We start from the raw sequence: 121,896 nt of genomic DNA, 5'->3' as shown, positions 1-121,896 counted from the left end.
TGGTTTGTCAGAAATATATTCATATTATTATTATACTGTACATATGCTACTGTATACAAAGTATAGTGCCGACTTACAGCAAAGTGCCAGAGTGAAATCTTGACCTTGACAGGAGCATGGGAAAAAGAAGTTTCTCTGGAGCTGTCACAGCATCACTTCGTCTCAGTTGTCATGGAAATAGCACAGCCTTCAACGCCACGTGATGATTAACTAACTGAGCAGGCTCTGAGAAAGGTGCAGTTCAAAGCTGTGGAAAAGTCAAGTGGACCTGGAGTTCTGCTTTTGTCCAAAAACACGAAATGGTGCATTTGTTTTATTCTGAAAATGAAGACAGGAAGTAGTTTTTCCACTTTCCCTAACTTGACTCCGGTCCTGCGATTCACTGACGCTTTTTTATTCCCACACTGTGGATTTTCCACTGAGGAGCAGCTGGACCAGACCGGACCGAGTCTGGTTTGAACAGAACATTTGAACATTTGAAAGTGTCAGCTGACCTCCACTCCTCTTTGCTTCACACACTCTGCTCTGCTCACTTCTTCTTCTTCCTCCGGTTGGATTTACTCAGGGCGTGTTTGGGCGAGCTGTACCGGGAGTTCATCTCCTGTGCTTGTGCGACTCTGAGGAATGACAGCGACGGGACTGTGTACCGCCTGAATGCAAACAATGGATTATACAGAGCTGGGCCATCATCTGGAGGAGAAGCTCACACTAACAGACAAATGTGAGTATGTCACAGTGAACACAGAAAATAGGTCAGGAGTGCTGAGTGTGTTTTCAATCAGCTGCTTTTATCACAGAAACATGTTTGTCCGCCCCGATCACCCGCTGGAATTCCTCCACACCGACCGACCAGCGGGCTGTGTGTGTGTGTGTGTGTGCGCGCACGCTCCAGCAGGCGGGTCCAGGCAGCGGCAGAGGCTGTGGACTGAGCTGTGGTCTCCATTACCAAACACGTCAGTGAAAAATGGCCCACATATACAGTGACACAGCTCAGCTCAGCTCGGCTCAGCTCAGCTTGCGGTGACATTCAACAGAATCCTCTGCTGCTGCTCTCCTCTGCTGCTGCTGTCCTCCTCTGCTGCTGTTGTCCTCTCCAGTGTCCTGCGCAAGAGCACTTCAGCGCAGATGCAGATGTTTTAACATCTGTATGTCACACTGCTCAGCTGCTCTGAGCTCATGCAGTAATTCCAATGATGTTTGCTTTGTCTCATGACTTTTGTGTCTGGATGAATGAATGCATTCCACAATAATAACAGTGTAATAGATTCATTCATATTAATAGACAAAAACACAGAGCAGCCCCCCCCCCATCACATGCTGTCCTGTTGACCTGTATGCTGATAGAAGGTGACACTGTTCACTGGCAGCGCCCCCCCCGTTTCCACTCGACAAGATGTGGAGCGTGTCGGCTGGAGAGAAAGGTTTGCTGCAGCTTTTTATCACCGCAGAGGCGGACTGTCATGTTGCTCTCTGCATGTGTGGGAGTCTGTACGAAGAAGAAGAAGAAGTGCTGAGGCTCACACTGAAATCTGTATTCAGGGGTTGATGACGATATATTTGCCATGGTTACTATCATGAAGAAGATCTTTTTTTGGTTTTTCCTTTAAATTGTGTGTGAGGTGTGTGTATGTGCGTGTGTGTGTGTGTGTGAGGTGTGTTTGGAGCTTCACCATGAGACATGAGTCATTTATTGAAATTCTCAGCACTCTAAGATGAAAACACAGTGTGTGTTTTGGTTCTGTTCTGCAGAGAGCTCCAGCAGGCAGCAGGGCTGTTCAACATGTGACGTTATCAGGAATGCTAGACACTGAGAAAGGCAGGGGCGTCAGATAAACAGAAACATTTGTTTGTTCTGTTCAGAAAAGAGAAGAAAGAACCAGAGTTGGTTTGTTTTTTGCAGTGTGCAGAGCTGAGAGGCGATGAATGATGTGTACAGCTCTTTGCTTTAGCTTTAATGCATGTAGACCATCCAAATCCCTAACACCCCCCTACACACACACACGTACACAAATGCTCACATTTAACCCCCCTCTCATCATCTCTGCTGTCATCCCTTAGCCACATTAATCACTCTTTATTAACACAGTGAGCAGCTTCCTTTCTTACTTTCTGGGCTGAGTGCTGGAGTCAAACCAAGCCTCTCCAAGACATAGCACATTCAAAGCCTCCCTGTGTTCAGCTCACAATAGGAGTGGCACCATCGCTGAAACAATTCACCTTTTGTGTGATGCAGAGAGAAGACCTCAGCGCTTCCTTCCAAAGGAGATTATATTGTGAATGTTACATTCAGGTGGAAGCTTCTCCTTTCTCCATTCCTCCACTGTCACTGGACCAACTTTTTCCAGCCTTGTGGGCCTGCAGTCAGAGTCTCACTGTGGAGTGAAATGCTCCTCTGTGGAAGTAATCATGAGAGGTGGACTCCCTTTGGCCCGGCGAGCTTCCCAGTCATGCTGACGTTATGTTCTTGGCACACGTTCAACATCACAGCCGGCCTGGAAATGTAGATTATGGCCTAGAAACCTTCTTCCAGCGGCTTTTGATTTGCCACTATCATAAGTCATCCTCCACTATTAAACTCAGAAAAAAGAAGTAACCTTGGTGTGGGGTTTCCCGGCAGTAAATTAAATAGAATCACAGACGTGTACGTCTGCTGATAAAATAAGTCATAACCTGAGATAAGATTCTGTTTGCTTTTTTAAATCATTGTTTCAATAATTCTTCATGTTGAGTGTTCACTGTTTTTAAAGTAAGCTGTATATGTGCTAGCAAACGATGTGTTATAACAACAGTTGTCTTAATCAGCTGATTGTTAATTAAAGTAATCCTACTTTTCATGAACAGACTTTTTAATACTGTTAGCATTGGAGTGAAAATCTAAAGCTGGGAGCGAACAACACAAAGCTCCTCTCAGCTCTCGCAGTCAGACGGAGCTCAAGTTCTCACAGCTCTGCCAATTGTGTCTCGTTTGCAGCCTGGGGGCTCGAATGCCTGTACATGCGGGTAGGAGAGCAGAGAGTGCTGCTGGGAGGGCTGGGTGTGGACGGGATCGGCTAGAATGACTCTGAGAAAGCAGACGCGGAGTGCGGAGGTTTAGCTCGGTTGTTGTGGATCCATAGAAGAAGGAAGGAGGAGGAGACGGATCAGACCAGAGCCGGCTCCTCTCTCTCCAGTCCACGTCAGCGAGCTCTGTGACCACATGCTATAAATCACAGCCGTGACACTAACCACTTGCACAGGAAAGGAGAGGAAATGCTCCACTCTGCTGCAGAGCACCAAGAAACACGGGGACGATGCTTCCTGACAGTTTCAGCACACATTAGTCACGTTTCCCTTCGTAGAATCTGAATGTGACGTTGATATTAATAATCCTGTTTGCAGCATAATCTTGTTAGGAACAGTGTGAGGCAGAGTTTAGTCAGAAAAGGAAGTGTCATGTCACATTTTATAGATTCAAGTCATTGTACCAACACCTACACATCTGTGACTCCTCCAGAGCTGATGTGGAGGAGGTGCTGCCGTCTTATTGATACAACAGCAGACAGAATAGCTGCTAATGCTAACTGTGCAGTGTGATGTGAAGGGTCTGGTCTGCAGGATGAGCTGTGTCCTCAGGGATGTACGAGCCAACACACAGAACACAAAGCCATTCTCTCTTCTCATGCTGCGGCTCTCTTTGGTGTTGGCTGCTCATTAAAGTTTCATTGAACGATATTAATGCAGCTGAATTCATCTTTAATGTTAAGTAGGATGTCTCCAGACGTTGACCTGTGACAGCAGGACTGTGTTCTCAGACCTTCAGCTGTTTCTGTTTGCTTCCTGGCCCCATTACCCATGCTGCCTTGCAGTGTGTACTGGATGTTTTTGTTGTGAGTGTTACTGAAACCTCAGGGGAATTACTAACAGATGCGTCCCCCCATCCTGTGGCATTAAAGTGTGTGTATGCACACACACACAGACGTGTCACTCACCACACAACTGCTCGGTCACAGGACTCACAAGCTCTAATATTAGAGTGCGTACAGATTGTATGACTGCATTTGATTTCGAAGACAGGACAACAGAAGTCACAATAATAATTTATAAAAATCACACGATCAGTTGTGTGAGGGTGACGTTGTCACGTGGTGTGTCAGATGTTTGCTCCACGTGTTTTTGTGTGAACAGAAGACGAGCAGTTAGAATGCAGCGTCTCAGTCCATTGATTACCTGTGCAGTCTGCTTCTTCCATTCCAAACACATGAGCTGTGGTGACCTGCTACACACTCACTGTGTCCACAGTAGGAGTAGAGTAGGATGTTCGAGAGCTCTTTGAGTTGACATTGCATTCTTGTTTGTCAGATTTGATATATCTGATTATTGTTTATTTCTCCATAATGAGTCAGTGCTCCATGAAGAGAGGTATTGAATTCTTTATACCTTTTATTGCCATAAATAACTCCATATGTAAATGTAATCAGATTACAAAGCTGAAGAAAAGAATTCATCCTCAGTGGAGTTGGAGCACAATCTAAACTTTTTTTTCCCCAGCTGTCACAGCACACTTACTGTGAGCAGGCTGAATGCACAGCACTAAAAGCAGCCCTCAGCTCAGATTAAACTTGGTCTGTCATCACACCTCACCATGCTGCCAGGTCAACATTAGTCAGCCAGACACAGTTATGCCCTACTTTACCCATGAGTCCAAAACAAGAGTGAGTGTGGTGGGGCAGCTGTGGTCTCCACACACTATAGACTTAATAGACACTGATGTTTGCATTAGAAAACTCAGGACTAAATATTGACACTAAGAGTCAAATTCACTGACATCATGTGAATCTGGCTCCAGACGTACACTCAGTTCCTGTGCAGGTCTCTCTCTCGGGTTAAGAAAGAAGAGACTTGATATAATTAGAAGTACGGTTGCTGTGCTGCAGGCTCTGATGCAGTAAGTGGTCATTGTGTGAAGGAGTCTGGTGGTCTGCGGTTATGAGAGAAATAAACAAGCTGCAGTGCCTCATTGTTACTGCAGATCTGTCTTTTGTTTCACGTATTGTCTCTGTCTCATGTAACCGCTTTCTTGAATGAATGGAATTCCAATATTCCCCCTCTTGTAGCTCTGCTTTTGGTCTCCACCAGCTCCTCATAGTAATACCTGGCTCTGCTAAATGCTACGTTATGCTCACCAGCTAGTCACTAACTTTGTCTGTGTGCTGTTTGATGCTGTACCGTCAATATTTGATCAGCATCATCTGCTCATAGATGGAAAAAAGGCTGGTGAGAGTGAAGCAAAACAAACCAGAGCTGGGTGATATTTCTTTGTAGATTCATTGCTGTGAGTGACACCCTCGACATAACATATAATATATGTTTCCATTGTTAATATTCAGAATTACAATCAGAATCACTTTATTTGCCAGGTGTGTGTATTAAAATTTAAATATTGATTAGTACAGTGTTAATAAGACAGTCTAAAATGATCAATGCTCTGATTTTAGTCATGAAGCGTCTGCTTAAATAATAAAACATGTTGAACAGCAGCTTCCAGTGCTTTGCTTGTAGAGTTACTTTAGAGAAACATACCTCATGGTAACTCATGTTTATTTACATCATGCGCCTAGCTTACTGTTGCTATGTCGTGACCTAATGATGAGGTCATAACTGAAGTGAAACTCCTTGACTACAGCCGCAGTCACAACAAACCACGCCTGAGCTATTTTCTGTCTGACTCGTAGAAAAGCTTTTCTCAGCACCTGACGTTAAAAAATGCCTCAAAAATCTTCACTGTGTTCAACTTTGACCTTATTTTTAGTATCAGTCCTGCTGCTGAATAGAGAAGGAGGAAACAGTGAATAATAGATGATCCATATATGATTCATGCTCGGCTCTGTTTTATGTCCTCGTGACTGGGTAACCCACTTTGTGGTTAAAAGCATCTGGAGCTCTCTTCCGTTTGCAGAGGAGTAACATCCTGTCGTCCTCTCGGGATCCTTTCAGTTCTGACTGAGTTTTAGCTCTCACGTTCAGACTCATACTCTCTCTGCAGTACTTGATTATTATTTTGATTAGCTTGTCCTGTTTTTCCCTTGTATTCAAAGACGAGGATGGGTCGAGATGAAGTGAGAATAGTCCTTTACACTGATATTCATGATTATAAATCAGCAATTTGTGTCCTCTTTTGTCCAAGTGTTGTTCGGAGGCAGAAAATAGTCATACTGGTCTGTATAAAAAGACAGTTCACCCAAATTACTGTTAACAGTGTGTAGCCATGTAGATCACTTACTGGAGATTTTATTTATTCATTATTATTATTATTTTTAAGATAACTGTTTTCTGCAGTAAATAGAATTACCTTTATGATTCACACTTATATATAAGTGTATGTATATATATATATATATACATACACTTATATATATATGACATTATGAAATCATCATGTGAATAAACTGCAGAAAATATATTAAAGAACTAACAACTTGTAAAATAACTTCTAATTATTCAAGCCCAACTCATAATGTCCGTCCGTCCGTCCGTCTTCTTCCGCTTTATCCGTTATCGGGTCGCGGGGGCAGCAGCTTTAGCAGGGAGGCCCAGACTTCCCTCTCCCCAGCCACTTCTGCCAGCTCTCCCAGGGGGACCCCAAGGCGTTCCCAGGCCAGCCGAGAGACATAGTCCCTCCAGCGTGTCCTGGGTCTTCCCCGGGGCCGCCTCCCGGAGGGACGTGCCCGGAACATCTCACCAGGGAGACGTCCAGGAGGCATCCTCACAAGATGCCCGAGCCACCTCAGCTGGTTCCTCTCGATGCGGAGGAGCAGCGGTTCTACTCTGAGCTCCTCGCGGATGGCCGAGCTTCTCACCCTATCTCTAAGGGAGAGCCCAGCCACCCTGCGAAGGAAGCTCATTTCGGCCGCTTGTATTCGCGATCTCATTCTTTCGGTCACTACCCAAAGCTCGTGACCATAGGTGAGGGTAGGAACGTAGATCGACTGGTAAATCGAGAGCTTCGCCTTTCGGCTCAGCTCCTTCTTCACCACGACGGACCGGTGCAGAGTCCGCATCATTGCAGAAGCCGCACCGATCCGCCGGTCGATCTCCCGTTCCATCCTTCCCTCACTCGTGAACAAGACCCCGAGATACTTGAACTCCTCCACTTGAGGCAGGATCTCATCCCCGACCCGGAGAGTGCACTCCACCCTTTTCCGGCTGAGAACCATGGCCTCGGATTTGGAGGTGCTGATTCTCATCCCAGCCGCTTCACACTCGGCTGCAAACCGCTCCAGAGAGAGCTGGAGGTCACGCTCCGATGAAGCCAACAGGACTAGATCGTCCGCAAAAAGCAGCGACCCAATCCTGAGGCCACCGAATCGCAGCCCCTCAACGCCCTGGCTGCGCCTAGAAATTCTGTCCATAAAGGTTATGAACAGAACCGGTGACAAAGGGCAGCCCTGGCGGAGTCCAACTCTCACAGGAAACAGGTCCGACTTACTGCCGGCAATGCGGACCAAGCTCTGGCACCGAGAGTACAGGGACCGGATAGCCCTTATTAATGGGTCCGGAACCCCATACTCCCGGAGCACCCCCCACAGTATCCCCCGGGGGACACGGTCGAACGCCTTCTCCAGATCCACAAAACACATGTAGACTGGTTGGGCGAACTCCCATGCACCCTCCAGGGCCGCGCTAAGGGTATAGAGCTGGTCCACAGTTCCACGGCCCGGACGAAAACCACACTGCTCCTCCTCAATCCGAGGTTCGACAATCTTGCGGACCCTCCTCTCCAGAACCCCCGAAAAGACCTTCCCGGGGAGGCTGAGGAGTGTGATCCCCCTATAGTTGGAGCACATCCTCCGGTCCCCCTTTTTGAAGAGGGGAACCACCACCCCGGTCTGCCAGTCCAGAGGTACTGCCCCCGATGTCCACGCGATGTTGCAGAGACGTGTCAACCAAGACAGCCCCACAACATCCAGAGCCTTGAGGAACTCCGGGCGGACCTCATCCACCCCCGGGGCCCTGCCACCGCGGAGTTTTTTAACTACCTCAGCGACCTCAGCCCCAGAGATGGGCGAGACCACCATGGGGTCCCCAAACTCTGCCTCCTCAAAGGAAGACGTGCTGGTGGGATTGAGGAGGTCTTCGAAGTATTCCTTCCATCGACCCAAGACGTCCCTAGTCGTGGTCAACAGCACCCCGTCCCCACTGAACACAGTGTTGACAGTGCACCGCTTCCCCCGCCTGAGCCGCCGGATGGTGGTCCAGAACCTCCTCGAAGCCGTTCGAAAGTCGGTCTCCATGGCCTCACCGAACTCCTCCCACGCCCGAGTTTTTGCCTCCGCAACCGCCGAGGCCGCATTCCGCTTGGCACGTCGATACCCGTCAGCTGCTTCAGGAGTCCCACAGGCCAAAAAGGTTCTGTAGGACTCCTTCTTCAGCTTGACGGCATCCCTCACCGCTGGTGTCCACCAGCGGGTTCGGGGACCGCCGCCACGACAGGCACCGACCACCTTACGGCCACAGCTCCGATCAGCCGCCTCGACAATGGAGGAACGGAACAAGGTCCACTCGGACTCAATGTCCCCCGCCTCCCCCGGGACATTAATTAATTAACATTTAATTAACATTAATTAAATATCATAATGTAATGTTATTTAATCATTTTTTTATATGCAAAGTAATTTTTATTTCATTATACACTTTTTCATTGAAATTGCTCTTTTTAAACACATCCTTTGTTTTGTTCTGGTCTTTTTCTCAATAACATATTTATGTCAAGTTTTCTTTCATGTTTCTTATGTTCATGTTTCCATGACAGCTCAACAACCCATACCAGCTTTAGCCAGTTAGCTTCTGTTAGCCAGAGCAATTTATTCTGAATAAAGTCAGTAACAGTACACACACACACACTGACTATAACAGTAACAGTACACACACACACTGACTATAACAGTAACAGTACACACACACACACACACACACACACACATACTGACTATAACAGTAACAGTACACACACACACTGACTATAACAGTAACAGTACACACACACACACACACACACACACACACACACTGACTATAACAGTAACAGTAGACACACACACTGACTTTAACAGTAACAGTACACACACACACACTGACTATAACAGTAACAGTACACACACACACTGACTATAACAGTAACAGTACACACACACACAATGACTATAACAGTAACAGTACACACACACACTGACTATAACAGTAACAGTACACACACACACACACACACTGACTATAGCAGTAACAGTACACACACACACACTGACTATAGCAGTAACAGTACACACACACACTGACTATAACAGTACACACACACACACACTGACTATAACAGTAACAGTACACACACACACACACACGGACTATAACAGTAACAGTACACACACACACTGACTATAACAGTAACAGTACACACACACACACACACTGACTATAGCAGTAACAAGACACACACACACACTGACTATAGCAGTAACAGTACACACACACACTGACTATAACAGTAACAGTACACACACACACACAGACTATAGCAGTAACAGTACACACACACACACTGACTATAACAGTAACAGTACACACACACACACACAGACTATAGCAGTAACAGTGCACACACACACACTGACTATAGCAGTAACAGTACACACACACACACTGACTATAACAGTAACAGTATACACACACACAGAGAGACTATAACAGTAACAGTACACACACACACACACACACACAGACTATAACAGTAACAGTACACACACACACACAGACTATAACAGTAACAGTACACAGACACACACACACTGACTATAACAGTAACAGTACACACACACACACACAGACTATAACAGTAACAGTACACACACACACACTGACTATAGCAGTAACAGTACACACACACACAGACTATAACAGTAACAGTACACACACACACACACACTGACTATAACAGTAACAGTGCACACACACACACACTGACTATAACAGTAACAGTACACACACACTGACTATAACAGTAACAGTACACACACACACAATGACTATAACAGAAACAGTACACACACACACACTGACTATACCAGTAACAGTACACACACACACTGACTATAACAGTAACAATACACACACACACACACACTGACTATAACAGTAACAGTACACACACACACACGTGCACCATGGGCCATCATTAGCTAATGGTTACATAGCCTGGAACACCCACAGCATAAACCTGACAGCTGATTAACATTCTAATTAGACTGCTGCATATTATTAAGAGAGTGGTCCTACTGCTCGCTGGCAGTTGGTGTTCACTTCTAGTCAGATGTGTGTGTACATGCAGTGATCCAAAGAGAGATGTCCAGATCAGCTGACACACACAGTATTTCTGAGATCTGTAATTGAAAGCCAGGTTTCAAATGAAGGTTTCTCTCCTTTCATCATCACAGATAGGCCACATTTCTCCTTCTATGACACTGATTAGTAGCTGTGCACTGGTTCGTGGTCGTTGCGACCTGGAACTCATCACAAACACAGCTGTTGGTCTGGTGACCTCACAGTATTCATAGGTTTGTGCAGCATTTGTTCTTGAGGCCTGAAGGCTTCCCCTGCCCTCCGAGGCAGATGTGTGGATGACATTTTGTCTGTGGGCTTTTTTGTAACATGCAAGCTTTTCTCCATTGTTGAGGTGTAAGTTTGTTGTAAAATTTGAGTATTTACTTTGTGATTTTATTTGGTGAAAAAGTCACACACATTTACTGGTTCTAGGTCTCCTGGAAGCGTGTGCTCTGGCTGTCCCAGGAATGTTCTTCCTCTGCTACTCCTTGGGGCGTGAATACTTGTTGCCCAAGAGTGTTTCTGGTCTGTTTTCTGTCCGTAGAGGAAGAGGTGGATGCGGTGTCCAACATGGACGCGTGCTCTTTGACAGTGTGTAAGCAGTTAAACACATCCTGCAGAAGTAGTAGGAGTATTTCAGGGGTTTGTGCATTATGTGGACGTGGAATCCATCTGATATCGTCCTGTTGCTTTGACATCTGCTATTTCTCACTTTCTCTTTCTTTGATTTCTCAGCACATGCAAGCCCTGGACACACACAATACACACATACTTGCTGTATAAACACGTACACAGGGAAATGTGGATGCCAGGGATTCCTGAGGTTGGCCTGACCCAGATCCAACATGTCCCACTCATCACAAAGACAGAGGAGTGCTCCCCTCCAACTAAATCTGCAATTCTTTTAAATATTATGTTCCAGAATATACAGATTCATCCACAGTGACATGTAAACAGTTTAAACCATTTCTTCTAAATCCCGTGTTAATATAAAAGGTGAGAGAATATTTACCATATACATTCAATAGCCAGTTTATTATGCACACATAGCTAAAACTAGTGCAGTCTAGTGCAACAGTTCATGAAGATTATGGTAAGGGGTCATGGAAAAAAGTTTCTTGGATGAGCTGTGTGTGTTTAAACAGTGAACACAGTGAGATCTTCACCAGCTCTAATACAAACTGTGCAAAGGAAACCTGCTGAAATGGTAGAGCCAGACTGAAGCAGAGACAACACTGGTTGGTTGGCCTACTACCCCACTTACCTGTCTGATCCCCCCCCCCACACTGTTAGAGTATCTAAGGGTTAACAGATATTTTCCTGACCATCATTGGTGTTTGAGACTTAATGTGGTAGATTAGCAGCATCTTTCTCTGTAGATTCTATTATTGGTTCAAACAGTTTTTTGTCCGATGGATTTAGGTTTTACCAGCCAACGTTGCCCACACACACACACACACACACACACACACACATAAACAAAGTTAAGTTTCCCCCCTGCCTGTCCACTAAATCTGCTGTACATCATGCTGCAGTTTGTGGTCACCGTGCCGTCCCAAGGTGCCTCGACAGAAGCCAGCCCCTTTTATGGCCGACATTCTCAGTATGGTGCATGACGCTATTTATAAATCCAGAGTCTGTCACAGTGGCACAGAAACCTGAGATAGCAGCAGAGGGACAAGGATCTGAGGGGGAGGGAGGGAGGAGAGGGGTGAACATCATGCTGAATTAGTGTTTCTGTGTTAAATGGAGCCTGTCACATGAAGGGCTGATCACGTGTGATAGGATGCACTTGTTGACTTGATGCTGAACATGTGTTTGTGTGAGGCTGCATGGATTGGGACACCACTCAAACTTTATGTTGTTATAAAGTCTGCATACTTTAGTTCAAGTCTGATTTTAGTTTTTGCAAGTAATCAGAATCAGAAAGTGTGAATGACTAAAAAACATATGTCATATTTGAAAACTTCTGATCTAGACTATAAACGTAATGATAATATTTGCTGCTGTAACTCTGACGTATCATCACTTTGTAACATTCGGTGTCATCGTTCCTCCTTTGTCATACACATAAACTGTGCAGTCTTTGCTGAACTATCTGTCTTAAGCAGCATTTTTTGCTCTTTTCATTGTAACAGGGACAACTTCTGTCTTTCTTCAGTTTATTTTGTGGTCTTGTTTCAACACAACACGTCATCGCTGCTCTCTCACCGTACTGTTTAGATGCAAGAGAATACACAACAGACACACCCATGCCGTGCTTATGGTAATAACTAGTTAGAGTCAACTGTGCCGTATGAACTCAAGTCATATGAGGGATCTTTATTCAATCCCAAAATGATGATGATACTTTGACAGGAGTTCTTCTACAGAGTGAGAGGGCAGAGAGGTCTGTCATCATGTCAAGTCTTGGGCGTGTAGGTTGTTTCATTTTCTTTTGTTCAGGTTTATTTATGCCTCCATAAAATCATGAAGGTTACAGCTCCTAAATCAATCAATAATTGCAAATCATACAGTTTCAATAATTCACTATCTATAAAATAAAACTAGCCTATCGATGAAGAAACCACACCACGGCCTGTTTCTCTTTGTTTGAGTTGATGTTTTTGTGACTGTTGCTTTTTGAATATGTTTGAATTTGATGATTTCATAATGTCTTTTTTGACTCCTTTTATCATCAGGAACATTTTACATTCTAGGAACTGAAGTGATTCTAGTTCTTGTCCTCATTTGCCATGTTAGGTTGGTAAACTGATCAAATTCAAAATGTCAGCCACACTTGCTGAACAAGTAATCTTCCCAGAGTCTGAAGGAGCACTGACAAATCCTAATCCTCTTTTCAACATCAGGTAGAAGCAGTGTCATCCTGTTTGAACATGATCCTGCATCTTTTTTCTTCTCTTTCATTTAAAGGCACACAAGGCTCCATTCACACCTTATTACTCCTTCATTAGCATTCTATAGTGCAACCTGTGCATTGAAGTACAGTGGTTGGAGAGGTAGTTGGAGAGGAGCCCAGTGTTAATCTGTGATTTATGCAGTTCGGTGAGCGTTTGGACGGGCCTGAGGAGAGTGTCAACACTCCATCTGCCCACTGTTGGCTGCTCTGAGTGGAGAGCTGGCCTGGAGTCTGCAGCCTCTCACCTTCCTACCTCACTATCTCTGGGCTCCTGTCTCATGATTTCTGCAGCTCTTACTTAGCTCTTTATCTCTTCTCCTTTTTGTCTTTTCAGAGCCTACACTCCCTCCCTCCCCCCGACATTATAAAAACAGCCAGCTGCACCATTTTTCCTCATTCTTATTGTCCTCAGCTTTCCTCTCTCTATGAATCTTCTCTTTACATGTCCTTGTAGAAGTGCAGAAAAATTGTCCCCCTTCCTGCTGCGTCATTGCAGCTCTGCTCGGTTCGTCACCGATTTCTTCAGTGTGACAACCAGAGAGGAATAAAGGAAGGAGAAGACGGGAAGCAGCTCAGCAGCAGAACTCAGTGTGTGAAAACAAAGTCAGAGCAGGGATTCAAACAGGATGTGTTTGTTTGTCACCCTCCATCAGGGTCAGAGGTCAGGAAGTCTGGCCTCGTGTCCGGATCTGTGTGGCGCCGTGGTTGGTGCTCATGTCAGTTTTCACACAGGCTTCCAGAGGCTTCATGCTGCATCAAACATGACATAACTCGATTGAAGACGTAATTACATTCTAGTGCTCATTTAGCTGTTAGTCTATGAAAGTGTTCATCTTCTGACAGCTTGTTTGGTTTTGTCTGCCCTGTGGACCAAACCCCAGAATACACTCGATTTACAATCATTCAACAAAGAAATAATTTAATAATAATAATAATAATTTAATTATGAAACTTTTTGTTCAGCCTGAAGAACCACGAGCAAGTCAAGGGATTTATAGGGCAGTTTAAGTGGCTCTATGTGGCCAATTAAGCCAATTATCATTAATTATCCCCATGATTACATTTTAAGGAACTAACACAACAATCTCAATGTTTTACTCTTCCCCTACAGGGTAAATCAATGTGCATCCTCTCTCTTTGACTTTTACTGTCAATGCTTCAGCTGCATGATTTAAAAGTAAACTTCTCACGCTGCTGCGTGTGTTTAACACTGTTGGCAGGAGGCCTTTCCTCTGCAGCTGCAACCCCTCAGGGACGGAGGGGGGAGTGTAGATGATTGCCTGATGTGTGTGAAGTGTGTGTGAAAGATGTCAGTGATTTAATGAGGTGAGAGTGTTACGTTAATGAACTCACAAAGGGATTTCCAGGTTTCTGCTGAAGGTGTGTCAGCAGAGGACGTAGAAGGCATCACATAATGGTGACAGGAAGATGCCACATATTAGAAAAGCATCAGTGTCAGCACAAAATAACAATGTGTATAGATGATTCTGTGTTGATGTTCATGATGTTCATGTTCTGTCTTCCAGCTCTGCCCCTACAGACAGAGTCTCCGTCCATCCAGAATGGGGACAAGTGTTTGGGGAAGGACGCTCTGACTTCAGATGACTCAGCCATCACAGACCTCTCTCCTAAAACAGAATCCAGCCCCCAAACAGAGACCCCCACCCAGACAGATGCCTCCTCCAAGACAGAAATGAGGCCATCCACCCCGGGCAGCAGCCCTCAGCCCAAGAAAGGTGGAGTTCTGAATGTTTCTGTTATTTCCTATCTATCATAAGCACAAGAGGCAACCTTTGTTAGCATGCAAAGTCCAAAATGGAAACATGGAAATAAATCACACTGGTCTAACTTTAAACGATTTAGGCAGTGAAACATCAAGTCCGAATTATGACCGAATGACTTCTATTAGATATCCAACCTTTACACTCATATGTTGAACTAATAACCCTCCACTCTCGTTTGGCCAGCAGAGCATTAATGATGTCAGCCACTGTTGTTGGGAGATAAGGCCTCACTCAGTCACTGTTCCAGTTCATCCTGAAGGTGCTGGCTGGTGTTCAGGTCGGGGCTCTGTGCAGGCCAGTCCAGATCTCACATCAAACTGCGAAAACCATTTTTTCATTCCTTTGAATTAGCTTAGTAACTTGTGCTTTTTGCATGTGAGGGGCTGTGTTAGCATGGAGTGTCAGCCACTCTGGGGAAATTTCCCATTCTATTCAAATTTGTGTCTGTGACTTAGTCAGTGCTCTTTTTCAGAAATAGTTTTGCTGATTTTTAAAATGATGAAACTATTTCTGGGCATATATAAACGATAATAAGGAGAGGGGCTGCTGTGGTGTGCAATGTTTGCACAAGTGTGCTATATTCTATGCTGTGGTCAGATATGTAGAAAAGTAATGGAGCTGCTCCTCTGAAGCAGACACAATGCAAGGTCATAATCTTGTGTGATAATAATGAACAGCAGCAAGTTGTTACATTTTTTCACACTGTTGAAATTGGAAACAGAAGCAAATGTAATGTGCTGCGTTTTCACAGTACTCTCTGTTTAATGATGATAAAGTGTAAAATGCGGAGTCAGCATTTTCTCCAGCTGCTGCTGGCCATATGACTGTGTTCCTTCTGAACAAACCCTGCTCCATCATTATCGTTCAGTTGCTCCCATAAAACAAAGAAAGACATTCAAAGGTGTGAAAGTCTAAAACAATTAACTGTTTTTCTCCTCCACGTCTCATTTCTGACCGTCAAAATCAAAATGACACATCACACACGGCAAACACTTTTTGTCCTCTCGATGTGTATTGAGTCATTCTCAGCAGACAGATGGTAATGGCTACAAGCCAAATTGTCATTTGTTATGGGGGGTGTATAGTGTGCAGGGAGACTGATGGTGGGGTGGAGGGGGAGGTGGAGGAGGGACAATGAGATTTATTTTCACTTCATAGTGTCTGCAGATCAGACTGAAGTGTATAGCCGTGTAGGAAACTCTCTGAAAGGTGGGGAGGAAGGGAAGGAAATTCAGGTTGCCATGGAGATGGGGGCTGAAGTTCTACAGGGCCCTCTGTGATTGGTTAAGAATGCACAGCATGTATATTACATAGCACATAGAAGACGTGCTCAGCGAGCACCCCAGGGGTTCTGGTTTTCTGGTTCTAGTGTGTACGTCTCTTCGGACTCCTCAGCAGTTTTAGGACAGAAAAGGTGGTGCTGCAGGATTCCTGCTTGATATCTCACATCTGTACATGAGAACGCCTGAAAAGCAGATGTTTATCACAGTCAGAGTTTAACACCAACAGTGTGCAGAGAGATGGAGCTGCTTTGAACTGAAACTAAACCTGAATGAAACCGGATGATTAAACGTCCTGTAGTCTTAAGTGTCTGTTTTACACATGTAACATGGTGAAGGCTCAGTTCAGCCAAATGACCTGTTACCTCCAGTGAAATCTATCCATACAGATCATTTTGCTATATGTCTCTGAGCTCTCTGCCTGCACCACATTGCAGTAGAAGGCAGTCAGATCTCCGACAGCCCCTGACTGGGGACAGGAACTAGTTTGTGCACAAACGTGACCGTATGTTACTGTGAACTGTGGAATACATTATAAATTTAACAGCACTGTGTCCCTGTAACTCCGGATAACCCACAGAACTATACTGCAAAGCAGTTCCACTAAAAACGCACACAGGATTATGATAAATGAAAGTAGCAGGGACATTATTTCAGTTATGAAGCATTTGTGTTGAATTTTTAATGCTGTGAATTAAATTCCATTCATCTGCCGTTCATCTGTGTCTGCTTGGTGGCAGCAGGCTAAGCAACATAGCCCAGACGTTCCTCTTTTCCAGATACTCCTGGGGGGATCCCAAGACTTTCCCAGGCCAGATGGGATATGTAATCCCCCCGAGTGTGTACCGGGTCTGCTGATGTCTCCTCTCAGTTGTGTAGTTGTAGGTTTTCCTGGAAAACCTTGAGAGGGAGGCGTTTAGAAAGCATCCCAATCAGATACATTCTTAACTCATTAGAGGTTGTGCTCCAAGATCCTTTTGGCTGTTTAAGCTCCTCGTAACGCGAATACTGCATGAATGTGGGATGGTGGTTTTATTTCCAGAAAGGGAAACTTCAATGATACTGACATCTGAACACCATTTAACTGACAGAGAGGAATAAAAAAAATATAAAGAGTGTGCATATGAACAAAGAGGTGAAAATCAAACCTTCTAATTTACACTGCAGGACAGCAGGGTGAGTCCATCACAGGTCAGAAATGTGTTAATTAGACCTGCAACATGCATCTGCTGCCTGGCAGAGTGAGTCCAGCCACTCTCCAAAAAAAACCCAACTCACCTCTCCTTATAGTCACTAAAAAAAAGTTTTAAAAATCACATAAAAGCTGAAATCTTGACTAAGGTTGATTGAAACTCTTCAGTTTGGTGCAGAACATAGTGGCGCATGTAGCAGCTAAAGAGCCTGATAATTCCCTCCAGACAGAGTTATGAGGAGAGGGAATATTGTGTAAAAATGCAACTTTGTCAAGAAGTTGCATATTAACCTTTGTGTCACTTTTGTCCAATTCTGATTTTAATTTTGTGGTTTTAGCAAGAGCCTTGAAAATTGGTAAAGTTAATTATTTTTCACATATTTTTGAATTCCAAACCCAATCCTGTACCAGGGACTCTATTTTCTGACATTGAAGGGGTTTGAAATTAATTAAATCAATGGTTTGGATCAATAGAGAAGAAGTGGATTAGAAGGTTCATGCAAAAAAATTTGGAAAAAATCTCAAATATGCCTTTTTTATGGCATCAAACGCGGTGGAGACTTTTGACCAAAGTAGTAAATGTGCCAGTAAAAAATTTTAGGGTACAAAGGTTAAAAGGTGATTTTTTTCTTTTTCTCCACAGATTCACTGAGCTCAGAGCAACGACAGAAACTTGCCAAAGAGCGGAGAGAGGAGAGAGCCAGATATATCGGTATGAAAGTATCAGTACATCATTCTGTTTTTTACAAAGTGTATTTCCCTGCTGGTGATGCATGAATATGAATAACCTCATGCATGAACTTGTTCTATTCTATTCTGTTCTGTTCTATTCTATTCTTCATGTCGTATTAACTGACCTCCTGTGTCACTCCCTCCCTCTGTCACTCTGCTCTGACTTGACTGACAGTTGTTGATGTCTCTTATTGTTTCTCCTTGCATGGCTTTCAGAACAGCAAACTCAGCTGCAAGGTAAGCGGCTTCACTCAAATGCTCAGCGTCTGCATCATTTGGGAATAATGAAACTTGTGATGGGACTCCCATTTCCCGAACAGTCGTCCTCTTTCTTCTTCCCTCCATGAATCGATGTTGTCATTCAGTGGAAACCTTTGAACCGTCTGAACTCTCAGCAGTTTCACTGTTTGGCTTCAATGTTTCCGCTCATGTTGTGTTTAAATGTAATTTTACTTTCTGTTCTTCTGCATTCCCACCCAGTGTGCATGTTCCATACCTATAATCGTGGTTTGACTCTGTGGATGCAGAATCAAACTTTTCTGTCTTATGAAAATATTGTGCTAGGCCAAAGACATGAAAGACTATACCGAATGTTCAAACACAAGCCTTCTCCCTGCGGATGAAGCAGCCAATCAGAGCAGAGTTTGAGGGGTGTTTCTCTACAGAGACATCCCACGCCTCTCACGGCATGAAAAATGAGCAGTCATTAGCATTAACTGAGGCCGGGCCTCTCAGGCAGATTAGATTTAATTACTACTTTCATTAGCATCAATATTGTGGTCATGCTGCAGCCATAGATGGTGAACTGCTGCCTTTTATCCACAGTATCTGAGGTTAACTCAGCTTCAGCTGCACTGAGATAAGTTTAGTCTCTTGCAGTGTGTTTCTATCTTTAATTACATGGTACTATGTTAGGGCTTTATTGTGTGGAGAATGCAAACAGCAGACACATAATGGTATGTAGGTCACAAAACAGGATGTGTACTGTATGTTTATCCCTAAAAACAACAAATAGTTTACATCTGAAAACAGTGTGAAATGAGTCTCATTGTTATGCAGCAGCAGATGTGCACTGAATATTTAGTACAATGGTAAATGTGAAAGCACAGTCAAGCATTCAAGCGACATATTTTTCAATTCTGCAGACATAATTGGATGTTTGCGGGAATTGGATTGATGGAGGAGTGAAGAACTCTCTCTGATTGTTGATGAGGCTCAGACGTGTGTCACTGATTAGTGAAGATGAGCTCCAGAACACTGAACTAAATACAAAAGACGTCTTCAACACCGCTCCATCCTCGCAGAACTATGATATTTCTGATGCTGTCTGACTCACAGTAACATGAGGTGACAGTGAAACATGTAATGGCATTACAGCATATAACCCACCCACCCATCATCATCATCATCATCATCCATACTGACCTTTTCATTGTTCATGCTCAGCTGTGCTAAAACTACATTGTGTAAGGTGGCTTATATGCATGATGAGAAAAATGTTGATTTTAAAGTTTGGAGGCTTTAATTTAAGACGAGTGATTGATATTTAATTGTTCCTCCAAGAAATGAGCCTCAGCAGCATATGTGCAAAGAAAAACTGGCATCTGCTGGAGGCTGCTGTAAAACACAGCGTGAAACTTCTGCTTATTTACTGTTATCAGGATTATAAAGTAGTAAACACAGTGTCTTCCATCTGCTTGCTGGCATAGGATTAAGAGTAGAGATAGTCCTTTTGAAGTGATTCTAAACTGTTGGATTGAAAGTTTGGAATAACCTGCAAAAGACATTTATATGAAATCACTGTTGAATTTCAATAATGTAAGAGATAAATATCGCTTACGTCTACAAGATGGATTGACACCACATTTTGCACAGAGATTCATGATTCCCGGAGGATGAATTCTGACATTGGCTTCCTCCAAATTTTTCTTCCAGCGTCAACAAGAGGTTCACATCTGCAGGTTTAAATGAAATGTCTCGACAACTATTGGATGGATGTCATGAAGTTTGGTTCAGACATTGGTTGTCTTCCAACTAAATTAAAATGACATTGATGAGCTCTTAAGTTCCATCAAGACCATCATCTGGTCAGATTAAAATTTGTCCAATACTTCAGTTTGTGATCACATTCCTGCAAAACTAATGATCAGCTTCAGCTGTGTGTTTAGTGATACAGTGCCTTGAAAAAGTATTCATACCCATTGAACTTTTTCACATTTTGTGACCTTACAATCACAAACTTGAATGTATTTAGTTGAGATTTTATATGATAGACCAACAAAAAGTAGCACATAATTGTGAAGTGGAATGAAAATGATATATGGTTTTCAAAATTTTAAACGAATATAAATCTGAAAAGTGTGGTGTGCATTTGTATTCAGCCCCTTGTACTCTGATATCCCTAAATACAATCCAGTGCAATCAATTGCCTTCAAAAGTTAATTAGTAAATTGACTCCACCTGTGTGAGATTTACTCATAGTATAAATACAGCTGTTCTGTAAAGGCCTCAGCAGTGGTTTGGTGAACAACAGCATCATGAAGAACAAGGAACTCACCAGACAGGTCAGGGATAAAGTTTTGGAGAAGTGTATAGCAGGGTTAGGTTATAAAAACAATATCCCAAGCTTTGAACCTTTGAACATCTCAAGGACCACTGTTCAGTCCATCATCCCAAAATGGAAAAAGTAAGGCACAACTGCAAACCTACCAAGACATGGCTGTCCACCTTAACTGACAGAGGAAGCGAGGAGAGCACTGGTCAGAGAAGCAGCCAAGAGGCCCATGGTCAGTCTGGAGGAGCTGCAGTAATTCACAACTCAGGTGAGAGAATCTGTCCACAGGACAACTAGAAGTCGTGCACTCCACAAATCTGGCCTTTATAGAAGAAAACGATTGTTGAAAGAAAGGCATAAGAAGTCCTGTTTGCAGTTTGTCACAAGCCATGTAGGGGACACGACAAACATGAGGAAGAAGGCGCTTTGGTCAGATGAGACTAAGAAGTTTTTGGCCAAAATGCAAAGTGCTATGTGTGGCGGAAAACTAACACTGCTCATCACCCTGGACACACCATCCCCACTGTGAAACATGGTGGTGGCAACATCATGCTGTGGGTATGCTTTTCTTCAGCAGGGACAGGGAAGCTGGTCAGAGTTAATGGGAAGATGGATGCAGCTAAATACAGGGCAAGAAAACCTGGAAGAAAACCTGTTGGAGGCTGCAAAAGACTTGAGACTGGGAAGGAGATTCATCTTCCAGCAAGACAGTGACCCTAAACATAAAGCCAGAGCTACAATGGAATGGTTTAGATAAAAGAATATCATGTGTTAGACTGGCCCAGTCAAAGTCCAGACCTAAATCCCATTGAGCATCTGTGGCAGGACTTGAAAATTACTGTTCACAAACGCTCTCCATCCAACCTGGCTGAGCTTGAGCTATTTTGCAAAGAAGAATGGGCAAAAATTTCAGTGTCTAGGTGTGCATAGCTGGTAGAGCCATACCCCAAAGGACTTGCAGCTGTAATTGCAGCGAAAGGTGGCTCTACAAAGTATTGATGCAGGGGTTCAGATTTTTACTTGCTTAAAATTTTGAAAACTATGTTCCACTTCACAATTATGTGCTACTTTGTGTCGATCACATAAAATCTCAATAAAAAACATTTAAGTTTGTGGTTGAAAGGTGACAAAATGTGAAAGTTCACAGGTATGAATACTTTTTCAAGGCACTGTAACTGGCAAATTTTAGCATGCTAACACGGCAAACTAAAATGAACATGGACACCTCCTAAATATCAGTATGCTAACTTTGCCATTGTTAGCATATAGTTATTAAGCTAAAATCACTGTGCAGCCTCACACAGCAGTTAGACTTGAGCCTCATGTTCAGAAGGTGTGTGTGTGTGTGTGTGTGTGTGTGTGTGTGTGTGTGCTCATCAACCTTGTATCTCAGATGTTTTAGCAGCCATGCACACATCAGTAGTTTGACTATGCTTTAGTATTGTTGGCTGACACAACACTGTCTAAACATTATTTACAAAATGTGCCACATTAAAAAGCTTCATTATTACTGTTATTAAGATAATGTTGTTAGCTAAGAAAAGGTCTCAAATCAGACAAATGAGAAACTTGAACGCCTCTCTCTGACAGCGGCCAAGAAGGCCCAGTGGCTGGAAAAAGAAGAGAAGGCCCGACGTCTGAGAGAGAGCCAGCTGGAGGACCGCAGGAGGAAGCTGGAGGAGCAGAGGCTGAAGGCTGAGAAACGCAGAGCTCTGCTGGAGGAGAAACAGAGACAGAAACTAGAAAAGAACAAGGTGGGAAAAGTTTTTTTGTTTAACCAGGTCGAACAACTCGAAAGATCCCAGGCATGGAATCTGTAATCAATAAATTATAGTTTAACCCTTTGATGCAATTTTAAATCTTGTTACTAATTATTGACACTGAGCTAATGTGGTGGTAACTGATGGTATGGTGTCTGTGAGCAAATATTCAATAACACAGACTGATTTATTTTATTATCTTTATACAGTAGAACTGACTCTCACACTCCAAAATATTTAGTGTTAATTGATTGTCAGGGTGGAAAAATCAACTGTATGCCAGTGTTTATAGGTCTAATGCTGAGAACAGTTTTTGACCACTGGAAAATTGCCTGTGTAACATGGATTTGGTTCCATCTTGAATATCAGTTATGATGCCAACTACCAGCATACATCCAATTTTCTAGTGGTGAACTGTAGCTTTTTCATTGGGTCTTATCTGAGTTCATAGTTATTGATCACAACAGTGGTTTCCAACATTTTTGGCTTGGGACTTCTGGAAATGAAATGTCACATGCCTATGAGTAGTGGGCTCTTCTGCTGAGCACTTATTTTCCCCTTTAACTGCAGTGTTACATTTCAGCATTGTATTCTTTTCTGTCGAGATGTAAGATGAGAAGATCAGTACCACTATCCTTTCTGTATGCTAATTATTAGTTACAGCAGGTTAGCCTAGCTTAGCATAAAGACTGGAAGCAGTCGTCCTACCAACGCCTCTTCATTGTTTAACGTGTTCTCGTTAGTTTGACCTATACTCAAACAAACAGTTTGTGGTTTTACAGAAAGTTACATGCTGTAACACTAACTACAGCTGAAAACAGTGACTTTGTATACTACTGGACACACCTGCACCATGTACAGTGTTGCCATCCATCCCGTTTTTCCCAGAATTGTTCTCTTTTTTCATCAGCTGTCCTGGGGAAAAAAAATATCTCCCGGGGCACAATTTGTCCTTTTTTTTTTGGTGGAAAATGTAAAAACTTTATTTGGTTTCCTTCGTTCTGTAGTCCAGAAAGGTTCCCATGCTTCTGGAGCTGTCTAAACTCATCAAACCCTAAGAGTTGTATTTACATTAGGGGTGGGCGATATATCGAATATACTCGATATATCGCGGCTTGTTCTACGTGATTTGTATGAAATTACTATATCGCGACCATCGAGTACTTGTCACGTAAATGTTTTAAGCCGTCATCATTTAATTCTCCGGAGTTTTGCCTGTCACTCACTCCTGGTGCTCCTCAACATAGACATATATACATAGACGCCGCATTGAGCGCTGAATCGTACGTCGACGTCGCCGCCATATTGGAAATGGCAGGTCTGCCCGTAAACTAATACAAGGAAATGGACTGAACTTCATAAAGCGCCTTTCTACAAAGTTCTTTAAGTTAATGCCTCTTATATACCCATTCACACACACACTAATATATCTGGGAAACAAACAGGCACCAGAAACAATGCCTGTGTGTGTGTGTGTGTGTGTGTGTGTGTGTGTGTATGTGTATGTATGTACACGTTAGTGCTCTTTATTCAGAAAACCCTCATGTCACATCGACATTTCAGGATCTGGTTATTATAGACACTGATTAAATGTTAAATATAAATATTTCAATATTTATCATCACAATAACAGTGTTACACACATTAGTAGCTGTAAACACTCAGCATTAGAAAAATACATACGTTGGTTTGGTGCTTACATAAGGAGTAAACATTTCTAATCATCACTTTAAAAGTTACATACATGTTTCCCAGATATATTAGTGTGTGTGTGAATGGGTGTATAAGAGACATCAACTTAAAAGAACTTTGTAGAAAGGCGCTTTATGAAGTTCAGTCCATTTCCTTGTATTAGTTTACGGGCAGACCCATTTCCAATATGGCGGACCCGTTGACGTATCGCGACCAACGACCAACCCGCTCAATGCGGCGTCTATGTATATATGTCTATGCTCCTCACAGCACGCAGCACACTGCCCCGCCCACCCAGAAAAATCCCCTGCGCGCATGCGTACTTTTTGTATCAAGTGAGGAGAGACAAGGCCCACTGGCCCACTCCGGAGTGGCTGCGCCACGGTCACCGGAGCAGATCGCTGCCAGTCTAGTCAATGAGAGCACTCACACAGGGGGCGCCGCGGAGCATCTCAGCAACGGCTCTCCGCGCCACGGCGCGAGCATTCTATAGCATTTGTATTTTTGACTCGAGTCGCTGCTAAACCTCGGAAATTTCAACCAGACAGGAAATCCGACACAGAATCAACGTAATAAACTTCCGCCCCCTTTTCAAAATAAAACACAATACGCAGTTCATGTAGCTTTTCACAACTTCACATCAACGTTACGTCATGACCGGTGGCACCAGGTGAGCAGTCAATCGATCAAAGGGTCTCAATATGAACGATGAGAGACTAATTGTTGAAGTGGAACAACACACAATCATTTATGACACAACAGATGCTTTTTATAATCTCCTCCATGTCGGAGAAGCAAAGTCAGCTGTTTGTTGTTGTTTTCTTTATACACAGTTTATCGCGTGGTCTCGCGTACGTCCAGGATTCTCGCGTGAATACGGCCGGCTCACTACGCTGCCAAGACACGCCCGGTGTGAGTTGACACAGGACGCAGCTAAAACGCGGCGCAGCCATTACTAATCTAATAGAAGGGTCTACTTGAATCATGACTGATGTTATTTTTTGCATCAAAGGGTTAAATTTAACATTCATAGTGATTTACAGGAGAAATAAAAATATCGAGATGTATATCGTATATCCCGATATAGCTTAAAAATATCGAGATATTGGTTATAGGCCATATCGTGCAGCCCTAATTAACATTACTTTGTATCTGTCTCCTATGTCCGGATTTCATGTTCATTGGTCAGTCTGAAATAGTAATAATGGGCTCGGCCCAGCCCAGCACAACATTTGGTCCCTTTTTCACAAATCCAAGGTGGCAACCCTAACCGTGTACCAGCTGCACGGCTGGTGGAAATGATCGTGGCTGTTCTACATCATATTTATGATTCTACCAGAAGTGCTCATAAGTTAGATGAAAAGATTGACACCAGTCATGTTTTGTTACCTTTGGACAGAGCCAAGCTAGCTGTTTCTGCAGGCAGAAGCTTAGCTTAGCACATTTATAGTACTCTCCGCAAGAAGACAAATGTGTCTTTCCCAAAACGTCAAACTATTCTGACTATTCCTTTATTATGAATGTGTATATGTGAAGATGGACTGACTGTGTTCTTCTCCAGGAGAGATATGAAGCAGCTATCAAGCGGTCGACAAAGAAGACGTGGGCTGAGATCCGTCAGCAGAGGTGGTCCTGGGCGGGCGGACTCAACCAGACCTCCCGCAGAGAAAGTGAGTTTCAAACCACAACAACCACATGGACACTTACAGAGGCCGGAAACAATGACAGGAGTTTATCACATCCTCACAGTAACTCAAGCCGTCGAGTTGAGCAATGCTGCACAGACTGTGACTCACTGGTCCAACTGATGAAATTCAAGGAAATAGCTTCTGAAGGGTATGCTGTCATAGGTGGAGAACCAGAGGCAGATGACCTACTCAATCATTTATGATGTTAACCATTATCATTTCTCAGTGAATGACAATGTTTTAGGCAGAAATAGTTATTTAGTACCAATTTTCTCCATTTTAACAGTGATCCCAGACAAGCTACACAGGCAGCTGTCATGAACATGTTTCATTAGATTAGAAGTGTGAGCAGTGTTTTGCAGAGAGCTGTGAGATCATTTCCTTTTCCAGACCTCCCTGTCCCGTTTGTGGTGTCAAAGCAGCCCGTCACATGGCTGCTCCTTTTGGACCTGTGACACTGAGGTCAAGACAAGTTTCTTTCTTCAAAGTATGAAAGATCCAGAGTGTGTGTGAGAGTTTCTGTGTGTGATGTTTTATGCAAATTTCTTGCAGCAGAAAAGACAAAAGTAGTTTCTCTAAATGCGATTTCTAACTATACCAAACCCCTCCCACACTTTCCTTAAATTTCCTCCCCATTTCCCACAAGTCTGAATTCAGATTAATCTCCTCCTAAATGTTAATGAGAAGCCAGTTTGACCACAGAGAATGGCGAGTCGCTGCTCTCCTCCAGATCCAGTCCGAGGGATTCAGCAGCCCCATCTTTTATCCATCCTCAGCTGGGGCTGCCTGCACCCCGGCCGCCTTATGAACAGTTGTTGTCTGTTGCGTTCTCTCCGGTGCAGGCAGATGCTCGGCCTCCACGGTCAACTTGCCGAGACAGGTGGACCCTGTCATTAACAACAGGCTGTCCAAGTCCTCTGCCACGCTCTGGAACTCCCCCAACAGAAGTAAGGACGACCCGACATCAGTGTCCACCAGGCTTCCTATTCCCTCCCTTTCCCTTCCTATTCATCCCCCTCCACCCCCTCCTCCTCCCACCCTAATCTGGTTTTTGGTTTTCTTCTTTTATTATTATAACTGTCGTCTCTGGTGGCCTGCCTGCCTGCCTGTGCTTGGTGACTGGTCATTTACCACCTACTCCCTCCTCTTATCACGCTCTCAGTCTCGTATGCATCGTGGTTTTTAATTTCAGTTGGTGGTTGTCATTGATTTGAGTCTCCTCTGCATTTTTGATCAGCCTCCCTTTCACATTGACATCACTGAGCCATCCTGTGTGATCTGTTCTGGTTTTATAGGTTTATAAGTTCACATCTTGTCACAATACCTTCTTTATTGGTTGTCCCCGTCCACTTTACTGTTGGTGGTTTGGTGTGGTGGTGGATATTATATGTATGATTGTTGCAAATGAAAGTAGAGCGACTAAGTGCACATTCATTGTATCATATTTTGGTTTTATGTATTATTTTGTGTAAATGTAAAGCCTGTTTCCATGGAGATGAAGCCTCTCTGGCTTTGTTAGTTATTTACAGCAATGTATTGCTGCCACCCTGAAAAATATTTGCTGAGTTCCTTGTTATCATTTGAAAAGTTTCTTTATTGACACATTTTTATTGTTATAGTGACATATATTTCATTATTACTGCAGTTAGTCTGCTTCTACAAGAAACCTTTCTAGTTTTAACAACACAAGTTTTTCTTGTTGTATCAGAAACTTTCCTGTAATCACACAAAAGAAACATACAGTTAGATATACATACATAAGAAACAAGCGTCACAGTTATTTGTTATGTTGTTACAGAGATGCTCTGAGGCTGTACAGCACTGCTTTAAGCTTAATGCTAACATCAGCTAACATGCGCACAATGCTAACACACTGATATATATAATGTTCACGTGTGTTAGCCATTTGTTAGCATGCTAACATTAGCTTATTAGCACTCAGCACAAAACACAGCTGAGATTAATGGGAATGTCACAGTCACTGTGATCCCCAGACACATGTGCAACTGTGATTCACAGCAGTGAAGCCAAGTTCAGCTCATTGAGCATTGAAGGCGGGAAGCGTCCGGCATTCCACACTCAACTCTTTGACTTTTATGAGTGCACCATCATTTTGACAGACGTGACAGTGTGAATGCACTTAAGTCCTCAAAATAGGAAGTGTTCATATGGAAGTGTGAGGATTGAGACACACAATGTGGTGCGACAGTAGTGCAAGTAGATGAGTGTCATGAAGCTAACTAGCTGCCTCAGCATTGGTAGTTACAATCCAACAACAACTCTGTAAAGTTTGCTAACCTTAGCCACCCTATGCTACTGATCGTACCTGACAAGGTAAGGCTGTAACAGAAAGAACTTTAGATTTATAATTTCATCAGTAAGAGGAAAACAGTGTTGTGAATTTAAACCTGATGGTGACTCTATAGGTAAAGTCAGGGAATCACCAGAGTTATTAGGATTCATCCAATAGTCATCATCCATAGAGCAAACACTTCCATTAGTTGTTTTAACAGGAAGATTTCATGATGTAAAAAGATCAAATATGTTAAAACAAAAAAAGAGCAGAATCATTTGGTAAATGAAGACAAACTTTTCACATTATAACAAGAAACTGAGCCAATGTTCTTTTGTCATGGTGGCAACAGTAACTGATTTTTAAATATCTAAATGAACTTGTTTTATCAATCTCATTCCTCTAGACTCCTGAGTTGCCATATGTACATAAGCAGTGCTGTCTTCATTTCAGATTGGTCACACCTCATAACATGTGTCATTACAGATCGTATCACCCACAGTGCAATCAGCAGTTCAGCTCTCGGCTTCCTCGTCACCACAATATAGATTCAAATTTCATGCTCGATCATTACTAGTACAGCTGCTGCGATACGGTGGGAACACGAAAGGACAATTCAGAACTGAATCATATTTTTGCAGAGCCAGAGTCGATATTAGAGCTCTGCGCTCTGCACACTATACCATTAATAGTGTAGCAGGGTGGAAAGGGGGGGGGGGTATTCAGGCATCAATCTATCTGTAGGGGAACGGTTGATCACCAGGCAGCAGCTCAGCTCAGCCTCTTCTTGCCACATTGGTGAAAGAAGAGGAGTGAAATGACTGTTGCCTAGCAACAGGAGGTAGCTAGGTTATCAGTTAGTCATAAATCATGTTGTTAAAATGATCTGGCCAACGTACAGCAGAGGTGACTGCATATGCTGTTACATAAGAAGGGCCAGGATATGATCCATTTTTTACGTGAAACGCATATGAACAACAAGACTCACACCTCATGTCGTTCTTGTCAGCACTGTTGTTATTGCACTATTATCATGTGTATGTGTGGTATGTGTTTAGAGGTGTCATGCATACCTTTGTGTATGTCAGCAGAGCGATGCATCACAGAGCATTGAGAAGGAGCAATGCACATAGTGGAGCTGTCACTAAAAATCATCCGTGCACAGCATGTTGTCAGCTGAGGTTTTTGTATATGAGACAGGAAATTCATACAAACTGGACCAGCTGTCGTATTTGATCAGATCTCAACATGAGATGGTGCATTCTCTGTCCATCTATGTTTTTGTCTTCTGCACACTTTTTGGTTGTATTTTTAGGAACACACACACAGTGTTAGCTAGTGAGATTCCAGTCAGCCTGTAACAAAATACTTTAGTGAATGACCACTTTCTATCTGGTTTGTTGTAATCTGTAAAAATGATAAGTTGTTGATTTCAGCGGGTTATGTGCTAGACTACTTACTCACTGGTGTCCAGTGTTTGTGCTAAGCTAAGCTAACCGCCCGCTGGTCGTAGCTTCATATTTAGCATAGAGACGTGAGAGTAGCATCAATCTGCTCATCAAACTTAAGCAAGAAAGCAAATAAATAATTTCTATGTACAAAAGTAAGAGTTCTGCTCAAGTAAATGTAACGTCTAAATGTACATAAGCATCAGAAATAAAAATACTACTAGATACTTTAATAATGACTTTATACAGTGATGGGTCATTTTTTCTATTCATATCTATTCATTCATTTAGAACACAGTGAAGTAAAAAAGGAAAATATTTGACTCTCATGTAATGAAGTTAAATATAAAGTAACATTAAATGTGAAAATGAGCTCAAAAATCAAAGCTCAAAAAACTGAGTACATTCACTTTCCACTGTCTGCAGTGCACTGCAATCTAAACTTTGAATGACTGGAAGGAAAATGCTTCAACTGTTTGTTTCTTTATTTCAGTTTGAACTGTGTCTTCCTCTATATGAGATTCTGTGTGAAAATTTTCTCTCTGTTGGGTTTTCTAGACTTGTGCTTTAGAAAATCATTTCAGACGCAGTTGATTCTGCTAGAATCAAAGATTGGGCTGATCTTTGACTAAAAGCAACTTTCTTCTCTGACATTAAGTTTGCTTTAATCATGAGAGAATGACTTATTGGTGTTTTTTTTTTTCACCCATCATTACAATGCATCTGATTATATTCTGCTGTTGTTGGACGTCATATGTGCTAAATCTTCATCACATGACACTCAATAACAGATACACACTGTATGACACCAGCCCGGTGTTACAGTCAGAATAGTGTGTGTTGCTTATAGAACAAACAGCACTAATCCTATGCTAGGCCTTCGCATTGCATTGGTTTAAGTGGGGTCGAGTAAAGAGTCTCACTGGCTTCTTGTGTGATGTGTTTTTGAGCGGTAAGTAATGAAACTTAATGTGGGTTTGCTCTCTGTGTGTTGTTATCTAATGTCAGGTACTGTGTCATTCATCCTGTGTGACTTTTCTGTATCTTTGGGTTTCTTTGAGTCTGTCTGAGTTGGCAGACTGGAGTTCTACATACACGCTCTACATGCAGTGATCATGATCGTCTCCTCACAGTGCTGATGAGGTCAACTTCAATGGGTGGAGCTAAAAAAAAAACAGTTCAAAGGAAAACTCTAGTTTATTATGGTTATATCTGAGTCATGACTATGTGAATGCATCATTCAGATGGACTCATTAACTTGAAAACACAATTACATCTGAAGGCACCATTTAACCCAAGTATCCATTAACTATCCATGGCTAAACTAGCCCTACTAGCCTTGGAGCTTTCCTCTTACAGGAAGTGTTTCCTTGCCATTGTTGTCAAGTGCTTGCTCATGGTGGGAATTGTTGAGTCTCTGTAAATAATAAAAGAAAACAGTCTAGACCTGCTCTGTATGGAAGGTGTCATGAGATAACTTCTGTTTATGATTTGGTGCTGTAGAAATACAATGCTAATGTTTGTAAGATAACTAAAGTTCCTGCTGGCCTCATATTTCAGTTAGCTTACCTGTGACCTGTGGTGTCTTGGCTCCGCCTTCTGATGCCAAAATCAACCAATGAGATGATGGATGATGATTCCGGTGCCTCTGAGAAATGTTACAGATCATTGATACAGTGATTTCATGTGCCAGTAGAAACATCTGCATCATTTTATTCATGTGCAATGTTGTCAGATAGTTCAAACTCAGAGAACACATAACGTCGTAACCTGCTAACACTTTCTCAGACATTCCAAATTCATCATCCTTCTTTGAGGAACTTACCTTTGAAGCAGCACATGAATGCAGCACATGAATGCAATGTAAAACTCCAGTCTGCATCAGATGGAGGGAGATTGTCGTGTGTGTGTGTGTGTGTGTGTGTGTGTGTGTGTGTGTGTGTGGCAAGAAGGGATGTGCTGCAGTGTCATCAGTGAGGAGCAGTACACCTCCTGCAGTGGTAGAGTGTATGATGGTTGGGTGTGTTTGTGGTGAGCACCTGTGAGTGCCTGTGTGCTCTGACTGTAACCTGAAACTGACAGCACCCTCTTGTGTCAGCCCGCAGCCTGCGTCTGAGCCCGTGGGAGAGCCGGATTGTGGAGCGGCTCATGACGCCGACACTCTCTTTCTTGGCCCGCAGCCGCAGCGCTGCCACCCTCCTCAACAGCGACTCTCGCGAGTGTAAGACACACATCTATTTCTGCTCAATGTACCCACAATCCCCTTTTGTGCACATAACTGCTGTGTGCATGGAGGAGGAATGCTGGTCACCTGTAGTGTTGTTTCTGTTCTCTTTATCTTTATATAAATTTCTGTGGTGATATAAAACTGCATCCAGCTGTTGTCATTCTTTACCATGGAAACAGCAGTTGAGGTAAAATCGTACTACAAGGTCCATGTGGTAACTGTTCTGGAGCTTTTGATCATATGATTTGACCTTCATCAGCTCAAGCTCAAATTTCTCTTTGTGAGCTTGTCCATTCTGAAGTCCTCAAACTGTCTTCAAAAAATGAGAATGGACCTTGTGGTGAGATCGTTGTCTCCACATTAATTATTGATAAATCTGTTAGATTGATTGTTCAGTCTAAAGAAAGTGTGGAAAAATCCACACCAACAATCCAAAATCTGCCCAAATTTAACTTTGAATGCAGCTAATATTTGTCACTTTCAATTTCAAAATAACTTGTTTTAGTCTTTATCTTTTCACCTCTCTCTTTGTGTCATGTATTCATATTTCTGTTGGTGGCGGCATTTGGTTTGACTGAAGATAAGTCTACAACCAACTATGATCTTTAATATCAGTTCATCTGTCAATTATCTGTTGGATTAACTGATTAAATGTGAAGCAGAATCTCCCGTTAACACTTCAATTAATAATTATGAATAATAATTCATTGATTATTAAAGTTGATTCCTAAAGGGGAAATGTGGTTGTTGCTGCTATGAAAAATTAAGCTGTTAAAGACACTAACGGGTAACAAGAAGAGATGATTCAACTTGTCATCATTACTTTATGTGTCAGCAGGATTTGAGTCATTATGTTGGAGCATGTTGTGTTCATGTTGTGTTTGTCTTCTCAAAATGTCTCATGTCTGTCTGCATGGTGTATGTGTGTGTGTTGGGGTGTTGTGACCTCGGCCCTGCTGCCGCTCTCTGCATGTCTATGTGTTACTTAGACTCTCACCACTGCTCCCGTTCAGCCTCTGCCAGCCCGCTGAACGTCTGCTCCCATCACCACCCGCACCAGAACGCTGCAGAGCGCTGGAGGGTCTCCTCTGCCAGCACACCAGACATCACCCAGCGCCAGCGCCGACGAAACTCCACACTGGTATACATACACACACACACACACACACACACACACACACACACACACACACACACACACACACACACACACACACACACGTCATGTCTTTCATATACACAAACCTACTGCACTGATTAGAATGAAATTGTTCTGAAAGACATTTTTATGTAAATCTATCAAACCTTTTAAATGAGAATGAAAAGAAGATTTAAACCTGCACCAATCTACCTCATACAAACAATGGTGTAAATGACTGTGTATTATCTCTGCATTAATTATGCTAAGGATAAGTATCGCCTGACCAGTTTCCCTCAGACCTGCTGACCTTTCAGCATCGTTCAGGTTGTTGTTTTCATTCACACTGTACACAAGCTGCCCAACACCAGACAGCAGACACACACAATTGCTAGACGTGACTAGATGGTGAACATAGAGGAGCATTTAGCTGCTAAAAATTCTTGACCATGTGAATGCATCATTCAAATGGACGCTTCTAATTAACTTGGTAAGCACAAGGCACTTTCCGTGGCTAAATTAGCCCTAGTACTGACCTAGTGAACAAGTTAAATGAGGTTTCTGCCTCTTAAAATAAGTTTTTCCTCACCACTGCCACCAAGTGCTTCCTCGTGGTGGAATTGTTGAGTCTCTGTAGATAATATTGTCAAGAATACGGTCTAGACCTGCTCGGTATGGAAAGTGGATAAGTGGATAACTTTTGTTATGATATGCTGTAGAAATAAAATTGAATTGATTTGAATTTAATTGAAGCTATCAGGCTCCTCTTCTGTGGAACAAACTACCATTCTGGGTTCAGGAGGCAGACACGGTCAACACTTTTAAGAGTAGACTTAAGACTTTCCTTTTTGATAAAGCTTATAGTTAGGGCTGGCTCAGGTCATCCCTTAGTTATGCTGCCATAGGATTAGACTGCCGGGGGACAATACTGACATTTGACAAACAAGCTTCATGTCAGGCACGTGTGTCAGCCTTAGCCTGTGGTCATAACTGCTTATTGTATCACGTCTTTCCCCAAGGTGGACAAAAAGAAAAAAGAGAAGAAAGACAAGGAGAGGGAGAACGAAAAAGAGAAGAACGCTCTCACAAAAGAGAAAGTGCAGAAGAAGAGACAGATAACGTCACCCACCACCACGACCCAGAGATCCAGGCCAGAGACCAGGTATGGTCTGCGAACCCAGACACAAACTGTTTGTACCAATTAGATCTATTTTCACTCTAAAACTGTTAAATGAATTTGATATTGAAGGCGTAGTTTATAGAGAGAGGGAGCTCATATGTCCTTGGAGCAGGTTAATGTTGGACAGATGGTCCAGACTGCAATAATCTAACTATTAAAAGAGACTCTGCTGGACAGCGTTCAGTCAGCAGCCGAGGGCCAGTCTGCCAGCAGCTGAGTGAGAAGCTCTCAGACAGAGCAGGGTTTTCCTGACTGATACATAGGGGGAGAAAGATGGCTCCTTGCTTCCCCCCTCTCATGTTACAGCCCCCTAAAGCCAAAGAATCATGGCGACCGAATGTGGAGTTTCACATCAGGTCACTCATATCTTCCACATGATCTAGTTCTGGGCTTTAGTGCACTGTGACCCTCATTACCTTTTCCTGCTCTGCTATGAAATCTCATCTCCTATGCCGCTGATTCACCCCCACTCTCTCATTCTAATCAGCACCCCGAAGCCAAAAAACAGACCTCCATCACCTGCCGCCCCCAAGAGCCGGCCCTTGTCCCCCCTGGTGCCTGCAGCAGCCGCCAAGACCCCCACAGGCAAGAAGACACCTCCTACTGGTACCAAGACCAGACCCAAACGAGCCCAGACACCCGCCAGGGTCCAGTCTCAGACAGTCACTGCAGTTGCTGTGGAAACAGGCCACGAATCCCAACAGCCAGAGACCCCAGAGGAGAAAAAGAGTGAGTGTGGTTACCATGGAGACAATATCCAAGCTTCAAGGTGACCTCAAGGTTTTTGGCTGACATCCGTGTTGCATTGTGAACATGCATGATTACAGCAGAGTGTGTGTTCCACCTGCAGCCTCTAACTGGAGCCATGTTATGTTGTCAACCAGACTCATGTCAAAAAACAGCAACAGAAACCAAACTATTGATCATCCTTTGATTCATTATTCCAAAAGTTTCAGATAACAGCTCAGCCTGCCACCTTTTAAATCAGTCTGACCTGGAGCTCTACTTTACACTCTACTGAATTACAGTCCAGGAAGACCTGTGGCTGTGATCATGAACCTGATGTGGCAGAGATCATCCTGTTTACTTTTATTATTGTGTTCCCTGAAACTAAAAAGTTATTTTTCAAATCAATGTTACACTTTAAGAAGCAAATTATCTGAATAGACTAACAAAAACAAACAGTTTTTTTTATTTATTTTTAATTCCACTTGAATTTTACTGATGGCACTACCTGGTGTTAAACTGAAGACAGACGTGAAGGAAGTTCTGCTAAAGTCTGATCAAAATATTTAAGTTTGACACATAACAGGCAACAATAAAAAATAATGTATGATAATGTTTTATTTGTATTTATTATAAGTGCATTTGGCTCATCGCAGACACACGTAGTGCAGTTGACTGATCTGCATCGTGTCACTGGCTTCATGAAAATCAAGCCCTTAAAAATTCATAGCCTCATTATAAATTATTAAAAATGTAAAATATATGATGATTTATCTTCATCTCGTGTCATCTCTCTGTCTTCCCCTTTGACAGACTCCACTAATGTCCCAGCCATCGTGGTGTCCTCTGCACTGGTTACACCTCCTTCCCTCAGCCTACCCGTTGTATCAGCAGCCTCTCCGGCTGTGCCAAACGTAGAGCCAGTTGCCTCAGCTGCTTCTACGGTTGCAGCCTCCACCAGTAATCCTGCTCCTTCTCCTACACCTGCCACCGCTGTGGCTTCCACCCCAGCTGCACCCGCCAGCAGGCCATCAGCCGGCACCAACAACCCAGAGGAGGCTGCTCGTGTCCTGGCAGAGAAACGCAGACAAGCCAGAGAGCAGCGGGAGAGAGAGGAGCAGGAGCGTCTGGAGCAGGAACACAAGAACAGGTCAGACCACAATATGATCACCATATGATGAAGAAACAGTGTGTAGAACAATGTATGAAATTATATTTTTTCTTTACTGCCAAGAGACAGACATTAAAAATACTTTTTAATAACTGGAACACTTTACGATGTGATGTAACCCAAAACACCAGTCCTCCAATAAAAACACTGTTAAACTTGCAATGCATTGCATCACATTGTAAAGTTATTTTCTCTCCTTGCTACAATGATTGTAATCATTTCTTTGAAGTCACATCAGTTCACACACACCCCACAAAACTGTAAACATATATAACATGAGCTTGTGCAGCACTGTACGTAACACACATACATATCTTCAGAATCCTTCGGGAGGAGGCGATTGTCCGGGAGGCAGAGGAGAGGAAGCGCAGAGAGGAGGAGGCTCGATTCATGGCTGAGCAGCAGCGTCTTAGGGACAAAGCCCAGCGAGATCAGGAGGAGAAGGAGGCGCAGGAGAGAGCCAAAGCCGAGCAGGAGGAGAACGAGAGGCTGCAGAGACAGGTTAGTTCCCATCACAGAGAGCTCAGAACAAGTGTGGTGGCTCTTTTACTTTGTTCCTACAAGGAAGTCTGAAAGGTTAGTTAGTTTTGACTCATGTTCCAGACTCCAACTGACAGAGTGAATAAATGAATGTCCTCACATCCTGAAAAACTTGTTGTCCAGTCTTATAAGCAGCATGTGGTTCCTAATCTTTGTAATGTTTGTATCAGAACTTCAAGAAAAAATAATGTGAACAAATGTAAACATACATACTGCAGCCGCAGTGTCTTACACCTCGAATACACTATTTCAGAAGTACATGAACTCTTGTTTGAACTTATTATTGTTATATATATTAGAACATATATAAGATCTTACTAATAAGTAGTACTTGACATTCTCTGACACTGAAGCACACAGAAACGTTGACAGTGTGCAGAGACCAACTTGCTCTACCTCCTGAACTACAGCCACGCCAAATGTGCTCAAGTGGCTCTTACAACAATGTCCAGGTCAGCTTTCTCTTATCACATGATCTTCCCCAGCATATGAGCGAGTGTTTGTGATGTTTTTAATCCAATTTGGACACAAGTCCTTAAAGGAAAATAGAAATCTTCTACCTGTAAACACTTTATAGACTGCAAACCTCTAACTTTCCATTAACCAGCACACTTCTCTGTGAGCCACACATGCAGTAAGCTCATTTACCATCTGGCCAGAGCTGTCAGGGGGGTGTGGGGGCTTACTGTACGTGAACCCAAACATCAGTCCCCGCTCTGACTCACTCATCCCCCTGACTGTCTGGCATCTGGGCAGATTAAAGGAGGAGAGTGTGTGCTGCTGTCACAGGCGATGTGTGTCATGTGTGAGTCCTGCTCGTCAGAGGCGTCTTGTCTGCCCAGGCAGATGCCAGCTGGTGACCTCCATAATGCAGGAGGGCAGAGGCTGAGGCAGCCATTGTGATCGCGACTGGCCTGTTTGCCTCCGTCTTGTACACTTGCTGTGCCATGCCTGAAGCTATCAGCTAGCCCTTCAATTGGACTATTGTTCCATCATGACAGGTCACTCACTCGAGGCGGGAATGGCCTCCTTATATTTTAGAGTGCTGAGCTTGCTGTGTGTGAACTGTTCTGTGATCAGATCATTTTAGTCCAAAGTGTGGAGAAGCAGCAAGTTACAGACACGTTTTGCTTTTATTGCTGATTTCAACACATCTGTTTGCATCTGCCGAGTCTAAGTATTCAGTGAAGCATTGAGTGGAGTTATTATATGAACCCTGGACTGAAGGCTGCACAACAGACTGCATGTGCTGCCCCCTGGTGGTCAACAGTCAATCTCCATTACAGCACATTCACACACAAACACACAATGTGTGGTTAGTGTAAAAACACACTGTGAAATTACTCCACTAAAACTAAGTAAAAGACCTGAATTGAAATGTAAATATAAGCAAAATGTGGCTGTAGTGCTGTAGCTGCATGTTTGAACAGGCAGACTTTTCTATGAGCTAAAATCAAAACTTGAGAAAAAAAACATTCCTCTGAATATTTTTTCATTTTTCAGAGGGAGGAGGCTGAAGCCAAAGCCCGTGAGGAGGCCGAGCGTCAGCGCCTGGAGAGGGAGAAGCACTTCCAGAAGGAAGAGCAGGAGCGGCTGGAGAGGAAGAAGGTGAGGAGAAAAACATGTCAGGGCTCAGAAAGTCACTCAGGTCATGCTCGAGTTCAGCAGCTCTCTAACTGATCTCTGTCTGATCTGCACAGCGCCTTGAGGAGATCATGAAGAGGACTCGGAAAAGTGATGCAGGTGATAAGGTTTGTGTGAGCCTTTTTAAACAAGCTTGAAGAAACTAAACTTCTTGTCTGTGTTTGAAATAACAAACCTCTTTTTGTCCTTCTTGATCACAGAAGGACGTCAAAGCTTCTCCACAGGTGAATGGCAAGGACACAGAGCTCAGTAAGGGTAAGCATCACAGCGGTCAGACTACTTCATCACAATAAAGTCTAAAAAACATCTAATCTTATTTATTTCTTCTCAATCTGCAGCAGCTGGAAATCTGCAGAGTGCAGCAGTGTCGGCTCCTGTTGTGAATGGCGTCCAGCCCGCCACTCACCAGAACGGCTTATCAGCCAATGGAGAAGCGGCTGACTTCGAGGAGATCATCCAGTTGAACAACAGTAGTAATCCAGCACAGACTCAGAGCGGGCTGGTCAGTGAGCCCATCTTGGCGTTCGAGGGTGGAGAGCCCTTCCTGATGAAGACAGGCCCTATGAAGCCTCAGCATGTCGCAGGTAAAGAGACACCACATGAGGCTGGGATCATACAGCAGAATCTGTGTGATAGGCTTACTTTACATTTAGTGAGGGGGGGGGGGGGTCCAGAATAAAACAAATGAGGACAAGTAGAGTAACACTGGGCCATACTGACACTCCTCTCATAGTACAGACAGATTTAATACTCTGCCAAGCCCCCATACTTTGGAGCTGGCTGTCTCATACAGCACATATTGATCTCAAGTAAACTCATTGCATAACAACCTATAAATCACTTTTATTGTAAGGAATTACAACCATCATACAGTACAGCTCATTATTAAGTGCCCTAAGATAACTTCATTATGATTTAAGCTAATAAAATAAATAATGTAACGATCAAAGTAGATCTACAAATTGTTCAGTCACATGGATGTTGGAACAGAACAATGAAATATTTGACTTCTTCCTTTGACCAGTAGACAAATCAAACAGCATTTTATTGAAAAATGATTCAGTGGGTCAGACTGGACTCTTTGATGGGTCTATGCCGTGTACTGTATGTTTGACATCTCTGCCTGTTCCAGACCTCTTTAATGATCAAAAACTAGAACCAAATTACAGGGATCGCTTTGATCCTGTCTGTTACTTCCTCTAAAGCACCTCAATGTTTGCACCTGAGTCTGCATGGTCAGGAATCAAATAATGAAAATGTGATAAAAGAAAAGAAACAAAGTATGTGTGTCTGACACACAGGGAAACTTTTAAAATAGGATTTAGTACAAACTTCTTTTTTTAAATTTTATTCATTTTCAGCATAGAACAATATAGAACAACAGTGTCAGTGGGATACATGTTCTTTGGTATAATATTTAAGGTTTGTATTCTGTCCATTTTTCACATTTCTTCTTGAATTTTGCTGGTTGGATTCTCAATATGTTCGTGAGTCTTTCCATGTGGAGTATGTCCTCGACTCTGTCCAGCTACTTCTTCAGAGTAGGAGGGTCCTCTCTATACCATTTCCTTCTTGGTTGCAGCCAGCAGAATTTTATCCGTCTTCACATTGTACTTTTTCCTTAGTACACATTTTTCTTAACGTCATAACATTGCCCCCACAGCACATCACAAAGGTGCAGCATGTTGTTGGTTCAGTTAGGATTTATCCAGGTTGGACTGATAATGCAGATTTTAAAATCTTAAAGCTTTCCTCAAATCTAGAATCTTTCTGCAAGTTAAAATTAAATTTCATCTTAGTTAGGAAGTTAGGAAAAATCCGTACAGTAGTAATGATGTAAACCGCTCTCCAAGAGAAAAAGTCTGTGCTAACATGAAGGCAGTTAGCTGTTAGCAGTCTTACATTCTGTCAGTAGTTACTGCTGAACCAACAAATCAGTCTAATCATTTCTATTATCAAACAATCCGTTATTCATTCATCTTCTTCTCCCCTGCAGAGGTCCTGTGAGTCCCCACACATCCATGGAGACGCACCTTATGTCACAGCTTGAGCTATGAGATTCATGCCACACCACAACAGCTTCTAAAAATAGTGTGCCAAACAAACAAACTGCGCTGAACTCACATCTACAGTATCTGCCACAGAGGACAAAGATGAGGAGGAGCAAAACTCTGCCTGGGAGGGACAAAGTCATCTGAAATTAAAAAATAAATAAATAAAAAAATGAAACAAGTATTCTGTCTTGACCGTGTTCTGGTGCAGCATTTGTCAAGTTTTAATGAAATGTCGCATACAGATTTTATGGTGCACCTTAAAGATGACTGGCTGTAACAAATTTTAGAAAATACAGTATAAGACCTTGGACATACATAATATCTGACAATGGTGATTATTGACGTTGTTCTATTATTCTTGTTACCTTAAGTTGAACAGTGTGTGTTTGTTGTTTTCGTCTTGAATTATTGAGTTATTTAACACGGGGAGTATTGGAAGGACCGGCCACAGACCGTGTATGTAAATGTATAATGAGCCTGGCTGCCTCGGCCTCCTGTTACAGGGGATCTGTGAAATAAAGCTTTATGAAAGGGACTGTGCTCCGTGTCTGTCTATCTGCATCCAGTCATGTTGACACAAGGGCTGCTTCATTACTCACATTTAGGTTGTATAAATATGTCATTGAACATGTTTAGTAGAACCTGTAGTGCCTCTCAGCTGAGACTGACAGCAGGCTGGTTTGGTAGGCTGAATGCTCATCATGGTGAAGCTAAATGTGGCTGGACTGTGTAAAATTAAGTGTTTGTTCAAGTCACTCACCTCTCGTTTGTGTTCTCTCCAGGGTGTTCGGGTTAAAAAGAGTCCCCAGAGTACCTGAGCACTATTTTAAAGGATCTGGAACATACCATGTACAGATTAGTGTAGGTGGAGTCTGTTTTAATCACTTCATTAGAGATCTGATGATGTTAACAGAGTAAGATCATCATACAGACTAACTGGCAGTAGTAATATAGATACCATTTTGTTAGTCTGGTTAGTCTGCACCTAACATCGGCCTCGAGCCTGCTGCTTTTTACACAGCCATCCTAACAAGTTCTGTCCTGAAGATGAGGCCTGCACCACAGTGAGAGGAGTTGAGAGTGACTAGAGGTGGGAAGAAGTGTGAGGAGCCAGACGACAGCCCGAGGGGATCACTGGACCAGAGAAGCCATGGCCGCTGACAACCAAGGGGAAAACTCGGATGGTCTAGTCAGATCTTTCATCGAGTCACAGGCAGAGAGCAGCAAAGAGACAGAATGGCCAACAGATGAATGGGCTGTTTGCCTGCTGCCTCTGCTGACAGGTGAGGCACATGCTGTCTCTTGAAGGTTATAAAAGCAGGGTTTCCGCGGAGTCATAAAAAGTCATAAATTTCATAACGAGAATTTTAGGCCATAAAAGGTCATAAAAACATTCGGATTTTTCATTCAAGGTCATAAATTACACGTCTTAAATTTATCTGCTTTATCTGCTTTGGTAGACTACTAAAACTACGAAGAAAATACGCTGCGAAGCATTTCAGCCAATCAAAAACATTTTTGTATGCAGATCGCTTATCCTGACAATTTCGCCTGTAGTTCTATCTGAGGAAATCTGGCTGGTAACATACTATTCCAGAACTACAAGGTCCATTATTGCGGCAGTGCATCGTAACAGACGTCAGTCGTCGTAAGGACTTTCACATAACTCGCGCGCGAGAAGAGCCCTACTTCATGTTCTCTGGTGGCAAACGGTTATCGGTCTCCCTACCTCATCGCATTTATGTAGGTCGTGGGTCTGATTAATTGACTTTGAACAATGGGAAAGTACGTTTAACTTGGCATGGCTCGACGATGATGAGATGAAGAGATGGCTAAAGCCCGTCGCGAACAACAAATACCAAGCATTTTGCACCCTCTGTAAGAAGACGTTGGAGCTCGCCAGGTTAGGCTTAAAAGCCTTGCATTCACACGCGAAATCGGAGCGGCATCAGTTATCGGTAAAAGGTCTTCAGCGGGTGCAGGCAATCACTCAGTTTTGTTCTCCATCACTGCCTGGTTCAAGCTCATCGCGTGATTCCGGTTGTCCCACTCCCGCTACATCCAGTCGGCCTTCCACATCCAGTGCCACTGGGACTTTCGGATCAACCGCCACCTTGAAAGCTGAGGTCCTGTGGGTGTTGAACACCGTTACGAAACACCAGTCGTACCGAGGGAACGAAGACATTTCCGAACTATTCCAAACGATGTTCCCAGACTCGGACATCGCCAAGACCTTTACATGTGGTAAAGATAAAACCTCATACATTGCACGGTTTGGCTTGGCAGAATTCATTAAACAAGACCTCGTCTCCAAAGTAACGGGGCCTTACGTTATCATGTTTCAAGCTTCAGTTGAGAGGGGGTTCTCCGTTAACAAGGAGGTTGAGACGGATAACATGCACGAGGAGACCATGGTTGCACACAGGCTTGTGTGCGATTATGTGGATTTGCATGGCGGGGTGACCAAAGTTCCCCTCACAAAGGAACTGCTGGTCTCGGTGGGGGCAGCCAGGTCAAGATACCGTGTCTTTCTTGATCAGCAGCGTGCAAGGAAGGAGGGTGAGGCACGAACACAGAAAAGGAAGCTGGCAGAGGACTATTTGACTGACCTCAAGAAAAAGAGAACCACTGTCCAAGAGGTTTGCACCTGCCTCACCACAGAGGCTGACAAGCTGGCCGAGGAAGCAGAGGGCAAATCGGGGTCAAAGATGGCCCAGCTACTTTCAAAATCAAATGCCCTCAGACGGGCAAGCAAGGACAAAATGACTGAGTTAAAAAAGGTTGAGGAGGAGATCACCATTAAGGCGGAAGAACTGAGGTACATGTAGACTGACTGACTGACTGACTGACTGACTGACTGACTGACGACTTGTTAGTGTGGAAGGTACTGCATCAATATACAATTTGTTGATATACAATTTGAAAAATATACAATTAACTGATGGACGGACAGACGGACGACTTGTTAGTGTGGAAGGTACTTTGTCGATATACAATTTGTTGATGTACAATTTGAAAAATATACAATTTGTTGCTGTCAATAAAAAAACTTGTTGCTGTAAATAAAAAAAAACTAGAAAGGAATTTTAATGACTAATATGTTTTTTTTAATAGTTCGTGTAGGTCATAAATTTAAATCAAAATGGTCATAAAAAGGTCTTAAAAAGTCATAAATTTGACTGACTAAACCCTGCAGACACCCTGTAAAAGGGTGAAAACAACAATATTGGCAAAATATGAAATCATAGCAGAAACCATTGTTCAAGGAGAGACCTCAGGAGCTCATTGTTCATCTAAAAGGATGGATGTAGTGGGACCAGTCAAGAGGAGCTCCGCTCTAATGGAAGAGCTCAGTTTAGTCAGATTTTAGAATAAATCTGCACAATTACTCTATATGAACATACTGTATAAACAATATTGAATATTAGACAGGTGGAAAGTACATTTACAAGTACTGTAGTCAAGTACAATTTTGAGGTTATTTTACTGACTATGATACTTTTACTCCACTACAGTTATCTGACAGCTTTAGTTATTTTTCAGATATTTATTTAACATAAAACATATATTTTCTTTTTCTGTGTTGTGACCCATCGTAGGGGCCTCTATTGTACTTAAATCAAATCAAGTTTTATTTAAGTCACAAAACACTTTTTGCCTCTGAGGGCTTTACAGTCTGTACAGGGAGTGACACCCTCTGTCCTTAGACCCTTGGTCCGAGTGAGGAAAAACTTGCCCACAAAAACCCTTTAACAGGGAAAAAAGGTGGAAGAAACCTCAGGAAGAGCCACAGAGGAGGGATCCCTCTCCCAGGATGGACAGACGTGCAATGGATGTCATGTGTACAGAACAAATCAACACAAACATATTGTACAATTACAATGAATAATAAAATAACAATAAATTACAATGAATGATAAAATGATTACAGTAGCAGTGGAACCTGTGATAGAGATAGAGAGACACAGATGCACAGCAGCAGCAAATCATCAACCAACTATAAACTGTAATGGAGATATGGTAGCAATAATAGTAACTAGAAAATTTCAAAAGAAATTTTGAGTGTGCGTGACTCTGGCCCTGTAGTCCCCATACATTATTACTGACACTGCTCAGAAAATTCAGTACTAGAAAATTCCCGCAGAAATTTTGAGAGTGACGAGTGGGCTGTTGCCGGGGGTCTGTATTCAAAAAGCACACCTCAAATAGTCATTTTTAACATGTTTATTTAGACATGCTGACGCGCTAGCAATTAGCATTAGCATGTTAGCAATTAGCATGTATTTAATTCTTAGTGGCTAATATTAATTGGTAGAGCTGACGCACTAGTAATTAACATTAGCATGTTAGCATTAGCATGTTAGCAATTAACATGTATTTAATTCTTAACTTCTAAAATGGCCGCCGCTCGGCTTCTGCCTGGTGGCCCCTCCCCCCTCTCCTCCTTCAGGCAGCCTTCAGGTTGCCGAGCAACCAGGACCAACTCTAATCAGCAGAGCAGTTACTGCACCTGTGAGAATGTCAGTTGGAAATCTTGACAGAGAAAATGCTGAGACCACCCCTCGAAGAGGAAGGATCTCTGGCCAAACCGTATTTCCAATCATTGAACCGGCTTAACTTTGAGCATGCTATGCCCTTCCTGAACGTCTACATAGTCGTTTTGTGTCGATAAATGAAGAAATGTGTCCTTAGGAGCAATTCAGAGAAACGTTACTTCTGCTTTCCTCTAGAAAATTTCCCGCCTTTTTAATATGGCAGTCTATGAGGCTGTCGATGGGTGTTGCTGCCGCATCTTTGCGTCTCCCACCAAAACTATATATCTGACAGCTTTAGCAGGCGAATGTGAGTGAGATGACAAATTTTCCTACGTTTATAACTATAAATGATTTCTGTAGCTTCACATTTGCGGCCACAGTCGCAGTTTACAAATTTATTTTTAGACAGATTTTTCTCTCCCTCTCCACTATAGCGATGACATCACTCACTCTAGCTCTCGAAAATTCTAGCAATACACACCAATTCATTTTTTGGCATTGTTTTTTGGCAAAACCATTTGCCGAAAAGTCATCGATTCCTGGCCGAGCCGCATGTTTTGATACCCGTTTTGTGTGTGTGGAACCCAGCATCCTGAGAGCGCAGTGTTCTAGAGGGGTAGTAAGGTACTATGAGCTCTTTTAGATATGGTGTCTGACCATGAAGAGCTTTGTATGTGAGGAGAAAAATTTTAAATTCTATTCTAGATTTAACAGGTAGCCAGTGCAAGGAAGTCAAAATGGGAGGGATGTGATCTCTGATCTTGGTTCCTGTCAGAACACGTGCAGCAGCATTCTGAATTAACTGAAAAGTCCTAAGAGACTTATTGGAGCAGCCTGATAACAAAGAGTTACAGTAGTCCAGCCTAGAAGTAACAAATGCGTGGACTAGTTTCTCTGCATCCGCTTGAGACATGATGCGTCTAATTTTGGCGATGTTACGTAAATGGAAGAATGCAGTCCTAGAAATTTGTTTTTGTCAGACCAGGACGGGAATGAGGACTCAGATGCAGAGGATATAACGATAAAGCACACTTTATTGAAGTCAGGATCTTCTTAGAAGAGTGATGAAATGAAAAGGCTATGTAACTCTGTCTATTCTTAAGAGACCTGGCTAATATGACAGGGCATAACACATCTCAAAAGAGGGAAAAACACATAAAAGGGAGGGAACAAGATTATATACAAACAAGGAAAACACAAGACTATTCTAGAAATGAAACTCTCACAAGGAGGAAAATAAAACACTAGATAATAAACACAAAACGCTCCCGAAGGAGGAAAACCAAATCTAAACAAATGGGATCAAAAGAAAAAGGCTCACCTAAACAGGGGCTCTACTGATATCTAAAGCTCTAACAAAAAAATCACTCCACAAGCGGGAGGACAAAAACTGTAACAGAAAACAAAAATAGAACACTAAACTTAGAAAAGATTAATCAACAAAAAAATCACTCTTAAAGAGGAAGAAGACAACAACTTACGTGACAAAACAATTTCTTTCTTTTGGCAAACGGACTGTGACAATGAGGGCTTAGGTGAACGGACAAGACGAAACACTTTGGCACAAGACAAAGGGAAGACGCCGACTAAATACACATGAGGGAAATGGGTAACAGGTGGAAACGATCAGGGATCAGGTGAGACAATCAGACCGGTGACACATGAGGAAGGGCAAGTGACCTGAAACGAGAGGAGAGTTAACTTTCAAAATAAAACAGGAAATGACAAGACATAACAAAAACCCAGCTTGACCTCACCGCGGTGTGACAGTACCCCCCCCTCTAGGGCCGACTCCTGACGGCCCAGGCTGGTCAGGGTGGTCCCTGTGGAAGTCTGTGATGAGGGTAGAGTCTAGGATATGACGAGACGGGACCCACTGCCTCTCCTCAGGACCATATCCTACCCAGTCCACCAGATACTGTTTACCTCGGCCCCGGTTGCGAACTGCCAGTAACCGCTTGACCTTGTATACCGGACCGCCGTCTATCACTTCTGGGGGCGGCGGAGGGGCGGCGGCTGGGACCATCGGACTCTCCTTGGCGGGCTTGATCCGGCTTACGTGGAAGGTCGGGTGAACACGGAGGGATCGGGGCAGGCGAAGGCGAACTGCTGCAGGGCCGATGAGCTTGGTGATCGGAAACGGACCCACGAACCGCGGTGCCAGCTTCTTGGAAGGCACTTTAAGGTGGAGATCCTTGGCGGAAAGCCACACTCTCTGTCCTGGCTGGTAAGCTGGGGCGGGTCGCCTCTTGCGGTCTGCAGTCTTCTTGACCCGGTCCCCTTGGCGAATTAAAACCTGCTTGGCGGCTGCCCAGATGCGGTGGCAGCGGCGAACCATGGCATGGGCGGAGGGCACAGACACCTCCCGCTCGTTGTCTGCGAATACAGGAGGCTGGTAACCAAATACACATTTGAACGGTGAAATACCTGTGGCCGAGGTGGGCAGTAGGTTGTGGGCATACTCGACCCAGACCAGGTGTTTGCTCCATGTCGAGGGATTCTGAGAGACCAGACACCGGAGGCCGGTTTCCAGTTGTTGATTGAGGCGTTCGGTCTGGCCGTTGGCCTCCGGGTGATAACCCGAGGTCAGGCTGGTCTTGGCTCCGATGAGTCGACAGAACTCCCTCCAGAACCTGGAGATGAACTGGGGGCCCCGGTCTGACACAATGTCTTTGGGAAATCCGTGAACTCTGAAAACATTGATCATCATGATCTCCGCCGTTTCTTTGGCGGAGGGCAGTTTAGGCAAAGCAATGAATCTAGCCATCTTGGAGAACCTGTCCACCACTGTGAGGACAGTGGTGTTGCCTTGAGAGACCGGGAGCCCCGTGACGAAGTCCATCGAGATGTCGGACCACGGTCTGGAGGGGATGGGAAGTGGCTGCAGGAGACCCATGCGTGACCCGGAGGACGTCTTGTTCCGGGCGCAGACCGAACATGCCTCTACGTACTCCCGGACCTCCGGCTCCATGGAGGGCCACCAGAACCTCCGGGAGATGGCGAACATCGTTCTTCTGACTCCCGGATGGCAGGAAAGCAGCGAGGTGTGGGCCCAGTGGATCACCTGTGGGCGCATATCAACCGGGACAAACAAACGATTCTCTGGACACCCACTAGGTGACGGAGCCTCACCATTAGCCTGCTTAACCTCATTTTCTATTTGCCAGGTCAGCGCTCCAACCACACATGAAAGTGGGAGGATCGTTTCTGGATCCTTGGCAACAGGCTCAGGGTCGAAGAGACGAGATAGTGCGTCTGGCTTGACGTTTCGGGACCCTGGCCTGTATGAGAGAGAAAAGGAGAATCGGTTAAAAAATAGCGCCCACCTGGCCTGGCGAGAATTGAGTCTTTTAGCTGTCTTGATGTACTCTAGGTTTTTGTGATCTGTCCAGACAATGAATGGATGGTCCGCCCCCTCGAGCCAGTGTCTCCACTCCTCCAAAGCTAGCTTGACCGCCAGCAACTCCCGGTTACCAACGTCGTAGTTCCGCTCCGCCTTGGATAGTCGCCGTGACAGGAAAGCACAAGGGTGCATCTTACCATCCTGCTCTGACCGCTGTGAAAGGATGGCCCCGATCCCCTCGTTAGAGGCGTCCACCTCTACCACGAACTGACGTCGAGGATCTGGCAGGGTGAGGATGGGGGCCGAGGTAAATCGATGTTTGAGATCTCGAAAGGCAGCATCAGCTTCTGGAGACCAGCGGAACTGCACCTTTGTGGAGGTAAGAGCATGGAGAGGAGCAGCTATTGCGCTAAAGCCTCTGATGAACCGCCTGTAAAAGTTAGCAAACCCAAGGAACTGCTGAACCTTTTTGCGGCTATCAGGTGTGGGCCAATCGACCACAGCGCTAATTTTAGCCGGGTCCATCTGCACTCTTCCAGGGGCTACGATGAAGCCCAGGAAGGAGACAGTGTCGGCATGGAATTCACTTTTTTCAGCCTTGACATAGAGCTTATTTTCAAGCAGTCTCTTTAATACTTGGGTTACGTGGTCTTGGTGGGTAGTCAGGTCAGGGGAGTAGATAAGTATATCGTCCAAGTATACATACACGAAATGGTCGAGAAAGTCTCTCAGCACATCGTTAATCATGGCCTGGAATACGGCCGGAGCATTAGTGAGACCAAATGGCATGACCATGTACTCGTAGTGACCGCTAGGAGTATTAAACCCAGTCTTCCACTCGTCACCCTCTCTTATACGCACCAAGTGATAAGCGTTGCGAAGATCCAACTTGGTGAAGATCTGGGCCTGTTGGAGCTGGTCAAAAACAGATGACATAAGGGGAAGTGGATAGCGGTTCTTTATGGTTATGTCATTAAGTGGGCTGTAGTCAATGCATGGTCTTAGAGAACCGTCTTTTTTTCCCACAAAGAAGAAACCAGCTCCGGCAGGTGAAGAAGAGGGGCGAATCAGTCCAGCCTTCAGGGAGGTATCAATATACTCCCTCATGGCCTCCTTCTCCGGCCCAGAGACCGCGTACAGGCGGCCTTTGGGAATGGTGGAGCCTGGAATAAGATCAATGGCACAATCGTACGGTCGATGAGGAGGAAGTGACAGAGCCTTGGTTTTGTTAAATACCTCTTTAAGGTGGTGGTAGCAGGAAGGTACGGAGCTCAGGTCCGGGTAATTGGGATCTGTGACGGGGTTAACAGAAATCAGATTAATGCCCGTGACCTCCTCTCCTTGCAGCGGAAGTTTCAGACAGTCATTCACACAGTCCGCTCCCCAGCCCAGGATCTCTCCTGATCTCCAATTTATGTGGGGATTGTGGCGGTGTAACCATGGCTGTCCTAAAATGAGAGTCTGAGAGGGTGACTTGAATACATACAGTCGAATGTTCTCCTGGTGGTTGTTGATGTTCAATTTGAGAGGTGCTGTGATGTGTGTGATAGTAAAAAGGTCCTGTCCATTAAGAGCTTTAGCTCGGATGGGCTTAGCTAACAGTTCTGTTTTAAGGCCCAGCTGTTCAGCTAAATGCCAGTCTATCAGGCTCTCGTCCGCCCCCGAGTCTATAAATGCCTTAAGCTCAGTGGTGGTGTGATGCTTTACCTGGACGGTAGTGAGAGTACGTGGTGGGATGCCTGCACCCTTGAAGTTACTCACCACCAGGTTCTTCTTGGCAGTGCAGGTGGCGACGAGATGACCGGGTTCACCGCAGTAGAAACAGCGACCCTCCTGTAGCCGTTTCTGTCTCTCTTCAGGTGATAGTCGGGCTCTCCCCAGCTGCATGGGTTCTCCTTCTCCTTCTGGAGGAGGATGATGATGCTGCTCTGGTGAAGATCGACGGGTTGCCGGCCAACCTGGTGCTTGCGGGCGTATGGGTCTTTCCATCGGTGGGGGTCTCATGGTGCGTTGCTGCCTGAGTTGGCGGGCTCGGTTATCCGTCCGGATAGCGAGGGCGATGAGTGAGTCGAGGTCCGTGGGTAGGTCCAAAGGAACCAGGAGGTCCTGGATAGGAGCTGCCAATCCCTTCAAAAACACGTCGTATAGGGCTGTAGTATTCCAGCCAATCTCCGCCGATAAGGTGCGAAACTGGATGGCGTAGTCACAGACAGAGTTGTTGCCCTGTTTTAGCCCGCTCAGCTCCCGAGCCTTTTCCCGGTTGGTCGTTACCGGGTCAAAAATCTTCTGCAGCGTCTTTTCAAATTCTGTGAGTGATCTGCAAACTGGTGAATCTCGGGCCCACTCTGCCGAAGCCCAGGCCTTGGCTCTCCCGGCAAGGTGGGAAATCATAAACGCAATCTTCGATCGGTCAGTGGGAAAAGCTTGGGTGTTTAGCTCATAATGTATAGAGCAGTCTATAAGGAAGGTTTTGCATAAGCCCAGTTCGCCAGAGAATCGTGCTGGTGGAGCTAACTTACATGCTGCTCCCACTACAGTCATAGTGGGAACGGGATTCACTGGTGTGGTGGCCGCTGCTACTGGAGGCTCGGGTGCTGCGTTCGTCTGCACTAGATGATCGTGCAGGCTCTGGAGTTGTGAAGATAGAAGCCCCATCTGGGAGGCCATGGTGGTCTGGAATTCCTCCTGACGGAGAGCCGGGCTTCTTGGGCTCGCAGGGCTGTCGTGAGTTGTTCTATCCCTGCTGAGTCCATACTGGCCAAAGTGTAATGTCAGACCAGGACGGGAATGAGGACTCAGATGCAGAGTATATAACGATAAAGCACACTTTATTGAAGTCAGGATCTTCTTAGAAGAGTGATGAAATGAAAAGGCTATGTAACTCTGTCTATTCTTAAGAGACCTGGCTAATATGACAGGGCATAACACATCTCAAAAGAGGGAAAAACACATAAAAGGGAGGGAACAAGATTATATACAAACAAGGAAAACACAAGACTATTCTAGAAATGAAACTCTCACAAGGAGGAAAATAAAACACTAGATAATAAACACAAAACGCTCCCGAAGGAGGAAAACCAAATCTAAACAAATGGGATCAAAAGAAAAAGGCTCACCTAAACAGGGGCTCTACTGATATCTAAAGCTCTCTAACAAAAAAATCACTCCACAAGCGGGAGGACAAAAACTGTAACAACAGAAAACAAAAATAGAACACTAAACTTAGAAAAGATTAATCAATAAAAAAAATCACTTTTAAAGAGGAAGAAGACAACAACTTACGTGACAAAACAATTTCTTTCTTTTGGCAAACGGACTGTGACAATGAGGGCTTAGGTGAACGGACAAGACGAAACACTTTGGCACAAGACAAAGGGAAGACGCCGACTAAATACACATGAGGGAAATGGGTAACAGGTGGAAACGATCAGGGATCAGGTGAGACAATCAGACCGGTGACACATGAGGAAGGGCAAGTGACCTGAAACGAGAGGACAGTTAGATTTCAAAATAAAACAGGAAGTAACTAGACAAAAACCCCAAGACAGGACAAACCTCACACTGTGACAGTTTTATGTGGACATTAAAGGACAAATCCTGATCAAAAACAACTCCAAGATTCTTTACAGTGGACCTGGAGGCCAGAGTGATCCCGTCTAAAGTAACTAAGTCTCTAGAAAGAGAGTTTCTGAGGTGTTTGGGTCCAATTACAAGAACTTCAGTTTCACTTACTCTAGTTCTCGAAATTTCTCGCAATACACACCCATTAATTTCTTGGCATCGTTTTTGGCAAAACCGTTTGCCGAAACTCTTAGTCATAGCAATCGATTCCCGGCCGAGCCGGTTGTTTTGATACCCATTTTGAGTATGTGCGACAAAAACTCTGGGAGGAGAAGCGAGCCAAAAAAAAATGGCATACGGTGGATAACATATACATGTACATGGTAATTGCTAACATGGTAATGGTAACATGCTAATGCAAATTACTATTAGCTACTAAGAATTAAATACATGTTAATGCTAACATGCTAATGTTAACATGCTAATGTTAATTGCTAGCGCATCCGTGCTAGCAATTATTATTAGCTACTAAGAATTAAAAACATGCTAAAGGTAACATGTTAATGCTAACATGCTAATGGTAATTGGTAGCGCATCAGTGCTAGCAATTAACATTAGCCATGAAGAATTAAATACATGCTAATGTTAACATGCTAATGTTAATTGCTAGCCTGTCAACGCTAGCAATTAATATTAGCCACTAAGAATTAAATACATGTTAATTGCTAACATGCTAATGTTGAAATGCTAATGTTAACATGCTAATGCATCCGCGCTAGCAATTATTAGAAGAAATCCTGAACATTTTGTGTTATACTCTTAGAATATTGTAATGGCTGTGTCTTATCTCCCACTACTTCCACTGGACATTGATTTTGTCTGCACAAGCCAGTGTGTAGCTGTTTTCAACATCTGGGTGTAGGAACACACACTGCACCTTTAAGAGTCAACACCGTCAGATCTACATCAGCACTGTCAGATGCATGTTTTTGTAATTCTTTCTTCAGTTTTTGTTGTGTAAGTAATAAAGGATTATTAGAGCTACATCCTCTTGTGTCTTATTCACTTAAGGATTTTTTTCTTTAGTGGCAAAATAAAAGTTAAAGTTCGAAAATGCAAGTTTTTTAAAAGTTTGTGTATTTAAGCCTTTAGTTTATATATTATATTTTATTGCATATCAGAGTAACTAAACACTATTATAACATAGATCAGAACTTAAGATTAAGTAAGTAACTTAACACTGTGATGACTGAAAACAACTTTTATATATACATATTTGACATGTTCTTTGATTTGATATGTGACAGTTATAGTAAGTCTCTTGAAACAGGATTCCTGTATGAAAGAATAAAGATTGAACAGGCTCCTTCTCTTTGCAGCCTGTTTGTTTGGCAGTGGCTTCAGGTTTCACAGAGAAGAGAACTCCAGTCCAGCCAATGGATCAAAAGTGCATGCATGAGATTTGCTGTCCACTTGCTATAATGCACACTAGCAATCAAATATTAGAAACCTTGCGGTCGCTCTTGTTTTCCCTTCAGCTCCAGGTAACTATGTCCTCAAACAAACTCTCATTGCTGCAGCAGCCAGTCAGTTCCAGTCCCAGTGTATCTGTCACAGGGTCGCGACCATATCAAATGTCCAACTAAAAACACTGGACCTTGTTTCGCTGTGACCACGCTGCCATTTGGCACAGAGATGTGATTCTGGACAGAGACTCAGGGGATGACATGTTGTCTTTGTCTGTTTGCTTTGGTTTGGACAGTGATTTTGGAATTAGAAAGCTTACCTCACTATATAATGCAGTGCTGCCATAGTCCACACTATAAATAATGAGAGCCTGTCCACTTCTCTGTCTGAGTAAAGCTACACACCAATGTGTGGTTCTTTTATATTTGTAATTTAGATTTATATTTGTCTGATGTTTGTCTGACGTTCACATGGTAACGGTACTCTGGTTTCACTTGTGACAGGTGCAACACAGCAGTATGACGTCTGAAATTTATATTTCTTATTGATGGTAACATCTAGCTCAACATTTCTATCAACACTATTGGATGAACTTTCATGAAATTCCGTACGGACATTGATGTTCCCGAACGATGATTCCCAATAACTTTGATGATCTTCTGGCTTTTTTGAGCAGCAGGTCAAACTTTTCACTTGTTCACTCACAACATCAATTAGATGAATTCACTCAAAGTTTGCACAAAAAAAGGGGGAACATCCTGGACAAGTGGCCAGTTCATAACAAGGTACATAGAGACAAACAACCATTCACATTCAGACCTACGGCCACCAATTTACACAGGCAGACATGGGAGAACATGTAAACTCCACACAGAAAGGAACCAGGTTCAAACCAGGAACCTTCTTGCTGTGAGGTGACAGTGCTAATCACTGCACCACCATGTGTGATTGCTAAAAAAATAGATAATAAAGGGCAGAATTTATATAACTAATCCAAGAAATATCAGATATTCTCATCTCTGATGCGATATTAAAATGAAAAAATCTGGTTGAAATGTATCCAAATTATACAAACCTCCAGAGGTTGTTCATGATTACCGCTTCAGTAAATGTTTTTCAGTTGTTCTGTAGTCTTATTGTTATGCATTGAATATATATTCATATGCTGATATGTACTGTATATACAGATATAAATATACAGTACACATCAGCATGGTATGGTGCTGATGTTAGCATTTAGCTCGAAAAGCACAGCTGTGCCTAAATGTTTCCTCACGGACGTGTTAGCTGGCTGAGATTTTAGTACTCTTGATTTTCTAATGCTTGAACTGAGTCTTAGTACTGATCTTAGACCAGCACTACAGATGCACATATGCTGCACGTTCACATGCAAGATCATGCAAATAGAGATGTAGATGTTACCCTGTTGTAAGTTAGTTTTTTGCATGACCACTTTTTGACAGTATCAAAGTCCAGGTTTGAATGTGTGTTGCTGTAGGAGGTCATATATTCCCAGGTCTTTCTTTCAGGCTGTTATTTCTGACATGTTGATTTATTGCGTAATCAATGTGGAACAAGAGATTACAACCTGAATGATAGAGCTTCAGTGTCTTTCTGAATGAGCACAGGCAGGGCAAATGAAATGAGGTCATTATGATAAATAAAGAATTATTTTATTATAGAAAAAAAAAGAATTTCCCCGTTTGTGGGATTAATAAAGTATATCTTCTTCTTAAATGAGTTTGAACCTTTGATCTGAGTGTGTAGAAATCAAACCAGCAGACCGTGCAGCCATATTACATAGTGTAAGTCACAGATCATCACAAGCACTGTCATCAAACAACATCATTGAAAATGCCTCCAGAGAGTGAACTATTTATAATTCAGATGTGATTTCACCAAGTGGTTGTCAGACAGTTGGTGGAGAGGCTGTACACGTTCTTTCTTCTTCTTCACATGTTTCTATAAACGAGGAAGCAGAGACTTCTTGCTCTTCTCTGATTCACAGCACTTTCACTCTCCTCTGAGGTGAGTCTTTTCTGTTCTCTCTCTCACATGTTTACATGTTACATGTGTTACATGCATCTCAGAGAACTGTCGAGCTCTCAGTTTTCTCTAACAAAGTAGACATTGTAATTTGAGTTTTAGGTTTTAGTGTGGCACTTATGTTTTTCTTCACTTCTAAGCAACAAAAGAAAATTAAATAAAGACATTAAAAGCAATAAACAGTCTTTAATGTCGTGAAGTATTTGACCCTAACCCTAACCCTAACCCTTTTAACATGAGGAGAAAGTTCTTACTTTAAAAAAAGTGATACATTGGAACTTTTCTTCTAAATTGTACTTGACAGCATTCATTTGGCTTGTTTTCTGTATTTTAAATGATGACACATGTACAGGTCTCTTGTTGCAGTGAGTAAACAGGCTACAATCTCTGTAATCCTATTGACTTTATTTCACTTTAATCTCATGACTTCATTGCTCAAAGTTGTCTCTGCCCACTGGAATTCAAGCCTCCAGTGAGGACATAAACAGCTCCTAACAGTGACTGACAGACAAGGAGGCCTCACATTGTGGCCAAAGAAAGATTTGTTAGAGGTTAATTTTAACTTTGGCATGTCCAAGTGTCCAGCACCTGTGCTGCAGAGGAAAATGAGAGTGAATAGGAACTGTTTGCATACCTCTGTGGAAGGTCAATGAGGGGTGATTTGAGCACTGCATGCTGTGCAGAGCTGTGAAAATTCAGACAAGGTCTTTGTGCAGGATGTGGATGTCAATCTATCCAACCCAATCACCAAGACACATTTTGTAGCCATGGTTTAGTTTCTGCTAAACATCTCTTTGTCTATATTTTGGTGAAAAAACTTGCTGCACATTCCTCAGCTTTGAATAGACACTGACATACCATTCATCTCATATAAACAATGACTTATCTCCTCAAAGTGAGTACATCAGGCAGAAGATTCATTTAACCCTAATGTGAAAGAGGTCTTTGTGAGAGATCTGTCATTCATTTACTGCTGACTCTCACCTCTCTAACAGAAAACATGTCAGTGAGATGAGACAGAACTTAACTTTAGTAACTAACTAAGTGTATTCATGTTTGGCCAAGGCCAAGGGGTCCCTGAGTCGTGTTCAGGATGGAATCTGTGTCTGTGATAGGAGGCGTTATGAGGCTTTAAGTTTGATAAAAATAGTGCACAGCACAGGCCTACTGACACTAACTTCTAGTTTAAGTATAGTAAGAATATGCAATACACATTATCAACTGACAAGATAAGGCCTTAGGGTGAGTCACACTTTATTATCAGATCTCATGGAGGTAATACGGTGATAACAGGATAACTACAAGTCTGTGCTGCTCCACATATGTTATGGAACCATCAAAGGAAACCTGGGACACACAATTTTGCACAAATGTTTTATTTGCATTACTTCATTTACTGTTTGGCTGTGCGGGAAAGAACAAAGCACATTATTCTAAAACTAAATATGAAGTAAATATTGGACTGCAGATTCTGAATAAAATGAAAGGCAGTTGGGCTAAGTGAGTCCTCTGACTTTCCAACAAAGGGAGTACAGCAGCTGAGTCCAGTCTGTGGAGGCCCAGCCTGTCCCTGAGCCGCAGGTGCTACAGCCAGAACAAACACAGCACTAATGAGCTGCACTACATGACGCCCTCAGTACACACCTATATACAGCCAACCATGTACACACACATTCACACACACTCACACACACAGGAAATTTGAACCCCCTCCTCCGGGCTTCTACACGTCATCACACAAAGTCTCGCGGGATTTTAGCGTAGCAGTCGACTGTAATAGTGAGCTAATAGTTTCGGTCGTCGTTAGCTCTCGTTAAAGCTCGATGCATGCAGCACAGTTGACGGATACATAGAGCACTAGATGTAATGAGGGGTGAGACAGCAGTGTGACCGCCCGGCCTGGCCTCCTGTAAGGCTGAGTGTGCTCGTCACTGTTCGGAACTGTGCTGCCGCTAACTAGCTCGGTTGCTAACATCCGTTAACCGTGTGTGTACAGTAGAAGCAGGAAGCAGACAGCAGCTGGCCTCACAGGCTGTCCGTGTCTGCGGAGAGTTCACACACACACTGAGCCCCAACGCTCGGAGGAAAGGAAAAGGTAACCCCCACTTTGTTTCCTTTTGGAGCTAAGCTGCTAGTTGAAGTAGCTAACAGGAACAGATGGAGTAACGTTCAGCGTGTTGGTAACGGCAGCGCTTCAGGGACTTCACCGAGAGCTAAAGTGTTTTACTGGACTTTAGTCCTGTGTGTCTTAGCAGCTGCATGTTATGCAAAGCTAACTACGTGTGTGTGTGTGTGTGTGTGTGTGTGTGTGTGAGAGAGAGAGAGAGACAGAGACAGTGCTGAGTCTGGACTTCCGCCTGTGTGTCCTCGTGTGGCAGCTGCTCTCTGCTCGGTAACTTCATTTTGTCTCTTTCCATGAATCCAACAGACGCGGTAAACCTGCCGTGACTTCCGCTGTGAGCCGTGTTTACAGTGCCATATATCTACAACACTGAAATGACTCCATCATAAAACACTGCTTGACTTGAGGAACTCCAGAGCAGTTTCATGTCGTTTGCATGTCTGCTTTCTCACACACACACACACACACACACACACACACACACACACACAGATTTCCCTCCACTGTTCACAAACACAGCTCCACAGTGTGTTTGTCTTTGGTTGGATGGTACACACACACACACACACACACACACACCTGCTGTTCAGGCTAAACTTGAACCAGGTCAGCGCAGAGCATACAGTATGTGATGCATAATGAAAAGTGTTGAATAGGCATGTTTAAACGTCCTGCATGTGAGCGTGCACGTGTGCAGATGGTCAGAAGCAGCATGCGCAGATGAAAAGGAGAAACTTAAAATGATTCGTGCTCAGTCTCACTTCCTGTCTGATTGTGTCGACAGATGTTGGCAGCATACAGTAGAAACTGTGCTGAAAGTCAACTCGCTGATGCACCTCCCTGTAATTCTTATTCAGGGCATACATGAAGTCTGCAGGGCTTTTTCCAGAGTGGAGCAGTTTGAGGTGATGCTATGAATACAAACTCTGAATAGTTGTACCCACATTGTTACCCACAGTGCTCAGATGAAGGTCTGTCTGATGTCTTAATGGAGGATTTTACATTTCAGCTGAGTGCAGACAACAGTCCACAGCATTCCCAGGATCAAAGTGCTTCACATATCTACCAATCAGGGAGAGGCGTAGGCATTCAAATAGGGCTGCACGATTTGGCCTGTAACCAATATCTCGATATTTTTAAGCTATATCGCGATACACGATATATATCTCGATATTTTTGTTGTTGTTGTTTTGTACTCTTTTTATAGCATTTTAACACATATTTTTTATGAATTTTTAATGCATTTCATAATGTAAATATGAGCTTTAAAGCAGTGCAGGATCATACTTGGCTTATGAGACTGTTTTAAATCAAATTTTAACCAGTCTTCATATTTTATAAATAAACCTTTAATAAATTTAACACCCACGTCTTATTTTGAAAACCGGAAGTGTCCACACGCTGCAGTAAGCTAGTGCTGACTTTCCCAGTTTTCTCAAAGTTTTTGCCATAAAGTCGCAATAAGGGCGCACTTGAAAATATTGGAGCAGCTGACGTGACCACGCGAAAACGAGAGACGGCTGGCGTGACCGCAGTTGTTTTTCTTCGGAACCAAGTCGTCCGTCTCCATCTTCAATTAACTCGCTTGTGCTCTTCACTTCTCTCCTCACTTGATACAAAAAGTACGCATGTGCGCAGGGGATTTTTCTGGGTGGGCGGGGCAGTGTGCTGCGTGCTGTGAGGAGCACCAGGAGTGAGTGACACAGGCAAAACTCCGGAGAATTAAATGCTGACGGCTTAAAACATTTACGTGACAAGTACTCGATGGTCGCGATATAGTCATTTCATACATCTCACGTAGAACAAGCCGCGATATATCGAGTATATTCGATATATCGCCCACCCCTACATTCAAAGACGTTTTGCTCACCTTAATAATGTGTATTGAAAGTCTGAGTTTTAGCGGAATGAGTGGAGGGCTCTTTTGTCTTCCAGATTGGCCTAGGTAGTCAAAAAACACTTAAGTGCCCTGCTTTGGTTTGGGTCAGACAGAAACCCTGTGTGGACACGTAGCAACCATTGTTTGACACATAGCAACTGTTGTCCCTTCAAACATGACAGAAAACAGGCAGCCCACAACATTTGGTGAAAAAGCCCTCGTTGGCATCCTGAAGAACACTTCGGTCTTTGAGTTAACCAGTGGAGAAGCATCTTTGGTACACAGACCACCACCCTGAAGTTCCTGTAGTAGGAAGTGTTTGTCTTGTCTGACTGCAAGAAAGCAACAATGCCTGCTGCAGGGCTGCTGCTCTGCTCCATTCTGTTGAACACTCGCATAACAAGAAATATTATTTTGAGCGTAGCAGCCAGATAGACACATGCTGCTGAAATGAAATAAGTCAAATAAATGTATTGTGGGTGTTGTTTAGCTAATTTGGTAGAACAGCCGCCTCATGTGTAAAGGCTCAGTCCTTGCTACAGCGGCCCAGGGTTTGAATCCGACCTGTGGCTGTTTCCTGCATGTCATTCCCCATCTCTCTCTCTCCCCACATTCCTGTCACTCTTCAGCTGTTTCTATCAAATAAAGCTTGAAAAGGACAAAAAAAAATCTTTAAAAAATCTATATAGATAAATGTATTGTTCTATTTTCCATTGTGGTGAAACTTGAATATAGTTAAATAAAATCATTTGTCTTGTCCTGCCGCTGTCCAATGACCCAGTTTATTTCTCTGAGTTTGTTTTCGGGCAGTGTTGATTCACTGGTTAGCCAAGGTCACTGAACTGAGGCACTGTTTGTTGACCTCAGAGTTAAGTTTATCTTCTAATTTCACAGAATGACAGAATGCAGCAGAGAACTGGTAGTTGAAGATATGGAGTGTTGCTATGCTCTTCTGGCTGTGATGATAGATTGTTGTTAGAAATTTCCCTTTTTTTAAATGTTGTCAGGTGTTAATCAGAGCATGGAATCTGTCTAATCGTATTCATCAGACTTGTTTTGATACCTTTGGGATCAGAACGTTTCTCCACATTTTAGATTTTTGAGCAGCACCTTCCGTCTTTGTTTCTGTTTTGGACTTGACTTGTTACATTGTGTTGCTGGTTCTATGTTGTTGTTTAAGGGTCATGTCCTTTTCTTTAGCAGTGTGTGATGTTGAGCCAGCCTTCACATTTTGCTGCATAGAAGCTCAACCTGTCTCACATTGCTGCTGGCTCATGTGTACATGTTTACATGCTGCTCCAGCTGTCTGCCAGCATGTTGGCCTCAGTGTGATATGGTTGCGTTGGTTTTGATTTATTTTTCTCTGACAGTTCAAGGTCATGTGGGACTTCAGGGGCTGTTCATGGCATGTATTAAAGCAGCTGTCTGTCAGCAGGTCTGGATGTATATCTGTACAGTCCTGATGGATATGGAGGATTCTTTTGAATTAGAGTGAATGCTTTTAAATTCTCTACTAGGGATGCAAATTATCGATTAATTCATTAATCGTTAGTTGATTGACCTTATCGGTCGATTAACGGTTAACTGATAAGCGGCTTTTTTCCTAAGAACATATATTTCTCACAGTGTCTTTTAACATAAAGCAAAATATTGCTTATATACTGAATTAAAAAAATGCATGTTATGTTCCTCAACTAATGTTTTATTGTACCAGTGGGGATATGGTACAGATATGGCATTTAACCAAAATAAATTCTGCACAGAAAATTGAAATACAGTGGTCCCCATAACCACACACTTTTATACACCTTTTTACACGCATTTTGTACAGTACTCCCTTAGTTAATCAGGACGCTGAACACATGTGTGGTTCTCCCTTAGCCAATTTAGGACGCAGAACACAATTCGCGTTCATACTGTACAGTACGCTGTAAAAAAAAAAAAAAGCATGCAAAATTACATCGACAATTAATCGATTAACTGTTTACATCCCTATTCTCTACATAACATGTGCTTTCTGTGTCATTCATGTATTGATGATGAGGTGAATAGGTGAATATTGTGTGCAAGTAAAACATTTGCATGAACAAAACTTTTTGAACCAATGGAACTCCCTTCTTCTCATTTATTTCAGGAAAAGAATATTTGTACTGGCCTAAGTGCAAAGATGTCAAAGGCTCCAGATTCTCCAGCTCGGTCCCGCTCCAGATCAAGGTCCAGATCCAGATCTTACTCAAGATCTCACTCGAGAAGCCGATCCCGATCCAGATCCAGAAAACGTCGCTACAGGTAAGTCACTGATGTGAACCTACATCACTGTGCAGCCGAGCCACGCTACATTCACTGAACACTCGATGAAATGTCTTTTAGAACCGGTGATGATTACGTGAAGCTCATGATTTCTGTTAACTGGTAAACGTATAGAATAGATTACCACTCCTCATCTCTGCTTAATGTTAACAGCTATTAGTATAACACACTTGAATTTCTGATTGGGCTGTTACTGCCTGAAGCTAATTCTTTTCTTTCTAGGCCTGCTTCCAATTTGCATAAATGTTTTCCCTGTGAGGAGAAATCATTTGCATCAACGCACCTTGTTTATAATCTGCTGTTGTCATATGTATTACAGTTTTAAGATGTCAACCAGTGCACTCAATCTAATGTTTTATTTCTTTAATGAGCAGTCCATGAAAGCTTCAGCACTTTACAATGTGTGGTAGGAGTGCATGTTTTTCTGTGAAGAGCATTGCTACACTGCATGTCAATGATTGTCAATGGAAACACACACACACACACACACACACACACACACACACACACACACACACACACACACTCACACACACTCTGCCTCCTCCCACTGTGGATTAGAGCAGGTTGTGTTGTGAGCATACATAGGCTGGAGTGCACTGTATTTTCTTATTGTCCACGACTGCTCTGTGGCCATGAAAAGGTGTGAGGGGTAAGCAGAGAAATGCTTGTGTGTTTGTCTTAATGTAGCTGGCTTTGGTTAGAGGCCAGCAGGAGCGGCACAGCGTTCACATCATGTCAGACATTTTTATGTTCTCCCTGAATTCACATGCTGCTTTACATTTGACTGGGACACAAAGATTCAACTTGTTTCCTACTCTTTCTTGAGCGAAGGTGTGTGTGCGTGTGTGCACACGTGTGTGTGTGCGCGTGTGTGTGTGCACGTGTGTGTGAGAAATATGAAATTACAAATTTTGTATAGATTTGTGTCACTCTGAATGACAGTCAGGATGAACTAAGATGTACACCTGCACAAAAAAATATAAAGAGTCTGACTAAGAAGTTTAATTAAGTTTCATTCTCCCCATTGTTGTAACCAGCACGTGCCACAGGTGCCACCTGCTGGTCAGATGAATGTATTTAAATGTTTGTTAATCTTCTGATTATTGATTCAGTGTTTTGACTAGAACAGGAAATGGGAAATGAAATTAAATGACTGACTGACTGACTGACTGACTGACTGACTGATTATTGTGCGGGTATGTGAGTGGATGCACTGACTCCTGGTCCTTGACTTGGTTTTGATCGGAGGTTCACAGACAGCAGATGCTGTCTTCTGTCAGGGTTCTCACTAGGGCTGGGTATCGATTCAAATTCCAAGAATCGATTAGATTCCGATTCTCAAGACTGAGAATCGATTATCATAATCTGATCTGATCCGATCTCGATTCGGGTTAGTGTTATTAAAACCATTTTTTTGGTCTCCTGAAGCCGGAATACAGGCGCATATCTTTGCAAATGTAACCTGCAATCGCCTCAGTTATTTTAAAGGAACGTACAGAAGTGGCTGGTAGTTGTAGAGTTTTCCTTGAGTGTTCTTTTGTCTGTAGTTTTATTATATTTCCGGTGAATTTCCATTTTTCCCACATTCATGAACGCATCATAGTCATTCCGACGACCATTGAACGCACCTTGCGTGTATGAGATGCCATAGTGTAGTTTAAACACGGTGCACGCCTGTTTCAATTCAGTGACGCGACTAGTGGGGTTAAAGTTCACCGGGGGAAAATGTATTAAAATTTTAATTAAATTAAATCGATCTTTGGATGTACGAATCGATTTTAAGGAATTAATATGCAAATCGATTCAGAATCGGAAAATCGTTTTTTTCAACACAGGCCTAGTTCTCACCCTTTCACTGATGTAGAATTCCCCACATTCAGACTGTGACTGTGTGGTGACACCACATTCTTTGCTCTCAGTAACCATTTTCTCTTTCTGTCGTTTTTCTCTTGTCCCTCATCCAGTTCTAGATCTCGTTCCCGTTCTCACTCTCCGTCCTACAGAAACTATCCTACCAGGGACTACCAGAACAACAGAGGTGGGTTCAGAGGCTACAACCGAGGCTACCGGAGACCCTACCACTACCGTGGCAGAAACCGAGGCTATTACCAACGTGGTCATTACCAGAACAGGGGAGGAGGTGGTGGCTACGGGTATAAGGCGAATTGGCAGGGAGGTGGTGGAGGCTGGCATGATCGCCACCATGACCAGGACCACCACTCACACAGTCCCAGGAGGGGGCGCTCACGCTCTCGCACACCCAGGAAGCGCTCAGGCAGCCGGAGCCGCTCCCGCTATTCTGACCGCTCGTCTTCGGGGAGATCTCGACGCTCCAGGCGTTCCAGCTACTCCTCGCGGTCCCGGTCTTCATCACCGCGTCATCGCAGCAGCAAGGGCAAGCCTGGCTCCAAGGAGGCTAAAGACAAGCTAGCAGAAAGTCAAGCAGAGAAATCCGGTCAGGCAGCAGATGGAAGTGCCATCGAGAAGGCATCTGGAGGTAAATGGATCGACTATGACGCCAGTCCTAAACGAACCAGCCCAGACACCAAGAATGAAGATGCTCCCACTGGTTTAGATGGCAAAGGACCCGGGAGCACTGGTCCTCTGTGGAAAACCATCGGCAGCGCGTCCCCTCCAGCCAAGAGCCCCACAAAGTCGGGACAGACGGCCTCCTTCAGCGGATTTGGGTTCTTCTCAAAGGAAGATGTCAAAGCTGGAGATAAGACTATGATCTCTGCTGCCTTCAAAAAGTATGTCTGTTATCTTTGAAGTTCATTCAATAGAATTCTATTCTTTTCTTTTTTATTTTCTTAACAAATGATGAATGTTATTTTTCTTTCAAACATGTTTAGCCTTTTTTCAAAGTTCCCTGGAAGAATACAGTTTAAAAAGGAAAACATAAGACTGGATTGATTTTAAGTGCATTGAAAATGATGCGGTGGTATTTCTGTGAGTATAATTATTGCAGTTTGAGTCCTGGTCTGTACTGTTTGCATTAGTGCTTTGTTTTTTAACAAATGATCAAGATAGGAATTTAAAAGCAGCAGCAAAAGTTGGAAGGGATGGTCAGAAATGAGTAATCCAATAAATAACATTGTCTTTGTCATGGCTCTAAGCATGCCCATCCCTGATGTGTTTTATATTTCCTTTTTACTTGTCTTGTTTTCCATCTTGCAGTCTGAGGTATAAACATTAGCCGTGTGTCTGGCATTGCAGGTACTAAGGCTCAGTTTGTTCTCTGTTTCAGGTTCCTGGCTGAGAATAAAAACAAAAAGCAAGCGGCTGAGAAGGAGAATGGTCGTGATAAGGAGCAAAGTACCACTGACAGAGAAACAGAGAAAGGAAGCAAGTCTGGAGACCTTTTCAACATCTCGTCCACTTTCAGCGACTCCAAGGAAGACAAGACCCTGCCTTTCTTTGACGCTGGAGAAGAGGAGTTCCTCAAATCTCATGGGCTGAAAGAGAGGGACATTGAGGAGGATGGTGAGGTTAAAACCACCCTTACAGCTCGGGACATTTTCGGAAAGTGGGGGGACGAGCCAAGCTATTCAACGTCCTACCCATCCCTTAAAGAGAAAAGCCGGAGAGATGCTGAAGAGGCAGAACCCATAGATCACATGGAGGAGGAGTTGTACCGAAGCCGCAAGCACAGCTCCAAGAAAGAGGAGAAGTCCAAGAAGAAGGAGAAGAAAGAAAAGGAGAAGTCCAGAAGGAGTCCGTCCCCACCCGCCACTTCCAGAGAGAAGGAGCGGCCGCTGTTCCCCGGAGCTTTCCCTCCTCGTGAAGACTCGCCTGTACGGCACATGTCTGCATCGAGGGAGGACTTTGAACTCAAAATGGGATCTCTAGATGAAATGCCCAGGTATGTGTACTCATTATCATATCTGCCTGAATAGAAGAGACTTGCTAACTGTAACAGACACATTAGACAACAATACACTACACTGAGGCTACCAACAACCCATTATGCAACACTTTCTGTAATCCAGCTTCCAGCCAAATGTAGCACATGCGCAACACTTACAGTAAGTGTCTTAGCTCTCACACAGAAAGTCATGAAAGCTGAATCAAAAATGAAAATGAACTTGAGACATAAAATAACACAGCAGCTACAACGCATGAATAAAATCTAATATGAGAATAATAAACTTAACTTCTGTGGTGATACTAATATGAGATGGTTCATCAAGATAGACAGTTGGTGGAGCAGTTCTCCAGCCACCATGTGACGTTTTCATCTCTTGTGTGGATGTTTAAGTCATGTGCTTGATGATCAGCTGGAAGGCCTTGTGCACTTTAATCAATGTTCCTGTCCTTCTGTCCTCTCAGCTCTTCCCTGTCTAAAGATCGCCTCCTGCCCAGAGATCTGCTCAATCCCACGAAAAAAGATCCAGAGTTTCGTTCCATTTTCCAGCACATTCAATCAGCACAGCTCCGCCGTAGTCCCTCTGAGCTATTTGCTCAGCACATAGTCTCAATCGTGCACTACATCAAAGGTAGAGTATGGTCTGTGCTTGTGTCCTCCAAGACGACAGGAGTTTGGACAGTTAACCAGACTCACTGGACATTTCATGACTTGAATATGTTTTGTTAGCACAGCTGGTGCTGCTGTACTGGAATAAGAGTTGTTTGTTGTTTTTTTGCAGCGCAACACTTCCAATCCTCAGACATGACTTTAAGTGAGCGGTTTGCCATGTACCAAAGAAAAGCTGCAGAGGTAGAAATGATGAAGCCAAGGAAGAGCCCAGAAATCCACAGGTACCTGAAATGTTTCATTATCTCGTCAGAGGTCATTGAAAAAAATATTGCCATCATGCACTCCGTTCTTAGTCATTACCTGCTGACGCTAGAGCTGTTTGTCCTCTCTTAGGAGAATCGATGTTTCCCCCAGTGCCTTTAAGAGGCACTCTCACCTGTTTGAGGATATGGAGGAGACGAGCTACAAGGTGACCAGCCCTTTTGAAATTTGACGTATTTTGGAACAAGCAAATTTGAGACGATCCAAAGCAGCAGTGTTCAGCTTTGTGCTTTTCTTTCAAAGGATGCATATTTCTAAATCAAAAGAGCCCAATTGTGTTTTGTAAGTGCCAAGCAAGCCCCCCAGCCTATGAGATATGGTTATTGATTGGGTATGTACGAACCCAAGCAAAGGCTAAAAGGAAGTGAATTAAGATCCTGAGTCCAAGCCTCTCAAGGAACGCTTATCAGTGCCTTTACCTTGTAAGTATTTTTCCTAAAAAGAAAAAAATCAAGCCACAAAAAACTGTGAAATTCTCTTGATTTGAATAAGCTACATGCATGCTGCTGGTTTCCACAAATACTTTTAGATTCAAGTCATTTTTGAAGAAATAAGCATTTTGTATTGTTTCTTTGCTACACATAATGTTTTCTGACTGTCACTGTTCACATTTAGTCTTAACCACTAGAGGAACACAGTGCTTATATTATATATTGTGCCTTTTTCTTTGTACTGCAGATATGCATATTCTGTTCAAGCTTTGTATTTGTTTGTCACCAGTATAGCATTTTTCAATCTTCATTCAAAAATTGCCGGTCAGTTTTTCCAACTGCCCCTGTGGTAGCTCACAAACGCGTATTTCTGCAGGATCCGAGTCAAAAGTTCAAAGGCGACGTGATGGACCTTCGCCTGGATATTGAAAGGCGTAAGAGGTTTGCTGGCAAGGAACGAGACTACAAGCGTGAGGGCGGCAGGAGCCCAGGAGGCTCCCGAGGGCCGAGCAGAGAGAGGTCCTCCGAGAAATCTGGGAAACACCACAAGAAATCCAAGTACGTTTGCCAGATGAGCATTTGATTTTAGAAGAATACTTACCTGGAACAAAACTCTGCAACACAACTACAGCCTGCTCCCAGTAATACTGCAGCGCATACAGTTACACCTACAGCTCAGCACACCATGGCATGGCTACAGCGTACAATATACAGTGTTTAGGAGGGGGACTGTCCACCTTTGGTCAAAGATGTCAGTGCTTCCAAAATGAAACCCAGCTCCATTGTCGTTTTCATCTTTGAGCAGAGTGTTAGTCCACACTGACTGTTGGTGGAGGGGTCTGTGTCGTAATGTAATGTCTCTGTTTAAAGTATGAGACAGTTAGCACTGTTATTAAAAGGGAATGAGTGAGGAGATGAGTTGTCTCCTGTAACTATTGTAACATTTTAACTAGAAACCACAAGTTTTATTTTTATTTAAAAAATTAATGCGGTTTTGTTTACTTCCGGTGGCAGCCGCCATTTTGGATGTGGCAAAGTAGAGCTTTGTTTCCCAGATATATTAGTGTGTGTGTGTGTGTGTGAATGGGTGTATAAGAGGCATTAACTTAAAACCCTAACGGAGACTGCGCCCTGGGCGGTCGCCCACATTGCCCACAGCTAAAACCGGCCCTGCTTGTTTTAGTTTCCGGGCAGATCTGCCACATCCAATATGGCGGACGTGTTAACGTATCGCAGCAACGGACCAACCTGCTCAATGAGGCGTCTATGTATATATGTCTATGATCTATCCTAACTAAAGGAGAGTCTATGTATATGTCTATGATCTATCCTAACTAAAGGAGAGTCTATGATCTATCCTAACTAAAGAAGAGTCTATGGCGTAAAGATGGATAAGGACGGACTTTTAGGGGGAACATTTCATTTTAAAAAGTTGCCCGATGGCTCGTTGGACAAAAACAAGGCAATTTGCAAAGCCGAATTTAAATTCCACAGAAGTAACACGACTTTAACATATCACCTCAAAGCAAAACACCCTGTCTACACTACAGGAGTGTGGCACTCCTCAGTATATTTCCTCATTCTGGCTTTTTTCTATTTGCACTATGCATATGTGCACCTTAAGCCAATAAAATGAATGAATTTAAATATACTTTCTCTGTGTTTATTCTACATTAATTTGATCATTTACATAATATTTACTAAATAAATAAATAAATATAAATATAAATATAATTATATAATTAATATAAATATAAATATATATATATATATAAATAGATAATATATATATATATATTATATATATTACCCCCACACCCCTACCACTTATCTATATATATATATAAAATAAATAAAAAAAAAATTTAAAAAAACCAACCCACCTTTTTTCTGTTTTCTTTTAGGAAGGGTAAAAAGAAGCGGGATCGCTCTCCATCCTCCTCCTCCTCTTCATCCTCTCCATCCCCTTATCCTCCACCTTACAGAGGGAAAGAGTACATGGGGGAGGGGATGGAGCACTCAGAGGAGGGCTACAGTCACTCTCGTTATCCTCCACGGGACTACAGTGGGCCCGCAGACAGAGGCCCTCGAGATTATGAGGGCCACAACCCAGAGAGAGGCCGAGGCCGTGGATTTGTAAGTTGTGTCTGTGCTCTGTTCATCTCTTCTGCTGTATTTATTTTGTTTTTTGTTCACTGAGGTACTGACATCTCATCTTCTTGCAATTCTCTGTCCTAATGGCATCACAGTAGACTACGCTTCTCTGCTCTGTTCCTTCCTCCTAATGCTAAGGAACATAATATGGATGATGATGATGATAATGATGATGACTCTCTATCATACATATTCCATGCACTACCTGATTTTTATTAAGGTAATGTAGCGCAAATCAGTGGAACTTCACCTCATCACTAAACAAATGCCTGATTTCATCAGTATGGCTTTTTTTTTTGTCTGTTCTGTCGTTTCCATCGTCCCTGGCTCTGCTTTGGACCACGTTTATCAAATATTCTTCCATCTTTTTGTCAAGCTTATTGTGTGTTTGTCTGTTGAGTGCACGTTTAATTCCACCTGTTGTTTTGTTTCAGTTCCCCAGAGTGAGAGGGAGAGGCTGGAACAGGGGAAATTATCCAGGCAACAACAGCAATGGAAACCCTGCCAATATGAATCCTCCAGTGCGCCCTCCAGAGGAGGAGTGGGACCCTGAATACACTCCTAAAAGCAGGAAATATTACCTGGTGAGAGTCTGAAGCTTTCTATTTGTTTAGTGACCTTTTCCCTGAAAACAGAGTGAAGGAAGGCTCAATGAATTTAGCTGCTTCAGCTTCAGAGAGTTGCTTCTGTGCATGCTGACCGAGCCACGTCCATTGTAAATGTTCTTTAGTAACACCTGTTCTTGACATATCTATTTCCTTCTATGTCAAAATGTCTGCTGTGAAAAGGACGGTCAACATACTCAACATGATTTTCTGCCCAAGTTAAAAAAGGTTTGTTTAATTGTGTCTGTGTTGGTCGGGCCACCGATCAGCGTTCAGCAATATTGAACATGTTAAAAAATCATAATAAAGGATGTTTTCCTCCACAAGTTTACATCTGTAATAGTTGGTTACTATCTCATATAGATTATGGCTGTTGATATATTGTTGATGTAATGGTCATCATTGCTGTTGTACTCTATCAGCACTCATGGAGTGCCTCTTTTAATCAAATGAGTTGGTCAGAACAAACTGTAGAAATCTGAAATCTGACATTACTGAATGTTTTAAAGCTCCACTGCAGCTGGAATATTCCTTTTTTTCCAAACATGATTCAGTTTAGCATCATTTCAGCTGACAGCAAACAGTGGCACAGCCACAGTCAGACTGAGAATGCTGAGTATATACTGTGAGCCGTAGCCCTTCTGAACTCATTTAGCCTGTCTAGGCGTTTTTTAACATTGTAGTCAGTTCTTCTGATCTGATCATTTCTGCAGCGTCACAAGGAAACAGGTTATTTTATTTTCCATCAGCTGATACAGCTGTAGTGTAGTCAGATCACCGCGGTCGCGGTGGATGACTGTCTACCAATGAGCTTGGGTTTCTGCCTGTTTAAAAGGAAGTTTTTCCTCGCCACTGTTGCCAAGTGCTTGGCAAGTGTTGGTCTCTGTAAATAATATTATAAAGAGTACAGTTTAGACCTGCTCTGTATGGAAAGTGTCATGAGATAGCTTTTGTTATGATATGGCCAAAATTGAATTTATTAGAAAGTATGTGAATATTTTAAATCTGTCTTGTAGTCTTGACTGAAGAAGGAGCTTCCTGCAAAGCTGCATATTATTTCTTAAAACTGCAAAAATGCTCCATGTGTGAATAGATCCTGTTGGTCCAGAGTTCAAAGTAGCTTCCGGCTTAATGACAGTGTAAGGGCTGAAGTTTTTCTTTCTATGTGTCCCCTATGCCCCCCAGCATGATGATCGTGATGGAGAGAAAACCTGGGTGGACAACCGTGGAAGAGGCCGGGGCTCCTTCCCGACTCGGGGACGGGGGCGCTTCGTCTACCGAAAGGGAGGCAGCAGCCCAAAGTGGACCCATGACATGTTCCAGGGGGGCGAAGAGGGGGAGCTTGGAGATGACAGCATGGAAGTTGAGCGTAAAGAAACCAAGAATGCTGGAGACGCCTCCACCCCGAAGCAGTAGACCACTGACTTCATCATGTCCATGTTCATGAGCATCTCTGTGTCAGAACTGTTACTGTGATGATAAAGGGGTTTCTCTTTGTTTCCCCCTCCACGTCATCCCATCATTTAAAGGTTAAAATGTGTTAGTGAAGTTAAAGTTAAGAAAGAACTGACATGAACGCAGCACTGTTCCTTTTCTATGTGAGGTTTCAGCTTCAGTGGTTTTTATGTAACGGTGAGTTTTGTTCTTCAGTTGGTCAACTTGTATCTTTTTAAGGGAGAATTACTGAGGCAGCAACATGATCCTGAAGCAGAGGAGGAAATAAGAGATGCGCCTGTGCCTTAGACAGTAATAACACAGTGATGTGTTTAAAAGTGCAGCCCCCGCTATGAGTCAGTCAGTGCAGGAAGGCATTAGATGATGTCTATGTCATTATTCATGTGTTTCTGTTGGTTTTAGGGGCTGTAATAATAAATCTTTGATGTTACTGCATGAAATATTTGATCCATACCTCGCTCCACGGGACCAATCAGTAGTGGGCTCAGGGCTACTCATCGTCATGTCACCACACATGAAAGTTACTATCTGTGGAATCCCTGAATGATTGCTGTTTGTCACTTATATTATCCAAGTTTTTTTCATATAGTGCCACTTCACCTATACTTCTCATTAGGAAGTGATGACATTTTTATGTGTGCTACAGTGTATTCAAATTGGTTGTAGGTGTTTTCGGTTAAAAACAATGTGAATTGTAAAGAATTGACACCAGAATCTTGATTTGCCATCAGCACATCGTCCCTCATATCAGTTTAGGTAAGTGGCTACCTTTGTTAGATTTTTAATTCAAATAAGTGTATAGAATTCTAAGACATAAATTATTATTTTAACATCTGAGGAAGTCGAGGTTTAAAGTGAATGTCTCTTTTTTTTTTTTTAAATGGACGCAGCAGAGAAGACGTGCAGGTTCATCCTGAAGCCAAACCCCGAAACATGTCTGAAGATGAAGGTGTACATTTGTTAGGAGTTGACACAAACTAGCAGAACTAGTTTAGTGAATGTCACTGTGCTGCTTCGTCCCACTTTGACTGTACATACTGCATGTACTAAACACACCTGTCCTTTCTTTAGTTTCATCTGAAGCTCAAACTTTTTTACTCTCCTCAGAGCTTTGATGTACTGTTTGATTTTCAATAGATTGTTCTTTGATTCAGGGCAGTTCTCTGAGTGTGTGTGTTTTTTGTTGTTGTTGTTGTTTTTGTTTGTTTGTTTTTCAACAGATAAACAGACTATAGAAATGTTAGACAACTCACTGTGTTGAATGGTTTGTGGTTTCCTTCATTGTTTGGGGTCTCACATGTCCTGCAGTAAAAATCTGAATAGCTTCAAAATCAAACAATTCTTTTTTTTCCCCTTCTGACTTGATTAAAACTCGACATGTGTCAAAGTATTGCAGTGGTAACTTTCAGCGTGGTTACTGACTCGGCGGTGACACAATCCAAAATAAACCATGAAGCATCGTACAATTATTTTCATTACCGATTAATCTGTCCTAATTATAATTTCATGATTGTTTTCTCTATAAAATGATTGGAAGAGAGAATTTATCTGATTATCATCCAAAACTCAAAAGATCAAATTCCTGATGACTTTTCTCTCAATAGAACATTTGAGAAGCTGGAAGTCATTTTTGATTGAAATATTACTTAGTCCATTATTAATACAGTTTCTGGGTTAACTTCCTCTGAAGCCATTTTTTCAAGCAGAAAAACATGAATTCATAAATTGAACCATTTGGAGCCATGCATGGCTCCAGGGAGGTCCACCCCTTTAATCCAGACTGAAATATAACTATTAAATTAAAGAGAGCCATTAAATGAAGTTGAAACATTCATGATGAATTGTGATAGCTTTTCATCCAGCACCATAATCAGGTTGAATTGGTTTTGTCCAGTACTTTGGTTTATGGCCAAACACCTGCAGAACAGGCCGGTCTGCTGTGGAGAAACTGTCTGAAACATGTTTTTAAGCAAATCTCGTAAAATCCATAAAATTAAGGTGCCGAAACGCGGATGAATCTGTTTTTTGAGCTGTTATAAGGTTACAGAATGAGCACACAGCATCAGGTCATGAGTTGTTTTCCTGAAATGCTACAACAATCTCCAATTCAGTCAGTGCCACTTCCATGACACCGGACAAAGGCGCTCCAGTTATGACATAATCAGCCCTTTCATGGACGGAGGAGGTAAATTGAGCCAACAGAAAATGGACTGTCTCGTGGGACATCACTGGGATCCACTTGGTGAAGCTCTGCATTGGTAAACTCTACAGTAGAGCTGAGGTAAATGGCTCTTTCACAGCCCCAAACAGGCCTGTCTTCATCAGAGAGCTCAGACCAGGAGGGCAGGTGCTGCAGGAAGTGATGGGGCCAGAGACACATATCAACTTCAATCTGGGAGAAGACGATGAACCTACCATGAAACCTGATGACCGATGACTCATTTTTCATGTGATATAATTATGTCCGATAATAGTCTGTACATACGGATACTTTAAGTCATTCTCAGATAATGTGCTCAAATAATGAAATGATTTTGAGTTTAGAAAATAAATCCACAAACATTTTGATAATTGGTTAATCATTTGAGTCATTTATCAAATAATGGTTGATGTGTGTATGTTGATGTAAAATGTGAGGATATGCTGCTTTCCTTTACGATCATCATATATTTGTCAGACCATCCAAAACCAAAACAGGTTCAATTAAAACTATATGAGACACTGGAGTCTCTCCTGGTTGCCTGGCAACATCAGGGTAACATGGCATGTCCTCCATTTTAAACTTAAAGGTGATGGTGGACAGATGTTGTTCCCATCGGACAGAGCTAGGCTAGCAGTTTCAACCTATTTCCAGTGTTTGTGCTAAGCTAATCTAGCTCTGTGTTCTCCTAACAAGCAAATGAAGTGACAGAAGCTGTTTCCAATGATCACAGAGTGTTTCAACTTTGAATTATTCACATTGCAGTGACAGGATAAAATACTAATAAAGCTCAATACTGTATACAAAATCTGTCAACAAGCAACCTAATACAAACGTTATAAATTCAATAATCACATGAATAAAATAGACAAAATATAATATATAGACAAAATATAATAATTCAACACATTTTTGAAATGGCTCAGTTTGATGATACTTGAAACTACTTGCAACATATTTGATTAAATCTTTTTATATTACATTTCAATATTGAGCCGAGTTTTCAAAATGTGTTGATGTTTTTGGTATTTATTTATGCAATAATGTATATCATAAAGGGCTGTATGAATGTTATTGAATGGGTGGTGAGAAACAGGCTCACCTGAAATGTATGTTTTAATGAAACAAGCTAATTTAACACTGTCAGAATATTTCTTAACATGTTGTAAAGATAATGTTTTTTTTTTGCCATGTCATGACTCTTGGAATGGCACTGCTACTATTTGATGAATTGTCATGAAGTTTGGTTCATCTTGTGTTCCTTTATGTTTTTGTAACATTATGTGTATAAAAACATTAATAACCCCACCCCCACCTCAATTATTTAGTTTCAGTCCCTTCATATAACATTGAACACTTTGGGTTGCCATACAAGTCCAGGTCAATGTACTGTGTATGTTCTGCCCTCTGCAGTCATGAGGCAGATTTTTAGGGCACAGTCAAAATGTCTTTAGTGGTAATGCACTCGTCCAATAGTCCCCGTCCCCGTGACCAGGATGTCTGGCTGTCCGTTCCTCCAGATCTCCCTGACAATTCTTTCCCTCTCCTCCAGACGGCGGGCCTTCTCCAGCTCCTCAGCTGACGCAAACACATTCACGCTCCTCAGAGTACCATTGGACTGGCTACTGTGCTCACTCATGGGTTCCATTGTTACTTTAGGGATCTCCGCCTCCTCCACGTCCTCCTCCGGGATACTCTCATCCCTCTCATCCTCCTCTTCCTCGCTGGAGTCCTTCAGTTGTCTCCTCTCAGGGGAAGGGGGAGGCCTGCTGCGGCGGTGAGTCCTGCAGGTGATGCCCGCCACCATGAGGCACAACGCCATGAGCAGGCCAAAACAGACGCCCATCATGAAGTAGAGGGCAAAGCTCTCTGGATTGGCTGCAAAGAAACACAATGAAAAGTAAAAATAAAAAGTATGAAAAGTATATTTACTCAAGTACTGTTCTTCAAACTGTTTAAGGTACCTGTAGTTTACTTCTACCTTTACCTTCTTAAAGATTAAACCAGTTATGTCCACGTGTTTTGGCTTGTGACTCTCTACATTTATGTAGCAGAGCTTCCTTTTTTCTTCTTTCACACAGCATAAATCATGTCATCATCCAAGCAAGTTGGAACCAATAGATTAAACCACCCAAAATGTTCTATATTTAGTAGTTCAAACTAAATACTACATCCTGTATGTATCCTTGTATCATTATTAACTGTCTAATAAAGTCAGATTTATAATCATTCTATTCACGGGCCAGAGATATTGAAAGTACATTTAGCTGACAGTACTTCTGTAATTTTACTTAAATAGTAAAATTCCTTTAACATTACGTTTTACGTTAAAGAACTATTAGGAGGTTATTCATTCTTTAGCTGAGAGATTGATACCACTCTCATGTTTGTACAGAAAATAAATAAATACAACCATAAATTACTGTAGCTTAGCACAAAGTCTGGAAACAGAGTAACAGGTAGTGTGGCTCTGTCTGAAGGTAATAAAATATGACCTAATTCATCTGTCTGTAAGTGTAAAATAGCAGCTTTAGAGATGAAGTCACATTTTGTTACCTTTAAGTTAGCTAAGCTAACTGGCTTTATATTTGCTGTACAGATGTACTGTCAACCTTCTCAGAGCTGAATTTACTTGAATATTCTTAAGGTGTGAAGAAGTTACACTGTACAGTCAGGCAGGTAGGATCATGTGAGCGTGTTCTCCTTACTTACTCCACTGGTAATCATTATGTGGCCTCACTGAGGTCCAGAGCCTCAGGTTAGGAAGCCTTTACCTTTGATGTGAGCGTAGGTTGCCATGCTGTTACTGAGCAGCTCCATGTCTCTCTTAACAGGCTCCATCCTGATTCACTGTGGGTTCAAATCTCTACCATCACTAGGACTTCTTTTTACACACTGAACTCCTCGACTATCCACCAATGAGACCAACGAGATGACACAAAACCTGTCCCAAAAAAAAGCAAAGTAAACATCCTGGGAAGTCTGAGTGCATCAAACAGACGCTAACAGGCTGAAAAATGTAAATGGTAAATGGACTGTACTTATATAGCGCCTTTCTAGTCTTCCGACCACTCAAAGCGCTCTACACTACATATCTCATTCACCCCATTCACACACATTCATACACTGATGGCATTGGCTACCATGCAAGGTGCCAACTGCTCATCAGTTTGCGGATCTAACCATTCATACACATTCACACACCGATGGCACAGCCTTCGGGAGCAATTTGGGGTTCAGTGTCTTGCCCAAGGACACTTCGACATGCAGACCGCAGGAGCCGGGGAATCAAATCGCCGATCATCTGATTAGTGGACGACCCGCTCTGCCTGTGAGCCACAGCAAATGTGTTCTCCAACCATCATTCCCGTGATCTAAACTCATGTCAGAGGTCAGCAGGCAAGGACATTGTGTTCCTTGTAAGTGTTTTACACTCAGGCCTGCAGTGAGGACAGCAACATGGGCTGATAGGGATGTTTATAGTTCTGACATCAGTGCCTGAGGAAGCTCTTTTCCGCCATAAAGGAAATAGTGTTTTTTGTTTGTTTGTTTTTTTGTTCTTTTTCCCACAGAAGAAAGTGACATGATATATTTCACATGTTCTCTAGGACTGAATCACATTTCCACTGGGAAAAACTCCAGCTAATTGTTAACTCTTATATTTTCACTGTGGTTTATTTTGAGATATCTGTATGTGAGCTTTGAATGATGTTCACATTTTGTGAAGGGTTTATTTCAAACTAATAGCTTTAGTTTAACTGCTTTATATTTTATATATGCTTATAATACAATTAGAATTGATGGTAACTGGTTAATAAATACTCATTGGGCTCTTGGGTTTGTAATAAGTCACTGAGTCAACAGTAAATGTTAGTAAGACAAAATGAATAAAGTGCTGTTACAATAACCCATCACCTCTGTAGTTGGAAATGTTTCATAAGTTGTTCATGGCTTTTGGTCCTTTGTCAAACTGTCCTAATGAAGGCCAGAAATTTTATGAAACTGTTTACATTATGCTAACATGGTGTATAACAAGACAAACACTGTGTTCCAGCTCCATACTCTAACTAAAGTGTTTGTGTTGACACATAAGTGTGTGTGTGTGTGTGTGTGTGTGTGTGTATGTGTGTGTGTGTGTGTGTGTCCTGAAGCTTGATTTTCTGTGTGCTGTTGGTGGACATTATTGTCACAAAATGCAATTCACTAAGGGAGCAGAGGAGCTGCTAAAAAAATAAAAAATAAAGCTCCAGGGACACAAAGTGGAAAAAGGTGTCTTTGTGAAGTTTAACTGGCTGACATCAGTCTGCCTGACATGCATCAGTGCATCTATTGATGGATGACTTCCTATTAGCATAGAAGTCACAATGACAACCTAACATGCTAACCTCATGGTGCCACTAGAGGAAACATTGCAGGGTTCATCCTCTGGGAACCATGAATGTCAGGCACAGTGTTTACCTGCCGTTAGCACTATAGAAAAAGTCAGGCAGTCACCAAATTCATGATTCCTTCTGTGAGGAACACAAATGTTTGCTGCAGACTTCATGGCCGATGATGATGATGAGGCCAAATGGGGGATTTGGTCACAGATGGTCCCACGGTTACAGTAAAGCTTGATGTAAACATGATGACTGATATTTCCCACCCCCTCACATTCCCTGTCATTACAACAACAATGTGCGTGGGAGCCAAATGTTTTTCTTTCTGGTGCTTTCTCTCCAGGGAGAACAGAATCATGGCTACTGCTGGGGGCTTGAGTCAGTCTCCCACCCTGATCTTTATCCAGGTCACTCTTGGCAGAGTCTGTACACTCTCAAAGTCTTTTCTTTTTTATTTTCTTTGGGGGGGGCAATTACAGCAAAAGTCGATTTTGGTTGATGATGTGAGGTCCAGTGACTCATGGGAACCGACGGCTCTTCACCAGCACTGCCTTCTGCTTGGCATTTAACTCACAGACAGAAGAAGCATGACTCCATCTGCACCCTCGATTTGCAACTCCCAGAGCTTAACAACATAAGTGGGCAATTTAGTTTTCGGTTCAGCTGGTGTAAAGTTAAACAGTGTTTGTTTTAATTAAAGACTGACCTTTGCATCCAGTACTTCTACAGAGTTTATCAAACTTGAAGCATTTGTTACAGTCACAGACGACCTTTCCTTTTTCATACTCAAGTCTTTGAATGAAAAGTTCGACATTTTGGGATGTATTCACAGAGGGTTAGATTGATGCTGCAGCCAGTAGACAGTTAGCTTAGCATAAAGAATGGAAACAGGCTCACTGGTGAACAGGTTAAATCTAATTTGTTTAAGCTGTGAGAACAATAGCTAGCTGTTTTGTGGAGGTTTATGCCTCTGACCGAGAAAACTCCACTGTGAATACTGACTGATTTCAGTTTTTGCACAGATTATACTAGAGAGACTAGAGACACACTGTGTTAAATACCAGGCTTTGCAGCTGGTTGGTGGGTTTTGGTACCAGTGGAGAATCGGGCTAGTTATCTCACCCATTTCCAGTCTTCGTGCTAAGGAAAATGGAAAATAGTTATTCTAAAATATATCGAAAAATATTTCTACGTCCAGTTCCAATGTGATTCCCCATTTTTCACTGCAAACTGAAATTGAAGTTTTCTTGATACTTGTGTTGTCTCATTTAATGTTATAAACTCTTTTCTGGAGGCTTCTTGAAACAAATTGATTTCTGTGGAAACAGGCAGACTTTTTTTGTTGTCTTTTTTTAAAGAGAAGAAAAGTTTTATGATTTGATGATAGACACTAGGCATAAAAACTTTTTGCAGTGCCTTTTGCTACAAACACCAACAAGTTTAAAAACCTGTGTGCCCTTGCAGAAGCACACCCACACTCTTGTTCTGTTTTCTCACTTGCAGGATAAAACTTTACATATATTTTTGCAGAGCTTTAGTTTGTGGTGAACTTTGTCTGAGCTGGAAGCACACAAATCCCAGAGGGAGACAAACGTCCATTTTATGCAGCCGCAGTGTCGGGCAGACAGACTTAACACCTAACATTTCCAGACAAGTCCAATAACTTCTTGACTTAACTACACACATTCAAAGCCCGGCAGCTGTAGCTGTTTATGTAACCCTATAAAATGCACTCCTCCCACACTTCTTGCTTAGATAATCCTATTTAAGTCAGAAGATGAAAACTGAAACCATTGAAAATAAGACTTATTTTACAGTAGCAAACCCCGCTTCCTCTAACCGTTTACAGTTTCTCAGACAGAGAGCTGCTGTCATCAGGCACAGGACAAGGTGGATAAAAGAGGGCTCATGAAACAAGCTGCTTTTCTCTCCTAATATTTTCAAAGTGCTGAGGGTCTTGGACACGTTGTAGCTACTGCACCTATAAAGACTTTTATGGTCTGTGGTATTATAAAAAACATGGTGCAGATCCTGCTAATAAACTTGTCTGTTGCCTTGTTTATTACCTGACAGCAGAGTAACTGAGGTATATTTGGGAAGATCCTTGTGAAAATGGTTTGAAATCTGAGCTTGTAAAAAGGTTTGATGGATAAAGAGCTATGTACAATAAAAGCTTCTAAATCATATATATGTGAAGAACAGATAAATAGAAGATCATCTAAAGTCAGACCATCACTCACCTCAGCACAGGTTGACACAAACAAAGTTTCCACTGAACAACAAAGAATTTAGATCCAGATTTGGAGCCGGTCTGTCAGCCCACAGTTGGATGAGATGCCATCGTTTGGATAGAGGAGCAGGGAGAGGTTGTTGGTCACTCAGTGTTCGTGACAGAAGGAGCTGATGTAGCTGATGGACTGCCAGAGATGGAGCAGCCCTCCACTATGATCCACTCATCTTTTAGAGGAGGAGGACCATCCACAAACACTCCTCTCTCGTGTTGAGGAGGCGTTTACTTTCCCTGAGTGATAAGTGAAACTCGTGCATGTGTACCACTGTGACCTGACTCCAAAATAAAGAAATGCAGGTAAACACACTATGGAGTCCTCACTTTGAGAGAGAGAAATCGCTCTTCACTGGAGTTATTCTGCCACACTGCTGACCAGAGGGAGGTGATCTCTCCTCTGCTGGCCACAAACGCACCACAGTGAGGTCTGTTCTCTGTTAAGCCAGGAGGGTGGAACAGGAAATAGCTAGTCGGCTGCCATGGGCACAGGCCGTGGTGCTTCGGGGGTCGTGAATTAATTGAGCTCTTTGTATTTTAATCTCAGTGCTGAGGGAGGAAAAAAGGAGCTAACAGAGCATATTAAGCAAACAGTGGAATAGCAGCCAGACCAGAGGCAGCAGGTGCTGTTCATTGGAGTTCTTCCACCTGATGCCAGTTTACACATTTCATCATTTCAATCTCTACTGGATATTTAGATTCTTCTGTAGCATGTTAAACTTGTCTTGCCTGTTTATGGTTGTATTTATGATTCTAAATATTCATGCTGTCCTCTTAAGCTCTTTCATCATTTCTACAGATTAATCAGCTACCAAACATTTATTATTATTATATAAAAAAACAATGTCTGTGACATTTCAGATTTCATTTAATAACTGAAAAAAATCCCTCAAAGGTAAAATGATCCAGTATCTGAGAAAATATACATATACAAAAGTATTATCAGCTTTAAGTAAAAATCCATTGTGATAAATAACAGAAGGTTATCAGGAATGCATCAATGTGTAAATAGCACTTTACTGTTGTAGCTGCTTGAGGAAGAGTTAGTGTTAGTGGTTCTCAACATAGGGTTTGGAGTTACACATATTCTTTGGAACTTATGTCTGCTCCTTGTGTGTGTTTCTGTGTTATATTCATACCTTGAGCATAATTTCAATGGAAACATGAGATGTTTGAGGGGAACCGTTTCTCTGGTGGAACTCAGGCGTGTTAAATGTCTTTATCAGGAATCACAGGCCAAAGAGACAGACAGTGGTTTCATCTTTAACAACGGGTTGTATTCTACCAGTTTATAGATTTTTATGTGAAGTATGAATTGGTAAAGTAGCTAGTGAGTAAAGCTGTCAGATAAATGTAGTGGATTCAAAGTACAAACATTAGATTTGTAATTTAACATTTTTATTGGTTTACTTGGGCTTAAGTACAAAATCTGAGTCCTTCTTTGACCACTGCTGGAGTCAGTGACAATAAACCAAGCCGTGTTATGTATGGTAAAGAATTGTTTATGCGGTTGAGTGTCTGTAAAGTGCTATTCTGAATTTAGTGAGTGTTGATGTGGCGCTCAGTCGTGTTTTTAGCAAAGCAGTAAGCGGTCATTATGTGGGCTGCTGTCATTCAGACGCTCTCAAGGTTGGTTTTAAAGCAGTCGAGAGAAAAATATGTCCCTAAATACAGAGAGAGGCCACAGCCCAAACAATGACCCAACTACCAGAGGACATTCCTGTGTGCATATTGCTCTTAATTTACTGCAGCATTTCACTCACTTTAAATGATATGGCTGCTAAATGCACTCTCGTCTGTCTACAGTGTAGGGTTTGTCTGCTCGGGCTGTGTTATGTCAGGCCTGTCCTCTTCCTGACACTGTGCAGGAATAACATTCCGCACTGCAAATTCCTTAAATTCCCAAACGTATTTGTGTATGTGGAGAACACTGGGACAGCAGTTTCCAAGTGAAACACTCTCTTCCTTTCACCCGCTTTGCTTGTTTTCCATCGGGTTGGATGTCACAGCTCCACTCACAGCAGAGAGTGACAGCTCACTGATGCATGTAGTGAAGATGTTTGTGAGGTGAAGGCTGTGGAAACATGCCTGCTTGTTTTTCCCTGCGCCAGACTGGCACTGATCATGACTAATGTTTTCCTGCGTTTGGGCAGTTATTAACTTATGAGCTGCTTTCACAGACTCACAGACAGACAGACAGACAGGCTTTGTGGTGCATGCCAGCAATACTCAACAGCAAATACACCCTGGGCCACACCTGCAGCCAGTTCATTCTAACATGTTCCATTCATTTACATTTACATTTAGTCATTTGACGGACGCTTTTATCCAAAGCGACTTACAGAAAAGGGAACAATCAAGGTATAGTGCGATAAGAAGTGTTAGTGCAGCAATAAGTGCTTGTGACGATTCTAGGTGTAGAATTGTCGTGTAGTGTTGGAGAGGAGGTCCTCTCTAAAGAGCTGGAGGTCTTCAGGAGGTTTTTAAAGGTAAAGAGGGGCACCCCTGATCTGGTAGGAACTGGTAGTGCGTTCCACCAACAGGGAACAAAAGACGAGAAGAGTTTAGATTGCCTTGAATGAACGGGAGGCAGAGCCAGGCGTCGCTTATTGGAGGAGCGCAGCGGTCATGAGGTAACATATGTCTGTACAAGGGCATCCAAGTAGGTGGGTGCAGTACAAGAGACTACTTTGTAAGCGAGCATTAGTGATTTGAATTTAATGCGGGCTGCTACAGGTAGCTGATGGAGCTCAATGAGCAGCGGGGTGACATGACCTTTCGGGTTAGTTGTAGATCAGGCACGCTGCCGCATTCTGGATCATCTGAAGAGGTTTCACTGTGCAGGTTGGGAGGCCCGTCAGGAGGACGGTACAGTAATCTAGTCTGGAGATGACCATAGCTTGTGTCAGGAGTTGAGTAGCATGTCAAGTTAAGTAAGGTCTGATTTTTCTGATGTTGTAAAGTGCAAAGTGGCATGACCAGGAAACTGAGGCAGCATGATAGGAAAAGGTTAGATGGTCATCAGTCAAGTTTCTCACCACCCTGGTGGTCAATTCTAAAAAAGCTGTTCTGTGCTGAAACAGAGTTGTTTTTGAGGTTATTGCAATCCATAACTCCTGTATGCATTAAAAAATGATTTTATTAAGGGAAAAGAAGTTCAGGGCAGTTATTTTGTGTCAAAACACACAAAACACTGACTGATAAATGGGCCAATATCAGTTATCAGTTATGATGGTATACACTCTTTTCATGATGGTGATACTGGATGAAAGAGCAGATAAATCAACTGACAAAAAATTATCAGAAACTGTGAAAATCAAGTAATCATTTCAGTAACGTTCTCCAGCTTCACGTGTCAGCTGCTCCGTTCCATCATATTATAACTTTATATATTTCACTTGTAGTTGCAGATATAACAAAATAATAGAGGATCTCTCAGATTCCAGCTCCTGGAAAGTATGATGGTACATTTTCAGTTTTAATATTTTGTAGAGAAAAGATGGATCAATTAATATGGAAAATAATAGTTAGTTGCAGCTTACAGGTCATGGCCTCAGTGTGCACAAGAAAGAAGTTCAACTAAAGAGTCAGTTTTTTCTTCTCAGGCGGTTTCATTGGGAGGATTTTATCAACACAACGTGTCATTGTTGAATTATTTTGTGATCCTGCAGGTTGTAAACTGCTGGTCTCGTGTGAGATACAGAGTTTTAGGTCCTTGGATAAAAAATGAAAAAGTTATTTTGGTTTATTGATGTACTCTTTTCTGCCTCCTCCGTGACTGGCAAAGTTGCGGACTCGGTGGATCTTGGCCAGCTGGCTCTGTATGGTCTTCATTATGTCCACGTGGTCTGGGATGTGAACGTAGCGGATGTTCCTGCCGGTGACAAACAGGTCCTGCAGCCGGGTGAGCTGACCCCGTCTGTCCTGGTACAGCACATCCTCCAGCCGTACGTTCATGAAGGCGTCCACATTGACCACGCGGCCCTGTGCTGTGCTTTCATTCTTCAGGTCCACCGTTGTCACCTCTCCCTGCAGACCCTGCAGCAGGACCACCATGCTGTTCTCTGCAATTGTGCGCTCCCGAATAGAGTTGATGACTTCAGTTGGACCTGGAGACTCATTTCTGTGTGACTCCATGGACACAGAGGAAGATCAGGGATACCTGCAGACAGGAAGAAGTTTGCGATTAGCAGCACTAAACTGCTCATTAATGTCTAATGTTTTCTTGATGTTTGTCAACAGTTTGTATGATATCTACCTGTACGTTATGCTGCTCACTCTACTAATTGCATTGATTCCACTCCTGTGTTTAGTGAAGTTAAACTGAAATGAAAAAGAAAAAACAAGAACTGTGACATATGAAATGTATAAACTCTAATCAAAACCACTTGGTGTTTCAGGTACAGCCGGTCGTCCACTAATCAGATGATCTGTGGTTCAATCCCCGGCTCCTCCAGTCTGCATGTCGAAGTGTCCTTGGACAAGATTCTGAACTCCAAATTGCTCCTTAAAGCTGCACAATCAGTGTATGAATGTGTGTGAATGAATGTGCTCCTGTCTGGTGAGCAGTTGGCACCTTGCATGTCAACATCAACTTGATCCACTCTCTCTGTAGATACAAAAGGTTCAGTCAAACTAAAATAATTCTTATTTTCAGCTGATTATACACTAAATGAATGAAAACAGAACTGAATGCATATATATTACTGTATTGTGCCAATGGATTCTTCTGAATATTATACACTGGCCCTTTAAATTTTATATGTTAAAGTTATTTCAGACACACATTTCTCTCATCACTGTACTGCTCAAACACACCTGTTTCATAAAGCACTGATGGAGTATCAGCCAACATCTTATTGTTTGAGTCAAACTTCATGTCAGGGCAGACATAAAGATATCATAAAGATATCATTACCCAGAGAAATGGAAGCTCTCAGTCAGTGACAACACAGAGGATATCTGTAACAAGTCTTTATCAAACTTGATCATTCATTTATGCTATTGTAGCTTAAAGCGACCTCTGTGACTTCATATTAATAACTCATACGGACTTACTACTCAGCAGTCCACGACACGTTAAGTGCTGATAAAAAACTGATCGTGGAACAGTCAAATAACTAAATATAATGGTGCAGTGGTTGTGAAAGAAGTAATACATACACACACACACACACACACGATATATATTATAATATATATATATATATAAAATATATATATAATATATATATATAATATATATAAATATAAATATATATAATAATATATAACCACCCAGCTAACCCCCGGCCGACATCCGAACCACAGCCGCCACTATATAAGTATAAATGTATTTTTTATGGATATATATTATACATATATAGATTTTATAAAGACAGCGGCTCCTCATGTGTGCACGTTCACTTCACACACGCGCACTAAGACTGTGACGCACACGGTTAGCATGTTTCACTGTTAGCTTTAGCACGGAGGACGTCAGAGCCTGTAGAGAACACACAGACAACGTTACACTAACATTTGTTAAATGTTAGCTTTACCTGCGTTAGTTAAATGCTTGTTTGGTGTGAAGGCGGCGGGGGATGATGCGGAGTGCACAGGAAGTGCAGCGTGATGACGAGTCACTCTGCGCCCTGGGTTGGTTTTAACACGGAACAACAGCGGCCCCTGCAGGCCCCTCCACCTCACTCACACACTGACAACCAGCTGTGTTTATATCATACATGAAACTCTCAGTTTGATATAACTACATTCATCTGTTGCTGTCATTTGATATTATCTATATGTACAATATATTTTTCAACTTTTATTTAATCAAAAAAAGGTGTATCATTATTTTTTTCATTTTCATTTTTTCATTAATCATTATTATTAAATTAAGAAAATAGCAAAACACAAACAAAAATAAGAATAAATGCTTTATTGAAAAACATAAAATGATTATATAGAAAACAGATTATCATTATTTTGTAGACAGTCCATTCCTGTGGTACTTTTCCACATGCTAGTGATCTTTGTGTAATGTCAGTCATAGTGCATAGATTACATCATACTGATCTACTTCATTGTCAAACATCAATTGTTGTACTGAATAAATCATCAACTGCATGTTTTATAGGTGTTCACAGTAACAATAATGTGATTTCAGTTGTGATAAGTAGTCTGCCATCAACTAGAGTTAGGCAGAAAGTTGACACCATACAGCATGATCACAGCAGGATCACAGCTGGATCACAGCAGGATCCACAGCATGATCACAGCAGGATCACAGCTGGATCACAGCATGATCACAGCATTATCACAGCCAGATCACAGCACGATCGCAGCATGATCGCAGCAGGATCGCAGCAGGATCACAGCATGATAATAGCAGGATCCATAGCAGGGTCAGAGGTCATCCATCATGGCCAGCAGATCGTCTCCTTTGTTGCTGCTGGAGTTTTCAGGCTGCTCTTCTCGTCTTGCAAACTGCCCAGCGATTCGAGCCAGCTCACTCGCCACCTGTTCATCCTGAATCAAACAAAAACATGTCAACTCTTTACATATTCTGTGTGTGATATGAATTCATATAAATTACAATAGCCAAACACCTTGTTTGCTATACCCAACTGTACCTGCATCGCTTGAATGTTTATTACTCCAAACAAGGACTCCTCAGCTTTACTTGAAACTACCCTATTAACCAAAAGAAGTCATCTTTATAGGAATTAATGCTAATTATTAATCACAGAGAATGAATAAAGAAAAGAAAAGCACTCACGCCTCCCCCTCCTCCAGGTCAGTAATAAACAGGTTGATCTGAAAGCCGGGTTCAGCTTTGGGCATGTTCTCAGCCTTCATGCTGCCCATCAGGCGAGCCAGCAGGTTCAGCTCCTCTTTGGCCAGCAGGTTGGGAGTGTTATCTGTCTGCAGCAGGGCAACCTTTTTGTATTAATTCACTTTATTTGTGTGTGTATATGTATATATGTATATGTATACGTGTTTGCGTGTGTGTGTGTGTGTGTGTGTATGTGTGTATGTATGTATGTATGTATGTATGGCCACAGGCTTCAGTTTCAATTCCAAGCTCCACATGTCAAAGTATCTTTGCGGGAGAACTCATCCACTGTAACTGTGACACCAGCACTTTGTATGGTACATGCAGGTCACAAGTATGTATGAATGTTTGAATGAGAAGACACTTTACATAAATGTGTTGTATAAATGCAGCCATTCACCATTTAAAAGTCCTGCTCTGCATGGATGTGTGCCAGTAAGCACAGACAGATAATGAAACAATGAGCCTGCAGCAACACGTGGAATGCCTAAGTATGTTTACTTAAGTACAAGTTCAAAATATTTTACCTGAGTATTTCCATTTCATGCAAATGAAATGTTCCTGTTATAAAACAGGCCTATTATTACCTTGGCAGACAGAGCCTTGGATGTGTGTGTCTCCTCTGGATAGTTCACAGTGTACCTTTAATTCATGAAACAAAAAATACAGCAGTGCATCTTATAATCCACTGGCACTGTGTTATTCATATAAACTGTAGTATATGTGGGAAGGTGGTTCATACATACATGTTCATGCCCAGTCTTATCACTCTGTCTCCATGCAGGTCAAAAGATCCCTCTCTGATGGGGCTGGTGTAACTTCCTCCTGTGGGGAACTCACTTCGTCTCACTTCTCTGCCCTGACTGTCAAACGTCCTGTGCAAACAGATGATGACACTCTGGAATATTGAAATATTTCCTACAAGCAGTCAGGTGAAATTTTAGACTAAAGACTGGTGTCTTACAACCAGGCTAGAATCAAATGGTTGCTGTGTATGGGTAACTTAGATTTATACTGAGTTGTGAAACACCATGTCCATCCTTTCGTAGTCCTGTCCTGAGCCAATACCTTTGCTAGAAATGAATTACTGGCCAATAGGTAGTTCATATGTTGACAGGGTGAGCTAGAAATGTCAAAACTTCAGCTGTGTTAAAAGATGAATTAACTAGCATTAACTTTTAGAAGCACCATTGGCTTTCCTAGCTAGCCTTTGTTAGCTGATGTACAGTAACAGGCCCACAAAGACAATGATAGCAAGTTGATGCTTGGCAGGCATAATATTATACCATATAATATAATATATTATCATCACCATCTTATTCATGGTTCCCAGATGATGAATTCCACTTTTGTGATCTCCTGACAGTCCTCCAGTGCCACCATGAGGTTGGCGTGTGGTTTTAATAGAAATGCATTAACAACTATTAGATGGATTGCCATGAAATTTGGTACAGACAATCATGTTCCATTTGACACTCAGCCTCAGCCCATAAACAAATGTAGAGGACAAATCATGAGTTAAGGGATCAGCAGAGTCTGTACAGTTCATCCAGACGTTGATGATGTCTGTGTCAAATCTGATCTTGAGTTTTGAATGTCTGTACCAAATTTCATAAAAAAAACATCCAATATTCATTATGAAATGTCTTCCTGTATTTGTTCTATGCTAGTGGAACAGATGTTCGGTGCTATCTGGAAGCAGGAGGCAGGGTAGCTTAATATTTAATAGTTCATCAGATTTCTGACACATTCAGTGCCATGTTGTTGCTTGCCAGCTGCCTACCTAATAAGCCCTGGAACATCTCCCCAATGAGGCACTGGGCCTGATGTCGACAGGGCAAAACGTCCGTTGGGATTCTGGACTTGATTTTTGAGGAAAAGTGACACCTAACAGGAGGAGATTAAAAAAAATCTCTGACTGGAAAATTGTTGTATTTTCATCTAACTTGTATGGAGGGATGAGTAAAGAGTACAGGACTCACGCGAACATGCATGTCTTGAAAAAATACGAGTAGTGTTTGTCTGAGAAGCTGAAATTCACCTTCTGATAAACACGAGTACACCTGCAACAAAACCAGAAACAGGTCACACAGGATGTACAGACAACAAAAAGTGACAGCTAGAATCTTCAGTATGGACTAGCAACCTGTACCTTGTACAGTAGACTACTGTAATCTGCACAGACCACACAGAATGTGTCACAGCCATGTCTGAATTTGAGCATTTCAACAGGAAGCATTCAGTAATGGAATATAATATGATAACATCAACAACTCTCAATATACCTCAATGATCTTCCTATGTGTTTCGTCCACTTGGTTCATGATCACAGGAGTGTCTTTTACAAATTCTCTGATAGTGTCTATGTGATTGTAAGAGATGAGCAGCAAATCTTTTGGCCGTGGACAAAGGAAAACTTGATATTTGAATGCCATGATCATCAATTCATAAAGCTACAGGAGAAAAAAAGAAAGAAAATAAGAAATGCAATCAAACAAAACAACTTTTGTGCTCCCTAACTGACAATTTTCCCTACATCTGTCACAAATTATTATTAAAGACTTAGCTTATATAAAAGCTGTAGATTAAAGATTTGGACTTAGCACTCTAATCTTTTATAACCTCAGGAATTGACCTGGAAATGTTCTGGAAACATAGAGCAAAAATGAAACGGGGTCAGGCAGTCCTGCCAAAATACTTCTAAACATCAACATACCCTGTCCATGCTGGCCGGGTTGAGCCTCATGATGGAGGCGTGCGCTAACCGAGTTAGCACTGTTTTCACTGTCCTGTGAGAATACAGCTGCTGAGGCTTGAGAAGTTCATCCATGAAGGGTTTACTAAACATGGTCCTAATGATGTCATTCATAACTATGAATGAGGCAAAAGACAAAAAGAGAAATGTGATTAATTGTGTTCAGAATTTGCTTTTTAAAACTGTTGGTCCACTGTACAGAGAATGAATAGCACAGGAGAGCATGTTCTGATGTTAAGCAGCTCTAATGAGTTCTTTCTACTCATTTGGCTATACAAAGACAAACACAGAAACAGTGAACAGCACTCAATCATCAACACAGTATCTACAAACAAAGTGTATTCTTTCACCTTTTTTTTGAATTTCCAGCCCATTATTATGGTGTTATTAGTGTCTGTGTGTCAGGTATTAAATGAAATCACATAATCAGTACTAATTGGTTTAATCCCACCTAATCACAGTCAGAAGCTGAGGCAGCAGTTATGACTTCTCTGCTAAGCTTCTATATTCAGCTAGAACACAGCACAATGACTTTTCCTCCAGTTTTACAGTCTAGAGAGTTTTAGTCTTAGTCAGTCGTGGCTCTCCAGCTAGCTAACACTTGATATAGTTCTCCTGCTTTAGTCAGCTGACAATGTTAGAAAATGTTTTTTAAAAAATCTTAATTGATATGGCTTCATATTTTTTTTACATTGTAAAACAGGTGCCAAAAAGTTGTTACTGCGTTTTGGCCACAGGACAGTATATATCTATATTTAGAGACTAGACTACTGGATCTAACTAAACTTCTTCCCTGCAGTTTCTGTGCTCTGTCGTCCAGCAGGTTCTCATGGATCGTGGCTGCTGCTGTGGTCCTGCATGACGTCCACTACACATATTACTACTGTCATTATTGTTACCATATCTATTACTGTAATCATTTTTATCATTCATTGTAATTCATTGTCATTTTGTCAGTCATTGTAATTCATTGTCATTTAGTCAGTCATTGTAATTGTACAATATGTTTGTGTTGATTTGTCCTGTACACGTGACATCCATTGCACGTCTGTCCGTCCTGGGAGAGGGATCCCTCCTCTGTGGCTCTTCCTGAGGTTTCTTCCACCTTTTTTCCCTGTTAAAGGTTTTTTGTGGGCAAATTTTTCCTCACTTGAACCGAGGGTCTAAGGACAGAGGGTGTCACTCCCTGTACAGATTGTAAAGCCCTCTGAGGCAAATGTACTTTGGGCTATACAAATAAAATCTGATTTGATTTGATTTGTATCTTACAATGGTAATTACCATTACAGCTATACAGTAGACACTGAAGGGGCAGAAGGAGCTGACTAAACACTTACCTCTTTTTCTGTCATTTTCTGACCACACCCCTGCATCCAAGTTATATTTACCAAGAAAGAAAAGAAAGAAAAGAGCTGTGTCATCAGATGTACATGGTCAGTTTATCAGCTGACATTTGACAGGTATAGCTTGAAGTGATGACTCAGGGCTGAAACACACACACCTACCAAACTTGGCAGTTCTCTAGCAATCTCTACCTTTCTCTGAATTGTCCTCAGATGTGTTGTGAGCTTGCAGGCGTTGGTCCAGTATGTAAAGCATCTCTCCACCAAGATTAATGAAAACCAGGGGGAGAGTTCTCACAGACATCTCACAAAGACAAAGAAGGAATCAACTCCGAGGCAAAAGCTGATGCAGAGGCACTAGAAGCACTTGAGGCCCTTGTAAATCAAAAGCACTCTTGACATTTCAAAGGCATTATCTGATTGTTCCTGTTGTGAATTTCCACTGCTAACAAATTGTCCATGTTAAGTCTTATCTGATTATGCTTCTGCAGATAACCTGTTGCACTAAGATGTAACAGGTGGCCAGGAAGAGGATCAGTAGAGGCCAGACACAAGCTTACTGGCCCAGATAAGGATGACGTGACAGCACAGTAAGACCAATCCCAGAAGGTAATCAGCTATACTGTAAATTCAATGTGCAAACACAAAAGGAACATTGTCAACATAATGACATTTGACCAAACTGATAGTAGGTACCAGAACTTAGAGTATGTGGACGCTGTCAAATTATACCTAGAAATTCACTAGGTATTCATTTGCTGCTATAACATCCTCCACTTTCCTGAGATATTTGAACTAGCTGCAGAGATTTTTTAGTGAGGTTGGGTTCCAGCCCATCTCAAAAGTTCTGGGTGGGGTCCAGGTCAGGGTTCTGTGCAGGCTAGTTGAGTTCTTCCACATTTGCCAGACTTTGTGCAGCTGCCAGAAAGTTCTATAATACCAGTGTATGCTGTAGCATTCAAGGTGTAGTTTTTAAGGTGTATGCTTATTTACTTTTAGATGAGAAGATTGATAGCATTACAACCAGTAGCTGGTTAGCTTAGCTTTGCATAGTCTGGACTCTGGCTGGTTGGCTGGCAGCCTTGCAGTGGTGATAAGACTCTGCACACAATCATAAAATAGTCTTGCACATAACCTTCCTTAAACCAAAATGTGTTGCTTTTACACTTGGACAGATGCAACAAAATGGAACAGAACCAAACAGATTTTGTTACCTTATCTGTGACAGCCAATCAAAGTATTTTTCCAGTGTTTATACTAAGCTAAGCTAACTTGCCTGACATGAAACATGAGAGTGGACAAACTCATAAACTCATAATTCTGTTAGAAAGTGAATAAGCTAATTTCCCAAAATGACATAACATTACTGCAAGAAATGGAACCAAGCGGCACAGACAACTGCAAACTAAAGTAGACAAACGTATGTGGTTGAGTGTGTCCACTTTTGGTTATAGAGTATAGCCACCTACATGTATATTCATATTTATATTTGATGCAATATAAGTGACTGTCCTGAAGAATCTTACATTAAAGTTAAATTTAGTTTGATCATGGATGAACTCGACATGCAGTGTATAAAGAATAGCTGTAGCTGAACTGACTCCTGTATCTCCACAACTGTCCCTGATGCCACATTTTACTAACTACTGCGATAAAACCTGTTCACTTTAACAATGGCCACACTTCTGTCTCTCTCTCTACCTCCCATTCCGAATTAAAGATTAGAGAGTAGAAGCATGCAAATTCAAGTTATCTATACCTCAATGTTACAACAGCTTTCACCAAGGGAGACAGTTGTGTGTTTGTTACAGTTATGTCAAGTGGGGAATGCTTTGTGAAATGTTTTGACAAATTGACTGTTGAGACAAAAATGTACACATCCGGACCATAGATTAACCAACAAACTAATTATGGAGATCCATCGTTACCTCTGGCTTCTCTCAATGTAAGTCTAACCTCATACTCTTAATTATATTGTATATTGTAATTTTTTTCTCTCATTATTATTCTGAATGTTTGCTTTAACACATAATTTTGACTAACATCACTAACATATGCAGCAAATCCTTCTTACATATTTAGATAGTTTAACAGTTTTTATTTGCATGTTGTTAAATAAATATTAACTAATTATTAATTTTCAAAGATATATTTAAATTAAAAAGTATTCTGTCTATCTCCACCAGAATAACCTCCTGTTCGGGTTCAGGGATAGGTTTCAATGACAAACAATACTTAGATGAATCATTTCATAACACAAACTGGATGCAGTCTATACCTGATGAGACTTCAGTGTCTGCTATCTCCATTCCTGGAACACACCAAAGCCTAGCATTATACGGAGGACCACTCAATAAATGTCAGGTTTGGGACTTGACTCAGCAACTTCATGTGGGAATACGGTATTTTGATGTGCATGCTGGGACTTTGTCCCCTTTCGGAAAACAGATTTATATCTGGAATAGTTTCTGGAAGATTTGGGAAAAAAAGACAATTGATGAAGTCCTAAAGAGCATTTTCGAGTTCTTAGAAAAGTATAGCAGTGAGACTGTGCTTTTAAAAGTGACTCTACATGGGCTGCAGAAGGAAAAAGTTGCAAATCTACTGAAGGAAAAGATAAAAAATGTAGAAAATAAAATATGGCGAAAGCTGTCAGTACCAAAACTGCAAGAGGTAAGGGGCAAGATTGTTTTTCTCCAGAGTAAAACCTTCCATGTTGGGACAGAAAACCACAAATCGCTTTTCTTTGAATACAACAAACTAGAAAATGTTGAAGAAAAGATCCAGCAAATCAAAGAGCACTGCTGTGACCATCACATCGTGATGACAGGCTACAGGGCGGCGGCGCATGAACGCTTTGATACGTTAGCGAAAAACATCAACAAGCAGATCTACAAGTTCGTGCAGCAGCACAAGGAAAGAGCCTCAGATGAAGGCTGCCTGGGAGTCCTGAGCATGTGCTTCCCCAGCGCAGAGCTCATCCACAACATCATTCAACTCAAACCCTGCACATGTGGACACGGTGAAGGACCAGGACCAGGACCAGAACCAGTACCCAATACTACACCTGAACCAGAACCAACATCTGGACCACAACCACCAACATCTGGACAGGATTCAGAACCAACACCTGAACCAGAACCAACATCTGGACAAAATTCAGAACCAACATCTGAACCAACACCTGAACCAGAACCACCATTTGGACAGGATTCAGAACCAACACCTGAGCCAGCACCAACATCTGGACAGGATTCAGAACCAACACCTGAAACAGAACCAACATCTGGACAAGATTCAGAACCAACATCTGGACAGGATTCAGAACCAACATCTGAATCAGAACCACCAACATCTGGACAGGATTCAGAACCAACACCAGAACCAACATCTGAATCAGAACCACCAACATCTGGACAGGATTCAGAACCAACACCCGAACCAACATCTGAACCAGAACCACTGACATCTGGACAGGATTTAGAACCAACACCTGAACCAGAACCATCAACATCTGGACAGGATTCAGAACCAACATCTGGACAGGATTCAGAACCAACATCTAGACCAACACCTGAACCAGAACCAACATCTGGACAGGATTCAGAACCAACACCTGAACCAGAACCAACATCTGGACAGGATTCAAAACCAACACCTGAACCAGAACCAACATCTGGACAAGATTCAGAACCAACATCTGGACCACAACCACCAACATCTGGACAGGACCCTGAACCAACACCTAAAACAGAATCAACATCTGGACAGGATTCAGAACCAACACCTGACCCAGAACCAACATCTGGACAAGATTCAGAACCAACATCTGAACCAGAACCACCATCTGGACAGGATTCAGAACCAACACCTGAACCAGAACCAACATCTGGGCAGGATTCAGAATCAACACCTGAACCAGAACCAACATCTGGACAAGATTCAGAACCAACACCTGAACCAGAACAAACATCTGGACAGGATTTAGAACCAACACCTGAACCAGAACCACTGACATCTGGACAGGATTCAGAGCCAACACCTGAACCAGAACCAACAACTGGACAGGATTCAGAGCCAACACCTGAACCAACATCTGAACCAGAACCAACATCTAAATCAGAACCACCGACATCTGGACAGGATTCAGAACCAACTCCTCAACCAGAACCAACATCTGGACAGGATTTAGAGCCAACACCTGAACCAACATCTGAACCAGAACCAACAACATCTGGACAAGATTCAGAATCAACATCTAAATCAGAACCACCAACATCTGGCCAGGATTCAGAACCAACTCCTGAACCAACATCTGGACAGGATTCAGAACCAACACCTGAACCAGAACCAACATCTGATTCAGAATCAACATCTGAATCAGAACCACCAACATCTGGACAGGATTCAGAACCAACTCCTGAACCAGAACCAACATCTGAACCAGAACCACCAACATTTGGACAAGATTCAGAACCAACATCTGAACCAACAACTGAATCAGAACCAACATCTGGACAGGATTCAGAACCAACATCTGAACCAACATCTGGACAGGATTCAAAACCAACATCTGAACCAACATCTGGACAGGATTCAGAACCAACACCTGAACCAACATCTGGACAGGATTCAGAACCAACACCTGAACCAGAACCAACATCTGGACAGATTGCAGAACCAACACCTGAATCAGAACCAACATCTGGACAGGATTCACAGCCAACATCTGAACCAACACCTGAACCAGAACCGCCAACATCTGGACAGGATTCAGAACCAACACCTGAACCAGAACCAACATCTGGACAGGATTCAGAACCAACACCTGAACCAGAACCAACATCTGGACAGGATTCAGAACCAACATCTGAACCAACATCTGAACCAGAGCCACCAACATCTGGACAAGATTCCGAACCAACATCTGAACCAGAACCACAACCAACATCTGGACAGGATTCAGAACCAACACCTGAACCAGAACCAACATCTGGGCAGGATTCAGAGCCAACACCTGAACCAACATCTCAACCAGAGCCACCAACATCTGGACAAGATTCCGAACCAACATCTGAACCAGAACTACCGACATCTGGACAGGATTCAGAACCAACACCTGAACCAGAACCACCATCTCGACCACAACCGATATCTGACAACAATCTAAAACCAACACCTGAACTGATACCTGAACCGATACCTGAACCACCAGAACCTGGACCAGAATCACCAACATCTCGGCAGGTTTCAGAGCAACCACCTCAGTCCGAAACCACACTTGCAACTGGACCTCAAGCAGAACCACCAGCAGAACACAGGCATCACCTGATAAACCCAGCAGACACCATGCCTCCTGTAATCATTGAGTTCCATCCTGCGGTCCTCCCTAACATCCCCTCTAAGATAGTGCACAAGCCAGAACCCCAGTGGAGAAGGCGCCATTGTTATCGGGGGTAACTTGAATAAGAAACGTGTCACCAAAGTAAAAACTGTCTTCTAAAATTATTGAACAGAAACCTGCAGAATTGTGTTTTATTATGATATCATAAATAAATAAGACAGAATGGAGTCTTTTCTGTCATCTATCATGTCGACTAACTTCCTCTATTATTCACATGTGCCGCAAAAATTGTACACATCAGGAATGTGTTCAAAGAGAAATATATCAAAATCTTCAGGTTGTAACTACAAACATTAATCTGTTCTACCCACAAATAAACCTAATATTATAATATAGCTGAAGTCCATGCCCAATAATAATAATGATGATAATATCATCATCTTTTTGTTGCATCACAGAGAAAATTCCTGTGCAGTGTCACCAAGCTGTTCAGTTAGTTTCAGTGTGGCTTATAGACCTTTTTTCAAAAATTGATAAAATAAACCAATGATGATATATAAAACCTTGTCAACTTGAATATACTGTGAGGACACAACTGATATCTCCATTATTTGAAGCACATTTCTTCACACTGTGTTAGTTATCCTTTGGTGGAGTCTGGATCAGGCACAAATTTACTCGTGAACTGTACTGAAGAACTCGACTTAGTATTTTCATTGTGCTACTTTATTTCAAACACAGTTGATACTTTACTACACTGCCTTCACTTGATAATCTGATAGGTTACCTTTAACGTTCACATTTAGAATACAGAATATAAGTGACAAAAAAATTATGTGTACGATCAGATCCAGATCAAACTTTATTGATCCACGCTGCTCTCAGACTTCCTCTGCTGTTCCTCATGGACTCGTGGGGAATTGTTTGTCGTGGATTGGGTGAGTCGAAGGTATTCTCACAGCTTTTCTGGAGTCTCAGCATGTGACTCGCCCAGTCCTCCACGCTGGTTGCCGCCCGGTTGTTTGATGATGTCAACAGAAGGAAAAACCCGAACTTCCTGTACCGGCTCATAGCAGAGACCGAGGCTGTCCGTGTGCGCACTCATCAGCTGTGACGGACTCTAGACACGTTTAACGGCTGCACGGAGGTTTGTGAGGTAAGTTTGTTTCTCTTGTCGAGTCGAAGTTCAGTCTGAAGCCAGGAGCGAAATTCTGATCTGTTGTGTTGAAGAAGCTCCAGGTTGGAAAAGATCCAACAAACTTAGACAGAGTGCGTTCACACGGTTTACTTCTGCCTTTTGTCAAAGGAGAAAACAAAGTTTACAGAGGCGAACATGAAAGGGTTAGGATGAGTCGAATAATCTATTATCTTCAGCTGATTGGGTCATTTATGAATCGTTTCAGTCGTTAAACACGCAAAAAATGTGGCATGTGAACATTTTCTGCTTTTCTTTATGAAATATCATTATGATCTGTGATGGTATTTTAAAATCATTTTCTGCCAATTTATAAACTCATGAATTAATCTACAGAGTCTTTAAGAATGACTAAAGTATATATAGTGGTTACATAATAATAAATAAAAAAATATTATTAATAATAATAATAATAATAATACACAACAATAATAATCTGCTTTAGGACCAAATAAAAAGTGAATAAAATAGAAAAATGAAATGTCATCATTAGAAAATATTAAAGTAGATCTGGGAGTCTACAAAAGAAAACAACCAATAATCATTTTCATTATTGATTCATCTATTATTTATAATATATATAATATATACATTTTCATATGTCACAAAAATGTTAGAAATAAATTCTTCTTATTATTTGACATCATCTGAAAGTTTGAGTTCATATTCTAACAAACATTCAGTTTACTACAAGAAGAAAGGACAAGCTGAAAGAGAGAATGCTGATGAATGTTCCAATGTTATGTTCATGTTTCCAAACAGGCGGAACATGATTGGGAGGCAGCGAGTGAGATGAGATGAATGCTGAAGTCACACTCTTCCCATCTGTTCACCCGTGGAGTCAGATCCCCAGCACAGCCTGTCTGAATCTCATACACTCTGACACTTCTGCATGGATCCTCCCTTCACTTCTCCCAGCTCCAAAGTCCTGCCGTACCTCCTGTGAGTGCATGTATTCCAGTAAACCAGAACCATCCCCGGACCCCCAGAACCTGGAAGCCCAGTTGGACTTCTTCCACAAGCTGGGGTACTCCACGGCTCAGGTTCAGGCTGTTCAGCGCAAGTTCGGTCCCAACACGGACACAGATAAAGTTCTAGGGGAGCTGGTTAGGATCAGCTCCAGTCGGGAGGCCAGTCAGGAGGAGGTCAAGCAGGGGCCGGTGACCACAATGTCGGTGCTGGTGCCCAGAGGAGACGTCCAGGCTGCGGGCCCCATGCTGCTGCTGCCTTTTACTGAATCATCCCCTCAGAGCAGAGAGGAGAGCAGCAAGGACAAAGACGCTCTCAGACCTGTTGTCATAGATGGGAGCAATGTGGCCATGAGGTGAGAAAGTACAGCTGAAATGACTGATCAGTCCACCAACATCAAATCAGTCATTAATTCATTGAAGTAATATTTTTGAAATATCACTGTTGTATATCATTTAGAGCTGCAGTCATCAGTCGATTGATTGATCAGCAGATGAATTGTTAATGAAAATATTCTTTAGTAGCACTGAAACCTGTCTGCTGCTGTGACGTCTTCCCCACCTGTGTGTAAAGCTCTCTAGTCTTTTTGTTTAGTTAAGAAAAGCTCTTAAATATTTGTTTTCATTTATTTGCATCTTACAGTTACAGTTATTACCATAATCTGTCCCACAGCAGCTACAGGAACCATTCTTATCTTAGAATAGAAGAGAGAGAAGAGATAGAGGAGTTTTAAGTCTCTTTAAAAAAAATACCATCAAACCAAACATGATAAAGTGATATCGATACATATTTATTAGTGATTAGGAGAGCTTCCAGTGTAACACACTCAGATCAATCTGATAAATTGTATTTTTTAAAATTATGCATGAAGCTCACGTTTACTATATTTATCCTTTAGCGTGTTAGCATGCTAACATGATCATAAAACAAAGTACGTGCTGATGACTAAAGTGATTCCAGTCAGCCTGAGGGGAACATAAATGTCCATTTTCATAGAAGCACAAATGTCACTTTCTCCAGAGAGAAAGTCAGCTTTGAAAAGATCTTAAATGTCTGCTTCAGGAATTTCTATACATACTGTGTGTTTTCTGTGTATTTGCACTGAGCATGTACTGGGAGATTGTTCACACCTGTTTTGCATATTCAGCTTATCCTTTGTGTGATGGGAGCATGTTGCACTATAGCCTCTCTCATAAACACTAAATGAATAAATGTTAATGTCTGTTATCATATCGTAGCTTATCATAGAGTTCTTCTCATCTTTTCACAACCACTTAAACTAAAATTAGACTCTGTGTGCATTTAGTTATTTATGGATGTGTGCCTCTGGGTACTCATAACCTTTTCCATCATCCACCTTCTCATACATAGACACGCACACACAGTTTGACAAACAGAGAGAAAAGGTGAGAGAATGAGATGTCAAAAAGTACAATGTGCAAACGGTGTGTGTGTGTGTGTGTGCAGAGTAGACACACGCCTCTATCCCCTTACCTTTCCCAGCCGGGCACGCTTGTTCAGACACGTTCGACACAGGCAACTTGAGTATGCAAATCAGAGCACATACGTATATGAATGCCTTCTTATTTCCTTGTAGGCCGGTCCTACTTATAGGACAGAAACAGGCCTGACAACATTTTACACCCTGGCTCTATCTAACATTCAGCTCTCTGTGTTCTGCTGTTTGTTTTAGATTTTTAGACACATCCGAAAAGCCCCAGAGGGCCCTGAATGCTGACAACCGTCATATTTTCACATGATAATGAAACTGCTGTGAAGCAAAGCTGACAGCCTGGTTTAAATTACAAATATTGTATCATATCAATCAGTATATTGTGGGTTACTGCATGTTTCCAATGTAATTAAATAATAATATTAAATAATTATCAATAATAAGAAAAAAACTCTTTCATGGGGGCAGTGTTTAGCTCAGTTTGTAGAGCAACCGTTCCACTGTTACTGTCTTTGTCCAATAAAGAAAAGGCCAAAAAAAATGTTTCACATATTATTAGTTGTTTCACTAATTCTGCTTTTTATTGTGAAATACTGGACAGGCCTAAAAAATCCTCTGTGATGGGGAACATCCTGCTCATGAACATATGAAACCTGGGGTGGGCCCGGGCCAGGAATACATGCTCATCTTGGGAAATATGCTTATTCACTTTCTTCAGAGAGTCTGTATGACTTTCCATGAACTGCTCCCAGCCAACACGTTTTTGTCCCATAGCATCCATTTTAGTGAGCATTAAAGGAAATGTTAGCTCGTAACCAGGTGACATGTTTCCTGTCTTAATGTGTGAATGTTTCTCACTTTCCCTGGTTCTGTTTATTCATTCAGTCATGGGAACAAGGAAGTTTTCTCTTGTCTGGGAATCCAGTTGGCTGTGAACTTCTTCCTGGACAGAGGCCACACTGAAATCACCGTGTTTGTTCCCTCATGGAGGAAGGAGCAGCCCAGGCCGGATGTCCCTATCACAGGTAAGAAGATGGGATTTTTTTTGTTTTGAACATTTTCTACTTCCTGCTTTGCCTGGATCACATACACTGCTCTTATTGTTAATTGAAACCAAGGTGTGGTGGGATTGCTGCAAGGTCTTATTACTGTGATTAAAGAGCAGGTTGTGCCTTTTTATATTGTTAGAAATTAGGACTGAAATCATTTATTGGTGATGGCTGTAAACAAATTATCTTTGTGTCTGCTCAGATTTTAATAAATCAACTTTTGTTCTGGGAAATTTTAAATATCATCATATTACATAAATGCAGAAATGCAGAAATGTCACTCACTCTAATGACCTGATAATTTACAGACTAATAGATTTAAAATGTTTCTTGGTTTACATATTGAAAGCCAGATGAGAGATTCGAAAGAGCCAGACATGAACTGCTCAACTGCTGATTCTCAAAGTGAGCTGTGGTTCTCAAAATGGGGAATACCCCATGTAGGTTTTTCTTCCCAAATGACAGTAAAGGAGCTTTATCTGTGATCTGTGTAGCTATATCTCAAAAGATAAATATGCAGGGTTTTTCCAACCAGAAGATAACCATGTCGATGTCTGTAACAACCTTTTGTTGGCCTACATTTGGAAGCACCATGCTGCTTGTTTGCTTTATGCAGATGAACAGATTGCTCACACTGATAAATTGTTTTATTACACAATGTACTTCTGGGCTTCTTAGTTTGTATTTAACCAGGTTAATGTGTGACCCAAATCAAAATGCATCAGCTGTGCCTTTAAAGTTGATTGTATGTTGATTAAAGCATGTGTAATCCATACTTTATAATAACATCATGACAATATAAAAAGACCTTCATAGACAGTTTAAGCCCATTGTTTGGCTGTCCAGTCCACGAAAGACACACAAAGTTAGCTGTTGAAAATAGTGAAGCTTTTTTTTTTTGTTTACAAACATTTCCCAGAAACAAAGTGCTTCCTTAGGTGATATGTCAATGTTGTGTTCACAGCTGTCAACCTGCCCCCCCCCCAAAAAAAAAAAATCAAAAAATCAAAAATCAGTAGCTGCAGGTTTAACAACTGTCCAGTGTGACTTTCTGTCTGGTTTACAGATCAGCACATTCTGACAGACCTGGAGAGGAAGAAGATTCTGGTGTTCACACCATCACGTCGTTTTGCAGGAAAACGGGTGGTCTGTAATGACGACCGCTTCATCGTCAAGCTGGCCTACGAGTGTGACGGCATCATTGTGTCCAACGACATGTACCGGGACCTTCAGGGAGAGGAGCCAAAGTGGAAGCGCTTCATCGAGGAGAGGCTGCTCATGTACTCCTTCGTTAATAACAAGTGAGTTTTGTGAGTTTCCCTCCTAAAACGTAGCTCAGGTGGATAATGAAGTAGTATATTACCATGAAGCCGTAAAGTTCTATATTTCGACTAATGTTTGAATTTCATCCTGATGCAGGTTTATGCCTCCTGATGATCCTCTCGGCCGCCATGGACCAACCCTGGAAAACTTCCTGCGGAGATTTCCAAAGACTCAGAAAAAACAGCCATGCCCTTATGGTGAGAGAACTTCTAGAACACATTACTGATCATGCATGGCATTGTTCTAAATGAGATGATACACACATTTTTTTAACCATACAAGCACTGTGGCTCTATAGCTGACAACGTCCAATACTTTGGACCAAATTTGTAAAAAAAAACATCAGCTGTAGATGTAGTTTATGTTTACTGTTATTAGCAAATGTTGGCATGGTAAGATGCTAAACTGACATAATGAACATCTGTCTGCTAAACATTAACACAGACTTGTTCGCATGGCTAACAGAGTTGTTAGCATGGCTTTAAAATGAAGAAAACTAAAGCTAAAACTGTGCATGAAAAATGTCAAGCTGCAGTTTTGACTTGTTTATCTTTATTTTTATCATTTAATTACAGTTGTGTAATTTCTGAACAACATATGATGCTAAAAAGCAAAAAATGAACATGTTAGCATTGGCACTGAGAGTTGAGCATTGGCATGTAGTTTAAAATATTACTGGCCTCATAGAGCCATCAAAGTGCTTGTATGTGTTTATTTGTACAGCTAAAATCTTTGTTTTGTTCTTTCAGGAAAGAAATGTACGTATGGAATCAAGTGTAAATTTAACCACCCCGAGCGGGCCAAACAGTCCAATCGTTTGGTTGCAGATGAGCTTCGGGAGAATGCTAAGCACCCTTCCACGGCTCAGAAACAATCTTCAGCTCGCTCTAGCCCTGTGCCTGGACAAAGCCTCTCGTTGGTGGAGGATATGGCTAAGAAACTGACACTGGGACATGACAGTGGCTCCTTAAAGAAAGAACATAAAAACGAACATGTAGCTCAGGTGAAGGCAAGTCACCGCTCTAGTAAGAAGGCCACATCTCGAAAGGAGAAGAGCAACCAAAATGTGTCTTCTGACCATGGTTCAGTACGGTGTAGTGGCTCTCAGGAGCAGCTGGACTCTGGTTTAGGCTCCATAGACAGTCAACCAATGGATTCTCCTTGGAGTGATCACCAGTATGGGGCGACATATGGAAGTTCTCAGCATGGCCACAATGTAAGTCAGCAGTACTGCCCTCCGAGAAATGCACCGTGCAGCTGCTGCTCACATAAGCCTTCCACTCATAGGACCGCATCAGCTTTCCAGCACCACAACCAGCATTATAACCTCGGGCCCACCAGCAGCCACAGCTCTGATATGATTCCCTACAGCTCTCCACATTACCCCAGTTATGGTGCATATCCAGTCAGTGTGCCTGCATACAGTCAGCCGACAGATTTCCAGCACAGCAGAGTCCATAGTCACCCACAGCAGCAGTACTGGTCCGATCCATTCAGGGCTCATCCTCTGCCGGTCCTCAGCCTGCCAGGGGAGTGCTCACACTGGAAGCCTCCTCAGGGGACACAACAGAGTCCAAGCGGGGGGGAGGAAAGAGAGGTTGTCCGGAAGAAGCTCCTCGCTATCTTCAGTGCCCAGTTGGTGGACACGGCCATGGACATGTTTCCTCAGCTGATGGATCCACAGATGCTTGTTGCTGAGATCCTTATGCTGCAGAGTCAAAACAGGTCTCTGAGATGAGATCAAATCCAGAGGCGGTCTGAACCCACGTCTTTCAGTGGAAAGATTGAAAATAAGCCAAAATAAACATGAGTTTGTGTATTCTTGTACTGTGGTATCCACCTTGCTATAAACTGTATTTGAATGTGTTGAAACATTGTTAAATTCCAAGGTTGCCTCAACGTTCTTAGTGATGAGAAGCACACTGAATATAAAAATGAAATGAAAGGTTTTTGTGTCATATTGGCACTGTGCACCATTTTTACAGTCAACTGTTGTATCAGGTTGGCGGTGATTAACAAGTACCAACCCTGCAATATTTATAGAAGTGTCATTTTGAAATTATATGTTGAGTTATTGTAATGCACACTTATGACAATACTTAATAGGCATAAGTAATAATTCAGCTCAGAGAAAAAGAGATGTGAAACTGAAAACTGGCTTTATAATGCTTTATATTTCCAGTTTTGTTTATTTAATGTGTTTTTGCATTTGTTATTGTCATACTTTGTCCATATTGTGATGAGAACAGAGGTTTGATGTTTTAAAACTTCAACTTGTTGGGATCAGACCCACGATGAAAACATGACTGTCTGTAGAGCTTTAACGGAGCTTTAACACAAAATGTTTGTCAGTGTTCAATTTATAGTTACATTTATAGTTTTTACATGCGAGTAAACTGACAGATGCTCGACTGAGAATGAAAACCTGGATGATTTTTATTTAATAGTTGAGAATGTTGCTGTTAATAAATAAAAATAAACATTTAATATATAATTACATGTCATGGCGATTGATGACATACTCTAAATTGAGACCAGTTCCCACTTTTTGTCAATACAAACATTATGTGTGTGTTTTGTGGAAGCTATGCAGCTTTTTGACATACTGTGTACAACATTACCAGCAAAACTCCTTCACTGGAAATGTTACTAAGTAAAATCACGTCCAAATATAGTCAGAATACATGACATCATGTATGAAGGCTCAGTCCTCACTGTGGAAGCACAGGGTTTGAATCTGACCTGTGGCTCTTTCCTGCATGTCATTCCCCATCTCTCCCTCCCCACATTCCTGTCACTCTTCAGCTGTCTCTGTCAGAAATAAAGCTTGAAATGGCTAAAAAAAATCTTTAAAAAAACAAAAACATTCCACAACTGTCTATATGCAAATAAGTTTAGGAGTAGGACTATAGTCTACATGGACTAGAGTACAAACCTTAAAACAGGTAAGTTGTCTTTGCATAGCACTGATGCATGTGTGCCTGAAACGTGTGGGTCAGCAGGTCATCGGTGGGGCAGGTAGTAACAAACATTATGAAATGTCAGAACACAGAGCTCATGAAAATCAAAGCAGCGTTCCTTCTTCTAGTTACATGAAGTTAAACGTGTTTTCAGATAATGATCCATTTTGTTGGGACAAGATAACACACCGTGTGCGGAGGTGTGAGATTGTTTCATTATAAACCAGTTACTGACAGTTTCTCATGCTCTTTTTAAATAGTTTTAATTAACCCATGGTTACCACAAACTGTGTTTGCAAGAGATAATGAGCATAGTGTTCAGTGATTGCTTCATATATGGTTAGACAGAGTCATGGGACACTTAGCAACAACAAAGACAACAAGTTTCTGGGGGAAACTATAACAGTGAGATTCATGACTCATTCACGGAAACAGTTTTCCATTGATGTGCTCTTACTGTACTTTCCCTGCTTATGCAGCAAACCAAAATTGATTAAATACATAATAACATACTCAAATACATGACACATACATACATGGCACACATACATACCTAAGTGAAGGTGAAGTGGAACAGGAAAATTGTATATTGGGAACTGTGAGATAAAATAAATATTTGCTTATAGTTGAGTGTAAAATACGTAAAGCAATAAACAAGACAGAAACATTTGTTATTAAGAGAATATAGCAGGAGAGGTCCATGTAAACATGCACTTTTAGCATGTTAATCAAACAGTTATGAATGCATATAAACCTGTGTAAAGATGTAGGTAATGTATGATGACGTCATGTTGTGAGGAGAAGGGTTTTGGGCTGTTTGAGGTAGTTATCACTAAAAGAGCCAACGGCACTGGCTAAGCTTCTTTCTAATATGTAAATATTAAAACTCACGTTCTCTGGTACGCCTTTTTTGTTTTGACAGGCAAGCCTACCAAGGAAACAACATAATTATTTCAGTCAGGTCAGGTCAGGTAGAGCATGAAAGCAAACAGAACAGCCTATTAACCTAACAAGCATCCATCACTCGGAGATGAGGAAAAATGTTAGTGACTGCAGAGCTGTCTAGTTTAGGATAAAGAAACCTGCAAACTGACAAACTTAGCTTTCTTCTTCTGCAGGTAATCTGTCAAGACAAAAGTTCAGTGGTTGGTGGTGGGAGGGGAGAAGGCTTGACCCACAGCTGGTGCTTGTTTTCACTTATGTGTCATTCAGAGCAACAAAATCATCATCAGTGCCTCATTACGTAATTCAACATTAAGAATAATATAGTCTAAACTGCACCTTTATATGGCCCTTTGTTTGATATAATTACAAACCCGATTCCCCAAAAAGTTGGGACATTGTGTAAAAACTAAAAAAGAAGAATGCAATCATTTTCAACTCAACGCAAAGAAAAGATAATAAACATTGAAGCATTCTGAATTTGATACCTGCAACGCATTTCTAACAGGTTCAGAAAGGATCATGTTTACTTATGAGTTACACCACTACTGATGTAGAAGTTACCCATCATGCCATGGGAGGACACAACGTCCACAATTCTACAATTTTCCACATTTTGCATAAAATCTCATCTCAGATGAGCTCTGGTCCAGAAAAATGGGCGATGTGTCTGGGTGTTGTTGATATCTGTCTTTTTCTTGGCATGTTCGTGTCTGAACTTCATTTGTAGATGCAGCAATGAACTGTGTTTACCAACAGGAGTTTTCTGAAGATCTGAACGATATTGTAGATTGTAGATAGTGAAATCCATAAATTCATTCAAACTGTGATAAACACTGTTCTTAGATTGTTGGACCATTTGCAGTTTTTCATAAATTGGTGAACATTGTTGACATGAACTACTGAGCCTTATCATGAAAGATAAGAAATAGGCTCTCTTTCATGACTATCCAAGTTACTATTAATAATAATAATAATAATAATACATTTTATTTAAAAGCGCTTTTCAAGGTACTCAAAGACACTTTACAAAGAAGAACATCAAATCATCAAAACAATATGAGATAATACACTAAAAACACATTAGACATTAAACATTAAAAGCAATTTTAAAAAGGTGTGTTTTTGTTAGAGATTTGAAGGTGGGCAAGTCAGTACAGTTACGAATGTGTTTAGGGAGAGAGTTCCAGAGAGAGGGGGCAGCTGCAGAGAAGGCTCTGTCGCCCCAGGTTCGGTGCTTGGTCCTAGATGGAGGAGTCAGGAGGTTTGCATCAGATGAACGGAGGCTGCGGGATGGATTGTGGCGATGGAGCAAGTCAGTGAGGTAGGAAGGGGTCTGGTTATGGAGGGCTTTGTGTGTGAGGAGGAGGATTTTGAACTGAATATACTGTGGAACTGGGAGCCAGTGGAGTTTCTGGAGGACTGGAGTGATGTGATCACGGGTGCAGGTGTGGGTGAGCAGACGAGCAGCAGAGTTTTGCATGTAGTTTATTTGAAGTTTTGGGTGATGTGCCATAGAGGATGCTGTTGCAGTAGTCAATTCTGGAAATGATGAAGGCATGAATGAGGGTTTCAGCAGCGGGGAAGGAGAGTGATGGGCGAAGTCGGGCTATGTTCTATTGAACCTGTTTACTTGTGGAAGGATCCACACAGGTGTTTTTCATCATTACACAACTTTTACTTTATTTTTTTACTTTTTTGGAATGTGTTGTGTATATATTTGAGTGTATCTTGAGAGATTATTCAAATTTGATTAGTTTGAAGGTTAACATAGATTATGACAGTGGATCTTATTTTAGTAACCAAGTACACTCCCTGTACAGATTGTAAAGCCCTCCGAGGCAAATGTACTTTGCGACTTTGGGCTATACAAATAAAATCTGATTTGATTTGATTTGATACATACAATAAAGCACAGTACTTAAGTACAGATTTATTGAGAATGGATCTCTTTGCAGTCAGCATGGACAACAATTCACAGACAGATTTAAAATGTGAACTTCTCCTGTAACTAAAGCTGCTGTTGTGATGTTACTATAAATCAGCTCTGCTCTCACAAGTCATCTCCCTGCTGATAGTCATCACATGTATCTGCAACTAACAGCTATCATCTGAAATATCCTCTGAAAGTGTCCATGCAGGACAGTGTCCATCCGCATCCGCAAAAAAAAAAAAAAAAACACCCACGCAGATGGAGACATGACATGACAACACTGAGAAAGTGAAACATTCCGATTTCACCGGAAAATATGGCAGGAGAAAACCAATATGGGAAAACAGAAAAAACGCTGAATTAGATTGGATCTTGAATCTGTTGTGAAAACAGATGCATTCTCACTGTTTGTAAAGGTCCAGTGTGTGTGAGTGTGTGTACCATTTAGGAGGATCTATTGACAGAAATGGAATATAAAGTTCTATGTTTTTATTAGTGTACTGAAAAAATAAATCATTGTGTTTGTTAGCCTTTACAACTGCAGAAGATCCTCTTCCCTGCAGTCCACCATATTTCTACAGCAGCCCACAACTCATCACTTTCTGTTACATGCTTGGAAGAACAGACTGTTAAGGCTGCACTAATGGATTTTTTTTTTTACTGTAAGACATGTGATGAAATGTGTCAAAGGTGTGTGTGAGAGTTGTTTTGCCTCACAGGTGGTGAATGCAGACTCACAGGCCTGTAACTGAATGCACAATCTTACAAAATAGTTTGCAGGCAGACACTAAAAAGTTTACAAAACAAAGATTACACATAGAAAAGCCTGTTTTCATCAGTGACGCGTTAATAGTTAGAAGATAGATCAAAACAAATAATGTGTAACTGATCCTGTAGGTGAAAAAGCTGACACACACAAAGCAGAAAAAAAGAGTCCAAAGCTTCCAGTCATATGGGCTGGACTGACATACTTTGGCTGGACACACTGTTCTAGTCACACGTCTGTAAAATGCCTTCTTGAAGCATGACTCATGCCTGCACCTTCACATAATATGCAAATACTGAGGTTGGTATACCTGAAAGGATACACTCCACTGCAAGTGCACACAAGTTAAGACATGATGTTCCGTCTGCTTTTCCTAGATTTCAGCCATGCTTAGCCATGCTGCCATACAAGTAAAAGCCCCACATTTAAAATCTTACTTAGGTGAAAGTACAGTATTAGCATCAGAGTATTAGCATCAGAATATCCTCAGAGTACCTGAAGTACAAGCACTCACTGTGCAGAACGGCTCATTTCACAATCATATACATGACATTACTGCATTATAATTTTGGATTCATTCATTTGTACACTTGTTCAGTGTTGCAGCTGTTAAAGGTGAAGTTCATTTGCCTTACCGTATATAGTCCAAGGCAGCCCGGCCTACTAGAATACATCAGGACCTATAGTTTGAATGAATAATAAGAATCTAGTGAAATGAATGTTGTAGAGCAAAAACAATAAATCAAATGGATACACTCAAGTAAAGAACAAGCACCTCTACATTGTACTTGGGTAAATATACTTTACATTGCACCACTGAGCGTCATGAGCCTCAGTGATAGGGTGACACAGATGTGTTCACATTCTACTTACATTTCCTGACACATCATGTATTACACTCTTGGTTTGATGAAACATTTCCCCCTTCCCGTAAAGCCTCAGCAGTGCCTCAACATGAAAAGGAAACATAAAGGGGTCACAGCCTACATTCTGCTCAACCACTCCAACAATTCAGATAAGACATCAGCTCCTTTATCTGCTTCACAGCCTTATGTGAAAACTTTTTTTTACTGCAGCTTCCTGTTTCCTGTAACTTCACACAGTACATCTTTTTGTACATGTAAATTATATTATAAAGAGTACGGTCTAGACCTGCTCTGTATGGAAAGTGTCAAGAGATAACTTTATGATTTGGCACTTGATCATGTTGCTCACAGGAAGTGTCTGCTTTGCTCCACACGTGTGATAATGACTCCTCCTGCTGGATTCAGGAATAAATGCGATCATGTGTGCGTGCATTGTGGGTTCAGTTACAGTAAAGTACTGTGTGATTTTATCTGTAAAATGTAAAATATAAAGATATTCCTCCTTTAGGCACATGTTGTAAATATAAAGTAGAAGAGGTATTACTTGTTTTTAACATTACATAGATTTCAGTTACTTTAATAAACTCTGTTCTTTTCCTGATCATATGGTTTTGTTTTATTAACACTGTCCAAACCTTCTTTTTTTGTATTAAATATCATATTTACCAAACAGTGTCCCAACTTGAGACTTTTCGCAATTCTTTCAGCAGCAAAGTCATGCATGAATCACCTGACTGTACATCTTTGTCTGTTATCTTTGCTTTGAGACACTGTGAGACAGAGTCACTGTGAGACAGAGTCACTGGACAAACTTGTGTTTTGCGTATTTTATGTGAAGGTATCCTTATTACTTACTACAGACTGCTTTATGGATACAAGTGTATGCATCGGTTATGGTTTTCATCATGTTCAGTGACCTTAATGTGTTTTGTTACTGTAAAACGTTTTATGAGATAATTTTTATAGGTAGGCCGTTATACAAATGTAGTACCCCCATAGTACTTAGATAATAAGGCTAACACAATTTGATTTTTGTTCAGATGGTGAGAGCACAAACTTAAGAGACACTACACACTGTAAAAACAAAATCGTTTTACGGTAAAAAAAACGGCCACTGTGGTTGCCTGAACTTGGGGTAATAATACAGTATGACCTTTTCTAATATTACCGTAATAGGATATTAGTACTGTTGGTTTTACAGTAAATGTTGTTTTATTCCATATCTTACTGATAATTACAAGTTTTTTTTTATTTTTATCAGCTATTACGGTAGCAAGACATTAGAAATCATCATCAAAAGAAACACTGTTTGCCATATATATATGAAATAACAGTACCATATGAAGGATACTAGAAAAATTTCTAAAGAAATTTTGAGTGTGCGTGACTCTGGCCCCGTTGTCCCCATGCATTATTACTGACACTGCTCAGAAAATTCAGTATTAATACAACAAGCTGTGTCATCATTGCCTTTTTATTGGGCTCTTATTTTGAAGGGACTCTTATTTTGAAAAACTTGTCCTGTGTGTGTGTGTGTGCTTGTTCTGTCTGTGTGTGTGTGTGTGTGTGTGTGTGTGTGTGTGTGTGTGTGGGTGTGTGCGTCTGCCTGTCTGTCTGCATGTGTGTGGTGTGTCTCTCTCTATCTATGTGTTTGTGTTTGTGAGAGACAAGGATAAAATGGCCAACATTAAAAATGTAGTCTTGATAGTCTGATATCATACAGAGACTTCAAAAAAGTTAGTCAAAGGCATGCTTGAGGTTGCCAAGCAACCAGGGTGAGCTGCAGGTCAGAGTAATTAGTCACAGGTGCTGCATGCAGCCTGTCTGTCCCACTGAGATGCACAGTATATGTCTGAATGATCCCCCTCGAAGGTGGCCAAAAAAAACCTATAAGGTATGCATCAAACCAAAATCTGAAATGACCAGAAGAATGCTCGTCTTGCGTATAATGTCTGTGCCAAGTTTCAGGCGAAAATTGTATAAATTTTGGCCGTAGGAGTCAGAGAAAGCACACGTGCTCCCTGCTCATTCCAGAAAATTCTATGCTCCAAAAACCATGGGAGTGAATGAGGCTGTGGAGGGGGGTACTCGATCAATTAGCCTGTATGGAGCCAAAACTATAAAAGAGACAGCTTCAACAGTGTTATCACTGCGATCACCTCGAATTTTCCTACATTTGAGGGGATAATCATGTCTGTAGCTGGGCATTTGAGGCCACGGTCGTCAAATACGTTTTATTTTTTCACTGATTTTTCTCCCTGCTCCTCACTCTAGCTGATGATGTCATCCACTCTAGCGCAAACATTCCGCCACATACACACCCATTATAAACCCAGAAATTTGACTAAAAACCTGCTCAACTTTGAGCCTTGATAGTTTAAAAACGGTAAAAGCTGTCGATGAGTGTAGTGAATCCCTGAAGATAAGGGAAGCATACCTACGTTTTAAAGTTTAAACGAAGTCTCTCGGTGAAAGTATGCCAGAGCAGTTCATTGTTGAAAATGTCTGTTGAAATGTATTTTTTTTCGGGCCTCCCCATTCATTCCTTATGGGAAATTTTTCGCAATAAATTCGCAAAACATACGAAACTCTTAGAAAAGTCATAGCACACATGTCCCGGCCGAGCCGGTCGTTTTGATACCTGTTTTGTGTATGTGCGACAAAAACTCTGGGAGGAGTAGTGAACCAAAAAACGGGCGTAAGAATAATAATAAGCGCGGTGGATAACATATAGTGTGCGCCTTGCACGCACACTCAATTAAACATGAAATGTGTATTACAGTGATCCATAATACAGAACACTGACTGGACCTTCAGCCGGAGGGTTTATTATTCCAGATATTTACTGAGCTAATTCATATTCATATTCATGGACTTCACCTATTGAACTCAGAGGGTCAAAGGTTTATGAAAACATGTTTTTTCCCTGTCACATGAATAATCTATGATTACCCAGAAGTCAAATGGAGCGTGCACACGATGCGCAGGCGCAGTTTGAGTCGACGTCACGACGTTGTTTTGTTGTCTGAAGCCAGTTCCTGTAGCTCGTGCTGTCCGTCGCGTGAGAACTACGTCTCCATGCTGCAGTGATGTAGCACGCAGGCGGAGGACTCCACCCTGCTGACTGCTCGTTAGCTCGTGTTCCTCTGCCGGCGCGTGAAGCTGCGTTAGCTCCGTCTGTCACCCAGCTAGCTCACAGGCTAGCGATGAGCTGCTGTGTGTGCTAACGCAGCTAGCACCGCTGCCGGCCGGCTAACCTCCGTATCTGCGCGGCGCGGAGCAGAGAGGCCTCCACCTCCACCTCCACCTCCAGCTCCAGCTAAGATGTGGCAGAGTGTGGGGCTCACACTACTGGTCATCGTGGCCGCGCTGCTCTGCGCGCTGCTCTTCATGCTGTTCGGTGAGTTTGGAAAAAATAAGTTCCTTACATAACCCGGAGCCATTTTACAGCTGCTCCAGCTTCAGCTGCACGTCATGGGCCGGGGTCACATGATTCGATTGCCAGCTAATAAGAAGGTGCAATAACTGATAAAGTGGCTGTAAAGTAATGACCTTTGACCCTCAGAGACGTCCCTGTTTCCCGCTAAATGTTCTCCTATTCCTTTAAAATGGCCTCGTGCAGCAGGTCAGTGTATTGAATGTCATTGACAGGCTAGTTTGGATTTCAGACAAGTTTCTATATTTACCCCAGTCAGAGGAGCAGGCTGACACACTGCAGGTGTGTGTCCACTCACAGTCTCTGTCTCTGTCTGATCACTGACATGGTGCTCCGGGTCCAGAGTCAGGTGGAAGTCTGTGCCCATGACGTCAAACCATTACTGGAACATTCAGCTGACAGAGACACTCTGCAGTCTATGAAAATTTTAGTTCATCTGGATGAAAAAAAGCCCATGTGTTTTATTCACATAATCATATTGTATTATATTTCATGTCTTCTTGCTCATGTTGTTTTAAATGACACCTGTTACCCCTTCAGAAATCTTCCCCTGGTACCATTAGTATGCCGATGCACTTCAGCTGTGGACAGTTCACACAGAAGGCAGCTTTATTTCTAATAAGAAGATTATTTATTGTCGACTGCAACTTGTAACTAATCATGGGTGGAGGTGCATGCTACAGCAGGCACATATTGAGAGACTGAAGGATTTTGAAATGACCCTGAGGACTTTTCAAAGACCGAAGCAAGTTTGTTTTCAGAGAAACTCATGCTGACCTCTCGTCTTAAAAGTGCCTGTAAAAATGTGTGTCCTCTGCTCCTCAGGTTGGTATGTAGTGTGGCAGCTCTTCCTGTCCAAGTTCAAGTTCCTGCGTGAACTGGTTGGCGATGCTGGCACCCCGCAGGCCGAAACGCAGCCATCTGAAACCAAGAGTGAACGTGCAGCTAACCCCCCAACACGAAATCGGCCCAGGACACGCCAAAGAGTTGCCTCTCCAGAAAGCACGTCATAGATCACCTAGACACTGTGTATCCTCCACATCTATGAAAGCCATCCTCACTATGATCGGCCCTCAGTAAACATCACGTGTGACCATCAGAGATGTTTCCCACTGACCCTGCACTCTACACTACACAAGGACCTTGTGGACACTCAGTAGTCGGCCTCCTCTCACCAGGACACTTTAAACTGACCAGGCAGAGCTCCTGGTTTTAAAGGGAAAAGCCATTTACGTACATTACTGTCCATGTCTGTGTGTCATCTGTTCATATGTTGCATTATGTACTGAGCAGTGAACCTGGGGCTCCTCTCACGCTCCTCCTGTTGTTATTAGTAATGGCCAGCCTTTAAGAGTGGCCACACTGCTTCCTGCCACCTACGTGGCGCATGATGATGCTCCATCACACAAAGATGTGTGTGAATTCTCCTACATGTTTAAATCTTTTTAAACTGAAAAAAGTCCTCCTTTGTACAAAGCAGGCAGATAATTATCAAACATGAGCTCATCTACATCATTTCATCAACTGAAGTTAAACTCCAAACTGAAACAGGGATTTCTACAGCTGATTATTGTATCTTCTAAAACAACGTGACATAATGTAAAGTGCAATCAAAGGAATGGGTCATTTAGTTGTTTCTGTGTATTCTGGACTCCCATCCAGTAGATAATGCCCAAAACCTCCAAGGAAGTTGACAGATGACACGGCTTCATTCCAGTTGTGTTAAATGTGACCTTTTTTGTTACAACTTCTCCATCCCCCCTTTTTTTTTTCAAACCTATATTTATACTTGAAGAGTCAGGAGAAAGTTGTTGGACTGTTGTTGAAGCAACCCTCCACATTATTAGCTGATCTCCAGGAGCTATGAAAGCAGGCTCCCTGCTGATCGAGTGCTGTGTGAACCCTCTCCCGCTCCCTGTGCCTGTTTGTACCAGTGCCTGTCTACAGGGCATCCACTGTTTATCACAGGACCTCCTTTTGTATAGCTGACAGTAGCTTTGTTTCCATTAAAGGGCACATCAAAGCTAATCAATATTTATGGAATATTCTCCCTCCAGGTAAAAATCATGTAACTCTTGCATCTTTCTGTTAGCAGTGGTTTTTTTTCTTCTTCTTTTCTTCAGTGGAGTGCTAGCTTCAAATAAATAATGCCATGAATCTGTTGAGTGAACTGTCACGTGATCGATGGTTCAAAGTACTTTTTATATTGGGTGTAATAAACATACATACATAACATAAACTGCCTCATTCTGTATACACAAGCTAATAACCATGTATTACTAGTTAGAATTGGTCGTTGTCCATTATCTAGTCTTCCTGGGATCCACAGAAAAACAATAATAAAGCAGCTGTTTACAGTCAATATCTAGACAAGAAACTGCCGTCAAATAAAAAAAGTGATAGAATATGTACATGTTGCCAAGAGATGATTTTTTATTTTTTTTTGTTTTGGTGTCTTTTTGAAAGGAAAAACTGTTTTTGTTCTTTACTCCAGAAGAAAGCTGAGCGAGAGTTATTTTCATCATACTGCATTGAACAGCCAACATACCAACCTCAGTGGTGGAAACTTACAAATTACTGCACTTCATTTTCACCTCTACTCCGTCATAATATAATAAAAGTATATATAAATGAGTCAAACATTTAATCAATTTTTGACCTTTTTAAGCCTTATTGTATAGAGACAGCTGAAGAGTGACAGGAATGTGAGGAGAGAGAGAGATGGGGAATGACAGGCGGGAAAGAACCACAGGTCAGATTCGAACCCTGGGCTTCCGCAGCAAGGACTGAGCCTTTACACATGAGGTGGATGCTCTACCAACTGAGCTAACCGACACCCCCAGTTTTACTATTTTTAATTGTACTATTTAATTACAGGTGACTGTGTCGATTCAAAGTAATAATATAAAGACAATACCTCTTGTTTTAGCTCCCATTTTTCATGAGTAAGTATAATACCTGAGAGATTTATTTCTCTTAAACTTTGTTCACATCTCTTAGTGAGTGCTTGTCATCTGACAGACTTCAAGATTGACAGGTGAGCCTTGAACCAGTCACAACAGGAGCTCTCTGTAATGTGTTTTATCCTGAAGTAGTTAATAAGATTACTTTTGCTACACTAAGTAAATGTTGACGCTAATACTAATATTTCATACTTTGTAACAAGACAGACATTTCTCCAGACAGTGCTGTGTTCCTGTAGCTGCTGCCTCAGCTAGTGAAATCCATGAATCTGTTTCCCTGACGTTCTGTGAACACAGGGTGGCAGCGTGGCACTGACAGAAAACTCACAAACAAAAGGAGAGGTGAAATGAATTGCTAAAAATAAAACAAATACTAAGACAGAAGCATTTGTCCTGACTGCAGAGAACTGTCTCTGTCCTCTACAATGCAGTGAATGAATCTACTGTATGCATAATCTGATTTGAGTCTCTCACTTTAAAAGACTATTTTAGTCTTTAGCAAGGCTTAATCCATTATAGCCTCAAAGGTCATTAGCTTATTCCTAAAGTGCTTGTACTTAATGCAAAGCAACGAGGCAATGAGTGTGACTGCAAACATGTACATGTAAAGGATGGACACAGAAGAAGAGAAGGGACAAGCGGGAGGGTGAAAAATCTTACTGACTCTTTAAAGTTCAGTTTGTGCTTTTTTAGTCCCATGTCTGTGTCAGTGAGCTCTTTTGAAACAGAAATGATCATTTCACTAATGACTGCACCTCAAACTCTTTTTACAGTTTGAGTTGCATGATGCATGATGTTCTCGCTGTACAACAGCTGTACAATCCTGATGTACTTGAACTGTACTGTGTCCATTTTCTGCTACTTTATACTTGTACTCCATTACATTTACAACTGTAGTTACTTTGCAGATTGGGATTATTACAACAAAATATAGGTGTCAGTTGCCTGAGCAACCAGGAGGCTAACTTGACAAGAAAGACTGTCCAGGTGGTGACAGTCTGAATTACAACAAACCAACAATCTCCAACTCTCAACAAGCAATGACATTCTGACTTCCTTTTGTACAAATGTTTTAATAGTCAGGTGACTAATTAGATCAGACCATTAACAGGTATTCCTGCTTATTTACATAAATAATAATAGACCACAAATATGTACATAAGTCAAGAAATACAATATATCCAATATAAACACAGATTAACAAACCCATATACCATTATCAAGGAACAAAAATAAATATACATAAACATATTTACATAATTATATACATAACACCCCTCCTCCCACTTTCCTCCTACTGTCCTTGCAGAACTAGAGCAGCAGGTTGTGCTAAGTTGGGCGTTGTTACAGTACAGTTACAGTTAGCACAACAGTTTACACTTTCTTTGCAACAGTTACTGTCACAATCACCCTCACAGAGTGTACTCTAAGTCTGTGTGTGCAGGTGGATGATAAGCAGACAACGGGGTGGACCTGCCCAGCGTCTTGTGCCATGTATCTCCACCCTCACCAGAAATATACAAACACGAATATCAATTATTCAATAAATGGTCTGTAGCATATCACGTGTGTCTTATTTACCCTTATATGACAATATATGTTTGCTATGAGTGTTTCTTGAAGGTAATGGCAAGTTTGTCTTTACAATTGCCAACAAATAAATTCTGATGTATTAAAGACCCAGAAGAATATGCATCAACTAGAAGATTTCTAAAGACATTTTGAGTGTGCGTGACTCTGGCCCCGTCGCCCCCATGCATTATTACTGACACTGCTCAGCAAATTCAGTACTAGAAAATTCCCACAGAAATTTTGAAAGTGACGAGTGGGCTGTTGCCGGGGGTCTGTATTCAAAAAGCACACCTCAAATAGTAATTATTAACATGTTTATTTAGACACAGGAACTGCCGCGCTAGCAATTACCATTAGCATGTTAACATTAACATGTTAGTGCTGATGCACTAGCAATTAGCATGTTAGCATTAACATGTTAGCATTAACATGTTAGCATTAGCATGTATTTAATTCTTAGTGGCTAATGCTAATTAATGTTAGCACGTTAACATTAGCATGTTAGCATTAGCATGTTAGTGCTGATGTGCTGACGCACTAGCAATTACCATTAGCATGCTAATGCTAACATGTTAATGTTAACATGTTAATGCTAACATGCTAATGTAAATTAACATTAGCCACTAAGAATTAAATACAATGCTACTAATTTTACCATGCTAATGCTAACATGCTAATGTGAATTGCTAGCGCATCAGCGCTAACATGTTAATGTTAACATGCTAATGCTAATGCTAATTGTTAAAAACATAGACATATATACATAGACGCCGCATTGAGCGGGTTGGTCGTTGGTCGCGATACGTAAACGGCGCCGCCATATTGGTTCGGGCAGATCTGCCCGTAAACTAATACAATGAAATGGACTGAACTTCATAAAGCGCCTTTCTACAAAGTTCTTCAAGTTAATGTCTCTTATACACCCATTCACGCACACACTAATATATCTGGGGAAACAAACAGGCACCAAAAACAATGTATGTAACTTTTAAAGTGATGATTATAAATGTTTACTCTTTATGTAAGCACCAAACCAACGTATGTATTTTTCTAATGCTGAGTGTTTACAGCTACTAATGTGTGTAACACTGTTACTGTGATGATAAATATTGAAATATTTATATTTAACATTTAATCTGTGTGTGTCTATAATCACAGATCCTGAAATGTAGATGTGACATGAGGGTTTTCTGATAAAGACACACACACACACACACATATATATATATATATATATTAAATATATATATATTATATATATATATATATATATATATACATACACATACACACACACACACACACACACACACACACACACTATATATACATATATATATATGTGTGTGTGTGTGTGTGTGTGTATGTACACGTTAGTGCTCTTTATTCAGAAAACCCTCATCTCACATCTACATTTCAGGATCTGGTTATTATAGACACAGATTAAATGTTAAATATAAATATTTCAATATTTATCATCACAGTAACGTGTTACACACATTGTAGCTGTAAACACTCAGCATTACAAAATACATACGTTGGTTGTGCTTACATAAGGAGTAAACATTTATAATCATCACTTTAAAAGTTACATACGTTGTTTTTGGTGCCTGTTTGTTTCCCAGATATATTAGTATGTGTGTGATGGGTGTATAAGACATTAACTTGAAGAACTTTGTAGAGAAAGGCGCTTTATGAAGTTCAGTCCATTTCCTTGTATTAGTTTACGGGCAGATCTGCCCGAACCAATATGGCGGCGCCGTTTACGTACGATTTCAGCGCTCAATGCGGCGTCTATGTATATCTGTCTATGGTTAAAAATGGACTATTTGAGGTGTGCTTTTTGAATACAGACCCCCGGCAACAGCAAACTCTGAGTCTCAAAATTTCTGTGGGAATTATCTAGTACTGAATTTGCTGGCACGTGTCAGTAATAATGTATGGGGGGACGGGGGCCAGAGTCAGGCACACTCATATTTCTTTAGAATTTCTAGTTAGAATTATTATTTTTTATTCATACTAATGATGCCACCTCTCCCTCAGATCTGGCTCAGTAAGTTCATTGCTGCAGCTGGGCCTTTTTTTTTAAGAAATGAGGTCCTGCTGAGGGTCCAAGCTGTAATTCAGAGCCTGCAAAACTTTACAGGAAATGATTGTGGTAAGCCAAGGGAAATGACATGACTCTCCAGTACTTCCTTTTCTACTGTACACTGCTAGGCCACCCTCTGCTCTTTGCTTCCTGCTGTTGGCTGTAGGTATTCCACATTCCTCTCTAATGACCTTTACTGTTTGTTCACTCACCAGACAGGTGGCAGCTGACTTCTTGATTGTGCTACTGCAAATTTCCATCTTAGCAGTCCCACACCTGTTTTGCTGTCACTCGACTAGCAGTATCTCATCAGGGGAGCGTGGACTAACAACTGCTCCAGGGGATTAAACAAAATGCCGCTTCAGCTCTCTGTCTCTGTAGCACCTTGCATGGTTAGCAATTGTGGTAAACCAAAGACAGCCATTCATGAAATGTGGTGGTGCTGCCCCTGGTGACTGACACACAGATACTTCTGTTGCTGTGAGTGGGACTGGTTTCTGGCCCGGTGCATTTATTAGAGCTGTCAGGACTAAAATAAACCCATTGATTTACCTCTTAAGTCTCAACCATTAATCAGCCAAAAGCAGTTTTCCTCACTTGTTTAGAGCCTCATGCCATACATATTACTGCCATACAAAGGCAAAACAACAGCTCAACAAATGTCTATATCAAGTAAAAGCTAGCTGGTGATTTGTGTATTAAAGCTAAAACAAAATGACGTATACTTAAAATATCAGTAATTTAAAACATCTGGAAATGTTCAACATAACTAAACCAGAAAGCAAAAAAAACAAATCCTGATTGAGAAACAAACAAATGTACTGCTAAATAGCAGGAGATGCCATCTCCCTTTGACTTGAGTGCAGGACTGTGTGTTGTGGCTTGAGTGGATTTATTAGAACTTCCAGGGCTGAAATAACTCTTTATTCAACAGTCTCCCCAGGCCTAAAGTATTCATCAGCCAGAAGCTTTTTTTTCTCACTTGTTTAGAGCTTAGCTGCCATTCTTACTGCCCTGCAAAGAAACAAAGTGAGCTGGTTGTATCCAGTGAAAGCTAGTGGTGAGAAAGTTATGGCTAGCTTTAGCTAAAGCTAAATTTACTTATTGATGTTCTCCTAGGTCTTTTCTGTGATTGAAAAATATCAGTGATAGGCCATCATTGATCATCTGTTGGCTTTGTCCAAAATTAAATATCTCAACTACTATTGGATGTATTCCTATGTGATTTATACAACATTCATGGTCCTCAGAGGATGAATCATATCTGTGTCTTGACCTGAGTCCTTTAGCATTGTTTACCATGAAACTTGGTGTTTGGGAGTGATATCTCCCTCAGAATTAATATTTTTTCATCTCCAAAGAGCAAAGAGGAATGCATTGAATAATAAGCACTTCGATTGCTTGTACAGTAAGTGGGAGCCTGTGTGAGCTGGAAGGATTTTTAATGAGATTTTCTGATTGGGAGCTGAAGGGGGGTGGCTGGGTTAGGGAGACAAGGCTGTCTTATTGTGTTCATATACATCTCTTCTTCCCATCAAAGTATCTATAAAGCACAGTTTCCACAGAGAGAGACTATACTATTTCACTCAGAGGATAATGACAAAGAGGAGAGAGGAGCAGGTGAAAATGTGGAAAGTAGAGAGGAGAACACAAAAGCCTATAGTTAGTTACTGTATGACTTCAACTTCATGTTCCCAAGAGGCTGCTTCAGAAGACACTCCATCATTCTGTACATTTGATCAATTCACTACACTTTGGAGCAGAGAAAATGTCTTGCAGCTGATTGGGTCACTGAAAAATGTTTCTCACTGCCCAGAAAGCAGCGTCTACTCCTTCACTCGGCATTAATTATTCTCTCTGTGTGTCAAATCTAGGTCCTGCAAGCAAAATGAAAAATAGTTTGGAACAGACACCTTTTCCATCAACTCTACCCTGCTTAGAGTGGTTAAAATCATTTTACCTCCATCATTAAATATATATTTTTGGCCTTTTCAAGCTGTCTTTGACAGAGACAGCTGAAGAGTGACAGGAATGTGGGGAGAGAGAGATGGGGAATGACATGCGGGAAACAGCCACAGGTCAGATTTGAACCCTGGACTGAGCCTTTGTACATGGGGTGAATGCTCTACCAACTGAGCTAACCGACACCCCCTCACCTCCATCTTTAAATGAGCCACTTATTAAGATTAGAGGCTAC

General features: G+C 41.9%; 7 protein-coding genes across 17 annotated transcripts; 4 read left to right on the top strand and 3 right to left on the bottom strand.

The window, feature by feature from the left end:
* The first annotated feature begins 343 nt into the window (after positions 1-343).
* LOC104921538 (MAP7 domain-containing protein 1) lies at positions 344-40,887 on the top strand. Of its 7 annotated transcripts, none has more exons than XM_027286810.1 (19): positions 344-721; positions 14,776-14,985; positions 18,149-18,217; positions 18,454-18,474; positions 22,382-22,545; positions 25,805-25,913; positions 26,774-26,878; positions 31,771-31,893; positions 32,889-33,040; positions 34,057-34,199; positions 34,705-34,946; positions 35,757-36,093; positions 36,435-36,615; positions 37,008-37,106; positions 38,158-38,262; positions 38,355-38,405; positions 38,499-38,553; positions 38,637-38,882; positions 40,295-40,887. In XM_027286810.1, exons 1-19 carry the CDS (start codon positions 655-657, stop codon positions 40,303-40,305), a joined length of 2,490 nt encoding a protein of 829 aa, XP_027142611.1. In that variant the 5' UTR covers positions 344-654; the 3' UTR covers positions 40,306-40,887. The 7 variants fall into 7 exon arrangements, with proteins under 7 accessions (XP_027142611.1, XP_027142613.1, XP_027142612.1 ...); XM_027286812.1 differs by having other exon boundaries at positions 345-721; positions 32,913-33,040; XM_027286811.1 differs by lacking the exon at positions 18,454-18,474 and having other exon boundaries at positions 345-721.
* A 16,117-nt stretch (positions 40,888-57,004) lies between these two features.
* Positions 57,005-72,411, top strand: thrap3b (thyroid hormone receptor associated protein 3b). 4 transcript variants are annotated; one of them, XM_019265962.2, is made up of 12 exons: positions 57,005-57,399; positions 61,440-61,594; positions 63,583-64,368; positions 64,866-65,480; positions 65,948-66,114; positions 66,265-66,376; positions 66,489-66,564; positions 67,224-67,405; positions 68,752-68,983; positions 69,436-69,585; positions 69,790-69,834; positions 70,792-72,411. In XM_019265962.2, exons 2-12 carry the CDS (start codon positions 61,473-61,475, stop codon positions 71,020-71,022), a joined length of 2,718 nt encoding a protein of 905 aa, XP_019121507.1. In that variant the 5' UTR covers positions 57,005-57,399; positions 61,440-61,472; the 3' UTR covers positions 71,023-72,411. The 4 variants fall into 4 exon arrangements, 3 of the variants coding, with proteins under 3 accessions (XP_019121507.1, XP_019121509.1, XP_019121508.1); XM_019265963.2 differs by lacking the exon at positions 57,005-57,399 and adding an exon at positions 57,570-57,696; XR_003463518.1 differs by lacking the exons at positions 69,790-69,834; positions 70,792-72,411 and adding an exon at positions 69,097-69,221 and having other exon boundaries at positions 57,006-57,399; positions 69,436-69,577.
* eva1bb (eva-1 homolog Bb (C. elegans)) lies at positions 71,907-80,294 on the bottom strand. 2 transcript variants are annotated; one of them, XM_010751729.3, is made up of 3 exons: positions 79,881-80,293; positions 76,036-76,205; positions 71,907-75,139 (listed from the first exon to the last, which is right to left on the bottom strand). In XM_010751729.3, the coding sequence occupies exons 2-3, from the start codon at positions 76,100-76,102 to the stop codon at positions 74,712-74,714; spliced, it is 495 nt and encodes a 164-aa protein (XP_010750031.1). In that variant the 5' UTR covers positions 76,103-76,205; positions 79,881-80,293; the 3' UTR covers positions 71,907-74,711. The 2 variants fall into 2 exon arrangements, with proteins under 2 accessions (XP_010750031.1, XP_019121512.1); XM_019265967.2 differs by lacking the exon at positions 76,036-76,205 and having other exon boundaries at positions 79,881-80,294.
* Positions 80,295-83,371: 3,077 nt separating this feature from the next.
* lsm10 (LSM10, U7 small nuclear RNA associated) lies at positions 83,372-85,693 on the bottom strand. The gene is made up of 3 exons (XM_027287469.1): positions 85,465-85,693; positions 84,183-84,247; positions 83,372-84,086 (listed from the first exon to the last, which is right to left on the bottom strand). Exon 3 carries the CDS (start codon positions 84,059-84,061, stop codon positions 83,660-83,662), a length of 402 nt encoding a protein of 133 aa, XP_027143270.1. The 5' UTR covers positions 84,062-84,086; positions 84,183-84,247; positions 85,465-85,693; the 3' UTR covers positions 83,372-83,659.
* Positions 85,694-85,829: 136 nt separating this feature from the next.
* oscp1a (organic solute carrier partner 1a) lies at positions 85,830-91,216 on the bottom strand. The gene is made up of 11 exons (XM_019265956.2): positions 91,032-91,216; positions 90,834-90,863; positions 89,458-89,612; positions 89,027-89,194; positions 88,724-88,804; positions 88,525-88,628; positions 87,488-87,616; positions 87,329-87,383; positions 86,685-86,845; positions 86,539-86,599; positions 85,830-86,434 (listed from the first exon to the last, which is right to left on the bottom strand). Exons 1-11 carry the CDS (start codon positions 91,141-91,143, stop codon positions 86,312-86,314), a joined length of 1,179 nt encoding a protein of 392 aa, XP_019121501.1. The 5' UTR covers positions 91,144-91,216; the 3' UTR covers positions 85,830-86,311.
* A 5,721-nt stretch (positions 91,217-96,937) lies between these two features.
* Positions 96,938-104,969, top strand: zc3h12ab (zinc finger CCCH-type containing 12Ab). The gene is made up of 6 exons (XM_010751733.3): positions 96,938-97,339; positions 98,141-98,702; positions 100,686-100,825; positions 101,916-102,150; positions 102,269-102,369; positions 102,922-104,969. Exons 2-6 carry the CDS (start codon positions 98,176-98,178, stop codon positions 103,908-103,910), a joined length of 1,992 nt encoding a protein of 663 aa, XP_010750035.1. The 5' UTR covers positions 96,938-97,339; positions 98,141-98,175; the 3' UTR covers positions 103,911-104,969.
* Positions 104,970-112,623: 7,654 nt separating this feature from the next.
* smim13 (small integral membrane protein 13) lies at positions 112,624-115,484 on the top strand. Its single transcript, XM_010751734.3, has 2 exons — positions 112,624-113,039; positions 113,901-115,484. The coding sequence occupies exons 1-2, from the start codon at positions 112,964-112,966 to the stop codon at positions 114,086-114,088; spliced, it is 264 nt and encodes an 87-aa protein (XP_010750036.1). The 5' UTR covers positions 112,624-112,963; the 3' UTR covers positions 114,089-115,484.
* The last annotated feature ends 6,412 nt before the right edge of the window (positions 115,485-121,896 follow it).

Source organism: Larimichthys crocea, chromosome XIII, assembly GCF_000972845.2.
Source record: "Larimichthys crocea isolate SSNF chromosome XIII, L_crocea_2.0, whole genome shotgun sequence".
Taxonomy (NCBI): Eukaryota; Metazoa; Chordata; class Actinopteri; family Sciaenidae; genus Larimichthys; species Larimichthys crocea.
The sequence above is the reverse complement of the archived record's forward strand: the minus strand, read 5'-3'. Positions and strand labels throughout refer to the sequence as shown.

Excerpts from the sequence above, each read along its gene's own strand:
- eva1bb (XM_010751729.3), bottom strand. The coding sequence starts at position 76,102 with ATGGAGCCTGTTAAGAGAGACATGGAGCTGCTCAGTAACAGCATGGCA. Across the intron at positions 75,140-76,035 it reads AACCTACGCTCACATCAAAG|CCAATCCAGAGAGCTTTGCC; the intron begins GTAAAGGCTTCC and ends GTTTCTTTGCAG.
- smim13 (XM_010751734.3), top strand. The coding sequence starts at position 112,964 with ATGTGGCAGAGTGTGGGGCTCACACTACTGGTCATCGTGGCCGCGCTG. Across the intron at positions 113,040-113,900 it reads GCTGCTCTTCATGCTGTTCG|GTTGGTATGTAGTGTGGCAG; the intron begins GTGAGTTTGGAA and ends TCTGCTCCTCAG.
- lsm10 (XM_027287469.1), bottom strand. The coding sequence starts at position 84,061 with ATGGAGTCACACAGAAATGAGTCTCCAGGTCCAACTGAAGTCATCAAC.
- LOC104921538 (XM_027286810.1), top strand. The coding sequence starts at position 655 with ATGCAAACAATGGATTATACAGAGCTGGGCCATCATCTGGAGGAGAAG. Across the intron at positions 14,986-18,148 it reads CAGCCCTCAGCCCAAGAAAG|ATTCACTGAGCTCAGAGCAA; the intron begins GTGGAGTTCTGA and ends TTTTCTCCACAG. Across the intron at positions 38,263-38,354 it reads AGCGGCTGGAGAGGAAGAAG|CGCCTTGAGGAGATCATGAA; the intron begins GTGAGGAGAAAA and ends TGATCTGCACAG.
- zc3h12ab (XM_010751733.3), top strand. The coding sequence starts at position 98,176 with ATGAATGCTGAAGTCACACTCTTCCCATCTGTTCACCCGTGGAGTCAG. Across the intron at positions 100,826-101,915 it reads GCCGGATGTCCCTATCACAG|ATCAGCACATTCTGACAGAC; the intron begins GTAAGAAGATGG and ends TCTGGTTTACAG. Across the intron at positions 102,151-102,268 it reads TACTCCTTCGTTAATAACAA|GTTTATGCCTCCTGATGATC; the intron begins GTGAGTTTTGTG and ends ATCCTGATGCAG.
- thrap3b (XM_019265962.2), top strand. The coding sequence starts at position 61,473 with ATGTCAAAGGCTCCAGATTCTCCAGCTCGGTCCCGCTCCAGATCAAGG. Across the intron at positions 65,481-65,947 it reads TCTCTAGATGAAATGCCCAG|CTCTTCCCTGTCTAAAGATC; the intron begins GTATGTGTACTC and ends CTGTCCTCTCAG. Across the intron at positions 69,835-70,791 it reads TTCTGCCCAAGTTAAAAAAG|CATGATGATCGTGATGGAGA; the intron begins GTTTGTTTAATT and ends TATGCCCCCCAG.
- oscp1a (XM_019265956.2), bottom strand. The coding sequence starts at position 91,143 with ATGTCTGTGAGAACTCTCCCCCTGGTTTTCATTAATCTTGGTGGAGAG. Across the intron at positions 89,613-90,833 it reads AGAAAATGACAGAAAAAGAG|TTATGAATGACATCATTAGG; the intron begins GTAAGTGTTTAG and ends CCTCATTCATAG. Across the intron at positions 88,805-89,026 it reads CACATAGGAAGATCATTGAG|GTGTACTCGTGTTTATCAGA; the intron begins GTATATTGAGAG and ends GTTTTGTTGCAG.